At 42.8% G+C, this 144,179-nt stretch overlaps 2 protein-coding genes and 1 long non-coding RNA gene across 3 annotated transcripts in view; 2 read left to right on the top strand and 1 right to left on the bottom strand.

The window, feature by feature from the left end:
- The window catches only part of LOC116985595, a 12,466-nt gene extending 8,375 nt beyond the window's left edge, over window positions 1-4,091 (top strand). The window contains exon 3 of the long non-coding RNA XR_004415306.1: window positions 4,082-4,091. This is a non-coding gene — a long non-coding RNA (uncharacterized LOC116985595). The remainder of the gene's footprint in view (window positions 1-4,081) is intronic.
- A 56,930-nt stretch (window positions 4,092-61,021) lies between these two features.
- LOC116985593 (activating transcription factor 7-interacting protein 1-like) lies at window positions 61,022-104,674 on the top strand. Its single transcript, XM_033040429.1, has 9 exons — window positions 61,022-62,013; window positions 65,183-65,334; window positions 70,581-70,718; window positions 76,378-76,461; window positions 76,559-76,743; window positions 79,684-79,772; window positions 90,237-90,322; window positions 93,071-93,155; window positions 99,615-104,674. The coding sequence occupies exons 1-9, from the start codon at window positions 61,032-61,034 to the stop codon at window positions 99,707-99,709; spliced, it is 1,896 nt and encodes a 631-aa protein (XP_032896320.1). The 5' UTR covers window positions 61,022-61,031; the 3' UTR covers window positions 99,710-104,674.
- A 1,172-nt stretch (window positions 104,675-105,846) lies between these two features.
- On the bottom strand, window positions 105,847-143,266 carry emp2 (epithelial membrane protein 2). Its single transcript, XM_033040430.1, has 5 exons — window positions 143,132-143,266; window positions 115,791-115,886; window positions 114,402-114,498; window positions 111,520-111,660; window positions 105,847-109,810 (listed from the first exon to the last, which is right to left on the bottom strand). Exons 2-5 carry the CDS (start codon window positions 115,866-115,868, stop codon window positions 109,644-109,646), a joined length of 483 nt encoding a protein of 160 aa, XP_032896321.1. The 5' UTR covers window positions 115,869-115,886; window positions 143,132-143,266; the 3' UTR covers window positions 105,847-109,643.
- Between the last annotated feature and the right edge of the window lie 913 nt (window positions 143,267-144,179).

Genomic DNA, 144,179 nt, shown 5'->3' with positions numbered 1-144,179 from the left:
CGGTACGAGACCGCCTCACCTCCTTTTACGGGAGAAAAGACCGGGAGGGAAGTGGGGAAACAACAGGCGACCTGACAGGCATGGTGGGAGACGAGATAGGCGAAACAGGCGACAAATGACGCGGGGAGACCGCGGTAGGAACGACGGTTGGTGGTGGAGAGCTGGACCGACTGTGGGAGTGAGCACAAGATGCGGGGCATCAGGATATGGAGTTGCAGAACGCGGTTCCTTCACCGGAAGGATGTGTTGACGGTTGATGTAGATGACTGCGTCCACTTCCACCAGGTATGATCGTGGTTCTTTGGCAGGGTCATGAATGTGTCCCAGTCGTGTATGGCCCTTGTCAGTTTGCAGACAAACCACTTGTCCACGTGCAAGAGGTTTAAGTGGTTTGCTGGACTTGTCGAAGAACCGTTTCTGCGTGTCATATTTAATTTGTACTTGTTTTTGAACCGCAGGCAGGGAACGAACTTGGGGCTGCAACAGCTGCTGGGAGACAGGCAGGGAGCACGGGTTTGGTGAAACATCAGTTGTTGGGCTGGAGAACTTAGTATGGGATCCCAAATGGGAGCAGTGGAAGCAGAAACGTTAAATATATTTAAGTCTAAAATAGATGGTTTTTTAGCTGCCAAGGGGATAAGGGGCTACGGGGAGAGGGCAGGGATATGGACCTAGGTATGGTTAGTATAGTAAGACCTGAGTGATCTCCTGGACAAGTGTCGATCGCCTGGATTGGGGTCGGAGAGGAATTTCCCGGATTTTTTTCCCGAATTGGACCTGGGTTTTTATCCGGTTTTTTGCCTCCCCCAGGAGATCACGAGGTTCTTGGGGTGGAGAGGGGTGATAGCGGTATAAAGGGGAGGGTAGTCTTGTGTTCTGTGTCTTGTGTCTATTGTTTGTGGGTAAGTGTGTCTGTTTAGTGTTCAGCCATGAGCGAATGGCGGTGCGGGCTCGACGGACCTGGTGGTCTACTCTCGCACCTACTTTCTATGTTTCTATGTTTCTATCCCGTACAATGTTCCGTAGATTGAGCAGGTCCAGGTATACGTCAGATTTGGCAAGGTATGATCGATCCATGAGTTGTTTTGCACTCCGAACGGCGCGTTCGGCGAGTGTTGGACTGCTGGAACTCGGGATTGCTGGTAATGTGTTGAAAGTCCCATCGTTTATCAAAGTTTTTAAAAGCTTGGCTGGTGAACTGTCTGCCGTTGTCAGACTGAATACGTGCGGGGGAGCCATGCACAGAGAGGTGACGTTGCAGCTTCTCAATCACTGCCTCCAAAGAAATGGTTTGCAGTAGATCTATTTCGAACCAGCCCGAGTACGAGTCAACAAGAACCAGATAGTGTTCCCCGTGCCACTCGAAGATATCGGTGGCTAAGGAGGACCACGGAAGAGGAGGGACTCGTTGCGTCAGGAAAGGCTGCTTCTGATGATGTGGCATCAGGCTTTTGCAGACAATGCACGTTTCGGTTCTTTCACGTATGTATTTGGTCATACCGGGCCAATAAAACATGCTTTGCACCCTTTGGAGGGTTGCCTCCACGCCGGTGTGGCCCCTGTGGATGTCGTTATAGTATTCGTCCCAGAGGGTGACAGGGACCACTGCCTTGTGGCCCTTGACTATGATTCCGTCCTGTAGCACTAGTTCGTCACAAACTAGGAAGTAGCGGCGTACTTCGAGCGGGGTGTTGGACAGTTTGTTGGCCAACCGCGTCGGATGACTGTAGACAGCAATTGTAAAGTCTCATCAGTAGCTGTGTGTTCAGCTAGGCTGCTTAAATGATCCGTTGGCACAAACGAGACCGTCATGACTGAAAATTCGTCCTGTTCGTAGAGTTGTTCGTTGGTTCTGCGCGGGGCTCTGGACAGCGTGTCAGATATGTTCATGTCTTTACATTTCTTATAGACGATGTTGAAATCAATGCGCTGCAGTTGCATCATCATTCGCTATAGTCGAGCTGGGGCAGCGTGGATCGGTTTGTTTAAAATGGTGACCAGCGGCAGGTGGTCAGTCTCGATGGTCACAGTTTTACCAAAGTTTAAGTCCTTGAATTTAATGCAGGCGAAAACCACTGCGAGCAGTTCCTTTTCGATCTGGGCGTAGCGCTGTTCAGTGTCAGTTGCAGTGTCAGTGTACAGGATGCATATGACACGGGTTTGAAATCGCCGTCAGTAGTGGCCTGCAGGCACGCTGCGCCTAGCCCATACTGGGATGCATCGCAGGTGAGCATTACCGGTAACTCCTGATCAAAATAGGAGAGTGTAGGTGCGCTAGCCAGCTGCAGTTTGAGAGTGTCGAAAGCCCTTTGGTGCTGCGGGTACCAGGACCATGCTGCATCCTTGTGTGTCAGTTCTCGCAGGGGGGCCGATATGTCGCTGAGGTTGGGAATAAAGTTACCCAGGTAGTTAACCATGCCGAGGAATCGTTGCAAACTCACTACATCAGTAGGAACCGGCAGTTCGTTGATAGCTGCAGCTTCAGTCTGGTCTGAGACCGTCACTGGCAAAAACATGTCCGACATAAGTGACCTCAGGAACTTGAAACCTGCACTTTAGTGGATTGAGTTTAAGCTGAATGTCTTTGGTACGGTCAAGTACACTCTTCAGATTGGCGTCATGTTCAGCCAGGTCACGGCCATAGACGAGAATATCATCAACAATGATGGCGCATGGGTACTCGGCAAACAATTGTTCCATAGTGCGCTGGAAGACTTCACTGGCGGAGTTGATGCCGAAAAGCATTCTTATAAATTTGAAGTGGCCAAAGGGTGTGCCGAACGTAGTGAGGCTGGACGAGTCTGGGTCCAAAGGAGCTTTTGGCATCCAGGACTGAGAATACTGCTGCGTTGCCAATCTGTGCAGCGACACCTTCAGTGGTTCGCATTGGGTAATGTGGGCGCTTGATGGCAGTGCTAAGATCTCTGGGGTTGATGCAGATACGAATCTCCTCCTTGTTTTTTTTAGTTGCAATGACCATGGTGGAAATCCAGTCGGACGGGTCAGTTACTTCAGCAATAACACCCATTGAGATCATGCGTTTGAGTTCAGCATGTATTCTGTCACTCATGGCATGTGGGACACGATGTGGCGCTCGGACCATGGATGTCACTTAAGGATCAACAGTAATGCGATATTTGACAGGCAACTTGCCAAGTTCATCATTAAACACGTCTGTATTGGGAGAGTAGTTGCTGAGTGGGCTCATCAGTGAGGCAGAGTTTGTGAACAGCGCGTCCAAAGTACACCAGGCCTAGATCGTGGCATGCATTGATACCGAGCAAAGTCTCTGAATTTGCTTTAACAATGTAAAACTGCAAGGTGCGGGTCTGTTCATCTACAGTGCACTTTAAATCAGCTTTTGCGAGTGGGTGCAGAACCTCTCTCCCGTAAACCCGAAGCGTTGCTATACGTTATCCTTATCTATGCGTTCAGCATCGCAAATTTTTTTGAACTCCCTTAATGAGATAACATTGACTTTTGCGCCAGTGTCCACCTTGGCGAGAAGAGGCCTGTTATTCACGAACATCGTGACTTCAGGGTCAAGTAGCTCGTTAGACGAAGGGAGGAGGGAGTGGATGGCAGAACTGTTATCTACACTGTCTGAGAGTGAAGCGGGGGACGACAACTCAGGCTCTTGGGAGTCAGTATCGGTGAACTCCTGTTGAAGCAGGTGCAGGCTTGTGCAGGCTTGTCCTTGCAGAATTAGGAGTCACACGGGAACGACAGCAAAATGGTTTAATTTCCTACAGAAATTGCAAGCTTTTCCACAGGCAACACAGAACTGACGACCCTCAGCATGAAAATAGTTACAATTCTGACAGTGAGCAGCAGACCCGGTAGGGGGTTTGCGAGAGGAGAAGTCCGTAAAATTAACACTATGTTGCTATGTTGCAACGAGCGGGAGTTCCCCTCTTCCATTATAGATGAGGCTCTCACTAGGGTCTGGCTCCTCGATATCCTGTATCGATATCCTCGATATCCTGTAACTCCGCTCTTGCTCCATCCCCCCCATTCTTAACAAGGACAGAGTCCCCCTTGTCCACCTCAACTTCAACATAAGCCAATCAGGTAAAGGCAGATCCACCCCAAAATAACTTGCAATCAACACAAACTAAGTTACATTGTTCACAACAAATGAGGAAAACACAAGACAAATTGAAATTGAAACCAAAGAAATGTTACTTTAACAGTTTTGCTATTAAAATTTGACTTGAATCTATGTACATTAAATGCATTAACCTGAGGGGCAGTTGATAGTAGAACCCATTTGAAAACGTGATTCATTTGTTGCAATTCCCTCTAATAGACAAATAGTGTAACAAAACCATAAAAATGGAACACTACATGTTGGGCTGACAATTTAGGTTTGGCAGCAAGGTGGTGCAGTGGTAGAGTTGCTGCCATGCAGCGCCAGTGACCAGTCTTCGATGCTGACTATGGGTTCTTGGTTCTTGGTTTCTTGGTCCTCCAAAATATTCCAAATGGAATTTAAACTGGAGGTGGTGAAGGGAGGGTGCTGACTGTACGGAGTTTGTATGCTCTCCCCGTGACCATGTGGATTTTTCCCCGGTGCTCCAGTTTCATCCCACACGCCAAAGACCTATAGGTTTGTTGGTTAATTTGGCTTTGGTAAAAATTGCAAATCATCCTTGGTGTGGAGGACAGTGTTTGTGTCCAGGAATTGCTGGTTTCCACAGAATCGGAGGGCCAAAGGGCCTGTTTCCGTGCTGTATCTCTAAACTTAAATTTAACTAAATCATCGTGGCATTAATCGTTTAATGTTGTTTATTATGGTATCTACTGAATAAGGTGTTTACACATCTGCTATGCTCCTGCAAGTAAGATCTTTGGATTCTCTATCTTAAAGAGCTGTAGAAGCTCAGTCATTGTCAGATGTCAAACAGAGATCAATACATTTCTGCATACAAAGACAATAAGGGGATATGGGGATAATGATGGAAATAGCATTAAGGTATTTGAAAGGTCTACTGCCACTCCTATTTCTTATGCTCTTATGCATTAATAAACAAACAAGTTAACATTTGTTTCGCATCATGCCTTAATTTTATGGCAGTCGTAATTTATTAAATGGTGATTCACAATGAGAAATCTCAGGGAGGCTTCTGATGAGGATCATTTGCAGCTGGGCTAATGAAACCTATATGGTATTTTGGCTGCTGTAGGGTTTTTGTTATTCCTAGAATTGATCATTGTGCATTTCAGAAGTTATTAAGACAGCTAATCAGGAAAATGAAAATATATGCAAGGATATTGTAATACTTATGAGAAATTTAAAAAAATTGTTGTTGCATACTGCGCTGCTTTGCCTGGCTGAAACCTATTACTTAAGGGCTCCTGGGAGGATGAAAGCCACTAGAGAGAAATATCCCCGGATAATACATGTTTGGCAAGTCAGTTTTTGAACAAATGCATCAGTACCATCATTGCCTACACACCAAGAAGCCATTAAATAATATGTAAAACTTTAAAAGGCCCCATTTTAAATTCTCTTTACATAGCTCAACACTGAGGTCTTCAAAATTCAAAACTCCATCAAAGACTGAATGCTGATACCACCTGTAACTTTTTTTTTAAGTGGTAAATCATTCAAAAAAAAAAACGGAATCTTCAACCCACATTGGGGTACATTCCAAAGAACAAAATTTAAGTTCCCAATTCTATTTCTAAATCTTCTGATATATAAGTGCCTTCTGAAGCACTGCTGTACTTTGGGAGATTTTCTTGACTTTTGCCAAAACAAAGTTCTGGAGGACAGCGAGTGTCAGGGAGCATCTGGGGAGAGAATGGACTGAAGACGCTTTGGGTCAGGACCCTTCGAAGTCTCTCTCAACTATCTGCACCTTATTGGGTGTGATGCCTATAGTCCCCAATGTTAAACGGGTCTGAGTAAGCAGCAGAGCATTACAATTGCTATATGTCATTTTGTTGCATAAAAATACAGACTGGATCATTGCTTGAATTTATCTTATGTCATTGGTATGACTTTAAATCATGTTAGACTGATGGCTGTAATGTGTTTCTGTGATCAGTCCAATATAGTCATTAGCAGGGAAATATATGCTGTAAGGCAGAAGCCTTTTTATCAAAATAAAGAATTCCGAGCAGGAGTAGGTCACTGAGTTCCGTTGCCTGTACGGCCAGTTAATATGATCATGGCTAATTAGATTGTAACCTCAACATTACATTGGTGTATACCAACAATTAACATTCATTCCCTTGTATCAATCCCTTCAATAGTGGGAGGTCAGTACCCATGATGGACTGAGCAGTATTCACCATTTTTTGCATTCTTGCTCGTTCCTGAGCATTTGAGTTGCCAAGCGAGGACATGCCAATCAGACAATGGGACAGTGCATCAGATGCAACTGGTGATGGGATCATTTGGGACCTGGTGGAAATGACAAAGGATGATATGTTGGGTGTAGGTGATGGTTGGATGAAAGATAAGGCTTGGGGAGCTCTCTTGCTATTCTGCCTGGGCAGAGGCAGGAGGGGAGTTGAGAGCAGACATGTGGAACATGGAAGTAATATGGATGAGGGCTCCATCAATTTTGACAGAAGAAATTCCGAAAAAAAGAGGACGTTTAAGAAGCCCAAGAGCAGAAGGCCTGATTTATTTTGTTTTTGTTCTAAAGCAATCTAGACTGGTTTTAGGTCCTCCTAGGATTTTGACAAGATTGTAACTTCTGGCTTAACTAGCCCTGGTCCTTTTAATGATGATTATCATACTTTACAAGGCTGTAAGGGACGTTCAAGTCCACCCTAGAAATTGGGCATGAACTCAGGCTGACAGTTTTGGGCAGTATTGAAAAATTGTTTCATTGTTGAAGTTGCTGTCTTTTAAATAAGATTTTAAACTGACATCTGGCCATTTGATTAGCGGCATGTAATAAATTACACTGCAATATTCAAAGGTGCGTCTGAAAATTACCTCGGAGATCTTAGTCAACACTTAACCTTACACCAACAATATTCAAATTAAACTAGTCATATGTTCTTGTTGAAATTGTCAGCATTGATTTTAACAGAACAAAGGTAGACACAAAACGCTGGTGTACAAATGTGATTATAAATTGTTTGTTTGGTAAAGGGGAAAAAAGGGATAAAAGTTAAGAAATTGTTTTTCTCTTTTGACTAAACTATACCTATAATAGCTGCTTATAAATCTAATTGGATGTTTAAAAACAATATATTCATGCATAATGTTCTCACCCAGAATGCACCAATGTTACTTATCTCAAAAGCCCTAGAACATTGGACAATGAATCGCAGGTCATCACTCTCACACCAACCTCAGCCTTCTCCATTGCTCTAGTGAGGGCAAAGACAAATTGGAATAACATCTCATATTTTGTCTGGGAGGCCAGCAACCCAATGGTATGAATACAGAATTTTCCAATTTTGCAGGTAACCCCCCTGCCCCACCCCCCATGTGCACCCATCCTCACTCACCAGTCCACCTAGAATTTTTCTCTGTTCACCTTTTCCTTCCATTCTCCCTCTTGATTCTATCTGCCCGTTATGTTCCAGATTCAGGCATCGGCAGTCTTTTGTCTTCCTACAAAACTAATCAGCACCAGAAAGAGCAAATTTGTCAGGGAAGAAAGGTACGGGATGTTATTGATATAGAGTTTAGAAAACGATTTTCACCTTTTCAATATTTAAATTGCTCTTTGATCAACAAAATGAATGCTATTTTCTCATGAGAAATACCTGTGCATTCATTTTAAAGTATCCAACATGTCAGGATTATTTTACAGAGAATGAACAATGCAAGGACATCTTACAGGAAAGACAGATTACATTCAAAGAAAGTTTCTGATACTTTTAGGATAGTCATGAATAACAGCAGAAAGTATTTAGAGTGAGCACTATAAAACTGAAAGGACCGCTATTAAGAACACATAATCTGAAGCAGTGCTTCTGAAGTGTGACATTATCAAGTATATCTTACACCACAAATCTGTCAATGTGGTTATTGGATGCTCAAAATTTTTGCCTGCTCTGTATGCTGAAAGTGAGAATGATATTTAAACTTAAACATGATATGTGTGGAAAAGGCAGACCTGTAGAGTTCTTATCTGATCTGCCATGACCTTTACCAGATTTTCCATCTGCCAATGCCTGGAAATCCTCTTCAACTGTGCAGAATGTAACAAACAATCATTGACATCTGTACAAATTCAATTACCAATGATTCTATTATTTACATAAATTATCTTTTTCCATACCAAGATTAAAAAAAGTATAATCAAATTGCAAACAATCTATGTGCCATGGGCTCTTGTATTCAAACTCATGGCAATCAAAGCTTCTAGGCACTTATAATTTCCTATGACAGATCAACTATCAGTTATTCTCAGATGTCAAATAATTTTGTTCGTCAAGAAGTCAAGAGTGTTTTAATGTCATATGTCCCAGTCAAAACAGTGAAATTCTTACTTGCAGCAGCACAACAGAAAATGTAAATATAGAACTCTGTAAACAATATTATAAGCGAGAAAAAAAGTTCAGTGTGCATACATGTATATACTAGACTAAGTGGGACCCGTTGGGATCCATGTTCACACGGGAGGGCTGGTCCCCCAAAGCAATATTCCACTTCACCACCAATTCCAATATTGGTGGCCAGTGGGGGGCGGGGGGGGGGTGTTTCCGGAGCGCTAGAATTGGTGTTGTGGGCTGAAGGGACAGGTTTTCATAGGGCTAGTATGAACATTGTGGGCCAAATGGATTATTGGGGTCGCAGCTCAGTCACTCAAGCCTGATTTGCTGGCAGCTCACTCACGGCTGGTGGGCTGGCAGTTGACTGACAGCTATTCCTTGAAATTCCATTTCAAGCAGGGTGCAAGGCCACCGAATTCAAGTGCAGTTTCGTACCACCTCAAGCAGGGTGCAAGGCCACCAAATTCAAGTGCAGTTTCATACCACATCAAGCAGGGTGCAAGGCCACCAAATACAAGTGCTGTTTTATGCCACTTCAAGCAGGGTGCAAGGCCACCAAATTCAAGTGCAGTTTCATGTCATTTCAAGCAGGGTGCAAGGCCACCTAATTCAAGTGCAGTTTCATAGCACTTCAAGCAAGGTGCAAGACAACCAAATTCAAGTGCAGTTTCATACCACTTCAAGCAGGGTGCAAGGCTACCATAATTCAAATGCAGTTTCATACCACTTCATGCAGAGTGCAAGGCCAACAAATTCAAATGCAGTTTCGTATCACTTCAAGCAGGGTTCAAGGCCACCAAATTCAAGTGCAGTTTTGTATCAATTCATGCAGGGTGCAAGGCCACCGAATTTCAGTGCGGTTTCCGACCACTTCAAGCAGGGTGCAAAGCCACTGAATTCAAGTGCCGTTTCATACTACTTCAAGCAGGGTGCAAGGCCACCAAATGCGAGTGCACTTTCATGCCATTTCAAGCAGGGAGCAAGGCCACCAAATTCAAGTGCAGTTTCGTACCACTTCAAGCAGGGTGCTAGGCCACCAAATTCAAGTGCAGTTTCATACCACTTCAAGCACGGTGCAAGACAACCAAATTCAAATGCAGTTTCATACCATTTCAAGCATGGTGCAAGGCCACCAAATTCAAGTACAGTTTCCGAGCACTTCAAGCAGCGTGCAAGGCCACCAAATTCAAGAGCAGTTTCATACCACTTCAAGCAGGGTGCAAGGCCACCATAATTTGAGTGCAGTTTCACGCCACTTCAAGCAGGGTGCAAGGCCACCAAATTCAAGTGCAGTTTCACACCACTTCAAGCAGGGTGCAAGGCCACCAAATTCTAGTGCAGTTTCATACCACTTCAAGCAGGGTGCAGGGCCACAAAATGCAAGTGCATTTTCATGCCATTTCAAGCAGGGTGCAAGGCCACCCAATGCCAGTGCAGTTTCCGACCACTTCAAGCAGGGTGCAAGGCCACCAAATTCAAGTGCACTTTCATGCCATTTCAAGCAGGGAGCAAGGCCACCAAATTCAAATGCAGTTTCATACCATTTCAAGCATGGTGCAAGGCCACCAAATTCAAGTACAGTTTCCGAGCACTTCAAGCAGCGTGCAAGGCCACCAAATTCAAGAGCAGTTTCATACCACTTCAAGCAGGGTGCAAGGCCACCATAATTTGAGTGCAGTTTCATACCACTTCAAGCAGAGTGCAAGGCCAACAAATTCAAGTGCAGTTTCATACCACTTCAAGTAGGGTGAAAGGCCAACACATTTAAGTGCAGTTTAATACCATTTCAAGCAGGGTGAAAGGACACCAAATTCAAGTGCAGTTTCATGCCACTTCAAGCAGGGTGCAAGGCTACCAAATTCAAGTGCTGTTTCATAGCACTTCAAACAGGGTGCAAGGCCAACAAATTCAAGCGCAGTTTCATACCACTTCAAGCAGGGTGCAAGGTCAACAAATTCAAGTGCAGTTTCATACCATTTCAAGAAGGGTGAAAAGACACCAAATTCAAGTGCAATTTCATACCACTTCAAGCAGGGTGCAAGGCCACTGAATTCAAGTGCAGTTTCATACCACTTCAAGCAGGGTGCAAGGCCACCGAATTCAAGTGCAGTTTAATACCACTTCATGCAGGGTGCAAGGCCACCAAATGCAAGTGCAGTTTCATGCCATTTCAAGCAGGGTGCAAGGCCACCCAATGCCAGTGCAGTTTCATGCCATTTCAAACAGGGTGCAAGGCCACCACATTCAAGTGCAGTTTCGTACCATTTCAAGTAGGGTGCAAGGCCACCAAATTAAAGTGCAGTTTCATGCCACTTCAAGCAGGGTGCAAGGCCACCAAATTCAAGAGCAGTTTCATACCACTTCAAGCAGGGTGCAAGGCCACCGAATTCTAGTGCAGTTTCATACCACTTCAAGCAAGGTGCAGGGCCACAAAATGCAAGTGCATTTTCATGCCATTTCAAGCAGGGTGCAAGGCCACCCAATGCCAGTGCAGTTTCTTGCCATTTCAAGCAGGGTTCAAGGCCACCAAATTCAAGTGCAGTTTCGTATCAATTCATGCAGGGTGCAAGGCCACCAAATTCAAGTGCAGTTTCCGACCACTTCAAGCAGGGTGCAAGGCCACCAAATTCAAGTGCAGTTTCATACCACTTCAAGCAGGGTGCAAGGCTACCAAATTCAAGTGCTGTTTCATGGCACTTCAAACAGGGTGCAAGGCCAACAAATTCAAGCACAGTTTCATACCACTTCAAGCAGGGTGCAAGGTCAACAAATTCAAGTGCAGTTTCATACCATTTCAAGAAGGGTGAAAAGACACCAAATTCAAGTGCAATTTCATACCACTTCAAGCAGGGTGCAAGGCCACTGAATTCAAGTGCAGTTTCATACCACTTCAAGCAGGGTGCAAGGCCACCGAATTCAAGTGCAGTTTAATACCACTTCAAGCAGGGTGCAAGGCCACCAAATGCAAGTGCAGTTTCATGCCATTTCAAGCAGGGTGCAAGGCCACCCAATGCCAGTGCAGTTTCATGCCATTTCTAACAGGGTGCAAGGCCACCACATTCAAGTGCAGTTTCGTACCATTTCAAGTAGGGTGCAAGGCCACCAAATTCAAGTACAGTTTTTGACCACTTCAAGCAGGGTGCAAGGCCACCAAATTCAAGAGGTTTCGTACCACTTCAAGCAGGGTGGAAGGCCACCAAATTCAAGTGCAGTTTCTTACCTCTTCAAGCAGGGTGCAAGACCACCGAATTCAAGTACAGTTTCCGAGCACTTCAAGCAGCGTGCAAGGCCACCAAATTCAAGAGCAGTTTCCGACCACTTCAAGCAGGGTGCAAGGCCACCAAATTCAAGTGCACTTTCATGCCATTTCAAGCAGGGAGCAAGGCCACCAAATTCAAATGCAGTTTCATACCATTTCAAGCATGGTGCAAGGCCACCAAATTCAAGTACAGTTTCCGAGCACTTCAAGCAGCGTGCAAGGCCACCAAATTCAAGAGCAGTTTCATACCACTTCAAGCAGAGTGCAAGGCCAACAAATTCAAGTGCTGTTTCATACCACTTCAAGTAGGGTGAAAGGCCAACACATTTAAGTGCAGTTTAATACCATTTCAAGCAGGGTGAAAGGACACCAAATTCAAGTGCAGTTTCATGCCACTTCAAGCAGGGTGCAAGGCTACCAAATTCAAGTGCCGTTTCATAGCACTTCAAACAGGGTGCAAGGCCAACAAATTCAAGCGCAGTTTCATACCACTTCAAGCAGGGTGCAAGGTCAACAAATTCAAGTGCAGTTTCATACCATTTCAAGAAGGGTGAAAAGACACCAAATTCAAGTGCAATTTCATACCACTTCAAGCAGGGTGCAAGGCCACTGAATTCAAGTGCAGTTTCATACCACTTCAAGCAGCGTGCAAGGCCACCGAATTCAAGTGCAGTTTAATACCACTTCATGCAGGGTGCAAGGCCACCAAATGCAAGTGCAGTTTCATGCCATTTCAAGCAGGGTGCAAGGCCACCCAATGCCAGTGCAGTTTCATGCCATTTCAAACAGGGTGCAAGGCCACCACATTCAAGTGCAGTTTCGTACCATTTCAAGTAGGGTGCAAGGCCACCAAATTAAAGTGCAGTTTCATGCCACTTCAAGCAGGGTGCAAGGCCACCAAATTCAAGAGCAGTTTCATACCACTTCAAGCAGGGTGCAAGGCCACCGAATTCTAGTGCAGTTTCATACCACTTCAAGCAAGGTGCAGGGCCACAAAATGCAAGTGCATTTTCATGCCATTTCAAGCAGGGTGCAAGGCCACCCAATGCCAGTGCAGTTTCTTGCCATTTCAAGCAGGGTTCAAGGCCACCAAATTCAAGTGCAGTTTCGTATCAATTCATGCAGGGTGCAAGGCCACCAAATTCAAGTGCAGTTTCCGACCACTTCAAGTAGGGTGCAAGGCCACCAAATTCAAGTGCAGTTTCATACCACTTCAAGCAGGGTGCAAGGCTACCAAATTCAAGTGCTGTTTCGTGGCACTTCAAACAGGGTGCAAGGCCAACAAATTCAAGCACAGTTTCATACCACTTCAAGCAGGGTGCAAGGTCAACAAATTCAAGTGCAGTTTCATACCATTTCAAGAAGGGTGAAAAGACACCAAATTCAAGTGCAATTTCATACCACTTCAAGCAGGGTGCAAGGCCACTGAATTCAAGTGCAGTTTCATACCACTTCAAGCAGGGTGCAAGGCCACTGAATTCAAGTGCAGTTTCATACCACTTCAAGCAGGGTGCAAGGCCACCGAATTCAAGTGCAGTTTAATACCACTTCAAGCAGGGTGCAAGGCAACCAAATGCAAGTGCAGTTTCATGCCATTTCAAGCAGGGTGCAAGGCCACCCAATGCCAGTGCAGTTTCATGCCATTTCAAACAGGGTGCAAGGCCACCACATTCAAGTGCAGTTTCATACCATTTCAAGTAGGGTGCAAGGCCACCAAATTCAAGTACAGTTTTTGACCACTTCAAGCAGGGTGCAAGGCCACCAAATTCAAGAGGTTTCGTACCACTTCAAGCAGGGTGGAAGGCCACCAAATTCAAGTGCAGTTTCTTACCTCTTCAAGCAGGGTGCAAGACCACCGAATTCAAGTACAGTTTTTGATCACTTCAAGCAGGGTGCAAGACCACCGAATTCAAGTGTAGTTTCATACCATTTCAAGCAGGGTGCAAGGCCACCAAATTCAAGTGCAGTTTTGTACCACTTCAAGCAGGATGCAAGGTCACCAAATTCAAGTGCAGTTTCATGCCATTTCAAGCAGGGGGCAAGGCCACCAAATACAAATGCAGTTTCATACCACTTCAAGCAGTGTGCAAGGCCACCAAATTCAAGTGGTTTCATGCCATTTCATGCAGGGTGCAAGGCCACCAAATTCAAGTGCAGTTTCATGCAATTTCAAGCAGGGTGCAAGGCCACCAAATTCAAGTGCAGTTTCATACCATTTCAAGCAGGGTGCAAGGCCACCAAATTCAAGTGCAGTTTCCGACCACTTCAAGCAGGGTGCACGGCCTCCAAATTCATGTGCAGTTTCATAGCGCTTCAATCAGGGTGCAAGACAACCAAATTGAAGTGCAGTTTCATACCACTTCAAGCAGGGTGCAAGGCCACCAAATTCAAGTGCAGTTTCACACCATTTCAAGCATTGTGCAAGGCCACCAAATTCAAATGTAGTTTCATGCCATTTCATGCAGGTTGCAATGCCACCAAATTCAAATGCAGTTTCATATGATTTCATGTAGTGTGCAAGGCCACCATGTTCAAATGCAATTTCATACCATTTCAGGCAGGGTGAAATCACCATAAAACCCACACAAAACACCACATAAACAACACATAAACATCACACTCACTCAGTAGACATACAGTGTGTTCAGTTGGTTCACAATTCAGACAGAGTCGTGACCTCTCGCTCCCCCATCTTGCTGGAACTGAGCCACACCCACACTTCCTGGTTTTATAATCCCTCCCGCCTCCCACCAGAAGGGGCGTGGCCTTCATGGCGTGATTGACAGGAGAGAGATTCTCAACATTTTTTAAACACTAATAGCACTTTTATTTTTAATTGACGGGAAGAATCTTCTGCACCTGATGAGCAGAGGGGGACTGAGTAAGATGGCCAAAAATCACAGCCGTAAGTGGTAGCGTTTTATCTAAAATCAATATACACTGCAAACAGGAAGTTGTCAAGTTACCACCACCAACAGCCATTTACAGTGCTTCAGTTGAAACCAACCACCACCAACAGCCATTTGCAGTGCCTCATTTCAAACCAACCACCAACAACAGCCATTTGCAGTGCCTCACTTCAAACCAACCACCAGCAACGGCCATTTGCAGTGCTTCACTTCAAACCAACCACCACCAACAGCCATTTGCCTTGCTTCACTTCAAACCAACCACCACCAACAGCTATTTGCAGTGCCTCACTTCAAACCAACCACCACCAACAGCCATTTGAAGTGCCTCACTTCAAACCAACCACCACCAACAGCCATTTGCAGTGCCTCACTTCACACCAATCACTACCAACAGCCATTTGCAGTGCCTCACTTCAAACCAATCACCATCAACAGCGATTTGCAGTGCCTCACTTCAAACCAATCACCACCAACAGCCATTTGTAGTGCCTCACTTCACACCAACCACCACCAACAGCCATTTGAAGTGCCTCACTTCAAACCAACCACCACCAACAGCCATTTGAAGTGCCTCACTTCAAACCAATCACCACCAACAGTGATTTGCAGTGCCTCACTTCAAACCACCCACCACCAACAGCCATTTGTAGTGCTTAACTTCAAACCAACCACATTTTCATTTTCTACCCACATTAAGGGCACTCAAGGTCAGTAAAACCACACTCACAGTTTAGTAGATATGTGTTCAGTGTTATTCACAGGTCAGACTGAGAGGTGTGACCCTCTCGATCCCCCAAGGGGCGTGGCCTTCAGGAGAGAGAATCTCAACATCTTTTAAACACTAATAACTCTTTTATTTTTCATCGATGGGAAAAATCCTCTTGTCCTGCACAGCGGAGGGGGACTGAGAAAGATGGCCAAACATCACAGTCGTAATTGGCAGCGTTTTTTCTAAAATCAATATATAGAACAGGAAGTGGTCAAGATCAGACTTTTAGTAATATACTAGACCAAGTGCAGACCCGTTGGGTCTGCTCCCCGAACGCAGCCGTTCCCTACCCGTAGCCCCCACGGGAGACGTGGTCCTCCAAGTCAAGCCGTTCCCGCAGTCAGCAGTGCGGCTGTTTTTAAATGGCGTCTTTGAGGCGAGCAGCCGTTATGGTCGCTGGCCAGCAGGAGGCGACAAAATGTGTGAGTGTGGGGTGGAGAAGGATTTTATTAAAAATGTGTACATAAACACGACGAAAATTAATGAGGAGTGGATACTTGGAATGAAAAGTGAAATCTCTACCGAAATGGAAAAAATGTCGGCGTTTCTGGGTCTGGCATTGGCGTAGCAACGAATCAAAGACTGGCACCCACAGGCTGGCAACCACAAGTCAGGCAGAAACACAGCCAGCAGCCACAGAGTATTATATAGAAGATAGATATATACACTAGACCAAGTGGGACCCGTTGGGTCCCGTCTCTCAACGCGCGGTTGCGGATGGAGGGGGCGGCCTGCGGCATCACACATACTAACCAAACCCTCACACACCCACACTAACCACCCCCCCCCACCCCCACACACACTAATATTATTCCTTCACTCATTTTACCCCATCCCCTACCCTATCCACTCACATGTAGCCCCCAACTTGCAGGTGCAGCTAAAGAGGGAGGGGGGTAGGGAGGGGGGTAGAGAGGGACACAGAGGAACAGAGAAGGACACAGAGGGACACAGAGGGACACAGAGCAACACAGAGGCACACAGAGCGACACAGGGGCACATAGAGCGACACAGAGGCACGCATAGTGACATACAGAGAGGGGCACAGAGAGGGACAGAGAGAAACAGAGAGGCATAGAGAGGAGCACAGAGGCACAGAGCGGGATACAGAGGCACGGAGAGGGATGCAGTGGCACGGAGGCACAGAGAGGGACACAGAGGCACAGAGAGGGACACAGAGGCACACAGAGGGACACAGAGGCACACAGTGAGACATAGAGGCACAGAGAGGGACACAGGGGCACAGAGAGGGACAAAGAGGCACGCATAGTGACATACAGAGAGGGGCACAGAGAGGGACAGAGAGGGACACAGAGGCATAGAGAGGGGCACAGAGGCACAGAGCGGGACACAGAGGCACAGAGAGGGATGCAGTGGCACGGAGACACACAGGCACAGAGAGGGACACAGAGGCACAGAGAGGGACACAGGGGCACACAGAGGGACACAGAGGGACACAGAGGGACACAGAGGCACACAGAGGGACACAGAGGGACACAGAGGGACACAGAGGCACACAGTGAGACATAGAGGCACAGAGAGGGACACAGGGGCACAGAGAGGGACAAAGGCACAGAGAGGGACACAGAGACACAGAGAGGGACACAGAGGCAGAGATGGATACAGAGGTATAGAGAGCGGGAGGGCGAGAGGGGAGGAGAGAGAGGGGGGGATAGAGAGAGAGAGAGAGAGAGAGAGAGAGAGAGAGAGAGAGAGGCAGGGGTGGGAGAGAGTGGTGGATCGGTGGTAGAGTTGTGCCTCTCTGTTTCTCTCTGCTGGATCTATTTTTTCTGCGCTGTTCTCGTCTTTCTCGGTTTTTCGCTCTCTCTTTCTTTTTGCTCTCTCTTCTTCTCGCTCTCTTTTTCGCTCGTTTCCTCTGAGACACCCCGAGCTGAGGCACGAGCGTCAACCAAAGAAGCGCTGTTTGGGTCTACGCAGTCGTCAACTATGATCTTTGGTGTTCAGTCGACAGGGCGACTTTTGAACAACGGGGGGAGGAGGAAGGGGTGGGAGGTGACGTCAGTCGCAGCACGAGCAGCGCAGCGCGAGCAGATGGCAGGCAGATCCATTGTCACGTCATCAGCGAAAAACAGGCGTTTTGATTTCAATGTTTGATCGGATTTGTGAATATTTTTATTAATAACTTAAGAAATAAAGCACAAAATTTTCAGTTAAGCCGATTTCGGACTCCAGGGGGTAAATCTCTACCAGAATATGTAAAAATTTGCCCATTCACGTTGTTTTTTCAAGACAATGTGAAAACACACAAACAAATAAATACAAACACACACACGCATACATCCAAGATCAGCGTTTTATAGTTATAAGGATATGTACACACACACACGCACATATAAAAACAAGCGATAATAGTGCAAAAAGACAAAACCAATGCCCCCAAGTCTATGTTGTTCAGAGCTTATTTTGAGGTGTGTTTAATAGCCTGATTGCTGCAGGGAAGTAGCTGTTCCTGAACCTGGACGTTAGTTTTCAGGCTCCTATAACTTCTTCCCGATGGCAAGAATAAAATGAGGGTGTGGCCAGGGTGGTGTGGCCTGTAAATCTCTTCGATGGTGGGGAGGTCAGAACCTGTGATTGACTGGGCAGTGTTCACCACCTTTTGCAGTCTTCGTCGCTTCTCGGCGTTCAAGTTGCCAAACCAGGCCGTGATGCAACAAGTCAATATGCACTGTACTATAAACCTGTAGAAGCTCAAGAGAATCCTCTCTGATATATCGAATCCCCACAACCTTCTCAAGAAGTAGAGGCATTCATGGCTTTCTTTATAATTGCATCAGTGTGCTGGGTCTAGGAAAAATCTTCAGAAATATACACGCCCAAGAATTTGAAGCTTTTGACTCTCCCCATGATTGTCCCGTCTATATTGCAGGTTTACAGGTTCTCATTCATCCCCTTCCAAAGTCCACAATCAGTTTAGTTTAGTTTAGTTTAGTTTAGAGATACAGCACAGAAACAGGCTCTTCGGTCCACCGGGTCCACGCTGACCAGCAATCACCGTGTAGTGGCCATTTGGCTTATTTTGTGTGTCATTAATTATGGCATGTGCCTTTAAATTTTAATCTGCCCGTTATTATGTGGGTGGGATTTATTACGTATTCAAGGGCGTGTTTGTAGCTAGGTTTCTTGTGCAGAAGCTGGGGAAGGTTAACTCTTCGACCATTTGACGTTTAACCGAGTCACGTGTTTTCTAATGTTTGACGAAGATTAAAGTGTATGAATCGGAGTATAAGGTTGGATGTACCTTATTGTTTTTCTTCAACAATAAAGAAACTATTAATCAAAAGTGTGTTATGAAGTTTTATCTGTGAAGATGTTCTGAAGGTCTCACGGAGAGCTCACATGCGTATTACGGCATTCTCCTTAACCTTGTAGTCCAACTTAGTGGCTAGAGGGAGTAATCTCTTGAACGATATAAAAATCTGCCGCTACATATAGTCGAAGAATACCTCTTGGGTGAAAGCCAGTCCCAGAGAGTGGGACAGAAGACTTGGTTCCAACCGAGGAACTAAGATCTCGAAAGAGGTTTTAGCCAGAAGACCGGTTCCAGCCGAGGAACTGAAGACAATAGATCTCGACCAGAGATGGCCTAGAGGTTTATCTACAGCAGCGTGACTTATCTGAAGACATTATCACGGAAATCATGAGCAAAAATCGACTATTATTCTGTTGAATTGAAGCTGCTAAGCTTCATATCTATCTATATATTAAAACTCTGTGTGTGTGTGTGTGTGTGTGTGTGTGTGTGTGTGTGTGTGTGTGTGTGTGTGTGTGTGTGTGTGTGTGTGTGTGTGTGTGTGTGGGTGTGTGTGTGTGTGTGTGTGTCTGTGTGTGTGTGTGTGTGTGTGTGTGTGTGTGCGGTGTGTGTGTGTGTGTGTGTGTGTGTGTGTGTGTGTCTCTCCCTGTGGGTGTATGTCAGATTCCACTTTCAGATTAGATTTTCAGTTTAGATTTTTGGTCTTTGATTCCTTGGTCCGCCAAAACCACACGCAGAAACTCCGAGATTTTTTCCATTTCGGTAGAGATTTCACTTTTACATTCGCAAATCCACTCATCATTAAATTTCGTCGTATTTATGTACACATGTTTAATAAAATCCTTCCCCCCCCTCCCAAAATTTAAAAATGTTAAAAAAACAAAACAGCTCACCCATAGAATGTTGGTGAACGTTCCATCGTGTGATGTCACAATGCCCAATGCTCAGATGTCCAATCGGAAAGGATTCATTTACATATGCCTTTGCTCCAGCCCCAGCCCCGCCCCCCGCCTGATGTCGCAGCACTTTCCATTGTGTGATGTTACAATGCGATCCCTCACAGATGTCCAATCGGAATGGATCTCATTTACATATGCCTTTGTACCAGCACCAGTCCCCCCCCCCCCCCACAGCCTGTGTCGAAGTGCGTGATCATGTGTGTGGGAATAAATTGGGGAATAGATGGACTGCCCCTACCCCCCCCTCCCACTCTCCCTCCCCACTCATTCCCCTCACTCCCCCCACCCTTTTCCCCCTCCCTCCACACTCTTCCCCCTCCCCTCCCTCCCCTTCCCCATCTCCCTCCTCCCGTCCCTCCCCATCTCTCTCTCCTCGCCCTCCCCCACCCCTCTCCTCCCCCCTCGCCATCTCCCTCTCCTCACTCCTCTCCCTCTCATCCCCCTCCTCTTCCCACCCACATCCCTCTCTCCCCACCCCCACCCCCCTCCCCCACCGCCTGTGTCGAAGCGCGTGATCACGTGCGTGGGAATAGAGAAAGAAGATTGGGGGTGATAGGGAATGGGGAATAGATGGACTTCCCCTACCCCTCCCCCTCCCACTCTGCCTCCCCACTCTTTCCCCTCTCTCCCCCCACCCCTCTCCCCCTCCCTCCACACTCTTCCCCCTCCCTCCCCTACCCCATCTCCCTCCTCTCCTCCCCTCCCTCCTCCACCCCTCCCCCACACCTCTCTCCCCTCCCCATCCATCTCTCCTCCCCCCCTCTCCATCTCCCTCTCCTCACCCCTCTCTCCTCCACCTCCTCCTCCCACCCCCACCCCTCTCTCCCCCACCCCCTTCCCTCTCCCCCACCCCTCTTCCCTCTCCCCCCACCACCTTCCCCCTCCCCACTCTTCCCCCTCCCCCTCTCCCCCCTCCCTCCACTCTTCCCCCTCTCTCCCCTACCCCATCTCCCTACTCCCCTCCCTCCCCCCTCCCCCACACCTCTCTCCCCCTCCTCTCTACTCCCCTCCCACACCCCTCTCTCCTCCCCCCTCTCCATCTCCTCACCCCTCTCCCCCCCCTCCCACCCCATCCCTCTCTCCTCCACCCCTTCCCACTCTCCCCACCCCCTTCCCTCTCTCCCCCCGCCCCTTCCCCCTACCCCTCTGTCCTTCTTCCACCACTCCCCCTACCCCTCTCCCTCCCTCCCCACTCTTCCACTTCTCTCCCCCTTCCCCCACCCCTCTCCCTCCCCACCACTCTCCCTCCCCCACCCCTCTCTCTCCCCCTCTTCCACCTACCCCTCTGTCCCTCTTCCACCACTCCCCCTCCCTCCCCACTCTACCACTTCTCTCCCCCTTCCCCCACCCTCTCCCTCCCCCACCCTCTCTCCCCCTCCGTCTCCCCACACCCCATTCCCCTCTCTCCCTCTTCCACCACAACCCCCTCCCCCCCTCTCTCTCCCACTTCCACCACTCCCCCTACACTCTTCCACCTCTCCCCCACCCCCCATTCCCCACACCTCCCCATCTCCCTCCCCCACCCTCTCTCCCCCTCCCTTCCCTATCCTTCCCCCTACCCCTCTCCCTCTTCCACCACTCCCCCTACCCCTCTCCCCTTCTTTGCCACCCCCCTTCTCCCCCACCACCTCCTTCCCTCTCTCCCCCCACCACCAATCCCCATACCCCTCTCCCCCTCCCTCCCCACTCTACCACTTCTCTCTCCCCTTCCCCCACCCCTCTCCCTCCCCAACCCTCCCCCTCCCTCACCACTCTTCCCCCTCCCTCACCACTCTTCCCCCTCTCTCCCCCCTACCCCTCTCCCCCTCCCTCCCCACTCTTCCCATCCCCCCTACAACACTCCCCCTCCCACCACACTCTTCCCACTCTCTCCCCTTCCCCCTCTCCCTCCTCCTTCCCCTCCTCCCCCCTCTCTCCCCTTCCCCCACGTCTCTCACCCCCTCCCTGAACCCTCTCACCCCCTCCCCCACCCCCCTCTCCTCCTCCCCTTCCCCCCTCTCTCCTCCCTCTCCATCTCTCCTCACCCCTCTCCCACCTCCCCTCCCTCGCCCCCATCTCCCCCCCGCACCCCCTTCCCCTCTCTCTTGCACCACTCCCCGCTACCCCTCACTCCCCACTCTTCCTCTCTCCCTCCCCCCACCCCTCTCTCTCCCCCTCCCCCTCTCGCCCCTTCCCCTCATCCCCTCTCCACCTCTGTCCCGCCCCTCTAACATCCCCTCCCCCACTCCCACCCCTCTCCCCCCATTCCCGCTCTCCTCCCCCTCCCCTTTCTCTCCCCCTTCCCCACTCTCCCTCCCCAATCTCTCCCCTTTCCTCCTCCCCCTCTCCCCTCCCTCCCCTCTCCCCTCCCTCCCCTCTCCCCACCCCGTCTCTCACTCCCTCCCTCCCCCCGCCTGTGTGTTTGGGGGGTGGTTAGTGTGATTGTGACGCAGCCTCCTCCCCCCCCCCCCCCCCCCACAAACGCGCGTTGGGGAAACAGACCTATCGGGTCTGCACTTGGTCTAGTATCTATTAAAACTGTGTGTGTATGTGTGTGGATGTGTGTGTTATTTTGCATGTGAAACGTATCTCCTCGAAAACTAAACACAAAAACGCGGAGATATTTACAATTTCGGTAGGGATTTAACTTATGAGCAGAAATTCACTCCTCTCTAGATTCCGTCAATTATTTCCCCAGATTTTGAATAAAATTGTTCACAAAACATCAAAAAAATTTAAAATCAAACTGCTGCATGAGTCAGTGCCACCTCACAGATGTCCAATCACAATGGATCTCATTTACATATATGACATCACAATGGGACAGGTGTGAGATTGAAACCTTCACTGGTCCCATTAAAATCAAACTGTTGCATGTCACAATGCCATCTCACATACCACAATGGGACAGGGCTGAGATCTCTCCCCCTCCCACCCCCGTGCCTTTCCCCCACTCCCCCCTTCTCTCTCCCCCCCACTTCCTCCCTCCCTCCCCCTTCTCTCTATCCCCTTCTCTCTATCTCTCTCTCTATCTCCCCCTCCTCTATCTCCCCCTCCTCTATCTCCCCCTCCTCTCTCTCCACCTCTCCCCTCGACCTCCCCCTCCCCTCCTCCCCTCCTCCCCTCCTCCCCTCCTCTCCCACCTCCCCTTCCCCCACCCCTCTCTATAGGTATGTTGCAAAGCCTGCCTGGAGTGTCGCTGAAAATCTGTCCCAGCCCGCGTGCGCGATTTTGGCGCCGTTTAGAGGGGGGCGGGTTTAAAACGCGGTTTTCCCTAGGCTGTTCAAATCGCGGTTTTTCAGCCTAGTTGATTATTAACGAAAAATCGCTGGAAGATTCCCTCGCTTGAGCTATTATTAGTTTTAAGGGCTTTCCTTACTTGTTATAGTAGTTTAAAAATTAACCTCTAAACCCCCGACCGCCGACAACGGGCCAGATCTCATACTGGGGAAAACGGAAGGTAGGCTGTATATTTCTACGTTAAAAAGGGCTTCTTACGATCCCTTTATACAAAGTTTAAAGTTGCGAGTAGCTCATTTTGGGCCCATTATATCCCGCAGTATTTTTCTGGGCATTTGAGGGCACAAATCCACCGCAATGTGAACGTTCTAAACCAGCGCGTTCACAGGATCCCACTAGAAAGCTGATTTAAATGGACTTTAATTTACAGCAATTAAACACTAAATTCCTTCCATTTGGCCTATAAATTAATGTAAATGAGATTTAAAAATCATGTTTTATTGTGAATTATTTGTGAATATTATTTGGACATTTAGGCTATTTAAAAATGTTAATCATTTATTAAGAAATAGATAGATGTTTAGATCTAGTAATTGAAGTTTGGAATTAGCTACAATTGGGTAACTAACTAATTATATGCTTTAATTTCAGGTCATCCAAGTAAGATTATTTTATATTTGTTTCAGCATGCTTCAATCTATGACAACTGAAAATGTCATTCAGTTCCCTTAATTTTTAAGAAAGTTATGGGCTTTTGACTGTCCACGATCACAACTTTTTTGTTATCTCCATAGAAAATCAATAGGGAACAAGATGCTAATTTCCGAGTATGAAAATGGCCATAACCTTTTTAATACTTGAGATATGAAAGTGAATTAGGTGTCAAATTAAACTTATTTTTATGCTTTATCTGATGGGATAAATTGCAGACTTGATTTTTAAAATCTCAAAATTTTGTAACATTGCTACTCTCTACCCCCCTCACCCACCCTTCTCCCCCTCCCCCTCCCCTTCACCCTCCCCGCTCTCCTCCCCTCCCTCCTCCCCTCCCTGCATCATCCCCCTCTCTGTCCCTTCCCCCCTTCCCTCTCCCCAGCTCCTCCTCTCTGCCCATCTCCCCCTCCCCACTCTCTCCCCTTCTCCCTCTTCCCGCACCCTCCCCTCTTCATCTCCCATCCACCCCTTAACTAGTGGGGGGGGGGGGGGGGGGGTGTGTCGCGTTGATTCACTGGAAGTTTTGACACGTGATATCATGCGAATGCCTCTATCTGTGAATGTACGATATTTCCACATATCGATTAAAGTTTAATTCACCGCGGGGTTTTTTTTGTTTGTTTAAATCATGCTACCTTGGCGGGCACTTAGACTCCTTCCCTCATGACAGCGTGCACGGTTCTCAGCCTCTGCGCGTCGAGGGCCTCGAGTCCAGACTCCAACGTGCTCGGCCACAGCCTCCGCCCCTGTCTCTGCGGCTGCGCGAAGGGGCCGAGGGTTGGCGCCGGCGCGCGACGGGCCGAGAGGGGCGCGGTTTGAAATGTCGAACGTAAATCCCGCGGTTAACGGCCGTCATTGTTGGTGCGCGTGCGCCGCCGTGCAGTGGAGGGCGAAGTACAAGCGCCGTCCTCACACCCTCTCTGTGCGCGTGTGGCGGAGTATGTGGCTCGGACAAGGTACGCATTATACAACCTTGTGTAGTTTATATCCCAACGGTATGAGTGTTGATATCTGTAGCTTCAAGTAACCATTGCTTTCCCTGTCTCCGTCCCTGAAGAAGGGTCTCAACCCGAAACGTCACCTATACCTTTTCTCCAGAGCTGCAGCCTAACTCGCTGAGTTACTCCAACATTTTGTGTCTTTCTGCACATTTTAAAGTTTAGTGCCGATTCATTGCTGAGGTTAGTGTCTCATCCGCTCGAAAAAACATGTCACTCTTGTCTTAATGGTGGAAGGGGTTAAAATGTTATTCTTTGGAGTTGAAGGATTGTTTTTGAAACGCAAATCCGTTCAAACGTACAACGGCTGGAAGGTTTGTACTTATCATGAGCTACACCCTTGATTGCAGAAACTGGTAATTTTGCCACTTTGTAAATGCAGTATTGGTGTAGGTTTTGAAGTTCTATTCGCGAATAGGTTGTTTTTGGTTCCTACCTTACGAAGTGGGTTTACCGCAAACGCGATCATATTCTTAGTGGGGTGATTATTGTGCAGATTCCCTGCTGCTCATATTGTTTCCTCAATCTCTTATAAATTGAAACACCACCTGATGGTCTCAGGGGGTTGACTACTCCCGTGAAGGGAAGCTCGCGTTCAACGCTATTTCTGTGTAGAACAAAACTGATCTTTCTATGTAAAATAAAATTTCACATGAAAATGTGGTTAGTATATTTTTATTTTACTGGCAGCGGTTTCTTTAACAAAACATGTTTTCCATCCAAAGATCGATACAACATGCTGGAGTGACTCAGCGAGACAGGCAGCATCTCTGCAGAGAAGGAATGGGTGACGTTTCGGGTCGAGACGGTCTCGACCCGAAACGTTCCTTCTCTCCAGAAATGCTGCCTGTCCCACTAAGCTACTCCAGCACGTTGTGTCTATCTTTGGTTTAAACCAGCAATTGCTGTCCCTTCATACATGTTTCCCATCCATGTGTTCTCCCATGTGATGTTCAGAAAATTCGCTTGACATAACTGAGACACTGAACCTGGTGTTTCTTTAATTCATTCAAGGGATTTGGGCTTTGCAGGTGTGTCGCAGAAGATACTGTGTGTGGTATATGAAATATTTCTTGTGAATAATAATTGTTACATTAAGGCTATTTCAAGCCTTGTGTCATGTGTCTAGCTGGTGTCTGTGTTGCAACAATGTTTATAGAAAGTTCTGAGGAGCTCTTGAATAAAGGCAACATGTCTTGTTTTGAAATTTTTGCTTCTCAGATGTCACGCATGCTCTACTAATGGCCTTTGTTGGAAGTTACAAATCCACAGAGTACCAATCCCAATGCAAGTATTGTTTGCATTGGATGAGTCTGAATTATTCATGATTGATTGCAGTTAGTTCAGGTGTGATTCAAAAACAAAAGAAGACTCGGTAATCAAGACATTGAAATTAATATTGATGTACCTGCAAACTATTCCATTATGGTGATAATTATAACCTGAAGTTATATAAGATGTAATTGAAGAGAAGTAGGATCTTATTCTCATTAGACCCTAAGAGCATGAAAACAAATGGAATGGATGGTTAGTGTTATTGGCAGACGGCAAGGTTGCCTGTTTTATTGGTGACCCTTTGAGCAGACAGACCTTACAGGAATAATTTAAAAGTATGTGATAAATATATTTAGTGTAATTATGTTAGAACAGGTTTGAGAAGGCTTCTGCAAAAACAGTGCTTTTTTTAATGGATTATACATGGGCATTGGGCTGGTGCTATAAACCTGCACGGGAAGGTAGACGCACACGCCCCCATGAGTCTCGGGCAGATGGGGCTCGTCAGCCTGGGAAGGCAGTCCATCTAGGAGAGGGAAAATTCTGATTTGAAACCTCCACTGCCTTGTGGTCATATCCAGTCAAGGAAAAGGTTCCTCAAGAAAAACTGGAGTCGGAGCCCCTAAGGCAGTTAGTCGTTGTCTGCAACCTCGTTCTGGCAGCTCCTGCGACGGCGCTGTTGCCAAACTGTAACGGCCTTGCTGTTCCTTTGGATCAATCAGCGACGTGGGGAGGGGGGACGTGCTGCATGGGCAATAGCCTGTCCTCCATATGACATCGCCCAGGCTTGCATCCGACCACACATCACCTGCACACGAGGATGCATCACCCATGGTCAGTCATGACCGAGGGGGACCTACTACATGGACGTTGAGAGACATAAAACACATGTATAAAGATAAATACCAGACTGATTCTTAACCTCATTTTAAAGTTGCAGACAAGATCACAACTTTGAAAAATAACTCTGTATACACATTTCTGCACAGAGCGATTAAAATGATAGTCAGATACATCTGACAGATATGCAAGTTTGGCGAGCATTGTAAATCCTCAAAGGATTCTATGCATGTTAAAAGAGCAAGTAAAAGAGTAAATTTGAAGCATGATAAGAGTGGCTTGAAGTGTGTGGTATGGTTTTTTTTAATAGTCCTTAAGGTGGACAAATTCTTACAACTTTGTAAAGATTAAAATGTGATTCCATTCGACCAGAAGACAAGTAACACATTTCCAACATCCCAAGGTTTGGGTTCACAAAGCAAAATATTATAACAAAGTTAAAGCTCTTCTCTTGTCTCATTCTAAACTAAGAACACCAGCATTTCTTGACAATTAGTACCCGTACCCACAGGGATTGAGTTCATACCATTGGGCTATAATGCTAACCTAGTGGAATATGAGGCACTGTCACTCCTGTTTGCATGTGGCCTCACTTTGGCAATGAAGGAGACCCAGGACAGAAAGGTAAGAATGGGAAGAGCAATTAAAATGTTTAGCAACCGGGAGATCCCGTTGGCCTTGGCAGACCAAGCTCAAGTGTTTACCGAAACTGTTGCTGCATTTACACTTGACCTCACTGATGTACAGGAGGCAACATCGGGGATACCAGATGCAGTGGAGGAAGTGTATGTGAACCTCTGTCTTACCTGGAAGAACTGCTGTGGTCTCTGGATGGAGGTGAGACCGGAGGTTTAGGGGCAGAAGAAAGTACCGGGGGAGGAGTAGTTTGGAGGGGGAGGGATGAGTGAACCAAGGAATTGCAGAAGGAGTAGTCTCTGCAGCAGGGGGAAAGAGGTAGGCCAACGGTCATTTCCTCCCCTCTCTCACGATCAGTCTGAAGAAGGGTCCTGACCTGAAGGAGAATAGGATGAGGAGTTATCTTGTGAAATGGCAATAAATTACGCAGAGTCCATGTTAAACATTTAAACATGCGGTGTGACATGCAGGAGCAGAGCATAGACGATTCCAAGATTAAAGATGTTTCTGAAATGCTTTCCGCAACTGATCAAAGCAAATCATCCTGTCATAATGCTCTTGAAAGCTTAAATGAGTTTAGGGTGATTAGAACTATTCACCCTAAAGTCCAGAGCTGAATGATACTCCGAGCATCTGGGAAACATACAAGTTTAATGTAGCGGCACCAGTAGTTTAGGGTGGGAAAGGGCTCTTGGCAGGAACCCAAACCAACCCAGGTGTTCAGGAAGCAGTTCTCTTAGATAATCAGCCAAGATGTATAAGAGATGCCTTGAGTTTAGTAATGACATGCGTAGCAAAATCTGGCATTGGCTTCAAGCGCAGTTGCAAAGTTAAAGTAAGGACAGGATCATGTTTCATGGGTGTGTTGCGCTGTGGAGGAAGAAATTTGGAACATTTTTAATTTGCCATTTACTGCTGCATAAAGATGAGCAGACAAGATTTTGTTCTTATTGCCAGACAGGAACTGGTGGCAAGACCTTGGCACTTTAGAGATGCTGCTGTTCACTACATGCATAAATAATATTTTCAGCTATTGCTTGTCAGGAACCAAAACTCTAGAACAATACAGAGGACATGTGACTACAGAACATGAATTAAATGGATCATCTTTGCTGTAATGTCATGCTTTCATTCTGCAACAGTCCACTTTGTCAAAAATGGCAAACTAAAAGATGTTTCCTGGGGTGAAGGTGACATGGTTAATGATTCCATACTCTCACAAGTCGTGGTGTGCTGAAATAACATTTCCACAGCATGATCTGCTATGGAAGTGCCAGGAGTTCTCAGCAGATTGAGGGGGTGGGAGATTGCAACCTTCATGTGGTCCACCCTGTTTCGACTAATGCACTCAACCCGACGTGCACAAACAATTAGATCAAATACAACAAGTTGACCTACAACTTTAGGCTGTGCACACCATATGCAAGAAGAAGAAGCAGATTGAGAATCAAGATTTGTAATGCTCTGCTAAACGCTGTGGCACCTCACCATCAAGCAAAAGCAGCCTTTTCCATCAATTATTAAATCAGCAACTGAAAAAGGAACAAGGATACAACAGCTCTTTTCTACCCAGATGCCCATAAAAAAAATTGTCCAAATGGCAATCCAATAGTTCTAATCCTAATTCCTTCACCAGCTATTAAACAGTGCTGGAAATGTTACAAAATGTAACTATAGTAAACCCTCGTTTTTATGAATCTCTTTATAATGGATTTCAGTTATAGTGGACAGACCTACCGAACTTCACTGCACCTGCCGACGCCAGCCAGCATTCCAAGCCGCACCTGCTGCCGCTTCCACCACCTGTATTGCGGCCTTGTAGCTTTGTAGCTTAGGGCAGGTAAGCTTTTGCTTTAATGTTTCAGCTGAAAAAAAGGCACCTCTGTCGGTGAAGTTCTTGCTTGACTTACATTTTATTGTTGAGTCTCTACACATGAAATGCCATATGGTGTACTCTGTTATAACAGATAATTGGCAATAACAGGATCATTCCCCTCCCCCACCCACGCCACCATGGTCTTTTATAACAAGGGTTCACTGTATCTCATTTGTGTTCCTTTTGAGTATATTACCCATTTTATTTGTGTGCGGTGTGGTGGGCCATCTAATATAACTGATTCATTTTTGTGTTTGAATCTGCAAGCAATCTGCTCCTTGAAAGGGTACTAGATGAACCATTTTTACTTGGATCTAATTCACTAAGGAACAGAATGGAGTTCGTCATTCCAAATATTGTAAGATATTCCATGCCATATTTTGGCAAATTGAATCGCCTTCAATCGGGAATAATCCATCAGTGGGAATAATGCTGTTGAGATTTACTTGGGAGGAATGCTGCTGAATTTCATTGAGCAAACCAAGCATCTGCTGCCCTCTACACATGTTGGTCAAACTGGCTGAGCATCTATATATATCTCCACTCAAGTCGCCCAGCATTGATCTCAAAGATTGCTCTCGTGGACAGGACTCGGTGCAATGGTTTGTTGTGGAAATTGGGTTGTTAAGTACTCTCATGGGGACCACTGCACTTGACTAAATGTGAACAACTGAAAATATAGTTGTAGATAAGTAATCCAAAATAATAAATGTCAAAGAAATTGGGTAAATTAATCCAGTGTCAGTACTGTAAAATTCCAATAATCCAGCAGATTTTGCAGTTCATTGGATATTATTGCCACGAATACTCGATAAACTTTTAATTCACTTATTTTAGATGTTACACTTTCTTCAGTGAAGTGAATTTAAATAAAGCACAGGAAAAAGGACTGGTGAGTTGAAAGGGAGCACAGGAAAGACTGGTAATATTTCAAGGATGCATGAAAAATATAGTAGCCATATGCCAGACTATAATGATTTCTGATCATTCAGATTGTGGATTATCTGAAATTTATTTTACTGTGTTCAAGTGGTCATCAAGCATTAAAGTATTCACTGCATTGTTTAGATAATTATGCCGGTCCTATATTCAGAAATAAAGCATTTGCTTGTGAAAATCATAGGCAAGGTTTTAGTTGCATTTTTAATTGGCTCGTTTTATGTTATCCAATAAATGAAATATAGCTCTGCACACGTGCTTCCGTGAAAAGACTATTTGAAAAAAAAATGTGACGGAATATTTGAAAAGGGGCATTTAGAAATTTAAATTAATATTGTTAGTGTAAAACCAAGGATTAATTTATCCATGGAAGTTAGTTTATAAATTGGGTAGGAAGGAACTGCAGATGCTGGTTTAAACTGAAGATGGACAGAAAAAGCTGGAGTAACTCAGCGGGACAGGCAGCAACTCTGGAGAGAAGGAATGGGTGACGTTTTGGGTTGAGACCCTTCAGAAGATTCACCCATTCCTTCTCCCCAGATGTGCTGCCTGTCCTGCTGAGTTACTCCATCTTTTTGTGTCTATCTTAGATTATATATTGCTGTTTTTATTAGATACCTGACCAACTGGGCCTGTCACAAGGGAGGCCTGGTCCCCAAAACAAGCCATTCCCCTTATTCCAGCACTCACCCATATCCGACAACTGCGCAGGGGCTGCTCATTTCGCCTTATTCAGTCTCCCTCATTTTAAAACTTTTTTTTTTTAAATGCATTTGCACTTGCTAGGGCGACCAGAACTCAGTGTACTTGGATGGCATCAATGTTGCGAGCGGGGCTAAGCACATGGGAAAAGCAGTTATTTTTTTCCAAGTTTCTGCACATTTGTGATCATTTTCATAAATAACTCGGGAAATAATGCATCATATTTTGATGAGGCGATTTTTGACATGCCGTAAATCTCTATTGGATTATGTAAAAATTTCACCGTTAGCGCGTCGTGTTTTCGAGGACATGACACACACACACACACACAATTTTATAGGATACTAGACCAAGAGGGACCCATTGGGTCCCGTCCCCTCAACCTGCGGTGGTGGGGGGGGGGGGGCGGCCTGCGGCATCTCACACACATACTAACCACCCCTCACACACACGCACACTAACCACCCCCCACACAATCAAACCACCCCCCTTGATATATTAATATTATTAATTGGCACTTTTTACCCCATCCCCGCCCTATCTCGAGAGGCAGAGGGGGGGAGTAGGGAGAGGGGAGGAGAGAGGAGGGAGGGGGAATGGAAGGGGGAGAGAGGGTAGGTGGGGGAAGGGAGGTGGGGGGAAGAGGGGGGGAGGGAGAGAGGGGGGGGGGAGGGAGAGATGCCCGGGCCTTCCTGGAGAGGAGGTCGTCACCTGGGGAGGAGGAGAGGTGAGAAGAGGAGACGGAAGCAGCTTGACTCTCTGGAAACCGGCAGCTGAATGAGCGGGCGGGCGGGGGAGGGGCGTGACTTCACGAGCTCTGCCGACAGTGAGGAGAAAACTTCTTCCGCTCGTGGGCGCCGCTGACCACGCGATCTGCAGAACAAAGATCCTATAGCGGAGCTGAGCTGTAGGATCTTTGCTGCAGAACCTTCTCGATCTTTCTGCATCTTTTGAAGAACGGGGGGGAGTGGGCTAACGTACCTCGTGGAAAACTGCACATGCGCGTTGACAGCAGCTGCATTAATCCGGGGGGGGGGGGGGCATGAGGAAAGGCATTGTGAGGTCAGCAGCTGGGCAGCCTTTTTTTTTTTTTTTTTTTTAATTATTGTCAGTTTGGTGATAAATCTTGGCAAATATCTCGGGAAATAATTGACCACGTTTATAGAGGATTGGATTTTTGAAATCAAAAAGAAAATTTCTACCAGAAGAGGTAGGTAAAAAAAAAAATCACTCTTATTGTAACGTCAGCAGCTGGGCAGCGGTCAGATTTTTAAAAAAAAAAGGTCAGATTGGTCAACAATTTTAATTAAAAAGTTGTGAAAATAATGTACCAAATGTACAGAGGAGTGGATTTCTAAAATCACACGGAAATTCTTTACTGAAATATGTAAAAATGTCCCCGTTTCGGCATCTGGTTTTCGAGGAGATATGTTTCACTGGCAAAATGACACACAGACACAGACACACTCTTAAAAGCATATAGATAGATAATAACTTGGATCTATTGAAAATCAAAAAACTACAAATGTTAGAAATCCAAAATAAAAACAAAATGTTAGAATGCGGTAAACTGTGGGCCATGCAACATCTGCGGAAAGAGAAACGGTTCACATTTTGGCCAATGATCCTTGAGAAGAACTGAAAAATTGAGGCGTGGGTGAAGCTCTTCCAGCTACAAGAGAAAACGCCCCGGCTCCTTGGACAATCGTCAACTGACCAGCGACCTGAACAAGTTCTACTACAGGTTCGATAAAAACATGACACCGGTACCCCCTCCCTGCCTCCCCCAACCTCTCCTCCCCAATCACCACTTCATACCTACTTGCAGCCTGACACCAGTCTGCAAAGACTGGACCCTACACCACCCACTCCTCCCCATCACCACTTCACACCCACTTACAGCCTGACTCCAGTCTGCAAAGACTGGGCCCCCTTGTCCACTACCCACCCCCTCTTTGCTGCCCAACATCAGTCTGGCCACTTTTCCATCACCGACAATAGTAATTGAGGAGGTGGAAAAAGCCTTGAAGGACTTGTGCTGACCAATCTGTAAAATATCACAGAGGATGTACTTCCTCGGCAGTTGAGGAAACACAATCTGACACATGCAATGATGGTCCAGTTTTATACCGCCATCATAGAGTCTGTCCTCACCTTCTCCATCATGGTCTGGTTTGGCTCAGCCACCAAGCATGACATCCGGAGGCTGCAGCGCATCAGCCGAGAAGGCTGTTAAGTGTGGATCAGAGGTTTTCTTGGAATTGGAACTAAAAATAAAATACTGGTTATTTATTCCCAGACCATTAGGCAAAGAATGTGGCGAGAGAAAAACCGAGTTACATATACAAATGGCTAACCTAACAGCAGAATTTGCCTGTTCTGAAACAAACCAAAAATGTAAACATACTAAATTTGCTAACTTCCATATTGTCTCAAACCAGAAGAACAATGTGGTGTCATTCACCTGAAATCTTTGACCTGAAACCTCGGCAAGAGAAACAGTTGCTTGACCTGCTGATTCTTTCCAGTATTTTGTTTCTTTATTTTGTAACAGTAAGTTAGTAGTGAGTTGTTGTTGTTATAGCCTGACCTACACTGTTTGCTTGATTAATCGTTATAAGAAGGAAAAGTTAGGCATTTGACCAATGTATGTTTAACTGTACATGGTTGAATATGTGAAGGAAAGAACTGCAGATGCTGGTTTAAATAGCAGGTAGACAAAATGGTAGAGTAACTCAGCGGGACAGGCAGCATCTCTGGAGAGAAGGAACGTTTTAGGTCGTGATTCTTCCATAAATGGATTATTAATCCACACATATGGACTGATTGTCATATTTACATGTTTTGTGAGGGAAAAGCAAGAGATGGAATATTGTACTGAATGTTGATTGTTAATGCGTGAATTGAAAGCTGCCTGCTTTTTTTTTTTAATTGTTTCCAGAGTGCTGAACCTGTTTCAGATCAAACCAGATATTGACCCGTATAAGAAGTAAGCTGTTCTGTAATGCAGAATAGGTCCACATGGTTCTTGGCATAGTTTTGGAGAGGAATTTTCATATTTTTCAGTTAGCTGAGGCCTTATCTATGTTTTGCATGTTACAGATGATTATAGGGTGCTGAATAAATAATTTTGGTACATTAATACTAGCCTCTTGTCAATCATTAGAATATCATTATACTTAAATTAAGTAACTGCAATCTTGACATTCTTGAACATCTTAAGAAGTAGCACAGAGCTGTATTGTGCAGTTTTATCCCTTCCGTAATCTACCAATTTTGATTTTTGGTATTTAGGTATTTTTATTTCTGGTGCGAATTTTTTAAATTTGGTCCTGATTAATTATATTGTCCTGTTCAATACTTAACCAATCGGGTCTCGTTTCTTTTCGCCTCCAAGATTACTTTCTTGATTAAGCCATAATACTGTGAAAAATGCAGGTACATGATTAGGATGATAGAGGGAGCTACAGTATAAGGTAAAACTGAAAATGCAGATAATGAATATCTGAAATAAAAACAGAAAATGCTGTACATTCAGCAGCTTGGGCAACATCTGAGGAAGGAGCAATAGAATTAGTTTCAGATTAATCGAAACTGGAAAAATTGAGTCTTCAAACTGAAGCATTAACTGTGCTACTTTTTCTACAGATGCTGCTTGACGTGATAGAAGGTTCTTATTTGATTTAATATTGAACTAGACCAAGTGCAGACCCGTTGGGTCTGTTCCCCTAGCGCGCGGTTGCGAGGGGGGGGGCTGTCTTGGGTGTCACATACACGCTAACCACTCCCACACACACTAACCCCCCCCCCTTTAATATATTAATATTCATTCGCTCCTTTTACCCCAACCCCCGCCCTATCCACTCACGCATAACCCCCAACTGCGCAGGCGCAGCTAGAGGGGGGGGGGGTGGAGAGGGGAGGGGGTAGAGATTTGGGGGGAGGGGGGCACGGCATCACAGGGTTCCCGAACGCAATACTCCACCACTCACCCATAGGTCCCAATATTCACCACTCCCTAGAGAGGGTGGGGGGGCAGAGAGGGAGGGCCCCCTCCCCCCCTCGCACTTCCCTCCCACTCCCCTCCTGCCTCTCCTCTCTGCCCTCCCTGGGAGGGTGTAGAGGGGTGGGGGGGGAGGGGGTTGAGGCAGCACATACCCAGGTCGTAGAGTCGGCCTTCCCACCAGGCGCCGGGTCCGAGCTAGGCTGCGGCAGGTGTGGACCAGAGCGAGGCCTGGAGCGATCGGAGGACGGTGAAAAGCAGCGCGGGGACCAGCCGATCGTGGCTTCCGCAAGGGGAAGCGCGCCCACCAGGGAGGAGAGGGGAGGTGAGATGAGGAGGGGGGGTAGCCGGGAGAGAGAGAAGCGGCTTGACTCTGGAAACCTGTGGTTGAGTGGGCGGGCGAGGTATGGGAGGGGCAGGCTTTCACAAGCTGCGCCGTCAGTGAGGAGAAGCTTCTTCATCGCGTGGGCGCCGCTGACCTCGTGATCTGCAGAACAAAGATCCTATGGCGGAGCAGAGCTGTAGGATCTTTGCTGCAGAACCTTCTCGATCTTTCTGCGCCTTTTGAAGAACAGGTGGGTGGGTGGGCTAACTAACATACCTTGTGGAAAACTGCGCGTGCGCATTGACAGCAGCTGCATTCATTCAGAGTGCCGGGGCGGTAGGGGGGGGGGGGCACGAGGAGAGGCATTGTGAAGTCAGCAGCTGGGCAGCCTTTATATCCTTAAAAAATGTCAGTCTGGTGAGAAATTTTAGTAAATATCTCGGGGAAATAATTGTCCCCATTGCGGTGTCTGTTTTTTGAGGAGATGCGTTTCAAAGGCAAAATCTCTCTCACACACACACACACACACACTCCGTTCTAAGCTGTCAATGAAGAAAGCACATTTATTTTTAAACTGTTTGAAAGTAAAAGTTAATGTTAAGAATTAGTGATAAGTGAAAGATAATTCAATTCAATGAAAAACAATGGAATCAACAATAATTAGTGGAGTTAAATGAGTAACAATAAAATTCAATGCAATGAAAAAATAAATAAACAATGCTTTGATCCATTGGGGGGGGGGGGGCAGGAGGCAGGTGGGCAACCGATATATATTTTTTGAATGTCAGTTTGTCAGTTAAATGTCGTAAATATCTCGGGAAATAATTGACCAAATTTATAGAGGATTGAATTTTTGAAATCGTAAGGAAAATTTCTACCAGAAGATGTAAAAAAAAATCACTGTTGTAACGTCAGTACCTGTGCAGCGGTCAGATTTTTTTTAAAAAAAGGTCAGAAAAGATTTAATAGGAATCAGAGGGGTAACTTTTTCACACAATGGGTGGTGCATTAATGGAACAAGCTGCCAGAGAAGGTAGTTGAGGCTGGGACTATCCCATCTATTATGAAACAATTAGACAGGTACATGGATAGGACAGGTTTGGAGGGATATGGACCAAGGGCAAGCAAGTGGGACTAGTGTAGCTGGGACATTGTTGGCCGGTGTGGGCGAGTTGGGCTGAAGGGCCTGTTTTCACACTATCACTCAAAATAGTTAAGAGTTATTCATTGATAATTAACATATCTCTGTCGGCCCAAATGAATTACTTGGTGAATTATGAAAAGGTGAACTTTTACAGACGCAATACTTGATTTTAAAAAAAGTCCATAATGCATACTTGGTCGTGCATTTTACTAAAAAAGTCGGGAAAATAATGTACCGAATGTACAGAGGAGTGGATTTCTAAAATCACATGGAAAATCTTTCATGAAATATGTAAACATTTCCCCGTTTCGGCATCTGTTTTTTGAGGAGATACGTTTCACAGCCAAAATGGTTTTCGAGGAGATACGTTTCACTGCCAAAATGACACACACACACACGCGCGCGCACACACACACACACACACACACACACACACACTCTTTTAATAGATACTAGACCAAGTGCAGACCCGTTGGGTCTGTTCTCCCAACGCGCGGTTGTGGGGGGCGGCACACTAACGACCCCTTTGATATATTAATATTATTAATTTGCTCCTTTTACCCTCTAACCGCCCTATGCACTGACGCATAGCCCCCAACTTGCAGGCGCGTCTAGAGAGGGGGGGGGTAGAGAGTGAGGACAGAGAATGGGCAGAGACAGAGGCAGACAGAAGGGCAAGAGACAGAGGGAAGGAGGAGAGCGAGGGTGGGTGAGGGGGGCAAGGTGGGGGAGGAGGGGAGCGAGAGATAGGAGGAGAGAGAGGGGGGACATAGGGGGTAAGGGGAGGGGGGTTGGAGGGAAGAGGGTAGCGGAGGGGGAAGGGGGTTTAGGGGAGGGGGGGTTGGGGGAGGGGAGAGAGAGAGGAGAGGGGGGGAGACGGGTGGAGTGATCTGAGGGCGGTGAAAAGCAGCGGGGGGGACCAGCCGATCGTGGTTTCCTCTAAGGTAAGTGCACCCACCAGCGTGACAGAACCGGGCCGGGGGGGGTCCAGTCGATCGGGCCACCCCGGAGAGGAGATCGTCCCATGTGACGGGTAGAGAGGGAGGGAGGGGAGGAGGTGAAAAGAGGAGGAGGGGGGTGGAGGGGAGCTGGGCGAGTGAGTGGGCTGCGAAATGCGGAGACTGAAGTGGCTTCTGACTCTGGAAACCCACAGCTGGAATGAGCGCGCAGGGGATGGGAGGGGCGGGGCTTCACGAACTGCGCCGACAGTGAGGAGAACCTCGTTCAGCGCGTGAGCGATCTGCAGAACAAAGATCCTATAGCTGAGCGCAGCTCTAGGATCTTTGCTGCAGAACATTCTCATTCGTTCTGCGCCTTTTGAAGAACGGGGGGGTGGGTGGAGTAATGTACCTCGTGGAAAACTGCGCATGCGCGTTGACAGCAGCTGCATTAATCCAAAGCGGCGGGGGGGTGCAGGGCCAGGAGGCAGGTGGGCCTTGATTGAAGGGCATGTGGGCATTGTGACGTCAGCAGCTGTCGAGCAGTGAATTTTTTTTAAGTGAGTTTTGTGAACAATTTTAATCAAAATCTGGGGAAATAATTGAGCAAATTTAGAAAGGAGTGGGATTTCTGAAATCATAAGTTAAATCCCAACCAAAATATGCAAAAATCTCCGCGTTTTTGCGTCTGGTTTTCGAGGAAATACGTTTCAAAGGCAAAATCACACACACACACACACACACACACAAACAGTTTTAAAAGTATATAGATATGATGAAATGATAACTGGCCATGTGGAAAAAAACAATGCCTGTTGCTATAGTTGAAAAGCCAAATAAAAATTGAAATATTTATGGTACACAAAAATGCTGGAGAAACTCAGCGGGTGCAGCAGCATCTATGGAGCGAAGGAAATAGGCAACGATTCGGGCCGAAACCCTTCTTCAGACCCCTCTCTGTGATCCCCCCCCCCGCCCTCCAAAAAAAAACCCTCTCTGTGATCCCCCCCCTGCCCTCCAAAAAATAACCCCTCTTTGAAATATTTATGGTTCATCTAGTTGAGGAAATTAGTATGAGAGTCTCAATTATGTGGCAGAAAACCTACTGCAATTATAGCTCTTTGACTATAATTCTGGGTAGAAATGCACGACCAAGTATGCATTATGGACTTTTATTAAATCAAATATTGCGTCTGTAAAAGTTCACCTTTTCATAATTCACCAAGTAATTCATTTGGGCCGACAGAGATATGTTAATTATTAATGAATAACTCTTAACTATTTTGAGTGATAGTGTGAAAACAGATTGGAGCAGGTGATTATTATTTTTGTTATTGCTCGTCCTCCAAAAACTGGGGGGATAATAATACAGGGCACCCCTCACCTCAAAAGGTGAATTACATGGTGAAACCAAAATGTATAAAAATGGCCTTTATTAAAATCTGACAATGCGCACTTTAACCACATCTGATTTGTTTTTTTCTAATACAAATCTCAAATTGTGGAGTACAGAGGCAAATAAATAAATGATGGGTCTTTGTCTAAAACATTATGGAGGGCACTGCATGGGCTGGAAAGTAGCAAGTAAAATTCAAACCACAAAAGTACCAAGCATTGACATCTCCAACAAGAGAGAGTCCTAACATTCCACTTCCTGAGGGTACTGAGCAAATACTCGAGGGGACCAACCATGCAAATACCATGTAAAATTTGGTCAGAAAAACTATTCGGTGATGTGTGAGCTATCTCCCCAAAGCCTTTCCACCTTCTGTAAGTCACAAGTTAAGTTAGAATGCTCTTTCCCCTTATTAGTCTTCTTATCGAGTTGACACACAAGATTAGAAGTTGTTCAGCCAGAGCTGAACACACTTCTCGGTATCTCCATACAATGGTGTCTGTTTTGTCGCTTCTTGTGCGTGGTGGTGGAAAGATGGTTAGAAACAGGGCCGCGACATGAATGCTCTTTCCTTCACTCCCCCCTTATTAGTGCAAATCTACATTTTTTAATGAAGCTTTACTCCATCCAGGAAAAAGCATTCTGCATAATTTGCATTCCATACACTACTAGTGCACAATGGCTGCAGTCTTTATCCATCCCCCACTGGTGCACAATGGCTATAGATTATATGATCTACAAGTGCACTTCAGTTACTTACCAAGACCACACTTTTACCAAATGTTGATCTCTATCACCAAGAAGGACAAGGCAGCAGATCTAATGCAACAGCAACAAAAATACACCATCCATCCTTACTTGCAAAAATTATACCTTTCCTTCTTTGTAAATGATTCAAAATCCTGGAGCTTTATGCCCATCAGCATTGAGGCAAAAAAACTAACCTATCAATGCAGAATGGGCAGTAATTACCTCTCTGCTTTGTCCAATTAGTGTTAGAATTCTAACATAGAATGAAATCCGGGACAGATTTTTCATGTTAAAAAAAGAACAGATTTACTGTAAAATTAGACCAATTATACAAGTGGCATTAGATTTTAGCTATTCCCACTTTAGTCAGCTGGAAGTCGTAAATAGGAAACCTCCATTACTGTTACTTGGCTTAACCAAGAAGTATGCACAGTTCTGTCCCTTTACTTAAACCTCACCACAAATGATCAAAATATAAATGACCATAATCCAAAGTACTTGAATGCAAAAAATGTCTCGAACCATTTTTGCTGTCACCTGGTTTAGCTCTTCAAATGGCAACTGGCCAGCTTTGCCTCTCCCGTCAACTGATTATCTCAAGAGCTCTGGTGTAGTTTTCTTTGCATTTTCAAGATTAACTAGCTAGTTTGTGTGTCTTTTTACAATACTGCACGCAATAATGTGACAAAGGGGGTAAAATTTGAAATTCCTTCAAAAAAGTTGACAGCACTTTATTGGGTTCATGACTAACATAGTATCAACAAAAAATATAAGAAAAGATAAAAGTAAAATGTCTCCGTAACGGTCACTGTGGAGCTTCCAGAAGTTGACACAAAGGAATGAAGTTAGTGACTTGGTCCGTATGAAAGGTAAACAAGAGACAGTGTGTTGCCAAATTAAAGAATGGCTCAGTTTCTTAGTTTTGACGTCCAATTTATGTCCAAAAAGTCGGAAAATACATCGTAAACAGACGTCGTGTTTTTGACACCTTGATGTTTTTGATATATTAAATTGGAAAATAAGAAATAATTATTAATTCTCCCAAAAATTGCTACTACCATAGGATACCTCGTTGGGTTTTTGAAAAGCATTAGAGGTTTGGAGTCTTCGTGGTTTAACTTGGGGAGATACCGACCCCGATAACTGTCATTGTGACAATGGACACCAAGCACAACTACCGTTACGGGATCTTTGCCAGGCGGAATTCCAGACAAGTTGGGGGGGTTTTCTCCTGGTATTGATGAAGATATTTCCCTAAGTCATTATCAAAACGTATACAGTGGCTTGCAGAAGTATTCATACCCCTTGAACTTTTCCACATTTTGTCACGTTACAACCACAAACGTAAATGTATTTTATTGGGATTTTATGTGATAGACCAACACAAAGTGGCGCATAATTGTGAAGTGGAAGGAAAATGATACATGGTTTTCAAATTTTTTTACAAATAAAAAACTGAAAAGTGTGGCGTACAAAAGTATTCAGCCCCCTTTACTCTGATACCCCTAAATAAAATCCAGTGCAACCAATTGCCTTCAGAAGTCACCTAATTAGTAAATAGAGTCCACTTGTGTGTAATCTAATCTCGGTATAAATACAGCTGTTCTGTGAAGGCCTCAGAGGTTTGTTAGAGAACATTAGTGAACAAACAGCATCATGAAGCCCAAGGAACACACCAGACAGGTCAGGGATAAAGTTGTGGAGAAGTTTAAAGCAGGGTTAGGTTATAAAAAAAAATATCCCAAGCTTTGAACGTCTCACGGAGCACTGTTCAATCCATCATCCGAAAATGGAAAGAGTATGGCACAACTGCAAACCTACCAAGACATGGCCGTCCACCTAAACTGACAGGCCGGGCAAGGAGAGCATTGATCAGAGAAGCAGCCAAGAGGCCCATGGTAACTCTGGAGGAGCTGCAGAGATCCACAGCTCAGGTGGGAGAATCTGTCCACAGGACAACTATTAGTCGTGCACTCCACAAATCGGGCCTTTATGGAAGAGTGGCAAGAAGAAAGCCATTGTTGAAAAAAAGCCATAAGAAGTCCCGTTCGCAGTTTGCCACAAGCCATGTGGGGGACACAGCAAACGTGGAGGAAGGTGCTCTGGTCAGATGAGACCAACATTGAAGTTTTTGGCCTAAATGCAAAACGCTATGTGTGGCGGAAAACTAACACTGCACATCACCCTGAACACACCATCCCCACTGTGAAACATGGTGGTGGCAGCATCATGCTGTGGGGATGCTTTTCTTCAGCAGGGACAGGGAAGCTGGTCAGAGTTGATGGGAAGATGGATGGAGCCAAATACAGGGCAATCTTCGAAGAAAACCTGTTAGAGTCTGCAAAAGACTTGAGACTGGGGTGGAGGTTCACCTTCCAGCAGGACAATGACCCTAAACATACAGCCAGAGCTACAATGGAATGGTTTAGATCAAAGCATATTCATGTGTTAGAATGGCCCAGTCAAAGTCCAGACCTAAATGGAATTGAGAATCTCTGGCAAGACTTGAAAATTGCTGTTCACAGACGCTCTCCATCCAATCTGACTGAGCTTGAGCTATTTTGCAAAGAAGAATGGGCAGAAATTTCAGTCTCTAGATGTGCAAAGCTGGTAGAGACATACCCCAAAAGACTTGCAGCTGTAATTGCAGCGAAAGGTGGTTCTACAAAGTATTGATTCAGGGGGGCTGAATACTTTTGCACGCCACACTTTTCAGTTTATTATTTGTAAAAAAATTTGAAAACCATGTAGCATTTTCCTTCCACTTCACAATTATGCACCACTTTGTGTTGGTCTATCACATAAAATCCCAATAAAATACATTTACGTTTGTGGTTGTAATGTGACAAAATGTGGAAAAGTTCAAGGGGTATGAAAACTTTTTCAAGCCTCTGTATGTATGAGGGCCATATGAAGTTTATTTATGAATTAAATATTCATGACTAAATGTGGCAGTTTTTAATGTCACATTTTTGGTGTCCAAAATGGTGATAAAACGATTAAAATTTGTCTGTTATGAAAAAGATGTATTGACCTTTGGTCTTGACGTTTGCTAATCAATTATTTCACATGATGGGTTAGATTTTTGTTAAGAATAGTGTAATGGTGTAAAAACCTGAATAATCTCGTTCCTCAAAATCTCTCCAGTTTTGTAAAAAGACTCATGTATTTTTTCACTGGACTGATATTCAAAATTGGTTTCCTTCTCTATCTTGAGTCCAGATGTACTAATGAGCATGCCTCACATGACCGAACTAAAGATCCCTCATTTGCAGAACATTCTGCAGGACCTCCTTCTGTGGTCAGTTTCTCACTCATCTGTGAAAAATAACTCGGCAACAAAGTCTACACAAAGTCATTTTTCCTTTTGGGAAATGTACTAGGACATAAAGTTGGTAAAATTATACTTTTGTTAGTTGTTTTGCTGACCATATAGCAGATATTGTTTCATCCTAAAGAAAAATAATTTTCACAATTGTTCCTCAGAATTATTTTTCTGAAGAATCTTACCTTCCTTTCTTCTAAACTTCATGCAGAGATTAGGCAGAATGCGTCATCTTTTTTAAGATTGACCCTTACCTTTGGGTAAGTGGGCAGAAGCATGGCAGATCCAATATAATGTGGATAAATGTGAGGTTATCCACTTTGGTGGCAAGAACAGGAAGGCAGATTATTATCTGAATGGTGTCAGATTAGGAAAGGGGGAAGTGCAAAGAAACTTAGGTATGCTTGTACATCAGTCACTGAAAGTAAGCATGCAGGTACAGTAGGCAGTGAAAGCCAATGGCATGTTGACTTTCATTGCGAGAGGACTTGAGTTTAGAAGCAATTAGGTCCTACTGCAGTTGTACAGGGCCCTGGTGAGACCACACCTGGAGTATTGTCTGCAATTTTGGTCTCCTAATTTGAGGAAGGACATTATTGCTATTGAGGGAGTGCAGCGTAGGTTCACCAGGTTAATTCCTGAGATGGCAGGACTGACATGTGATTAAAGAATGAGTCGACTGGACTTGTATTCACTGGAATTTAGAAAGCTGAGAGGGGATCTTAGAAATATATAAAATTCTTAGAGGATTGGCCAGGGTAGATGCAGGAAAATGTTGCCGATGTTGGGGGAGTCCAGAACTAGGGATCAGAGTTCAAGAATAAAGGGGAGGCTGTTTTGGACTGAGATGAGGAAAAACCTTTTCACCTTGAATTGTGAATCTGTGGAATTCTCTGCCACAGAAGGTAGTGGAGGACAATTCACTGAATGTTTTGAAGAGAGTTGGATTTAGCTCTTGGGGCAAAGGGAATAGGGGTATTTGGGGGTGGAAAGCCAGAACGGGTACTGATTTTCGATGATCAGCCATGATCATATTGATTGGCGGCGCTGGCTCGAATGGCCAACTCCTGCAATGTTTTCTATATTTAACTAACACTGCTTTTCAACTTTTCCTACCAAAATAGAAAATCTTACATTTTTCCACATTACACTTTATCAACCAAATTTCTGTTCTTTCACCTAACTAGATCTGAATTTGACCTCTGCCCAGTAAGTATACAATATATATGTGACTAGACCCTATCTCTATGTAGATTTTTATACCTCCTCACAACTTGCTTTCCCGCCTGTTTTAATTTCATCTCAGTTATTTGTTTGTTAGTCAGGAATTGCTGAGGATAGTTTTTTCTCAATAGGCTCGCTGCTGCATGGTGAACTAGTATTATATCAGACTTCTTTGACTTATAGATGAGGCTCTCACCAGGGTCTCTTCTATATCCCATAGCTCCATTCTCACTCCCCATCCCCCCCACTCGTAGCAAGGACAGAGTCCTCCTTGTCCTCACCTTCCACCATACCAGCCGTCACATACAACGATAATCCTCCATTTTCGGCACCTCCAACGGGATCCCGCCACTGGCCACATCTTCTCATCTCCTCCCCTTTTGGCTTTCTGCAGAGACCACTCCCTCCATAACTCCCTGGTCAATTCATCCCTTCCTACCCAAACCACCCCCTCCCCTGGTACTTTCCCTTGCAACCGCAGGAAATGCTACACTTGTCACTTTACCTCCGCCCTCAACTCCATCCAAGGACCTAAGCAGTCTTTCCAGGTGAGGCAGAGGTTCACCTGCACCTCCTCTAACCTCATCAATAGCATCCGCTGCTCTAGGTGTCAACTGCTCCACATCAGTTGTATTTTCCTTTTCACGGATGACAATAGACAATAGGTGCAGGAGCAGGCTATTTGGCCCTTCGAATCTTTCATGATATTTTTGTTTAAAATAATTAATAGGCATGATACTATAATTGTGAAAATGTTTAAGGAATAGGATTTCAGCATATTACAACGCAATTTTATATAGTTCCTTCCGTTCGCAATACTTTGAAAATAGAAGTTGGGTCAGATACATTCAGTGATTTCAGAAAGTATTCAGATCCCTTCACTTTTTACCACATTTTGTTACGTTACAGCCAATTTATACTAATCTGGATTAAATTAATTTCTTCAAAATCTACACACAATGCCCCATAATAAAAAAGCGAAAACAGGTGTTTAAACAATTTTGCAACGTAATTAAAAAGAAATAACTTAAATATCACATTTACATAAATATTCAGACCCTTTACTCAGTACTTTGTTGAGGCACCTTTGGCAGCGATTACAGCCTCAAGTCTTCTTGGGTATGACGCTACAAGCTTGGCACACCTGTATTTGAGTAATTCCTCCCATTCTTCTCTACAGATCCTCTCAAGCTCTGTCAGGTTGGATGGGGAGCTTCAATGCACAGCTATTTGCAGGTCCCTCCAGAGATGTTTGATCGGGTTCGGCTCTGGAGGGGCCACTCAAGGACATTCACAGACTTGTCACGAAGCCACTCCTGCATTGTCTTGTCTGTGTGCTTAGGGTCATTGTCCTGTTGGAAGGTGAGGAAGGTGAACCTTCACCCCAGTCTGAGGTCCAGAACGCTCTGGAGCAGGTTTTCATCAAGGATCTCTGTACTTTGCTCCGTTCATCTTTCCCTCGATCCTGACTAGTCTCCCAGTTCCTGCTGCTGAAAAACATTCCCACAGCATGATGCTGACACCACCATGCTTCACCGTAGGTATGGTATTGGCCAGGTGATGAGCGGTGCCTGGTTTCCTCCAGACGTGATGCTTGGCATTCAGGCCAGAATTCAATCTTGGTTTCATCAGACCAGAGAATCTTGTTTCCCATGGTCTGAGAGTCCTTTAGGTGCCTTTTGCCAAACTCCAAACAGGCTGTCATGTGCCTTTTACTGAGGAGTGGCTTCCGTCTGGCCACTCTACCATAAAAGCCTGATTGGTAGAGTGCTGCAGATATAGTTGTCCTTCTGGAAGGTTCTCCCTTCTCCACAAAGGAAATCTGGAGCTCTGTCAGAGTGACCATTGGGTTCGTGTCATCTCCCTGACCAAGATCTCCCTGACCAAGGTCCTTCTCCCCCGATTGCTCAGATTGGCCGTGCGACCAGCTCTATGAAGATTCCTGGTGGTTCCAAAGTTCTTCCATTTAAGAATGACAGAGGCCACTGTGCTCTTCGGGACCTGTAATGCTGCAGAAATTGTTTTATACCCTTCCCTGAATCTGTGTCTCGGCACAATCCTGTCTTGGAGGTCTATGGGCAATTCCTTTGTTTTTGTGACTTGGTTATTGCTCTGAGATGTACTGTCAACTGTAGGACCTTATATAGGCAGGTGTGTGCCTTTCCAAATCATGTCCAATCAATTGAATTTACCACTGGTGGACTCTAATCAACTTGTAGAAACATCCCAAGGATAATCAATGGAAACAGCATGAACCTAAGCTCAATTTTTAGTGTCATAGCAAAGGGTCTGAATACTTATGTAAATGTGATATTTGAGTTGGTTCTTTTTAATTACTTTGCAAAAATTTCTAAACACCTGTTTTCGCTTCTTCATTTGTATTGTGTAGATTGATGATTTAAAAAAAAGAATTTAATCAATTTTAAAATAAGGCTGTAACGTAACAAAATGTGGAAAAAGTGAAGGGGTCTGAATACTTTCTGAATGCACTGTAACTGACACCCAACCCAAACCTAATAAGACTATGGCTAATGCAAATGCATCCTCGCTTCAAAGACCAATTCGTTTTTTTTGGTTTGCTAAAATATCATTGCATTTGGTGCTAGCACAACATTCAGTAATCTTGTACTGTATTCTGGCTAATTTTGCAATTTTTTATGTATTGGATTTAGTGTGAGCACCAAATACAATGATGTTTTAGTAAAATCAAAATATTGAAGTATAATTTAGTCATATAACCCTAGCATGGAAACTATCCCTTAAACCTATTTAGTCCACACTGAGCAGTTAATACAGATTAACACTAATATTACATTCATCAATTTTATTCTCCCCACATTCCCATCAACTGCCACCTCATAATTTTTCCACTTGCCCACAAGTTAGGGGTAATTTAGTGGTCAATTAACCTACCAGCCTGCACATCTTCGGAACATGAGAGGAAAGCCACAGTCACAGTAAGCTTGCATAGTCCATAGAAACAGAAAATAGGTGCAGGAGGAGCCCATTCGGCCTTTCGAGCCAGCACCGCCATTCATTGTGATCATGGCTGATCGTCTCCAATCAATAACCAGTGCCTGTCTTCTCCATGAGATAGCATCAGAGTCAGGATCAAAACTAGATGGCAGAAGTTGAGGCATCAGGTTCTCGAGCTGCTGTTACTTAAGCAGAACAATTATTGATTTAAGATAAGCCCTATCTTGACTTCTAGGGGGGGAAAACATTTTTCTCATTAATATGCCACGCAGATCTTTTCCAGTTTATGAGAAACATGCTTTTCTTTTAAATTAATCGTCATCAGCATCTGAGTTGCTAGTAAGCACAACATTTTTCTCTCCATAATTGTCCTTTAGATTTAGAAGATGCTGATTATCCACTGCATTGAGTTGCTGCTGTCCTTCTGAAGGTACTCCCACAGTACTGTTGGGTTGGGATTTCTAAAATTTACTCTAACTGAAGACAACCAATTTCTAAATCAATCTAGTGTGAAACATGGAGGCAAAACACATGGTGTTCATGGAGGCATGGAGGCAAAATTCATGGTGTTCACAAGCTTCTGCTTCTTTGGCACTTTTGGTAGTACAGGTCAAAGATTAGAAAATGACATGGGAACAGCCTAGGCAATTTCCACTGCACATGGTTGGTATAATGCCAGTTGCAGTCATTGTGCACCAGTGATGGATGGAATGAATGTTTAGGGGGATAGATGATGTGTCCCTTGTTCTGGAGGTGTCAAGCATCTTGAGAGTTTTGAGCTGTACTCAATCAGGCAAGAAGAGAGTATACCATCACTCTTGACTTGTGCCTCCAAGGTGATGAAAATACGTTAAGGTGTCATGTGGGGAGTCACTTGTTGTAGGATGCACACACTCTGACCATCTTTGCAGCCATAATGTTTATACTGTTGGTTCAGTTAAGCTTCTATTGACCCCAGGATGTGGATGGAGAGATATTCTGTTGAGGTGAAGGGTGGGTGATTTGACTCGTGTTGAGATGGCACAATTGTGGCAAATACCTCGCCAATTTGTCAATATTACCAATGTTTTGCCTCAAATAGTGTAGACTGCGTAATTTGCTGAATAAACGCAAATGGATTTGGTTGCTATTTTTTTAAATCAGTTCAGAGTAGTTTGGCACCTAAAAATTGATTGGTGCTTGGTTGAATTTCACATCTATAATAAATATCAAATGAGAAGCAAATATTAAAACGTAATTTGAATTGAAAGTGTGGAATTTGAATTTCCAATGGTGGTGGATGAACTGATTTTCTTTTGTATTTTTGTTTTGTAATGTGCTCACCAGTTTAATCCTGATTTAATAAGCCATGTGCAGGAAACCGTCATTATTTTTGTTATCTTCTGTGGAGATGCAGTTAACCATTCTGAGAGTCATTAATGTTTTCTTGCCAAATTTATGTTTATTTATTCCTTTAGTCAGGAATGTTTGCTCACAATTTTAAAAGTCACATAAACACATGGACATTACTGGCAAAACAAACAATACCATCTTAATGTTTTTGCAAAATCCATGGACAACTAACCTAGCAATTGAAAAGCTAAAAGCAAGGTACACAAAATTGCTGGGGAAACTCAGCGGGTGCAGCAGCATCTATGGAGCGAAGGAAATAGGCGACGTTTCGGGCCGAAAGCAAGCTCTGGTGTGTTAGCCGTGTTTACCTGCATGAAAGATCCAGTGATGTTTCTGGTCAATGGTGGTGTGGATGACGGGACACTCAGTAAATGTATAGGATAGGTGGGTTGTTGTATAATATTTTGGAGAGAAAAGCTATGCAAAAGAATGGAAAGAATATAAAAACACTTGAATATGTCTACTCTATCTCTCACTAATGTATACGTAATGCAAATTCCTAGAAGACAATTAAAATTGTGGTAACTGACTTTCAAAATATAAATTTTAAACATCTTATTAGGCATGTGATTGATATCAGGTACAAATGTATCAGAGGCAAGCAGATTGCAGTTGCTGGAATCTAGAAGCAAATGAAGGAGTAGTTGAAGGAACTTGGAAGGTCAGATGGCATCTGTGGAGGGAAATGACGGGCAATATTTCAGGTTAAGGCCCTTCATTAAAGCTGAAAGAATAGAGAAATGGTAAAAGTAAAAAGGTAGGGGGATGGGTGGGGCATGAACAATAAAGCAATAACTGGATTCATATGAGGGGTTGATTGGCAACCCCTTTACCTGCACTTGCACTCTTGTCTGGTGAGGTCAACACCAGACATTTTAATTCTCCTTCCCATTCCCACACCTATCCTTGTTTTCCTTCATTATGAGAGACACAGCACCTCATTCTGTCTGAGTAGTCTACAACTCAGCAGCATCTACACTAAATTCGCCAATTTCAGATGTGCCACCACCCCCCCCCCTTCCCCCGTTCTTTTCTCTCCTCTTATCAACCTTCGCCAACCATGTTCTACCCATCCCCGCTCCTTATCACCCTAATTTTTACCGCCATTCCCACAAACTCACTCCAGTGGATTTCCTTCTTTCCCCCACATTATTGCTCACCTCTTCCCCTCCCTCTATTGTTCCCATCTGCCACCACCCATCAATCATTTCAGCTGTTCACACCTGTTTCTTAGATTGCAAAATCTGCAGACTTTTATTCTCTACTTATCACTTTTCAGCTTCTGGTATCTCTACCCTTCTCTGAACCACCTTACCATTATCTGCCAATCGACCCCTTCTAACCTGTATCCACCTATTGCTTCCTTCCCCAGCCCCTCCCCTCACAATTTCAACCTGGCTACTTTCCCTTTACTCTTTCTATCTGAAGGGTCTCAAACTGAAACATTAACTGTTTATTTCCCTCCACAGATGCTGTCTGACCCACTGAATTCTCTGGCTGCTCATCTTTTTGTTTTAGTGCAAATACATAATTTAGAAATACTGGCTGAACTAGTATTACCACATAGTATTACCATAATATTTCAAATTCACCACACATACATTTGCACATAAATTGATGCATTAAAATGAGAACTTGACAATTCATTTGGGACTACTGTGGAATATGAAAGTGCCACGTCTGTAAAGAACTTTAAGGATTATCTCCATAGCTATCACAATATTTCAGCAGAAAAGAGTGTCAGGGAAGTGAGGATAAACGAAGGGTGGGGGCGTGGTTAAAGAGTAGCACAGCTTGACTTGCTATCCCCCTCACCCCTAAATGACTAAGCTGATGAATAGGTCAGTTATTAACTTGGGAGAAAGATAGGAGATGCCGTATATGACGCATTGATGTGAAAGTTCAGGAGCTTTAATATCTACCTTGTTCCTGAACACTGTGATGTACTCCTGTGGGCTCTTTAGTGTATACACAACAACATTTTTAGGTTGAAGATTGACACAAAGTGCTGGAGTAGCTCAGTGGGACAGGCAGCATCTCTGGAGAGAAGGAATGGGTGACGTTTCAGGTCGAGACTCTTCTTCAGACTGAGGGTAGGTGGAAAGGGGAACGAGAAATATAGACAACGATATAGAACAAAACAATGAAAGATAAGCAATAAATAACAATCAAGGAAACAGTCCAACTCTGTGGGCTTGGTGAAAACTACTTATACAGACAATGAAACTCACCAGGATGTCAGTGAAACTAGTACAACAACTAGGCTGGGCTAGGGATGGAGATAGTTACTTGAGTTGCTTTAAGTTACTTTTTATTTCTTTGTTCTGTAACTCTATATCGCCGTCAATATCTCTCATTCTCCTTTCTTCCGACTCTGTCTGAAGAAGGGTATTGACCGAAATGTCACCCAAGGTAGACTAAAATGCTGGAGAAACTCAGCGGGTGAGGCAGCATCTATGGAGAGAAGTAATAGGCGACGTTTTGGGTCGAGACCCTTCTTCAGACCAGCATCTGCAGTTCTTTCTTAAACAAAATGTAACCTATTCCTTTTCTCCAGAGATGTTGCCTGACCCGCTGAGTTACTCCAGCATTTTGTGTCTATCTTCCATGTAAACCAGCATCTGCAGTTTCTTTCTATATAATACTTTTAGGTTATAGCCATATAACAATTACAGCACGGAAACAGGCCATCTTGGCCCTACAAGTCCGTGCCGAACACTTATTTTCCCCTAGTCCCATCTACCTGCACTCAGACCATAACCCTCCATTACTTTCCCATCCATATACCTATCCAATTTATTTTTAAACGATAAAATCGAACCTGCCTCCACCACTTCCACTGGAAGCTCTTTCCACACAGCTACCACTCTGAGTAAAGAAGTTCCCCCTCATGTTACCACCAAACTTCTGTCCCTTAATTCTGAAGTCATGTCCTCTTGTTTGAATCTTCCCTACTCTCAATGGGAAAAGCTTATCCACGTCAACTCTGTCTATCCCTCTCATCATTTTAAAGACCTCTATCAAGTCCCCCCCCTTAACCTTCTGCGCTCCAAAGAATAAAGACCTAACTTATTCAACCTTTCTCTGTAACTTAGTTGTTGAAACCCAGGCAACATTCTAGTAAATCTCCTCTGTACTCTCTCTATTTTGTTGACATCCTTCCTATAATTGGGCGACCAAAATTGTACACCATACTCCAGAATTGGTCTCACCAATGCCTTGTACAATTTTAACATTACATCCCAACTTCTATACTCAATGCTCTGATTTATAAAGGCTAGCACACCAAAAGCTTTCTTTACCACCCTATCTACATGATATTCCACCTTCAGGGAACTATGCACAGTTATTCCTAGATCCCTCTGTTCAACTGCATTCCTCAATTCGCTACCATTTACCATGTACGTCCTATTTTGATTTGTCCTGCCAAGATGTAGCACCTCACACTTATCAGCATTAAACTCCATCTGCCATCTTTCAGCCCATTCTTCCAAATGGCCTAAATCTCTCTGTAGACTTTGGAAATCTACTTCATTATCCACAACACCACCTATCTTAGTATCATCTGCATACTTACTAATCCAATTTACCACACCATCATCCAGATCATTGATGTACATGACAAACAACATGGGCCCAACACAAATCTCTGAGGCACCCCACTAGCCACCGGCCTCCAACCTGACAAACGGCCATTCACCATTGGGTTTCGGCCCGAAACGTCGCCTATTTCCTTCGCTCCATAGATGCTGCTGCACCCGCTGAGTTTCCCCAGCAATTTTGTGTACCTTTAGCCATTCACCATTACTCTCTGGCATCTCCCATTCAGCCACTGTTGAATCCATCTTGCTACTCCTGCATTAATGCCCAACAATTGAACCTTCTTAACCAACCTTCCATGAGGAACCTTGTCAAAGGCCTTACTAAAGTCCATATAGACAACATCCACTGCTTTACCCTCATCAATTTCCCTAGTAACCTCTTCAAAAAATTCAAGATTAGTCAAACATGACCTTCCAGGCACAAATCCATGTTGACTGTTCCTAATCAGACCCTATCCAGATGCTTATATATATTATCTCTAAGTATCCTTTCCATTAATTTGCCCACCACTGAAGTCAAACTAACAGGTCTATAATTGCTAGGTTTACTCTTCGAACCCTTTTTAAACAATGGAACAACATGCGCAGTACGCCAATCCTCCGGCACTATTCCCGTTTCTAATGAAATTTGAAATATTTCTGTCATAGCCCCTGCTATTTCTACACTAACTTCCCTCAATGTCCTAGGGAATATCCTGTCTTGACCTGGAGACTTATCCACTTTTATATTTTTCAAAAGTGTCAGTACTTCTTCTTTGAATCTCATAGTTTCCATAGCTACTCTACTTGTTTCCCTTATCTCACATAATTCAATATCCTTCTCCTTGGTGAATACCGAAGAAAAGAAATTGCTCAATATCTCCCCCATCTCTTTTAGCTCTGCAGATAGCTGTCCACTCTGTCTCTCTAATGGACCAATTTTATCCCTCGTTACCCTTTTGCTATTAATATAGCTGTAGAAACCCTTTGGATTTAGTTTCACCTTGCTTGCCAAAGCAACCTCATATCTTTTAGCTTTTCTAATTTATTTCTTAAGATTCTTTTTACATTCTTTATACTCCTCAAGCACCTCATTTACTCCATGCTGCCTATAATTATTGTAGATCTCTCTTTTTCCGAACCAAGTGTCCAATTTCCCTTGAAAACCATGGCTCTTTACAAATTTTACTATTTCCTTTCAACCGAACAGGGACATAAAGATTCTGTACTCTTAAAATTTCCCCTTTAAATGTCCTCCATTTCTCTTCTACATCCTTCCCATAAAACAAAATGTCCCAATTTACTCCTTTTAAATCCTTTCGCATCTCATCAAAGTTAGCCTTTCTCCAATCAAAAATCTCAACCCTAAGTCCAGTTTTGACCCTCTCCATAATTATATTGAAACTAATGGTATTGTGATCGCTGGACCCGAAGTGCTCCCCAACGCATACCTCCGCCACCTGACCTGTCTCATTTACTAACAGGAGGTCCAGCACTGCCCCTTCTCTAGTAGGTACCTCTATGTATTGCTGCAACAAAATATCCTGCACACATTTTACAAACTCCAAACCATCCAGCCCATTTACAGAATGTGTTTCCCAGTCTATGTGTGGAAAATTGAAATCTCCCACAATCACTACCTTGTGCTTACTACTAATATCTGCTATCTCCTTACATATTTGCTCTTCCAATTCTCGCTCCCCATTTGGCGGTCTATAATACACCCCTATAAGTGTTGCTACACCTTTCCCACTTCTCAGTTCCACCCAAATAGCCTCCCTAGACGAGCCCTCTAATCTATCCTGCCAAAGCACTGCTGTAATATCTTCCCTGACAAGCAATGCAACACCTCCACCTCTTGTCCCTCCAATTCTATTATACCTGAAGCAACGAAATCCTGGAATATTTAGTTTCCAATCACAGCCCTCCTGCAACCATGTTTCACTGATCGCCACAACATAAATCTTCCAGGTGTCAATCCAGGCTCTAAGCTCATCCACCTTTCTTACAATGCTCCTAGCATTAAAATATGCACATTTAAGAAACCCACCGCCTCTTATTCTCTGTTTATTATCTTTTTCTTCTTTCTCCCCTAGATTTTGGGTCCGAGTGCTTCCCTTCTCTGCCTCCTGCCTCACACTCTGTCCACTAGCTTTCTCTATTTGAGTCCCTCCCCCCAACCGGTTACTCCCAAACACTCCAATTACTGTCATTAATGGACGAAACAGATACTGTGTGACATATGATGCATCCTAGTTATACAGCAGAGAAACAGGCCCTTCAGCCCAACTGTCCATGCTAACGGTATTGCCTGTCTTGCTGCTCCCATTTGGCCGCATTAGGCCCCTATAGCTCTACTCCTTGCTTTTCCAGGTATTTAACCAAATGCTTTTAAAATACTATAATTGACTGGAAGATCAGATATACGTATGCTTGGTAACACTTGAATGTTATTACTTCCCATGGGGTGAAATCAAAAAGCTTGAGTGACAACGATGCATTACTGCCGGAGGTGCTCAATTATTTCTATGCCCTCATCAAAAGAGGGAAAAATTATGTACCTGCACGAGTGCCCATAGTCTCTGATGCCATTGTGATCTGTTTCTGAGGCTGACATCAGAAAATCCTTCATAAAGTCCTGATGGTGGAGCTGGCTAAATTCACAAAACCTGCACGAGCCAACTATCGAGTTATCACAGACATCTTCAACGTCACTACTTCTCCGAGGTCCCCACATCCAAAAGGACATCAATAGTATCAGTGCACAAGAAGAGCATGGTGACATGCCTCAACAACTCCCGACAGATAGAACATATCCATTGTGATGAAGTGTGATGAAGTGCTCGAGAGGTTGGTTATGAGTCATATCAACTCCTGTCTTAGTAAGCATGTGGACCCACTTCAATTTGCCTAATGCCTCAACAGGTCGACAACTGATTTTATTTCACAGGCTTTCCACACTGCCATACGTGTTCCTGTTCCTTGGATAATAGGGAATACAAATAGGCTGTTGTTCATCAACTGCAGCTAAGCATTCAACACTATCACCACTTCCAAACTTATCACATAACTCAAGAAACAAGGTCTCTGCTTATCACTGTGCAACTGGATTCTTCACTTGTTCATCAGTAGATCTCAGTCAATACCAATTGGCAACAACACCTCGCAGGGTCACCTCATGGCTGCATGCTCAGTTCCCTACACTCTCGCCATACCCATGACTGTGTAGTCAGGCACAGCTTCAATGCCATTGAAGAATAACAACGAGACAGAGTACAGGAGGCTCAAGAACAGTCCATCAAGCTTTTAAACTACCCTGCACAACACTGACCACTATCCTACATACAGCGTGGAAACTGGTCCTTCTGCCCAACTTGCCCATACCAACCTACATGTCGCATCTACACTAGTTCCTCTTACCTCCTCCTACCTCTTCCATGCACCCACCACCGTTTGTGTGTTTAAAAATAAGTTACCCCTCAGGTTCCCATTAAATCTTCTCCCCCCGCCCCCCCTGTACCTTAAACCTTCCCTCTGGTTCTTGATTTTCCCTACTCTGGGCAAAAGACTGCTTTTACCTGATCTATTTTTCTTGTGATTTTGTGCATCTGTGACGATCTGCTATGGACATGATTTTGGTTGCAAAATTATGGTCTGGTTATAACAGATAATTTATTGTATATTTATTAGTTGCATTTAATTTGCGTGTAAGTAAGAATTTCATCGTTCCATTGCATACAACAATGAAATCTTCTTGCCGCTTTTCCTCTGGCAGCTCCTTCCGTACAACTATAACTTATGTGGAAAAACCTGCCCCTCAAATCTTCTTTAAATTCGTCCCTTCTAACCATAAATCTAGCCCCTCAAAGTTTACACTCCCCTGTTCTAAGACTCTCTCTCTACCCTATCAATGACATTCATAATTTAATAAATAATATACTTCTAGCTATCCCTCAGCCTCCTGTATTTTTGTGAGAATAAACCCAGCCTATCTAATCTCAATTTATGAGTACAGCTGCAGTGCCTTGAAACAGCCGGATGCATCTCTTCTGTACTCTTTCTCGTGCTGCCACATCCTGTAGTGCAGAAACCAAAATTGAACACACTACTCAGAGTGGCTTGATCAATGTTCTGTGCAGCTCCAACATAACATCTCAGTTATGTTCATGTGAAAGATACATACAAAGTGCTGGAGTAACTCTGTGGGTCAGGCAGCATCGGTTTATGAAGGGAAGCATGCTAATCAGTCCACTCCATTCTCATCCATGTAATTTATATATTGACAAACAACAATTCCAGCACTAATTCCCTTAACTTCACTACTGGTTATAAACCTACGGTTAGAAAAGTTCCCCTTGACCACTGGTTTTTGCCTCCTATCACGAAGGTAAGATATGAGGGATAATGAACTGAATAGGAAGGAATAGATTGCAACATTGTGACAAGTTGACATCTGGAGTACACGGCCAGAATGGCAGTAAATGTAGATTCAACAATAGCCATCAAAGGAGAGCTGGGAAATATCTGAAAGGCATAATTTTTTAATATTTCCTTATGGTTAGAGAGAAGCCATTGGTTCGTTGAATTGATGCCGGCTTTCAGTGCAATTCCGCCAATCATATAGCAGCTTCAAGGACGCCACCCGGAGCATTGGCCCCTAGTTGCTATTTACGGGCGCTCAAGAACATGGCGTACCTATGGACCATTGCCTTGGCTCTGTACTGAAGGCGTTGCTTCAAATACTCACACTCACTCGTCCCCGGCCTATTGACAACCCCAATCCCGACAGTGAAGCCCAGACACAGAAGATGCGTGGCCATGCCAGCAGCTTTGCAGGATGCGGTACAGCCAGAGTTCGATGCTGTGCAGTTTAAAATGACAAATTATTTGCATTCTGAGACAAAGTGCCCTTGTGGAGTTAAGCGATCTAGCAATATGGTGCCGTTTTGTGCAGGTCAGAAGTGAGCTGAATGACTAGCTTGACATTTTCATGCTGACAATGGCACACAGTTTTCCACATGCTGCAGTTTGGCGAGGCTCCACCATTGCGACCGCCAGCGTAGGCGTCCTTGCATCGCCGCGCCTGGGCGCCGCGGTCTGGCCTGGAGATGACGGAAGTCTGCGGGCCGGATAAATATGGGGGGGAAAAATACGCCTGCGGGCCGGATGATTTCGGGTTACGGGCTGCATTCGGCCTGGGGGCCATAGGTTGCCGACCCCATACTACAGCCTTAGCACTCTGCTCCTCTGCTGCAAAATATGCCTGCCCTGCTTGGGACAGATCTACACATGCAAAGAAGATCGACTCATCCTTGAATGCCAGCAGCCGTAGCATCACTGGTTGCCTTCGATCTACGGGCATAAACAATGTTTACCTACTGGCTGGATTCACTCCCCCAGACATCAGGAGAGCTGTTGCAAGTAGAGCAGAGCGTCTGAATCAACTGATAGACGATAGACACCCATTACACAACCATGTGCCACCTCTGAGGCGGTTAAAATCATGTAAGAGCTTCCTAACCAGCGTCAGCCTATTGGAAACAACACCAACTGAAGCTCACCTCCAGATGTGGAAGAACAGACTCACCACTGTCCCTATTGGTGGAACCAAGATGGGCATACCAGCAGCAGAGTGCTTATCACCAGGTGCTGATGAAGACTGACTGAACTGGAGATGTCTCAACGCACTGCGAACTAGTGTCGGGCGGTCAAGGGTGACAATGCATACATCGAGCGTACAACAACCTGTGACTGTGGCACACAGACCCAGACAATGCAACACCTACTGCAATACCCATTGCTGGATAATCCATGTACTGCTGCAGACCTTGCACTTAACACTCCAATAGCACAACGATGTGCAGGGCAGTGGCGAGCCACTATATAGCATAAGGAACCGAAAGAAGAAGATCTGACTCCATTCCCCTACATTTCGCTATTGTTTATTCTCTCACATGCTTATTAATACCTACCCCCAATTTCCACACTACATCAATAGGTAATTTGTAATAACTATTTAATCGACCAGCATCCTTGAAACGTGGAGTGGGCGGGTAGAGTTGCAGTAGCCAATAGAGAACAGAAATTCCACACAGACTGTCCTGGTGTTATTCAAGGGATTATTGGAAGACTGACGAGCTGGATTGGAAATATATATATAGAGCCGGTACAAACAAATGAGGTGAATTACTTCCTTCAGTTATAGCCATTCTGTGACTCATGAGTTGTTTCAAAAAAGTTCTAAATGTTTTTTTAAGAATGTACGATTCAACCTTAATAGTAAATGCAGTAATAGTATGCAGCAGCTCATAAAATAAACCCTTCGATAAAGTCCCACATATGACCTTGGTATGGAAAATGGAAAATTCTTGGAACTGTGTAATACACTACCACAAACTGAGAATTATTTGACAGACAGGAAACGGTTGGAATAAGTGGGTCCTTTTCTGAATGGCAGGCAATAAGGTGCCAGGGGATCAGTGCTTGGCCACACCTTGTCAATATATATCGAAGATCTGAATGAGGAAATTAAATGGTGCATTTCTAAATTTGCAGGTGAAATGGAACTGTGAGGAGGCAAAGAATATTAGAAAGGCAGGTTGGGTGAGTAAGCAAATCCACTTTGATTATAAAAACAGATCATTATCTGAATGTGTTGAGAAGATGCATCAATACATAGGAAAACCAGTCCCTGAACACACCTGTGGGAGGTACCTACAGCTGCAGCTCCTTACGGACTGCATTGGGGAACTGGAGAGGAAGCTGGACGACCTCAGAATCATCTGGGAAATGTTATGCGTGTTGGTGCAAATGACATGGGTAGGAAAAGGAATGAGCTCCTGTAGAGCAAATACAGGGAATTCAACAACAGTTTAAAAAGCAGGACATCTGGCAGTACTTGATCCCTGGGATGGTGGGACTGTCATATGAGGAAAGATTGAAAAGACTAGGCTTATATTCGCTGGAGTTTAGAAGGATGAGGGGCTATCTTATAGAAACATAAAATCCTAAAAGGACTGGACAAGCTAGATGCAAGAAAAATGTTCCCAATGTTGGGCGAGTCCAGAACCAGGGGCCACAGTCTTAGAATAAAGGGAAGGTCATTTAAGACTGAGGTGAGAAAAAAAATTTTCACCCAGAGAGTTGTGAATTTATGGAATTCCCTGCCACAGAGGGCAGTGGAGGCCAAGTCACTGGATGGATTTAAGAGAGAGTTAGATAGAACTCTAGGGGCTAGTGGGGTCAAGGGATATGAGGATAAGGCAGGCACGGGTTATTGATAGAGGACGATCAGCCATGATCACAATGAATGGCCTCCTGCACCTATTTTCTATGTTTCTACTCTCCAGATTGCTTCTACTGCCACATGAGTGTAAGAACAGGACGATAGGACAGGTGTATGCATGGTTGAGGAATTGGTGCAGGGGACAGGAATTCAGATTTTTGGACCTTTGGATCTCTTGTGTACAGGAAAGGATAGGTTACTCTGAACTGGAAGAAAACCAACATTCTGTTGGGCAGATTTGCAAGTGCTACTGAGGAGGGTTTAAACTAGTTGGTTGAGGATCCAATGCAGGAGTGAAATAGGTGGACATAAAAGCAAGTTCAGTCGACAGGATAGGCAGACTCACGGCAGCAAGCAAGGAAGAACTGTTGGATTAAATTGCATTTATTTCAATGAAAGAGGCCTAACGGGTGAGGCAGATGAACTCTGCGTGAATAGGTACATGTGACTGGGACATTATAGCTCTTAAGGAAACCTGGCAAAGGAAGGGGCAGACTGACAGCTTAACATTTCTTAATGTTGATGAGGCCGCATTTGGAGTATTGTGTTCAGTTTTGCTCATCTTGCAATAGGAAAGATGTCATTAAGCTGGAATGAGCACAGAGAAGATTTACAAGGATGTTGCCAGGACATGAGGTGCCTGAACCATAGGGAGGGATTGGGCAAACTAAGACTTTATTCCTTGGAATGCACGATACAAGGGAGGAAATATTTTATAGGTGTATAAAATCCATGAGGGAAATTGATAGTATGAATGTAGTCTTTTAACTAGAGTAGGGACATCAAGAAACAGAGGACATGGGTTTAAGGTGAGAGGAGAAAGATTTAATAGGAACCAGAGGCATATAAGTAACTTGGGGTAGACACAAAATGCTGGAGTAACTCAGTGGGACAAGCTGCATCTCTGGAGAGAAGGATGGGCGACGTTTTGGGTCGAGAACCTTCTTCAGACTAGCTTGGGAAAAGGGGAAACGAGAGATATAGACGATGATGTAGAGAGATAATGAATGAAGGATGTGCAAAAAAGTAGCAATGATAAAGGAAACAAGCTATTGTTAGCTGTTTGTTGGATGAAAACGAGAAGCTGGTGCGACTTGGGTGGGGAAAGAGAGATGGGGAGGGAGGGAGATAGGTAGAGAGTATATATGCCGGGCTTACTTGAAGTTAGAGAAATCAATATTCATACCACAATGGACTGCGCTTGGGCAGTTTACAGCCCAGTGGTATGAATATTGATGTTAATGGGATCAAAGGATGGTAGGTGACTGATAACGGGGTACATAATTGTGTTAAATAGTGATTGGACCCAAATGGCAAATGGACAACTTTGTGCTCTTAATTTCTTTGTTCCTAATAGTTTAATCAGGCCAATATCAACCACACTAACTCAGTAGTTCCCAGGCCAACTTCTTAACATCACTGTAGAAACAAATCAACATATGCTGATTTATACCAAAGATAGACAAAGATAGACCATCTTGATGAAGGGTCTCGACCAGAAAAGTCACCTATCCTTTTGTCCCAGAGTCACTGCCTGACCTGCTGAGTAACTCCACCACTTTGTCTACCCTCTCAACATTACTACTCATCTAAAAAAGTTTTGAGATTTATATGTAATTTGAACTTTAAAATCAAAATTTCCAACCAATTTTTATAGGAATATTCGAATTCTGATTGAAATATAGTTGCTGATCCTAACTTAAATTGGGATTAAGGTCTTTTAATCATGGATGAATTCCAAAAGTATAGATGAAAGTGAAAACATGAATGAGAATTGTGATAGATTCCGGTTTTAATATCATCTGTTCATGATGCTATTATTTTTTCTTTGAACATTATAGACAATAAAATATGGATGCTGCAAATATTCCTCCACGAAAGGGTTTCAGAGCAAAGAAAACTCTTAAAGTAAGTGACCGCCAGCAGTGGGAATCATTACTCCGAAGAAAACATCACATTGAGATTGAACAGCCATGTAAAGAATGCAATCATCAGGGAAACAATTTGCAGAGCATGAATGCTGGAAGTATAGATGGTGGTAAATCTAATGAACTCTTCATTTCAAAACATGAAAATAATAAGCCTGCAGAATCTGAACTAAACCAGAGTACAACGTTTAATGATAATATCAAAGTCATTCAGACTAAGTTCAAAATATTGCCTGATGTTTGCAGAACAGAAAAACGGCTTGAGAATCAACGGTTAAATAGTCAGAAAAGCTTTCAAATCACTGGTCATCTAGAAACTAAAACGCATCTTCAGATGGAGCATCAGAATATTAGCTTGCTGAAAAAGATTATAACTACAACTTCAAAAACTAATAATCAAAACAAAACTGGTGCACATAGTAGCGCTATTCATTCATCATATTTTGTATTAAAAGAGGACTTCAATGGAGCTTCTAAAACCAATTCTACCAACGCTCCAGAGCTGCTGGATCAGAAAAATAATGTAAACTCCATTAGTTCGGATAAGACACAGAACGTTGATCCAGTCTATCGCATTGTTGATGTTGAAAATCTTAAATATATTTCTTCAATCTCCAATGATAGAACCAGTAAACTGAAGAAATTAAAGCTTTCGCTTGTTCCTATGGTAGAAAATTTGTCCACTGAATCGGAGGAGAACATAATGTATAATATGCAGTTGTCAGCATTACCTGTTACTCAAAAACTAAAATACAAATTTAATGAAAGTTTACGTACTGAAAGTCTAAGTTCCAGTGTTCCAAAATACAATAATGAAGAAAAATCGGATGAATTCAATATTCACACGGATGATCAGGATGAAATTGCATGTACCCCAATCATACTAAAGGAGTTGAAAAGCCCTGGTAAGTGAACTGAGATTTTTCTAATGCCCAGTATTGTTAAGGGCCTGTCCCACGATGCGAGTTCAGCCAAGAGCTCTCCCGAGTTTAAAAAAAAATCAAACTCATGATAAGTACGTAGCGGGTACGTCGGAGCATGTGGATGTCTTGTAGTGGCTCGTAATGCTAACGGCAGGTAGGAAACGCGGAAACTCGTGACTTTTTTTCAACTGTGAAAAATTTCCAAGAGTAAAAAAAATACTCATGATGAGGTACCACCAGTTTGATTTTTTTTAAACTCCAGAGAGCTCTTGGGTGAACTCGCATCGTGGGACAGGCCCTTTACACGCATTCAAATCACTTGATAGGACAAAGCAATTTATCGTGATCTATCGTTGTTATCTGGACATGTTAGATTGTCAATATGAGGTGGTACTGAATTTCCAGGATTTTTTCCACAAATGTTCCTGGAATTTTTGCTGCTCTCCTGGAAGAACATCCATCTGTGGTGGAATGGGGAGAGCATTTACAGTGATGTACATAGTAGTTGGGGTCATCTTGACCTGTCTATTGTTGCTGATGTTATATTTTAAGCATGGAAGCCTGACTTTTTTCTTTCCAACTTCCACTCTGCTTCTCCATTTTTTCCTCTGAGTTTAGGCAATGCTAACAGCCAATAGTGCTAATATTTATAGACAATAGGTGCAGGAGTAGGCCATTCGGCCCTTCGAGCCAGCACCGCCATTTAATGTGATCATGGCTGATCATCCCCAATCAGTAACCCGTTCCCTTCACTCCATATCCCCTGACTCCGCTTTCTTTAAGAACCCTATCTAGCACTCTCTTGAAAGTATACAGAAAACCGGCCTCCACCGCCCTCTGAGGCAGAGAATTCCACACTCACAACTCTCTGAGGAAAAAGTGTTTCCTCGTCTCCGTTCTAAATGGCTTACCCTTTATCTATATTACTAAAAGTCTGATCTTGACCACTTCCTGTTGTTCTTTATATTGATTTTAGAAAAATGCTGCCACTTACGGCTGTGATTTTTGGCCATCTTACTCAGTCCCCCTCCGCTGTGCAGGACAAGAGGATTTTTCCCATTGAAGAAAAAAGAGTTATTAGTGTTTAAAAAATGTTGAGAATCTCTCTCCTGAAGGCCATGCCCCTTCCGGGGGGACTATAAAACCCAGAAGTGTTGAGTGCCTCAGTCAGTCTCTGCAAGATGGGGGAGCGAGAGGGTCACGTCTCTGTCTGAGCTGTGAATAACACTGAACACATGTCTACTAAACTGTGAGTGTGGTTTCACTGACCTTGAGTGCCCTTAATGTGGTTTGAAAAAGAAAATGTGGTTGGTTTGAAATAAAGCACAGCAATTTGGTGGCTTTGCACCCTGCTTGAAGTGGTACGAAACTGCACGAATTTGGTGGCCTTGCACCCTGCTTGAAATGGCAGGAAACTGCACTTGCATTTGGTGGCCTTGCACCCTGCTTGAAATGGCATAAAACTGCACTTGAATTTGGTGGCCTTGCACCCTGCTTGGTGTCATGAAATTGCACTTGAATTTGGTGGCCTTGCACCTTGCTTGAAGTGGCATGAAACTGCACTTGAATTTGGTGGCTTTGCACCCTGCTTGGTGTCATGAAATTGCACTTGAATTTGGTGGGCTTGCAGTTTCATACCACTTCATGCTGGGTGCAAGTCCACCAAATTCAAGTATTGTTTCATACCACTTCATGCTGTGTGCACTTGAATTTGGTGGCCTTGCATCCTGCTTGAAGTGGTATGAAACTGCATTTGAATTTGGTGGCCTTGCACCCTGCTTGAAATGGAATTTCAAGGAATAGCCGCGAGTCAACTTGCAGCCCACCAGCCATGTGTGATCTGCTTGCACATCAGGCTTGAGTGACTGAGCTGCCACCCCAAGAATCCATTTGGCCCACAATGTCCATACTAGCCCTCTGGAAACCAGTCCCTTCAGCCCACAACACCCATACTAGCGCTCCAGAATGCGCCCCCCCCCCCCCCCCCCACTGGCCACCAATATTGGAATTGGTGGAGAGGTGGAATATTAAATTGGGGGACCAGCCCTCCCGTGTGAACATGAGACCCAACGGGTCCCACTTAGTCTAGTTCTTAAACTGTGGCCCCTGGTTCTGGACTACCCCAACATCGGGAACATGTTTCCTGCCTCTAGCGTGTCCAAACTCTAAATAATCTTATGTTTCAATAAGATACCCTCGCATCCTTCTAAACTCCAGAGTATACTAGCCCAGCCGCTCCATTCTCTCAGCATATGACAGTCCCGCCATCCCTGGAATTAACCTTGTAAACCTATGCTACACTCCCTCAATAACAAGAATGTCCTTCTTCAAATTTGGGGACCAAAACTGCACACAATACTCCAGCTGTGGTCTCACTAGGACCCCATACAAATGCAGAAGGACCTCTTTGCTCCTATACTCAACTCCTCTTGTTATAAAGGCCAATATGACATTCGCTTTCTTCACTGCCTGCTGTACCTGCATGCTTACTTTCATTGACTGATGAACAAGGACCCCCAGATCCCGTTGTACTTCCCCTTTTCCCGACTTGACATCATTTAGATAGTAATCTGCCTTCCTGTTTTTGCTACCAAAGTGGATAACCTCACATTTATCCACATTAAACTGCATCTGTCCCTCACCCAACCTGTCCAAGTCACCCTGCATTTGAAGTTTTAACATGTAAGAACAGTAGAACCAAATCTGTTCCAGTGCCAGAACATATACAAAAATGTATCTGACTAGAATGTGCAACCCTGGCCCAGAAATTCAATCATATAATGAACACATATAATCAATTGTGATTCATGTTTGGTAAAGCAATAGCATTTCATGTTGAAAAATTCAATAACAAGGTTACTGCTCTACCTTTCTTTTAAAATCAAGATATCTTCTCAAAAGGGAGGTGGCCAAATAGTCACAGTATTCCAGGTAAGGTCTAACCAGATCTTAAAAAGGGGGATCTGTTATATTCGAGCTCCCCACGTATAAAAAATAATTCTATTGTCTATTTTTGCTTTTGATTATATTATCGTGAAGTCTACATTAGAAGTTGACAGTAGAGAATTCCAAAAATAGAAACAATAGCGTTCTTTAATGAGGAAAATAATGTATTTACAACTTTTTCTCTATAATTTTATGTTACCTGAAGATCGACCTCGAAAAAAGAGGACACATTCTAGTGAAAAAAAACATAAGCGGAAGCGGAAGAAAATCAGGACATCACATAATGTGAACAGTGGCCATCTCAACTTAAGTTTTGATAAAAGTACAGAGACTACCAAGAAGATAACCTGGGATGAGGTGATCTTAGTTTTACTTTAGTTTTGAATTGAGATTATTTGGGAATTTCCTAATAAAATTAATGCTCAAACAAATAAGTTGTTAATTGAAAAGCAAATGTGTTTCTCAAGTTTGTCTCAAAGCATCATTGTGGCCAATAATATGCTTCCTTAAATTTGCAGTGAACAGTTACATTTTGGGGTATCACCATTAAATCTTGATATTCTTTCAATTATTAAATGACAGTGGATTAAATAGTATAGCTTAATGTATTTATTATAGAGCAAAATTCGGTTCCACTTCATATGATTTACAGTTAGCGAGTTTTGCCGTGAAGCTATACAAAGGACATTTGTAGGCCCTTCGCTCACAACTTATTCATTTGTAAATGTGTTAATACAGAAGATCTATCAGCCCTCCCTTGCATGTTCAACTTATCACCAATCAACTTCTGGGTCCACCTCTCCCTGATTTAGACTCTGTCTTATCCCTCCCTCCCACTTCTATACACTGCTATCTTCCTTCTATGCTCTGTCTTGATGCAGTGTCATAATTGACCATCCCCTTGCCTCCACGATGCTTAAATTGCTAAATTCTTCCAGCAGTTTATTTATGGACAGGAAATTGAATTGCATGAAGGGAAGTTGAACATGCAATGAGACCGGAGTTTGAGAGGAACAGGGATAATCAGAAAAAGGACCGTGAAGTAATTGGAAGCTGTTCCTGGGGGATGACGTAATGAGATCCATTGCAAAGGAATATACATAAACAGGGTCCTACCTGCAAAACCACACCGTCTCCACATCGTGGATAAAGTAAAATTTGCCCTCTCTAACACTAAAGCAGGCATCGACTCTCCAACATTCATTCAGATGTTGGGCCCTACCCTTCACACAAGCAAATTTGGCACAGATTATATCAAAATCTGTGGTTCACACTGAGCATCCTCAGCAACTTCTATGCCGAAATATGTTCCAAGAATGGAAGACCTGGATTGAGATGTCCCTTTGCATGAATCATTAAAGGTTAACACGCAGGTACAGAAAACATCTGTGAAGTCAAAGGGAAATTTAGAGAACAAGGGTAAAGATGCCCTGCTGAAAATGTGGTCTGAGTGAGACCCTCACTTAGAAGATTATGTATTATCCCTTTCTAAGAAGCAATATACTTCTTAGTTACTAAGAAGAACTGCACAAAGATTCACCAGATTGATTCACTGAAAAAGAGGGATGCCCAATTTGCAAAAATAAGTCAGCTGACCTTACACTGCCTGGAGTTCAGAAGCATGAGGAGTGACCTCATTAAAACAGACAAAAATTTCACGGAGCTTGGCAAGATAGTTGGAGCTAATGTTTCTCCACTCCGGAATGAGTGGAAAACATCCACGGAATAAGGAGCCAGCCCTTCAGAGCTGAAATTAAAAGATTTGTTCATGCAGAGGAATGTGAATCTTCTGAAATCTCTAGTGCAAGGACTGCTGAGGCTCAGCTGTTGAATATATTCATTAGAAATTAAAGAATCAAGGGAAAGAGTTTTTACAGAAAATAAATGTTGAAGTAAAAGATCAACATGCTAAAGTAAAAGATCCTATTTTTATGTTACAAACGCTACAAGGCCTACTTCTGAAATCTCTCAAGAATCAAATTTAAAGAATTGTACTGCAAACACCACAAAGCATAATTGGGTATTAAATAAAACATTGGACTCAAAGCTCATTGGGCTGCACGGATTAATAGAATTAAATGTTACTTCCTCGAGCCAAAAATAAAATTGCTTATTATTAAATGAGAATGGCAACAAATGAGGGATTTTCCTTCAATTGAAGAAGTAACTAAGAAGTTTTTGAAGTAATCATGCAAGTTGACATGGGCAGGGCCTTACAAATGGTGAGATAGGCTTTTGGCATGCTGACCATCAGTCAGGGAATTGAGTCTAGAAGTTGGGATATTATGTTAGTGGTGTCACAGTGGTGCTGTGGTAGAGTTACTGCCTTAGCACCAGAGACCGGATTCTATCCTGACTATGGGTGCTGTCTGTCTGGAGTTTGTATGTTCTCCCTGTAACCGCATGGGTTTTCTCTGGGTGCTCTTGTTTCCATCCGCATTCCAAAAACATGCAGGTTTGTAGAGTTAATTGTCTTCTGTAAATTGTCCCTAGTGTACAGGATACAGAAATTGAGATGAGCATGAACGGTCAGCGTGGGCTTGATAGGTTGAAGGGTCTGTTTCTACGCTGTATCTTTAAAACTAAACTCTACAATAAAGTAAAACGTACAAGGCATTGAGTATTGTGTTCAGTTTTGGTCATCCTGCTATCAGAAGGATGTCATTAAGCTGGAAAGAGTGCAGAAATTATTATGAGGATGTTGCTAGAACTTAATGGCCGGATAAACCTTTATACCTGAGAGCAGAGATTACTAAAGGGGCAGAAAACGCTAGTGGGAGTTGTGTACCGGCCACCTAACAGTAGTAGTGGAGTTGGGGATGGCATCAAACAGGAACTTAGAAATGGGTGCAACAAATGTAAAACAATTATAATGGGTGACTTCAATCTACATATAGATTGGGTGAATCAATTTGGCAGGGGTGCTGAGGAAGAGGATTTCTTGCAATGTATGCGGGATAGTTTTCTAAACCAACATGTAGAGGAACCAACGAGAGAGCAGGCTATTCTTGACTGGGTATTGAGTAATGAGGAAGGGTTAGTTAGCAGTCTTGTGTGTGGCCCCTTGGGCAAGAGTGACCATAATATGGTTGAGTTCTTCATTAGGATGGAGAGTGACATTGTTAATTCAGAAACAAGCGTCCTGAACTTAAAGAAAGGTGACTTTGAGGGTATGAGACGTGAATTGGCCAAGATAGACTGGCAAATGATTCTTAAAGGGTTGACGGTGGATATGCAATGGAAGGCATTTAAAAACTGCATGGATGAACTACAACAAGTGTTCATCCCAGTTTGGCAAAAGAATAAATCAGGGAAGGTAGTGCATCCGTGGATAACAAGGGAAATCAGGGATAGTATCAAAACAAAAGATGAAGCGTACAAATTAGCCAGAACAAGCAGCCTTCCAGAGGACTTGGAGAAATTCAGAGTCCAGCAGAGGAGGACAAAAGGCTTAATTAGTAATGGGAAAATAGATTATGAAAGAAAACTAGCAGGGAACATAAAAACTGACTGCAAAAGTTTTTATAGATATGTGAAGAGGAAAAGATTAGTTAAAACAAATGTAGGTCCCTTGCAGTCAGAAACAGGCGAATTGATCATGGGGAACAAGGACATGGCAGACCAATTGAATAACTACTTTGGTTCTGTCTTCACTAAGGAAGACATAAATAATCTGCCGGAAATAGCAAGGGACCGGGTGTTAAATGAGATGGAGGAACTGAGTGAAATCCAGGTTAGCCGGGAAGTGGTGTTAGGTAAATTGAATGGATTAAAGGCCGATAAATCCCCAGGGCCAGATAAGTTGCATCCCAGAGTACTTAAGGAAGTAGCCGCAGAAATAGTGGATGCATTAGTGATAATTTTTCAAAACTCTTTAGATTCTGGAGTAGTTCCAGAGGACTGGAGGGTAGCTAATGTAACCCCACTTTTTAAAAAGGGAGGGAGAGAGAAAACGGGGAATTACAGACCAGTTAGTCTAACATCGGTGGTGGGGAAAATTCTGGAGTCAGTTATTAAAGATGGGATAGCAGCACATTTGGAAAGTGGTGAATTCATTGGACAAAGTCAGCATGGATTTATGGAAGGTAAATCATGTCTGACGAATCTTATAGAATTTTTCGAGGATGTAACTAGTAGAGTGGATAAGGGAGAACCAGTGGATGTGTTATATCTGGACTTTCAGAAGGCTTTCGACAAGGTCCCACATAAGAGATTAGTATACAAAGTTAAAGCACGCGGTATTGGGGATTCAGTATTGATGTGGATAGAGAACTGGCTGGCAGACAGGAAGCAAAGAGTAGGAGTAAACAGGTCCTTTTCAGAATGGCAGGTAGTGAGTAGTGGGGTACCGCAAGGCTCAGTGCTGGGACCCCAGCTATTTACAATATATATATTAATGATCTGGATGAGGGAATTGAATGCAACATCTCCAAGTTTGCGGATGACACAAAGCTGGGGGGCAGTGTTAGCTGTGAGGAGGATGCTAGGAGGCTGCAAGGTGACTTGGATAGGTTGGGTGAGTGGGCAAATGCATGGCAGATGCAGTATAATGTGGATATATGTGAGGTTATCCACTTTGGTGGCAAAAACAGGAAAGTAGACTATTATCTGAACGGTGGCCGATTAGGAAAAGGGGAGATGCAACGAGACCTGGGTGTCATGGTACACCAGTCATTGAAAGTAGGAATGCAGGTGCAACAGGCAGTGAAGAAAGCAAATGGTATGTTAGCATTCATAGCAAAAGGATTTGAGTATAAGAGCAGGGAGGTTCTACTGCAGTTGTACAGGGTCTTGGTGAGACCACACCTGGAGTATTGCGTACAGTTTTGGTCTCCTAATCTGAGGAAAGACATTCTTGCCATAGAGGGAGTACAGAGAAGGTTCACCAGACTGATTCCTGAGATGGCAGCACTTTCATATGAGGAAAGACTGGATAGACTCGGCTTGTACACGCTAGAATTCAGAAGATTGAGGGGGGGTCTTATAGAAACTTACAAAATTCTTAAGGGGTTGGACAGGCTAGATGCAGGAAGATTATTCCCGATGTTGGGGAAGTCTAGAACTAGGGGTCACAGTTTAAGGATAAGAGTTTAGGACCGAGATGAGAAAAACATTTTTCACACAGAGTGGTGAATCTGTGGAATTCTCTGCCACAGAAGGTAGTTGAGGCCAGTTCATTGGCTATATTTAAGTTAGATGTGGCTAAAGGGATCAGGGGGTATGGAGAGAAGGCAGGGATGGGATACTGAGTTGGATGATCAGCCATGATCATATCGAATGGCGGTGCAGGCTCGAAGGGCCGAATGGCCTACTCCTGCACCTATTTTCTATGTTTCTATATCGAAGGTTTCAGTGGATATGGGCCAGGAATGGGCAACTAGGACTAGCTTTGGTCGGCATCTTGGGTAATTAAGCCAAAGAACCTGTTTCTATGGGTGGTTAGTTAATTATATGAGGGAAAAGAGAAACATTGAAAGAATGAGGTGACCACATTGCAAAAAGTAATCAACACCACTTAATGGAGCTACGTTTTCTAAATTTAGAGCTTTGCTTTAATTTCCTCAATTTGCAAATAATGAACTCATTCCAATTTATATTATTAGATGCAAAAAGTGCTTCACAGAAGGATAGCCGCAGAACTTAGTAGTGATATTTTGGGCAAGAAAGTTGAAGAGTTAACAAGACGAATTGAAAATATTGACTGCACGCAAAAGCATGAAGAACTGGCGCAAAGTATTCAAGTAAGTTTTTGACAGCTTTTTGCTAAACTCATGTAATTGCAGAGATTTTTCTTCCTTAGAAAAAAACACCCATACTCTGACAAGTCACTTGAGCTCACTGGTTACCTGGAGCACATTCATTCTTTGCTTAGGCCATGTGAGAGACTTCATATGGAAAAAAAATCCATCTGTTTAGAGATACCTAATAAAATAGTAAGATTAAACGAGAATTTACCAGATTGAGGTTTGATCTTTATTTTATGAGTTACGATGAGCGATTACGTGAAGGCCGTCGGCCCGCATGCGCGTCAACCCTCAAAGCAGTGGTGTGAAATCACAGAATAACAGTTGTTGAACTGAATATAGTAAGATTCGAGAGACTAGAACTACCAGCTGAACTTTTAAAGAGGGTTGGGAGCGGAGGGCAAGTAATCGCTCATCGTAACTCCTCATAAAATAAAGATCAAACCTCAAACTGGTAAGTTCTCGTTTAATCTTACTATTTTACTTCGGAGTCACGTGAGTGACTACCAGAAGATTTTAAAGCTCTGATTTCATGCCGTGGATGAAAGTCCATGCCACACTGTATTGGTTGACCAAGGATAAGAGAATAATGCATTCAGACATGACAAATTTTTAAAACATGCTGATGCTTTAATGGACGAATTATAGTAATAGTAGACCCACTCATCCAAGGGGAAACTACGAAACAGAACTTAAAATGGTGCGGGCAAAAACCCCTGGTCTGGCGATAGGTTTATTATAGAACATCTGAAATGTGCGTTCTCTTGACCATCCTGCAGTCGCTAGGATATGGTCTAGCGGGACGTCCTTTGTCCTGGCTGCTGACGTAGATACAGCCCTGGTGGAGTGAGATTTTAAAATGTCATTATCTACTCCTGCATAAGCCAGAACCTGTTTCAACCACCTGGAAATGGTATTTACTGAAACCTTTTTATGAGGTTTCTTGAAACTAACAAGTACTGCTAATTCCGAGCCCCTGAGGCTCTTTGTGACCTTTATATATTGTTGGAGGTGTGTAACCACACACAACCGTAAGTCCAAGGGGTATGCTGCAAAATGTAGTTTGAGGCCGGAAGTACCTGGTCTGCTCTGCTTGACTAGATCATACACGTAAAACATGATACTATTGGCAGACATAATCATTCTATCCAGCCGAAGCTTGTGCAACGACTGGACCCGTTGCACTGACACCAGCGCCATGTGCATCACTACTTTGTACGTGAGCTGGACCAGGGACAGGGATGTTGCCGGCGCCCACCGGCGGAGCAGTGTTAGTACTGTGCCAACATCCCATATTTCCGTGGGAGGATTCGTGTTGAAGATGCCCTTCATGAACCTGGACACCAGAGGGTGAGACCCAACAGAGTGGTGTCCCGATCCCGGCCACAAATATGCCGATAGTGCACTTCTGGCACAATTTATAGCACTATAACTCAACCTCATCAAAAAACAGTTTTGAGAGAAACTCTAATACATTGGTTATATGTGCTGTGTCATACGAAATATTAGATTGTGAACAGTACACTTCCCACTTCCTGATATAGGAAATGTATTATTTCTTCGTACTGTCTCTCCAGGTCGCAGCGAGTACATCCACCGTGCGATCAGATAATCGGAGCCCCAGGAAAGGTCTTCTCAGACTCTGTAATCCAATAAATTAATTTGGTCATGGAGAGGATGCCCCCCCCCCTGCCCCCTGTTACAGGGTGGACTAGCAGGTTACTGCCTTGGGAATGGCCATAAAAGGCTGATCATTCCCAATATGATTGGGAACCATGGCTGTGTAGGCCAGTCAGGCACTACCAGGAAGCCTGAGGCAGAGTCTTGATTGATCTTCAGCAAGCATCGACTGACGAGGCAGAATGGGGGAAATGCATAAAAGAACGTTCTTCCCCAATGTAGCGGGAATGCATCCACCGCCACAGCCCGTGGGCCTGGTTCCCATGCAACATAGTTTGGTAACTGGTGATTTTGTCTGGATGCAAACAAATTGATATCTGGTGTTCCACACCGGTCGATAATGCCATAAAATATGTTATGATTCAACATCCATTCTGTGTCGTCATTGAATTTCCATGTCCCGGTGTCCGCCACCATATTGAGCCTACTTGGCAGGTAGGTGGCTGAAATTCAAATATTTCTTCCAATGCACCAGTGCCAAATGAGGTTAGCCAATTTATCACAGGATACAGACTTGATTCCGCCCATGTGATTAATGTATGCCACCGCTGTAGTGCAGTCAATTTAAGGTTGAACATGCAGATGGTGCATATTCCCGCGATAAACCTTTAACCCATAGAGTGCTCCCATCAACTCTAAGTAGTTAGTACCATACCATTGAAGAACTGATGACTCATGCATATTCCATCTGCCACCACAACAGTTGTAATACCCCTGAAGGATTTTTGACCATAATATTACCGGTGCAATGCCAAATATTGGACGTCCACCATTGTAACTCAGAAATGGCTTCAGCTGGTAAATGCATAGGTCTATTGAAGGACCTGCATGGGTTTTGGGTGTCTGCTCCTTTGCACGTAGTAAATTTTAATAATGCAAAAGCCCAAATTTTGCAGCTGGAAAGTAGCTTCTAATTTGCCAATTATACGGGCTACTTGTTGAATAGAAGGTTGCTGTTTTACAATGAGATAATTACAAGCTTCTATTAATTCCAATCTCTTGCCCGAGGGCAGAGTCACCAACATGTGAATGAGTTGATGGTAAATCCCAACTCATCATTAACTCTGGATGGTATCAATTTAGATTTAATTGGATGGATAAGAAACCCCAATCTCTCAACAAGAGTCTGGTGGCTGAAATAGCTAATTTAGCTATTTTTCAGAGTTTTACCTATTTTGAAAGTCTATACTGCACAAAGGAGTTAAGTTGAGTTAAGTCAAGGATGATTCAATTACCCCTTACTGAACTTTAGCTTGTATATCCAAACCCTCTTAATGCATAAAGGACCGGTTTGGTGTATGCTGTGAGGGTGGAAATGAGCCAGAAAAGAATTCAATTTGGAATCGATGTATATTATGCAGTATAAAGGAATCTGATGTTTATTCACAGACCAGTGTAATCTTTCCCCAACTTGTGAGTGGTGCACACCCTCATGTTCCAAAAAGAACTAGACCCACCTACCTCCATCGTTACTGGTGGCATTGTGGTGTGTATTTCCGCCCCCGAGGTTTGGGGGGTAGAGCTGCTGGAGTGCGCAAGGTACGCATTTTTGAGGAGGACCGGTCTTGGCCATGCCCTAAAAAAGACTTGTGTCCATAATGTTCGGCCTTCATGCTGCTACCAGCTTCAGGGAATCGATTGCTGCTGGTAGACGCGTAGGGGTGTTGCCGCCGGAAGGACGAAGCTCTGCTCGTTGATGGAGCTCGGATTAGCGCCACGGCTTTTGCCTCGTCATCTAGGGTCTTTGACCTGATTGGGTAGATCTTCACCAAACAGGTAATTTGGCGGCTGCACATTGCTGGCTTTGCATAATCCTGCAAACTTATGTTTCAGAGTAAGGCGGATGGCCTTCTTGCGGTAGCAATTTATTTCAAAGTGCGCGTTGCACAATAATGCCAGCGCATCTTGTTGTCCATCCGACAGAGGGCCTCCATCCACCGACCTGGCAAAGGCCGTAATGCCTGAAGCCAGCAGGCTCATAATTTTCTGGAGTTTCACCTCCTGGTTCCTGATACCTCCCCCGATATGATTCCATATCGAGCTGTTTACAGCCGGCACACTTAATGACGCACAGTTGATAGGCGTGTGGTGCCTCATGGCCGTATCCACCATTACTTGCTCTTGGAACTGATGTGAAGCCGGATAGTTAATGCTAGCCGCCAATTCTTCCTCGAGCGGCTCCCCAATTTGCGATGGCATCGCAAATTTCGATGCTTTTGCGGGTATTTCTGCTTCTTGCAGCCCGTGCATCATGGTATGTTCCCTGGACATACCACTGAACTCTGAGCCAGCCCAAAACTGACAGGATGCTCCCCTCCTCAGAGAGGGAGACATCATGCAGCCCTGAACCAGGCGCTGCCGCGGGCTCTCTCGGACACCCGCGCTGATATGACTCCGTTCCTAGGAGTATTTCATGGTGGAGCATCCTCTCCATGAGGTGCTCCATCCGGGACAGACGTCCGGAGACGCTATCCATTGTGGGAGGTGCACCCTCCTGGCCTGACTCATCTGACTCTATAGGCCTCACAGACGTTTGCTTGGCTTTTCCACCTCTCGGGATAGCCACGGTGCTCTGCAGAGACACCAAGTCTGAAGTCGCTGGAATTATCGTCAGCGACTTGGGTGGCGAAGTTGACGGCCGCCCCCGCAACCCGCTATCCCACGGTCTTCCGTAGCAGGTCTCCCCGCGGCTCGTCTTGCCTTCACCTTTTTGTCCATTTCCGTTCGAACTTGAAGCAACCCTGCAATCAAGATTTAACGAACACACAACCACAGAATAAGTTCAAGAACTTACCTGCGGGTCTTTTAAACTTACCGCTGGAGGAGCGACGCGCCTACCAGCCAGTCGTGGCGCCATGCAGTAGACGTAATGACGCGCATGCGGGCTAACAGCCTTCACGTAGTCACTCACGTGTCTCTGAAGTAAAATAAGGCCTGGAGATGCAAGGAACTGCAGATGCTGGAATCTTGAGCAAAACACATAGTGGAAGAGGAACTCAATTAGTACAATTGGTCAGGCTGAGTTCCTCCAAAATAAAAGGCCTGTCTATCCTCTGATTGCCTTGACAACCAGCTTTATCTTTGGCATTCAAAACTATTCAGAGACTACAAAATAAAAATACTATTTAAACACTAATTATTATTATTAACACTAATTACTAATTATCTGTTTAAAAAAATTAAAACAAACACAACTGAAAAATGACTTTGTGCAACGCCAGCTGACATAAGCTGTTTGTGTTCAAGTCAAACCCAGGCAAAAGGGTTAAATGTCTAACCTTTCTGGAATCAGTTCACAAAATCAGAAGAAAGTTACTATAGAAAAGTAGGCCCTGTGACCTACGGTAACTGTACTGATTGAAAATGAATTTGTAACTTCACACGTGGGAAGAGATCCATAGTCCTGCAGGTTTGTACTGCAAATGCACTTCCAAATACCTTTTCATGGTCCAAGTCAGACAGTGCGGAAAAATTCCATGTTTACCATCAAGCATCCAGTTTACACTAACTCTACACAAACCCCTTTTTAAGTTTCATCGCTGACGGTTGATCCAGCTCGAGGTTTTTCAGGCGAGTGCCCTCGAGCTTGAAGGTCGAAGACAGTTGTTAAAAAGTCGCATTAGTGGGACAGGCCCTTTAAGTGATCAATGAGAAATGAAAGGTACAAATTTCAAAATTTACGTTGTCCCCTGTAGAAATATCATTAGCGTAATCTCAAATCAGAATTGTGCTATAGGATGGTGCGTTGTCCTCAGTTTCCAAAATTAAGAAGCATTTAATGCCACCAATTGAGGATACATTTCTCAGCAGTTTTATTTTGTTCAGTTGTACATCTGATTCTTTTAAAATTGCTATCTTTCTTTCTGTTGTGAACTTGACTTCTTATTTATATAGATCCATGCCATTGTCACCATATTTTAAAACATTTAAGATGTACAAGGTGTCAAGATTAAATTTGATTTTTTTTTTCACACAGACGAGAATAAATAATTTGGAAAAAAAAGTAACAACTGTTTTACAGACTATAAATAGACCATCGGCCAGGAGGAAACCAGAGGAGGTACAGCCTACCTTACATTAGTTTAAACTTGTCGTCATTTCTATGCACTAATTACTTTATTATAAACCATTAATTTTCACTTCCATCAATACAACAGCCTAAAATGCCTCCTGTACCACATTATCCAACTTCTGCAGCAGATCTGAAAAATGCGGAGCCCACGACATGTGTAAACTACATGGATTCGTCTGCAGTTCCGTCAGACCAGAAATTACAGCTTTTGCCTCATGAGAAAACTTCTGATTCAACTAACTATGAATTGAACTTGCAACAACTTAAAAGGTATTAATTAATTTAGCAATAGTGTTAATTTACAATAGCATTACAGGCTGATTCTATTCGAATTATGTACTTCTGAGATTTATAACAATATAATTTTTAGCAGTGTATCATTTATGAAATGTATGGAAAATTCATATTGGTATACCTTTTGTAGTAAATTTGGAATTTATCGTGCTCCAATGTTGCAATGACAAATTTATTGTTCTGTCTTCTACATTTATGAATATCTAATCTTTCAGTCCATAACATTCTGAGAATTTGTTATTGATGCCAATCAAATTTACCATTTTGGAAAATTGTATGTTTTTTTCGAGTCCTGTGCTCATGGGTATGACGTATTTATAAAAGGGAAATTATGTCTCAATTTCTATTGATAATATCTTCATTAGTATCTTAATTCGAATGGCACAGATAATTAACTCCCAAAAACAGTGTAATATCAATAACTAGCATTTGTACAACAATTTTAGTACAAAAGGCATTCCAAGAAGCTTCAAAGAAGTGTAACTTTGAAACTACACAAATTGGAAAGCATAGTTCCAAATTTTGTGCACTGCACAATTCAAACTCAACAAAAGATCAACCACAAAGTAAAACTAAACACTCATTGCAAGTTGCATAAAGCATGTGATTTTCCTTCCAGGTTTTCTCTAAACTTGTCACACTAAGCTAAGGAGGAGCCCAAATATGCCAAATAAAAAACATGCAGTCCACAACATCTAGGATTTTTTGGCTGCATATTCACAGAATGCAGACAGTGCAGAATAACCATGCAGAAGCATGTCTTGTGAGGCAGAGTTCTATGAAATACTTATAGATGACCTGCCTAAAAAAGCCCCAGTTTTGTTTCTGGGCTTGACCCAAAATGGCACCCATTCCTTCTTTCCAGAGATGCTGTTGGTCCCGCTGATTTACTCCAGCATTTTGTGCCTATCATGGGTACCTTGGATACTGTCTGTAGAGTCTGCACATTTCCCTGTGACCAAATTGATTTATTTCATGAGCTTCCGTTTCCTTCCATGTCCCAAAGATGTGTACATTGGGATGTTAATTAGCCATTGTAAATCATGCCTAACTTGTAGGTGAGTGGGAGAACCTGGGGTTGATGAGAATGTGGGATTAAAGTAGAATTATTATAACAGTTGTTGTTGATTTTGGTACATACTTGGTGGGCTTTCCATGCAATATCTCCATATAACATCAATTTGCAGTTGTGCATTTCCTATATAATATCATAAATATAATCATCAACATGCTTATTTTGCAGGCTGTAAATGTCATAGTGGCAAGTGTAGACCATTACTACCCTGGAGGATGCTGAGTTAGGTCAGCAGCTAAATTTAGTTTGCCTGCCTTTTCTCCATTAAAGGATTTGCACTTGTATATTGCCTCTTAAAATTTAAGAATATGCCAAAGCACTAACTAAATATGCTAACAAAATATTTTCGAAGTGTAGTGATCATTAAAGTAAATTGGCGGACATCAAGCAACTCTTGTTTGCAATCTTGAAATTTTCAATTAATATCAGCTTGCGTTTGAGGGGAAAACATCTATATTTACCTTGCCCTTTGAGTTTAAAATTACTTTTTAATTTCTGCCTTATTCTATTTTAAGTTCATGTCATAGGAGCATAATTAAGCCATTCGGCCCATCGAGTCTGCTATGCCATTCAAAGGTAGATCATGGCTGATCTACCTTTCCCTCTCAACCCCATTCACCATAACCCCTATAACCTGTCACATTTACTAATCAAGAACCTGTCAATCTCTGCTTTAAAAATACCCAATGACTTGGCCTCTACAGCTGTCTGTGGCAATGAATTCCACAGATTCACTATCTCCTTTCTGAAGGTACATCCTTTTATTCTAAGGCTGAACGCTCTGGTTTTCGACTCCCCTACTAGTGGAAACATCCTCTCCACATCCAGAGAAGATTTTAACAGAGGGTTTTGTTTCCAAACCCCACTACTCAAAGAGAATGCTTCCTTTGTATCAGCCCTCTGTTGGAAATCCAGTTTGACCAATTCTCTTTTTAACAATATATCTTCTTCACCTTTCTGTTTGAGGTAAAACTAGGGTGCCACATTTTGTAGCTCTGCATTTACTTGGTTTGTATACATATAGTTACTGATAAATCTTTGTTCTTTTCCAACTTTTAGGATTTTGCACTTCCAAGTGATGTCATTTTGTTTCCCAAGATCCAGAATAGATGCACTGCTCTTCTTCAAACTAAATCTTATCTATCATCATTTTACTGTCACGTGGTTTGTGAATGCTTCCTTGAATTTTCCTGCTCACAGTGGCATTATCAAACCTGAAAGTACAACTTTATTCTTTCATCCAAAGCATCAGTATGTACGGTGAAAAATTGAGGACTAATTCTTAATTCAATTCTATGCACATTCATTTAATATTTTCTTCAGAATCGTATCAAATGCTTGTTAAAATCCATTTCAGTAATCAGCCTGGAAATTCAATGACAAAACAGAACCACATGCAGCTTTAATTATCTTTAAAGGGGACTTTTGCCGATATATGTACCCAAAAGATGTGAAGAAAAAAAATTGTTGTGTGATTGTGAAGCGAGAGATGCAGAAATGCTCTCCTGGAATATTTAAACTTCAGGTCAAATCTAACCCCTCCCCACACTTTTCACTTCATAACCTTTCATGATTCCTTCCTTATAAGTGTCCCAATCCAATTATCTTCCTTTGTCTTTTAAATGCTGTTGCCAGTATCAGTGGATACATTTATGTAAGATTTGCATCCAATGCAAGGAAACCCAAAGATTGCTAAATGATGGAACACTTCATGGTCAACCAATTGGAATCCCTGGAATAAAAACAAGACAGTTTTTTAACAGAACCAGGTGATTGAATTGATGCTGGACTGAATTAATAGCATGCATTAATATTTCTTTCCTTTCAATATTTTTCCTTAGAAAAATGCCCAATGATGCAAAGATTACAAAGAATATTCCATTACCAAAGAATTTGGACACTGTAACTCCAGCAAGTACACACTGCAGTGGTAACTAACTTAAATAACAAGGAGCTGGAATTTATTGGATTAGCCTGGTATTTTATATATTAGACTCGTCACTTTATATTACTGATGTACTCTGCTATTCCTGATCTTTCTCATGATATTGACAAAGTAATGAATGGAAATGAAGTTCTCTCTCCACAAGAGGAAATTGAATTGGTCATGGCCTTTAGTTTGAGAAAGTGATTGATACTGAATTAGAGTGGGAAGCTACAGAGAATAACTGATGATTTTGCTAGTAACCCTTGTACATGAGTGAAAAATTAAAAGATAAGAAATATTTTTAGAGGTATTCCGTGAACTCCATCTTGGTTATAAACAAACTTGGTTGGATCAATATGTGAGGCCTTCAAAGCTTTTAAAGAACCCCTATCAAAATTACAGCTGGAGGAGCGATCATCACACAAATTTAATTTAGTATACAGATAGTGAGATTCTAATCTAAGTACGAACCAGGAGATACTGAACAAAGATACACAAAATTAAGAATATGCAGTTCTTAATTTTTAATGTTTCTGTAAAGCACTAGATAAACTGGCAAAAAAATAGGCATTGGTTGCTTGCACTTTGTTAAAGAACAGATGATAGAGTTAAGACAAAACAAATAGCAAAATTAAATATTGGTAAAAATCCAATACTCCTTATAGACTAAAAAATGTTTTTGATACAGATAATGTTTGACTCAGTCGCTGAAGGAGTAAGATACGTTTTTGTCCCAAACATTATGGAGGGCACTGTACATCATCCAGAATAAATGCTGATCATATTACATTTGTACAATTTAAGTTGGAATGGCTGCCCACTGTTCCAAATTCATTAAAAGAGTTTATTGACAAATATGATAGTCTTGTCTGACCTGAAACGCCACCTTATCCGTGTTCTCCAGATAGGTTGCCTGTCCCGCTGAGTTACTTGTGCACTGTGTCCTTGTCCCACTCGTAATATTTAAAATGAGTGCTGCCACTGCAGCAGCCGGAGGGTAATTATCACGCGTTAAATGTTCATCCAGCAAAATTGGTAGCAGTAATTTCTGAACTCATCATGATATTTTACTCAAGGTAAGAGAAGAAATACAGTAGTTTGCTGGATATATTCACATTTGATTTAATGATGCCACTATAATTTATTGTTGAGAAGACAGATTGCTGGAGTAGCTAAGCGGGTCAGACAGCATCTCAGGAGAACACAGATAGGTGACATTTCAGGTCGGAAACCTTCTACATAATTATGTACTTGTTTTTACATAATTGAATGTTATTGGACAATAGCCATGGTTTCCTTTTGTCATGGTACTGTTTCTATTCTATCTAAGCTGTAATCTATATTACTAAAAATCTGATCTTGACCACTTCCAGTTCTGTATATTGATTTTAGAAAAAACGCTGCCACTTACGGATGATTTTTGGCTATCTTACTCAGAGTCCCCCTCCACTGTGCAGGACAAGAGGATTTTACCCATCGATGACACATAAAAGAGTTATTAGTGTTTAAAAAATGTTAGATTCTCTCTCCTGAAGGCCATGCCCCTTTCGGAGGGACTATAAAACATGGAAGTGTTGAGTGCCTCAGCCAGTGTCTGCAAGATGGGGGAGCGAGAGGGTCACGTCTCTCAGTCTGAGCTGTGAGTGACACTGAACACATGTCTACTAAACTGAGTGGTTTTACTGACCTGTCAGTGCCCTTAATGTAGTTTGAAAATATAGTTTGGAAATGCTAACGCTGTGTTGCCTTTGGTTTGGAAATGCTAAAGCTGTGTTGCCTTTGGTTTGGAAATGCTAAAGCTGTGTTGCCTAATTAAAGTTGCCTTTCCTAATTAAAGTTGCCTTGACTAATTAAAGTTGCCTTGCCTAATTAAAATTGCCATGCCTAATTAAAGTTCCCTTGCCTACTATATAATTAAAAGTCTAATCTTGACCACTTCCTGTTTGCGATTTATATTGATTTTAGGGGGAAAATTGGCCATCTTACTCGGAGTCCCCCTCCGCTCATTAGGTGCCGAGGATTATTCCCGTCGATGAAAAATAAAACAGTTATTAGTGTTTAAAAAATGTTGAGATTCTCTTTCCTGTCAATCACACCATGAAGGCCACGCCCCTTCTGGTGGGAGGGGCGAGGGACTATAAAACCCAGAAGTGTGCGAGTGGCTCAGTCTCTGCAAGATGGAGGAGGGAGAGGTCACGACTCGCTGTCTTTAGTGGCCTTGCACCCTGCTTGAAGTAGTAAGAAACTGCACTTGAATTTGGTGGCCTTGCACCCTGCTTGAAATGGAATTTCAAGGAATAGCCGTGAGTCAACTGCCAGCCCACCAGCCGTGAGTGAGTGAGTGAGCTGCCAGCACAACAGGCTTGAGTGACTGAGCCACCAGTCCAAGAATCCATTCGGCCCACAATGTCCATGCTAGCCCTCTGGAAACCGGTTCAGCCCACAGCTCCCATACTAGAGCTCCAGAAAGCCCCCCCCCCCCCCCCCCCCCCCCCCCCCCCCCCCCCCCCCCCCCCCCCCCCCCCACTGGCCACCAATATTGGAATTGGTGGAGAGGTGGAATATTGCGTTGGGGGACCAGCCCTCCCATGTGATGCTGGGACCCAACGGATCCCACTTAGTCTAGTACATTATATACTTTTTAGCATGATCGATTTATTTACCAATTCTTTTTATATTGACCATGTCATTTAATTATATTGTCCTTGGGGACACTGAAGCCTCCTTGTCCAATGTTTTTTGGGCTGTAGGAAATACTGAATGATCAGTTCCCACAACAGAGTCAAACATAGAATGATATATATGGAGCACCGCTATTATTTCAGAATTATTCCACCAAATTTAGAGTTTAGAGATACAGCATAAAACAGACCCTTCAGCCCACCAAGTCAATGATGACCATCCATCACCCGTACACTAATTCAACATTATTCCACATTCACATGCTACACATTAGGGGGTATTTACAGAAGCCAATTAATCTACAAACCTGCACATCTTTGGAATGTGGGAAGAAACTCGAGCGCCTGGACAAAACCCACATGGTCACAGGGAGAACGTGCAAACTCTACATAGACAACACCTGAGCTCATGATTGAACCTGGGTCTCTGGAGCAGTCTGGCAGCAGATCTACTGCTGTGCCACTGTGCTCTAAAATTGTATAATTTGCAGTTTACAGTTGACAATATGCAGAATGTGCCAAAATTCAATTCTTAGAGTCCATTGAAAACTGGGAACCGTTATGAACCTCCTCCACTTTACTGAAATAAAATATTAATGCTGAACCATTTCTTTGAACATGTGGAACAAAATAATTGATAACTATATAAATCAACTAGACTATGTGGGACTCGTTGGGTCCCAGCATCACACGGGAGGGCTCCAACGCAATATTCCACCTCTCCACCAATTCCAATATTGGTGGCCAATGGGGGGCTGGTATGGGTGTTGTGGGCTGAAGGGATTGGTTTCCAGAGGGCTAGTATGGACATTGTGGGCCGAATGGATTCCTGGGCTGGCGGCTCAGTCACTCAAGCCTGTTGTGCTGGCAGCTCACTCACGGCTGGTGGGCTGGCAGTTAACACACGGCTATTCCTTAAAATTCCATTTCAAGCAGGGTTCAAGGCCACCAAATTCAAGTGCAGTTTCTTACCACTTCAAGCAGGGTGCAAGGCCACTAAAGACAGCGGGTCGTGACCGCTCCCTCCTCCATCTTGCAGAGAATGAGCCATGCCCACACTTCTGGGTTTTATAGTCCCTCCCACCAGAAGGGGCGTGGCCTTCATGGCGTGATTGACAGGAGAGAGAATCTCAACATTTTTTAAACACTAATAACTTTTATTTTTCATTGATGGGAAAAATCCTCAGCACCTGATGAGCGGAGGGGGACTCTGAATAAGATGGCAAAAAATCACAGCCGTGCATGGTAGCGTTTTTTCTAAAATCAATATAAAGCGCAAAGAGGAAGTGGTCAAGTTTAGACTTTTAATTATATATAAAGCAAGGCAACTTTAATTAGGCAACACAGCTTTAGCATTTCTAAACCACAGGCAACACAGCTTTAGCATTTCCAAACCACAGGCAACACAGCTTTAGCATTTCCAAACTATATTTTCAAACCACATTAAGGGCACTGACAGGTCAGTAAAACCACTCACAGTTTAGTAGACGTGTGTTCAGTGTTATTCACAGCTCAGACTGAGAGACATGACCCTCTTGCTCCCCCATCTTGCAGAGCCTGACTGAGGCACTTAACACTTCCAGGTTTTATAGTCTTTCCTGAAGGGGCATGGCCTTCAGGAGAGAGATTCTCAACATGTTTTAAACACTAATACCTCTTTTATTTTTCATCGATGGGAAAAATCCTTTTGTCCTGCGCAGCGAAGGGGGACTCTGAGTAAGATGGCCAAAAATCACAGCAGTAAGTGGGAGCGTTTTTTCTAAAATCAATATACATAACAACAGGAAGTGGTTAAGATGAGACTTTTAGTAATATAGATTTTCAAGCAACATTGAATAGAAAACTTAAATTACTTCGCATGGAATAACAGGCATAGAAATATAGAAAACTAGACCAAGTGCAGACCCGTTGGGTCTGCTCCCCCAACGGGTGGTTACGGGTAAGGGGGGGGCGGTGGCATGCGGCGTCACACACACTAACTATTATATTATTCATTTGCTCCTTTTACCCCATAACCACCCTATCCACTGACGCATAGCCCCCAACTCGCAGGCGCGTCTAGAGAGGGAGGGTGGGGGAGGAGGGGTGAGAGATGGGAGGAGAGAGGATGGGGGAGATAGAGAGGGGGGGGAAATGGAGGAGGAGAGGTGGGGGGGGAGAAAGGGTGGGGAGGAGATGGGGTAGTGGGAAGGGGGTTTAGGGGAGGGAGGGTGGGGGAAAGGAAGGGGGGGAGAGACAGCGAAATGCAATCGTGCGTCACACGTTCAGAATGTTCTGGAAATGAAGCGTCCGCGTCTCATGCATAAAAGCTGTCGGCAGCTCTATGGAATTCAGGGGCGGAGCCTGCCGCGTCACACACACAGCAGCTCCGATCTAAGCAAATTTATTTTTTTTAAACTGTCTTTGAAATTGAAAGCTAATGTTAAGAATTAGTGATGTTAAGTAGGAAATAATTAAATTCATTTCAATGAAAAACAATGGAATCAACAACCTGGCAGGCTGGGGTGGCGGGGCCAGGAGGCAGGTGGGGGGGCAGGGCGGGGCCAGGGGGCAGTTGGGCCAGGTGCAAAGGCATATTTTTTTTAAATGTCAGTTTGGTTATAAATTTTAGTAAATATCTCGGGAAATAATTGACCAAATCGATATTGAATTTTTGAAATCATAAGGAAAATTTCTACCAGAAGATGTAAAAGTTTCACTGTTATTGTAACGTCAGCAGCTGGGCAGCGATCAGATTTTTAAATAAGTAAGGAAAATAATGTGCCAAATGTGCAGAGGAGTGGATTTCTAAAACAACAAGGAAAATCTCTACTGAAATATGTAAAAAACGTTTCTGTTTCGGCGTCTTGTTTACGAGGAGATGCATTTCACATGCAAAATGACACAGACACACACAGACACACACAGACACACACAGACACACACACACACACACACACACACAAAAACACACACCCCCCCCCCCTTACCCCCAATTTGGCCCTTTGAGCCAGCATCATTGTTATCATGGTTGATCATCCACAATCAGTAACCCGTGCCTGCCTTCTCCCCACATCCCTTGATTCCACTTGCCTTGAGAACTCTTATCTAACTCTTTTTTAAATTAATCCAGTCAATTGGCCTCAAATTCACAACTCTGGGTGAAAAAGTTTTTCCTCACCTCAGTTTTAAATGGCCTCCCCAGGGCTCGAAATTAGCCGTTGCCTGGGTGCCAATGACCACCCAAAGTGCCGCAGGGCAACTTAAACGCCGAGTCATTTTGCCCGGCTTGGCACTGCAGACACTAATTTATACCGAAGACAGACACAAAAACTGGAGTAACTCAGCAGGTCAGGCAGCATCTCTGGAGAAAAGGAACGTGACGTTTCGTGTTGGCGACAGCCACGGCTGTAGTGCCGGGCAAAGATACCAGGTGCGGGGTGACGAAGGGTCGGAGCGAATGACGGACTCGCACAGCAGCATCTGCGACAGCGGCTCCACCTTCTCCTCCTCCTGCACCCCGCCCGCCCTGATAGCAGATGCTGCTTGCAAATCCGCTAACAGCAATAACCGCTTTCAAAACATACCCTCTCGCACGCCGAGGGAGGGAGGGGGAGGCCTCCTTCCGCCGTCTGAAGCAGCTGCACCAAAGATCCTATACCTATAGGATCTTTGAACTACACCACTCGGCCTCGCACCTTGCTGTTGACTGGCGGAGGAGGTGAGGCGGTGGCGAGGAGATCCCAACTGCCTCCCCCTTTGGTGGCGGCACTTGGCGATGGATAGGGACTGCCAAGGAAGCGGGGCAATGTTGTCGGAGGAACGCTGACCTTCCTCCCCACCTTGCCTCTCTCTTCCTCTTGTACGCCCCCCTCTTATCCTGAGACCCCTCCTCTCCATCCCGCACTGATCCCCATTCCCGCCTCTATTCAGTACTCACTGACATCCCCTGTGCTCCCCTCCCCATCTACCCCCACTCCCCCCAATCTATTCATCCTGCAGTGATCTTCCTGTCCACCTCGCATTGATTCTCCTGCCACTCCCCATCCATCCTACACTGGTCCCCCAATTCATCTTGTACTGACCCCCTCTTCCCATCCATCCTGCACTGCTTCCCCTCCATTCATCCTGTACTGATCCCCCCCATCCATCCCCTTCTGATCCCCCTATCCATCATGTACTGATCCCCCCATCTATCCTGTACTGAACCCCCCCCCCCCCCCCCCATCCATCCTGTACTGATCTCCCATCCATCCTGTACTGAACCCCCTATCCATCCTGTACTGATCCACCCCATCCGTCCTGTACTGATCTCCCATCCATCCTGAACTGACCCACCCTCCATTTATCATTCATCCTGTACTGATCCCATCATTCATCCTGTACTGATCCCCTCATTCATCCTGTACTGATCCCCTCATTCATCTTTTACTGATCTCGCCATTCATCTTTTACTGATCCCCCCCATTCATCTTTTACTGAGCCCCCCCATTCATCCTGTACTGATCCCCCCCATTCATCCTGTACTGACCCCCCCATTCATGCTGTACTGATCCCCTCATTCATCCTGTAGTGATCCTCCATTCATCCTGCACAGACCCTCCGATCCACACTGTACTGACCCCCCCCCCCCCATTCATCCTGTACTGATCCCCCCCGTTCATCCTGCGCTGACCCCCCCCCCCCCACATCCGTCCTATACTGATCCCCCCATCCAAGAAGAATGGGGGGGAACAGTCTGAAGAAGGGTCTCGACCCAAAACGTTGCCTATTTCCTTCACTCCATAGATGCTGCCTCACCCGCTGAGTTTCTCCAGCATTTTTGTCTACCCCCATTCATCCTGTACTAATCCTCCCATTCATCCTGTACTGATCCCCCCCATCCATCCCGTACTGATCCCCCCCCCCCCCCATTCAACGCCACTGACATCCCCCGTGCTCTCCCCTCACAATTTTACATACTCCATCCAACACGTACTAATTCACCTGCCTCAATCCATCCATTCCGCACCGATTGCCTTCTCAACTCCCACCCCCGCTATCTATCCACCCCGCACTGATTCACACAACCCCCCTCCCTTGACCCTATTGTGCAGGAAATGTCTTCAGAGCAAACATTGACTATGTTTGATAACAGAATGCAATCAAATGTGTTTTAATTCCCAATGTTATTATTTGTTTTAGTCCATAAAGATGGATTAATTAAATTGTGAACACGTGAAACATTAAAACCGCAGTGTTCGATTGTCACTGCTACCGTTGACACACTATTACAAAATTAATTTTAGAAACATAGAAAATAGGTGCAGGAGTAGGCCATTCGGCCCTTCGAGCCTGCACCGCCATTCAATATGATCATGGCTGATCATCCAACTCAGTATCCTGTACCTGCCTTCTCTCTATACCCCCTGATCCCTTTAGCCACAAGGGCCACATCTAACTCCCTCTTAAATATAGCCAATGAACTGGCCTCAAATACTTTCTGTGGCCAGAGAATTCAACATATTCACCACTCTGTGTGAAAAATGTTTTTCTCATCTCGGTCCTAAAAGACTTCCCCCTTATCCTTAAACTGTGACCCCTTGTTCTGGATTTCCCCAACATCGGGAACAATCTTCCTGCATCTAGCCTGTCCAACCCCTTAAGAATTTTGTACATTTCTATAAGATCCCCCCTCAATCTTCTAAATTCTAGCGAGTACAAGCTGAGTCTATCCAGTCTTTCTTCAAATGAAAGTCCTGACCTCCTAGGAATCAGTCTGGTGAACCTTCTCTGCACTCCCTCTATGGCAAGAATGTCAATTTTATGTCGAAAATAATTTTAACGGCAAATCAATGCTCTTAATATGGAGTATCAGTACTTTAGTTATTTAATGAGCAACACTCACAACTATACGTTGGATTTATCCAGGTTTTACTTCTACAGTCAGTCATATACATCACAAATTTGGTCAGGAGATATTTCAGTTAAAATTTTAACGTTAATTCTGAAGTCGGAATGATGGAAACCGTGTTTATCAATATTTTTTTTTTAATCTGGTGCGTACAAACTGGGTATCTTCATGGCTGTTCACAACATGTACATCTAATCAGAATGTCCTGTAATGTGGCATTTTGACACCTTTAAACATATTACCAAAAGAACATTTGCTGCAGTTATGTCCTTTGTCAATCTCTTGTCAGTTAGTGTAATGTTTAACCTGTCAGATGGGTATAGTCGGCTTTAACAGCTATTATCATTAGAAATTTCCATGCAACCAGTACATTTTGTTATGGATAAATTAAGTGGGAAGCGAGAGTGTTTCTGTGTCAATAGCAATAACGACCCATGCTATGGCCATGTCATGGTAATTTTCGGTCCTTCACAGAAAACATGCTTGCATCAATCTGTGGTGTGCATGATTAAGCATATATGTTACCATGGTCCAGGATTTATTGACACAGGTTGATCATACGCTGAATAATCCAACCACATTTGTGTTTGGAAGTGGAAGAACTAATATAATTTGCATTAATTGCAATGTGTAAAAAGAGTTGAGATACTGGATTATAATTTTGCTGCATGTCATTGTGGTATATATCATGTCTTGATTGGTGAATATGTTTAGTTTGTGACTTTATTTGAAGCAGAAATAATATGTGAATGCTTCATTGAACATAATTCCGACTGGTAACTACGCACTTCGTCCGAGAACATTATTACACGCGTCATGCAAACCGTCTTAAATGACCACCTAGACTGTCATTTGGCAATCTAAAAAGCTGCCTAGGTTGTCCGGCTGGCAACAGGGAAAAAAAGTTAAGTGAGAGCCCTGCGTCCCCTTTATTCTTAGACTGTGGCCCCTGGTTCTGGACTTCTCCCCAACATTGGGAATATTTTTCCTGCATTTAGCTTGTCCAGTCCTTTTATAATTTTATGTTTCTATAAGATAGCCTCTCATCCTTCTAAATTCTAGTGAATACAAGCCCAGTTTTTCCTCATATGACAGTCCTGCCAAGCCAGGGATTAACCTCATGAACCTATGCTGCATTGTCTCAATAGCAAGGATGTGCTTCCTCAAATTAGGATTCCAAAACTGCACACAATACTTCAGATGTGGTCTCACCAGGGCCCTGTGCAACTGCAGAAGAAGCTCTTTACTCCTATACTCAAATCATCTCGATAGGAAGGCCAACATGCCATTAGCTCTCTTCATTTCCTGTGGTGTTTACTTTCAGTGATTGGAACACCCAGGTCTCATTGCATTTCCCTTTTTCCTAATCTGACATTCAACAAATAATTGAAATAAAGTATGATATTGCTTGTTTTTCCCCCACAAAGAGATTCAGGATAATTTAGATGACACAGAACAAACCGCCTTAAAAAAAATTACCGTGGGTCTATATGAGTGTGTACAACATATTGTTTGTTGAAATTATGTAAAGACAAGCTAAAATAAAATTGATCATACATTGCATTGTTGATGAGAAGTTAAGAATACTGGAGAAGTAAAATGTTTGAAATGTCAGTAGAAGCCATTGTGATCAAAATAACTAAATTGCATCAAGGAGCATTCTGTTGTGGCACTTTAACACACAATGCCACTATATACAATGCACTAGTTTAAACTTATTTCTACATGGTGACACCATAATGTATAAAAATGGCCTTTATTAAAATCTGACAATGTGCACTTTAACCACATGTGATTTTTTTTCTAATACAATTCTCAAATTGTGGAGTACAGTGGCAAATGAATAAATGAACGGTCTTTGTCCCAAACATTATGGAGGGCACTGTGTTGACTTCTGTTTCTATGTTTGCATAGGTGTGGCTTCAAAAACCGTACAATGGTATATGGTGTCTCCAAACACACAAATTTGGCAATCTGATAGCAACCAACAACAAATGCAGGTAGGTCAATACTGCCTCTTATTGTTGAATGCTTTGGTTTTATTAAGTTTCTGAATAAATACCACTACATTTCTGAAAAAGGTTGCTAGTTAGTAACAATATATTTCAGTACAGATGCTCCTTGACTTACGATGCTTCGACTTTACGATGGTGCAAAAGCGATACGCATTCAGTAGAAACTGTACTTCGAATTTTGATCTTTTTCCAGGCTCGCGATATGCAGTACGATACTCTCTCGTGATGCTGGGCAACGGCAGCGAGCCGCAGCTCCCAGTCAGCCACGTGATCACGCATGTAAACAACCGATATTCTACAGTGTACTGTGTTGCCAGCATTTTTTGGATACAGTGTTTTGTGTTTTTATATCCCATCATGGCAGCAAAACACCCATCTGTCTCCTGCTTCTGGTGAGAAGAAGAGGAAGGCAATTACTCTTGAGATGAAACTAAAGATAATAGCCCAGCATGAAGGCGGCTAGCCAATAAGTTAGGAATTTTGCAATTGACTATCTCGTCCATCTTAAAGGATAAGAAGCGAATCAGTGATGCAGTGAAATCGTCAGCATCTGTTAAATCCACGATCATAATGAAGAAAATGGGCCGCTTGATGATATGGCGAGATTACTTGTCACGTGGATGGAAGACCAGATACAGAAGCGCATAGCTTAGCCGACTGACGATCCAAGCTAAGGCTAGAAATCTTTTCAATACGCTGAAAGAACGTGCCGTTGATCCTACGGATACGCAAGTATTTACAGCCAGCATCTCTGGATAACTGCCGGTGAGTTCCTCCAGCATTTTGTGTTTACCTTCGATTTAAACCAGCATCTGCAGTTCTTTCTTATACATTCAATGTCGATGAAATGGACTTGTTCAGGAAGTGTATGCCAGAGCATACATGCAGTCAACAAGACTTCAAGACAATTCCAGATTTAAGGCATGCAAAGACTGTTTAAAGCAACTTTTGGGTGGAAATGTTGCAGGGTTCAAATGAAAGCCTTTACTAATCTACCACTCGGAAACCCCTAGAGCATTGAAGAATGTGAGCAAGCATACGCTTTCCGTTTATTATCGCCATAACAAGAAAACCTGGATGACATTAACATTGTTTGAAGACTGGTTTCCAAACTGTTTTATTCCGCAGGCAAGAGAATGTGGACAAAACAACATCCCATTCAAAATTCTTCTGATCTTGGATAATGCTTCAGGCCATCCACAGCATATCGTCGACATGCATCCCGATGTAAAGGTTGTATGTTAGCCGCCGAACACAACCGCACTCATTCAACCAATGGACTAAGGTGCAACAGCTGCGTTCAAAGCCTACTATTTACACCAAACGTTGATGCTTAACAACAGGTTGTTGAAGCATCTGAATTTGGCCAAACACTCAGAGTTTTGGAAAGGCTAATGCTATCTAAATGCTATCCGGAACATCGCTGCAGCATGGGAAGAAGTCACACAGCAATGCAGGAACGGCGTTTGGAAGAAAGTTATGAAGACATATGTGAACACATTCAAAGGCTTTAACAAAGATTTAACAAAGATTCTGCTTTGATGACATAGTAAGTACCAAGATATTAGTGCTTGGGAAACAGCTGAATTGGACATTGATGAAGAAGATATTCATGAGCTTGTTGACATTGAGGCTGAAGAACTTTCCAATGAGGAGCTGATCGAACTGGAGGAAGAAAGAAGTAAAGAAGCTGAGCCAGAGGAAGAAGAAGTTATACCCGAGGCATTGAAAACGTTCACAACAAAGAAACTGGCGGAGGCGTTTGCTATTATCAGCAGTGCGTACGGATGGGGGAAGAAATGGACGTCAATTACGAGTGATTCGCAAAAACTGACAGGCAGATACAGGATGCTCTTGCCTGCAATAGGGAAATATATAATGAAAAGAAACAAAAAGTAAAAACTTGATATTCCTGAAGAACACTATGCTCGCTAAACAATCAACAAGTGTCGATGCTCCAGTGCCTTCTCCCACTATTCTCGAGCCTTATCAGAAGAGAGAATGTTTGGTAGGTTAGGTGTATTAATGCATTTTCGACACGATATTTTCGATTTACGATGAGTTTATCAGAACGTAACCCCATCGTATGTTGGGGAGCACCTGTATACATTCTGTAAATTACATAACAAATTAAAACAGACTACTAGCATAAGAAACACATTTAGTTGGTAGACACATTATAGGTACACAAATCATATTTAACCAAAATATAGTTGGTACTTAGTTTTAAATAGTTATCTAAATTGAAGTGTTATTTTAATGTGTAACTGAAATTGCTTTGTTTGCAGTGATAAATGTAACTATCTTAGTAAAATAATGGCATAGCTAATAATTGGATATCAAACTGCATCATATTCTAAAGCAAAATAAACTAGACATGCTGGAAGAAAAGTAAGAACAGAAAATAATGGAAATGTTGTGCAGGTCTGGCAGTAACGGTGGAGAGGGAGACGATTAATGTTTCAGGTTCATGACCTACCTTCAAAACCATTCAGTTTATTCAATCAATGAAACCTTTTCATGTGAGCTTGAAACTAATCACATCTCTAATTAAATTGCACCTGTGGGATCACCTGAGATATTATGCATTGATCCACAGTGCCACACAGCCATAAACATTGGAAAATACATTGTTTATTTATAATAATATCAGTAAAACATGCATTAAATGTCAGGATGCATTGCACTGTTGCCTTTTATTTAACACAGTTCATAATTATTTTTTGCTTCCAGGAGAGTATTCTGACAAGTAATAAAATGATAATTGACCTTACAAAAGGTGATGAATGGTGTCTTAACAATCAAAGTAGGAAAGAAGGTACTGCTAGCTTTTTTTATTATCCAAAGCAATAACTGAAAATTACTTTTATATTTGGGGAACCTTGTCTTTTAATCCTGGTGTATTTTAATATGAAGAATGTGAATGTTAAATGCAATATTGGGAAAATCAAGACATATTCTGGACCACAAATCATTACATACTCTGTATAATACACTCATATTACCATATCTGAGTTACTGTGTGGAGATATGGGGTAACGCCTACAAAACCAACCTTCAGCCGTTATACACGTTACAAAAAAGAGCAATAAGAATTATCAATAACGTTGGATATCTTGAACATACAAATTTATTATTCTTAAAGTCACATACACTGAAGTTCACCGATCTGGTTAAATTTAAGACTCCACAAATCATGTACAGAGCAAGAAATAATTTACTTCCAGGAAATAAACAAAATCTCTTTATGGAAAGACAGGCTGGGTATAATTAGAGAGGGAAACTTAATTTTTAAAAACTCAATGTCAGAACAACTCCTATAGGTATGTGCATAGCAATATGTGGGGTGAATTTGTGGAATGGTTTGGAACGGGAGATAAAATTTAGCACAAACAAAATTCAGTTTAAAAAGATGTACAAAAACACTTTTTTAAAAGGATATTGGGATGAGGATATGTGATTTTGAGTGGGATATTTGTTATACTGATTGTATTGGGAAGGGTGATTATAGGATGATGGGTTGTATATATGACTAATAGATACTGTATAGTATAAGGGGGTTTTTTTGGGGGGGGTTTTCTCTTTTGTATGGCTTTGTAAATATTTGATTAGTGTATAAATGTAAATAATTTGGTGTACATATGGAAATAGGTGTTTATAGCTGCTAAATTTGTATAAGATAATTATAAGCAGTTGAATAAGGGGTGGGAATTAATAAGCTTTGATTCTTCCTGCTCTTTTTCAGACACATATGATTTCATTTATTTATAAATATTGTTTATGACACTTTATAAATATTCTTGGGTTTTTTGTATGCTGTTTCACACTTGCTTTTTATTCTTTTCTGTTCGAAATAAAGACAAATAAATAAATAAATGTTCTTATGATAAGCATATACACTAGTGATATATATGTCATATACGAGATGTAGCTTGCAGTGTATCAACAAGTATTGATTCAAACAGTATGCTAAGTTTGAGGACAGATGTCTACCAATGTATATTGCCTAAGATACACACAAAAAGCTAGAGTAACTCAGCGGGTTAGACAGCATCTCTTGAGAAAAGGAACAGGTAACGTTTCAGGTCGAGAACCTTCGGACAGGTGTTGCACCACAGCATAGCCATTAACAAAATATTACACAGATAAAGAAGCATAATGTGCCTGGAATAGTTCCCATTAACCTCTTTGGACTCGTCTATCAGAAATATTCGGTCTGTTCTATCCATCCCTTTCCCCATCTTTATTGCTGCTGAAAACTACCTTGTTTTTCTCTCCTTTTGACTTCTGACATTTCATAATAGACCATAAACATTAACTGAAGGTAGACAAAAATGCTGGAGAAACTAAGTTGGTGAGGCAGCATCTATGGAGTGAAGGAATAGGTGACGTTTCGGGTCTCGATTTTCCAGCATCTGCAGTTCTTTCTTAAACATAAACATTAACTATCTCTTCCACAGATGCTACCTGGCCTGCTGAGTGTTTCAGCATTTTCTGTTTTTATAACAATGCACAAGCAAGCCATTAAACCTACCATGTGCTGATCCCCCTCCCCACCCCAATATTGGGAGTGCAACTTTATAATAGCTAGAGCGATTTATATTTGGGATAGAATGAAAAGGGCATATATCAGCTTTAAGAGGTACCAGACCATGTGGGACCCGTTGGGGCCCTGTTCCCCCAACGCAATATTCCACCACTCACCTGTTTCCCCCAACGGAACCTGTTCCCCAACGCAATATTCAACCACTCGCCCACAGCCCCAACTGCGCAGGCGCAGCTCATTTCCCCTCATCCCCCAGCACTCCCTCCCCCTCCTCTTCACCCTCCCTATTCTTTCTGGTCTCCTTCGACCCTCACTTCTCCCTCCCTCTCCTTTCTCCTACCCTCAGTCACTTCCTCCCTCCCTCTCCCCTCCCTACGCCCCTCCTCTACATCTATCTCCCTGCTCCCCATTCATCACCTCTCCCCATCTCACTCCCCCACTGAACATGATGTTTAAATAACATTTCTCCTTCCCCTCCCCCTCCCTCCCTCTCCTTTCCCCTCCCTCCCTCTCCTTTCCCCTACCCTCAGTCGGCAATCAATCGTCCCCACGTGGGGGGAGGGGGGGGGGGCAATGCCGGCGCTCACCTCCCCATCCCAACCCCCACAAGTAAAATTCTGGAAGTTTTGTAAATGAAACCTCTCCCCAATTCCACCCCCCGCAATGAAATCCGCAATGTTTTTTTGTAAATGAGACCTACCCTCAAGAATTTGATTGAAGCTGATTTTTCTTTAAAATCTCACTCCCTCCCTCCATTACCCCTCATTCCTCCCTACCCCCCTTGAGGTGGATGCTGCTGATCCCATTGTGATGTCATTGTGGGCTGCTCACAGGCAGATTATGTAAATGAGATCCATTGTGATGTTATTGTAAGTAGGAGCACTGCTCACGGGCAGTTTATGTAAATGAGATCTCATTGTGACATTGATTTTTCTCAAACTGGATTTTATAAAGTTGAAAAATGTGAGAAACTTATAAAATATAACATCAATCTGAACGAAACTTGATACACGCAGGACAATGGTGAGTAAGGTGGTCCAAACAGTGTTGCGCTATCATGTACCGTTTTGGCTTCATTCAGGGCATGATGCACACACACACTCTCACACTCACTCTCAAACTCACACTGTCTCACACTCACTCTCTCACACTCTCACACACACTCTCTCACTAATATATATTCGACCAAGTGGGACCCGTTGTGTGCCTGTCACAAGGGATGCATGGTCCCCCAATGGAACCCATTCCCCAACGCAATATTGCACCCATAGCCCCCACGGGAGGCGTAGTCCCCCAAATCCCCTGCCTCCCTCAGCAGTGGACTTAATAAACAATCCAATTGCCCTACCCCAACCTGCTGCAACAGTTCCAATTGCAATACCAATTTGCACTCCCCCTCCTGTTGAAGCACTTGCTATGATATCCCATTGAGGTGAAAAGTTCAGTGTTTCTGTGTTGCAACTTTATATCGAAGTCTGTTGGAAGCTGGCAGGAAGGATTTTAACAGTAAAAATCTTGTAAAAGTTGGCATTTTTAAAGCTTTAATCATCAATAACGTGAAATATAGCATCACTGGAAGCTCCTGGAAAAAGGCTCTCTGAGAAGCTGCAGTTACTGTTGGCAACGTCCCATTGTGATGTCTTTGTGGCACTGGGCAGCCTGAGAGCCCATTGTGATTGGTGCACTGTGAGTGGCATTGTGACATCATCACTGGAAGCTGCTGGAAAAAGGCTCTCTATGAAAAGCGGTTTTTGGCTTTTTTTTTTAAACTTTAATCATGAATAATGTGAAATATAGGATGAATTCTTGTGAACCTGAGTATGGCGTGGTCGGGAAAAATGTGTTAGAATATGTTAAAATTTAAGCCTTAGTGCGTAGCGTTTTGAGGAAGATATAAAGCATACAGACACACACAAACAAGATGAGACTCTTATAGGTGTACTAGATTGTGGGACCCGTTGGATCCCAGCTTCACACGGAGGGCTGGTCCCCCAATGCAATATTCCACCTCTCCACCAATTCCAATATTGCTAGCCGGGGGGGGCTTTCTGGAGTGCTAGCATGGTGTTGTGGGCCGAAGGGACTGGTTTCCAGAGGGCTAGTATGGACATTGTGGGCTGAATGGATTATTGGGCTGGCAGCTCAGTCACTGAGACCCCTCACACTCTCTCACACACTCACAGTCAGTCACACACATACATACACAGTCTCACACACACACACAGACTCTCACACATCATATATACGGCAGTAAACTTTCTTGAATACTCACACGGCTGATACACTCACAAGCCTCTCCACTTTGGGGCTTCCGCAGTCAGCAGCACTTCCGCAATCAGCGTGACCTCTGCACTTACCGGAAATTACGCAATCAGCGCGACCTGTCCACTAAGCGAAAGTCACGAAATGAGCGGGACTTTTGAACCAAACACAGTCGGACCTAATAAACCATTTATTCCTTCCAAACAGTCGGACCTAATAAAGCAATGCAGTTTCAAGCACAGGCAGGGCAGCAGGCCAAACAACTCATGGCATTGTCATTAAGGGCTAACAAATCATTTATTGCAAGTACATTGCAGACTCACAGTTCAGTTGATTCACAGCTTAGAATAAGAGTCGTGGCCTCTCCCTCGCGATCTTGCAGAGTGACTGAGTCACGTACAGGCATCTGGGTGTTATAGTCCTGCCTCCCCCACCCCGGAAGGGGCCTTACCTTCATCGCGGTGATTGACAGGCGAGAGGATCTCAAGGTTTTATAAACACTCATAACTTTTTTATTTTTCATCGATGGGAAAAAACCTCGGGGCCTGCTCAGCGGAGGACTATGAATAAGATGGCCAAAAATCGTCGCTATATATGATAGCATTTTTTTATAAAATCAATATACAGCACAGACAGGAAGTGGTCAAATTGAGACTTTCAATTATATAGATATATACCAAGTGGGACCCATTGGGTCCGTCCCCCCAACGTGGGGAGGGGGCCGCGGTATTTACTGGGAGGGCTGGTCCCCGAACGCTGCATCGATGCTCAACCCCGAGACAGGCGCCCCCGGAGCCTCTCATGTTTTTGAAATGAGTCCCTCCCCCTGACATCACTGGAAGGTGGTGGAATATTCTGTTTCACTCTACCATTGGGAGGGGGGGGGCATTGTGACAGCACTGGAAGCTGGTGTTTTAAAAAGTGGTTTTGACTTTTTTAAAATCTTTAATCATGAATAACCCAACGTGTTGGTGGGTGTGGCACTCGGCAGTTTGAGAGCCCATTGTGATTGATGCACTGTGAGTGGCATTGTGACATCATCAATGGAAGAACCTGAAAAAAGGCTCTCTGTGAGAAGCTGCGGTTACCGTTGGCAATGTCCCATTGTGATGTAATTGTGGCATTCGGTAGCATTAGAGACCATTGGGATTGGTTGTCTGAGGTGGCATTGTGACATCACTGGAAGCTGCTGGAAAAAGACTCGGAAGCGGTTTTGGGCTTTTTTTTAAACTTTTATCATGAATAATGTGAAATATAGGATAATCTTAAGTGAACTTAATTATAAGTACGGCATGAAGGGGGAAAATGTGTTAGAATATGTAAAAATTAAACGCTAGCGCGTAGCATTTTGAGGAAGATACAAAACATACATGCACACAAGATGAGACTTTTAGTATATAGAAGATAGATAGATAGATAGATAAATAGATAGATAGGTAAGAGACAATAGCGTCACAGAGCAATAGAGAATTCTAGAGTAGCAATAAATCATAAGATATTCACAAAAGTGGTATCCAACTGGATATGAGCCACAATGTTGGAGTGAGATATATGGGAAGATTTTTAAACTATTTAGAGGAACATATAAGACCAGCAGATTGATTATATTTTGTTTATATTCATTCTAGGAATTGGCCATTGATGATAATGCCAGGATTTAATTATTGTCTGAATAAGAAAACCCATCAGCAACCTAGATGCAGTATTTCAAAATACAAATGCATACCCAGCTCAGTCAACCTTGTAAAGTTCTCTGTATGAGTAGCTGCTGCCTAAGACCGAATGTTGTCCCACATAAATAGTAGAATCATCCTAGATGCTTTCATCATTATCCTTTTGATAGCTACTACTCTATTAACGAAAGAATAGAATGAGTCCATAGGAGCCCTCAAACCTGATTCTAAATCTATGAATTCTTATGATACGAAGTCATCTATTGGTGTGACTTGGATAGTCAACCCAAAACATCACCTATCCATGTCTTCCAGAGATGCTGCCTGACTTGCTGAGTTACTCTTTGTGTTTTATGCAATATTCTAGTTTCCGCAGTCTTTGTGTTTGCTCTCTAACGTCATGTATTACTCTCCTTCAATTGATAAACTGTGTGGGAGAGGTAGTGGTATAAGCAATGGCACAGAATGTACTTTGGACAGAAGATCTCACCAAGTACCAGCAGGTAGTTCAGCAGCACCTAACTGGCCAAGTTCCAAAGAAAAAATATACAATGCTGTGTCTGGCAGTATGAAAGAACACGTTAAATAGGATACAAAATGGCCACCACACCAACTTTGTAGAAACAAATTTCTATCTACATGCAGTATCTTTTGAATTGTACAGCACCTTAATTGTGTTGAATTAATTTTTTCAGTACTGAAACAAGCAGCTCGAAGCTGAACACAGAAAAATAATATTGTATTCCATCACCATTGGTAATGTCTTAATCTGTCATATCTCTCACTCCGCCAATAGCATTGAACCATAGAACGTCTTTCTTCAAGAGCGCACCTGGAACTGAGACAGCCACATTTAAAAACATAAGGTGCCCACCTGTAAGCTCATGCTGAACAGTGGAGGCAAAACTAAGGAATCACACAAGCAATGAGTCGGATTGCAGTATACTGCCACATCCATCACAATGGTGAACAACTAAATAGCTAATAAGAAGAGGATGCTGCAAAAACTCCCCCATCTTAACAATGGGAATCAACCAGTTGAGTGCATAACACACCGTAGAAGCTTTTTCAAGCTTCTTAAGACAAATTGATGAGCGAATGATTGTGAAATTGATAGTTCCTGAGAGCATTGCAGAAACTAATTCCATTCACTCCCTGAGATATCAAAAAGTTGTTGATGGCATTAAATACCGAAAAGGCAATTGTAATACTTAATTCTTGATTCCAGAGCCGAACATGTTTCTATCAATGGTATTCTGGTAAAGTTACAATGACGGCATATGAAAAATTACTGAGATTAAACCTGTCCACAAAAAAGTGGTCAAATCCAAAGTTAATCACTCTTGTTTTCAGTGCTGTAGACCACGTGATTGTAGAATCTTTAGACTAATAATGTGGTGACCATGTTCTGGAAATGACTGTTACCCTTTGTGCGGTTGATTACTTTTCTCAATTCTTATAGTCTCATTGATTAGCATGGCCACCACTGAGGAAAGGACCCATGAGATGCAGAATTAGTGAAAACTGCTCATTTATGCAGGAAAAACATCAAACTGCATTGATCAGATACAGTTGCAATCTAAATGAACTGCAATGCTTCTTCCAGTAAAGTATTAATCCATTGTGCATCTTGAAAAAATCAATTGTTATAAACTTAAAATTAATCTCATTTAGGGATTTCTCGATATTGAATGATTGTGGAATTTATGAGCTTGAAATGCTAGCACCTTAATTTACCTTCCTGCCCACATTTCTCTGGCCACCCTGAACTATGATCATAATAATGCTTCCAGTCATGGAGTGTGGCCAAAAGTAACATTACTGATGCACCCCATTCATTGAGTCAACAATTATATTCTAAACAAAATATTTAACTTTGGAAAGTTTATGTGAGTTGTGCAGCTGCGCAGTTAATTTTTCCAATATCAGCAGGAAAGCAAAAAAGACAGTGAAAGTCAAAGAACTGTAGATGCTGCAAATCTGAAGTAAAATGATAAAATGTTGGAAATGCTCAGGCCAGGCCACTGTGGCATGACAAAGTTAATGTTTCAGGTCAAAGACTCTTCAGCCAGCTAGAAGAAAGGTCTTCCACCTGAAAGGTTACCTTTGTTTGTCCTCCCACAGTTGTGGCTTAACCTGGGTATTTGCAGAATGTTCTAGTTTTATTTAGAAAACCAACAAACCAGCACAATATGCTCCTAATTGTACTAAAACCGCTTCATGGTAGTCATGGAAGCTCCATCTTGTGTCAGAAATGAGTGTTGCACAAACTGACAGTAGTCCATGCACCCGAACACCATCAAACAAATATATACACTAAAATGCATCATGCGTGGAAGTGCCAGTTTCTTTTAACATTTGGTAAATCGCACCTGGAAATATCTCCAGTGTAATCTATTCTTACAATGCATCCCAAGGTCTAGGTTAGTATCATATATTCTACTTAAAAGATTTTACATTTTGCACAATGGATTTTTGTTGGAACCTCGTAAGAAATAAATTGTCAGGATATGTTTTTTACAGAAATTTGGATAACAATATAATCCGGCTGCCCTATCTTTTGTCATTGTCAATCAGACTGAATAATCTGACTAATATGTAACCAAAGAAGGTGCATATTTTCTGTGATTAGATCTTGTTATCACCCCTGTGGTCTATTGGAAACGTAAGCTAAATCTTGGATAAAAATGTATTACTTCTATCCCACTAATTTGTAACATGAAAAGTCTTAGAAGAGCCATTTGATTTGTTGTGCCTGTAATTTTTCTGAAAGCACTGACATTTGTATAGGGTCATAGAGATTGAGCACAGACCAGTCCTTTCAGCCCACTGTCTCGACTGACCATCATAAGTCATAGGAGCAGAATTAGGCCATTGAGTCGATTCTGCTATTCAATCATGGCTGATCTATCAACCACCAATTAGTCCAAATTCTTATTTCCTTTCCCATAATCATGCATGTTTTTCTTTTGAAATAGCTGTCCATGAATCTGATTACACATTGCCACTAGCATTGCATTCCAGATCATAATACAGCTCTCATCTTGCCCTAACTATCTTCGAATTCAGAGGTTGAACGGAGATAGCAGTTACTATATACATCAATTTGCTACTTGCAGATATCTTGGATATGTAAGTTTAATCAGACACAAATATTAATACATCCTGTGTCCATAGTTCACAGCATTTGTTGCACCTAAAGAAATTAAAGGCTTTGAAATTGAGAGGCGTTGGTCATGATACTCCATAGAGATTGTTCTGGTAGTAAACTAGAAATTTCGCAAAGTTTAAAGGGAATGGTGTTATGTGAAGTCAGATGGGAAACTATTAAGGTGATGAATGTTTTAACAAATGGGAAAATACTATAAATGAGCAGTGCAAATTTACGGTTCCACTGTTTCAAAGATGGAATGTGATTAGATGCCTAGAACATTTGTGAATTCCCAAGAGCTAACAATTTCACTTAATTCTATATTTGTGTAGATTCTTGTAGTTCCTACACCACTGTGTAAGATGATTTTAACATCAAATCAACCTTCTGAAGCTGATAATAGAAACTCTCCCCAGAAGCCAGTATTAAACAGGAATTCCTCTCTTGGAATGTTACAGATGTTGGTCAGACCTGTACTGTTGCACGCCATTAAGAGGTGTATGCATACCTCAAAGACCCTATTTTAAAGTGCCCATCACACTGGAAAATAATTGAAGAGACATAAACACATCCTCTTCGAATAGCTTGCACTTTGATTCATTTTGTACTTGAAATGAATGTTCATATCTTTTTACCAGTTAGAGAAAGATATATCACCATTTTGTCCCTTTTTCCAAATCGCAAGCTATTTGTATCATAAAAACTATGGACTATGCAGAGGAAATGTCTATCAATGGACTTTCATTGTTGTATTGATTATTCAACAAAAAAAAGCAGTAACTTTAATTTACTCTGAATTGTTCTTGATATATTAACTACTAAACAAATCTGGGTCTAATTCTAAGTCCAAATTCGTTAAATGCAAGTGTGTTTAGATATTTGCCAAGGTGGTGGTTATTTTTCACCAAAACTATATTTGGGTTCAAATCTGAACATCACTTTTTTTACAAGTTTTCTTTCCCACTAAACTTGAAATATAGTCAATTTTTAGTTGAATGTTATTGCAATCAAATCACTTTCCCAAGTTATGTGTACATTAAAATATCAGATACCAAAATGCTACCCATTTAAAGTTATTACTTTATACACCTTAGTTTACTCGGGAATCAAGAATTAAACCCCTACCAAGATTTTGTTTTAATCCCCCTTTCCCTTGCACCATCTGTAACCACGAGCATCGACCAAAAGCTTCCAGGTCCTCTAGCATTGATCATGAAACATGGAAATGGTCCAGGTATTTATTATGCTACCTTTTCCAAATGTTTCCAGTCAAATATTGAGAAATCCTATTGGTTGCATCTCCATCATTTACATATGGATAATTGTTACCTTGCAGTTAGTTGCCCATTCCATTAATTGTGCAATTTGGTAATGTTTTCTTGGTACCCAAGGAACATTTGGAACTTGAAAGCTGGGAAGCCTTAAACCCATCAGTGGATTTTTTTTTTTAATAATAAAATTCTATATTTATAATTTATAATATACAATAAAATAATTGGGAAGAATGTAAGGCATAAAAATAATTGGCACCTGAAAATTCAAGACATTGGCGAGGGAACAAATTAGTTTTTACTTGTACTTCGTTAGATATTGACGAAATCCAATCTGAACATTGATGCATAATCTAAATGAGCATCTGTAGATTATAAAATACCAATTTTGTCAAAGAGGTCATGAAAATAATTTTCTTAATTTTGATGCATAAATTTTGTATCCAATTTCAAAAGGTAGGGAAAATAATGACTAAATAGCATGTGGTCTTTTTTGATATTTTTATTGTAGCTTCAATTTGCAGAAAGTTAGAAACTAAATCGCTTTAGCAAGCAGCTTAATTTTATAAATATAATAATCAAGTATGTAGCTCACCCTATGGCCACTGACATATTTTGCGCTTATGCAAAAATTGAGATATGAGCAAAGATATCATGAAGCCCATGTGAAGTATTGACCAGTTCAGAAGTTAGTGTTGCAACAGACCCCAAGATTGAAACTGTTTTCTACATCTTAAAGTGCCTATTATGCATTTACTATTTTTGAAAGGAGATTATGAAAATACCTGTAAAATTAATGGTGATAATGTACAATGAGAATCTTTAATTTGCCTTTCACATAACAATCTAGTAAGGTTGAATGTTAATCTGAAGGATGTAATGGTGATTTGTAACAATACATTTAGTAGTTTGTTAGAAAATAATTGCATGAAATATGACTTGGCTGCATAATACAAGTTGGTGGATGTTTCCATTTATTTTGCAAAAATAATATAATTCTCTTTGTCAAACTATTAACCCAATTTGTACTTTGCAACCTTGCACAAAAATGCAAGGGGATAGGGAAAATATTCCATGCAACTGTTCAAAAGCAAGTGGTTATTTGTGGCTTCACAATTCAAATTGTATGAGCTTTTAACAATTGCTCCTGCTATGTATGATGATATTGCTAACTAGCTACTCAACAAGCAAATAGTAAAGTGTCTAACCAAATACCTGATTGTGTTAAATTAGTCATACTGTTTATTATCAATAGTGCTATGTTCATTCTGAGACCAAGATTAGAATGTTTAAGCTTGTCTGTGCTTTGGAGCACATTTGCAGATTGCAGGATGGTTTAATAGTTCATAGTTGTAAATGAATTACTTTGTACAAATCTACATGTGTACAGAATGCAGTTTTAAATTTGAGTTGAATAAACCACAATTCTTAATGAAAACTATGAAAATGTAGTAAAATTCATTCCGGTAGTAAAAATAATTAGCAAATTGACTTGTGCATTGCCTATCTCATAATGTTATTTGTTTTAAGAATATTAACATATTCCATTATTTCGCATTGATAAATGCTGTTCTGTACATTTAAGTTTAACAATTTGAAATTGCAACTTTTGGTGGATTTCCAGCTGGCAGCTATAGAATAAACATGATTTACTCTCACTACATATTTTAAAACTCATTGCTGGTTCTGGGAGTCAATTTGTCACACCATAACCTGGAGATGGGGAATGCATTTATGTTTCCATGAGGTATCACTCTGGTGCCAATTATTCTTCCCACTTTTTTATCACCTTTCCAGTTCTGATGTATTACCACTGACCTAAAACATTAATTTTCTCTCTCCACAGATGCTGCCTAATCGGCACACTATCCCAAGCATATTCTTTTTAAATAACTTGCTTGGTGATCATCAACAAATGTCATGTTGATCATGGCCATACTAGTGGAAATAGCCACCCCTCTGAAACCCCAATAATTAACCATAAGACAATCCTCAATTAGCTACTGTGCATTACAACTTGGAAGCATAGCTCGCCCAATTCTTACAAATGGCAATATCAAGAGTCCTCCAGTTTAAATAATCTGAATAAAATCAAGTAAAAATGTCATCCTAAAACTTTAATTCTTCACAGATGCTATCTAATTCAAGTATTCACAGCACCTTGTTTACAATATTCACGACTACAGGTGATTTTACAAAACAACGGTATCCCATATGAAAATCCTCTTGGGGAATGTAGAGAGGATAAAATGGGGATCGATATGGGATAAATCAAATAGATAGTTGATGGTTGGTGTGGACTCAGCAGCCACAGGATCTGTGCTGTATTAATTACTCTAATTTGTGACTGGATATCTTTATCATAAGATTAGAAAGGCCTTTAATGTAAGTTTAAATGCAAAGTTTGCCACAGCGAGATATCCAAAACACGGCAGAGCTATTTTATGTATAAAAAGTATGCATACTTTGAATTCCCCAACTTGTTTCCCCAACAATCAGATGTACATCTGTGGGCAAGAATTAAGAAGATTGCATTTCAGACAAGATTAACTCATTTTTTGTTATATCAGACGGCAACAAATATTTGGACAGTATACACAAATTAGTAATTTGCTAGGCAGTACTTTATTACACAAACAAAATGCAGGAAATTATAATTTCATAAATTTTGGATTTCTTTACCAGAGTCTATATTACATTGTTGTAGAATCATGGTAACCAATCTAGATAAAAATGCCAGGTTATAAACAACCCCACTACTATTAACACACTCAACCTTGCTTTTTTAAACTATACATGGAAGAGGAAAGAAAATATTTTCTAAAACGTGTCTTTGATAACAAAATATGGTAGATTACATCCAAAGAAAGAACTAATTAAAATAACCCCCAAATGTTTAAACCCACAATTCTTCATCGCTTATTTAATCCATTAGATCCAAGTTTACCACATACAAGAAGAATGTTGGACTATTTACAAGATCACAATTTTGACTATTTAAAATAGAGGATTTACATAATCATATGCTTTTCAGTTTATAAATCTGCTAACTTTGGTTTAAAATTAATCCTAGATCATTTGCCAACTATTAGATTAGTGTTTAGCAATGCAAAACATCACAGGTTCATGCTAACATTTATTAACTACAACATTTGAAACAAATCTAATTTATGTAATACACCATATTACTCGATGACAGAAATCAAGTTGAGTCAAGAACAAGTCAACTTGGGAATAATGGCCAATAAGGCAAAATGCATGCAAATATATCAATGTTCATGATACACACAAATATATCCAGAAAGTGTCCTGCCCTTTCTAACCTTCAATAAGTTTTTATCTCTGCCCAATAATTGAAGCAGAAAATTGATTAAACTGTTATGTGTCATTGCAAGAGAAAAGCATATATTATGCACAAGATATCAATGCATAAATGTAAATTTATTCTGGGCATGATTATAAGCTAGTTCAATGTGCACAATATTATGAGAATAAAAGTCACTGATAACAAATTGGCATGCAATAAATACATTACAAAAATAAGATCTTAATATATTGTGGTAGAAAGCACCAATTTAAGAATCAGTAACACCACATGAATACGATATCCTTTAGGTGAAAATTATAAAATATTGTTTGTATGCTGTGAGAAATTCATAGTGGATGGACTAATTATCAAAAAAACTAATTTTACCTCTACTTAGCGAATGGAACCCACTGGCAAAAATCAAACATGCAATCCTCACTAAGAAAACTACTATAAACATGTGCAATTGCACTGAACAAATTAACATTTTTTAAAATTGGTTATATCGACTGCTGTTGAATTATCAAAAAAAAGATGTACCCCTAACATTTTATATAAAAGGAATGTTTGCTCACTAAGCTATAAACATGGCTACACTGGCAATTAAAAAGTAATGGCTTTCATAGGCTTTATGTTTTAAGAAAATATTTGAAAAAGCAAGCTATTAACTGGTTACTTGACAGTACGTTCATTCTGCCACAAGAATGCGCTGCTACCATTTTACACTATTGTAATGATGGTCATTATTCAGCAAGTTAAATCTTTAGTGGCATTTCCTACATTTGAGTCTTAAGGGTTTATTTAAAAATTAAAGTTGATTTTAAAAATAATAATATTCAGTTCACTGGGATGGAAGTTCTTTGAATAATGAGATATTCCCTTGCCAGGAGTTTGAATGCAAAGATTGAGTGCAATTATTTTAAATTTAAGTTGATGCTCATTCTCTAATTATAAAAATAAGTGCTGGAATGGAAAACATTGAGAGCAAAAAACATCTGTGCAACAGGTTCTGTCTGATGTTTGGTTTCACAGCCTCTGCAATCCAGATAACGAGGAAGAAAACTAGTCGCACCAACATATTAATGCTGAATTCAAGTATTCATTTACAGCAGTACTTTGTTTCCACAAATGTTAGGGTGATCAAGACTCATCTAGAGCCTTATTTCTGGGAAAACCTTGTTTGATTTATCTTAATAATGGGGAAAAAACTTTGCTGGCACAACTAAGATCAGTATTTTATAGGGCCAGAGTCATAATCACAGTATAAATGAGTTAAAAGTATCATGGTTACGGAAAAACAAAAGTTTAAAAATGCTCCTGGGACATCTAACAGAAAATCTACAACTGAGGTATTGCAGGAGGCAAGCTTTCAGTGAGTGCATACTAAATAATCTGCACATATACGAACTAGCCTGGCTTCACATCTGTGAAACAAATGAATTTTTAAAAGTCTTAAGTCTGAAGGGCAGAATTATGAAATAAAAAATCCAATAAAGTTTTCCTTTACCTACTTGTTTCAAGCCAAAAACAACACATTAGTATTGATTTAGCAGTGTTTCAAGAGAGCAAGCTCTCACTTCTAGTGGTTTACACTTACAGAGATGGTTTATGTAATGCTAATAAATAAAATGTACGTGGGCACAGACATCAAATTATCTCTTCAAATTCAGAGATGATTAATTCTAAGCAATATTAGCCAGTATAAAATTACACTGAATAATTTGGAAGGTGGGGATGGTTATAGGTTTCCTTTTGATTATTTGCCAAAATGCAGTTATTTTCATTTATTTATTTTTCTTATTATCTTAGGACGAGGGCAGCCATTTGGCCCATCAAGCCCATACTTGCCCTCAGAACATCCCAATCAGTCCTATTCCTCCACTTATTTTCCTCGTTACGTATTCTCTTATATGCTCATCAATTACCTCCAGACACCTCTCTCCAAATGTGCAGCTGCCACCTCGCATTCGGGATAAAATGCGATGGAAGAGGAAACCAGAGCATGCAGCAGAAACTCAGTGGTCACCAGGACAACATGGAAACTCTACCCAGTATCACAGGCCAAGATTAAACCTTGGTCTCTGGAACTGTCCAGCAGCAACACCAGCTGTTCATCTATGTACCATCCATGTTTTACCTATAGACTGTAGTTCAAAATTAAATTGTTTACCTAATCCAATATAGCATCTGATTGAAATTGCATTTGAAAGGTGACTGCTTCATCATCCACTCTCCCCTATCCAAATTAATTCTACTAAACAACCTATGTGTATTTACACATCACTGAATCTAGAACAAGCTTGTGGATATGATTGGCATTGCAGTCGCTTAACCTAAAGTTTTCAAGAATTAAAAAATTATTATTTTAAAAACTACCCATGGTCTTACTGAACACATGTAGCTATTCATTAACTGTACAAAGTATATCAGTTGTCCCATTTCAGTATATCGGTACAATTTATTAAATTTTCAATGCACCATATTGGAAAAAATAACTTTTTCAGTGGGTTCTACATATAGACAAACACTGTTTATTTTTCAAACTTTATTTTTGTGATCTTTTCAGAATGTTTTATCCCAAATCGTTTTGATTGGTAATATCTAGTAAAATTGTGTTTTTTTTTTTGTGTGTGTGATGTACGTTTGTGTAATCGGAAAACATGCTTAGCCAAAATTTGAGAAAGACTAAGAAAGTGGAATATGAGGCCACTACTTCAATGGAAAAAAAACACAACCCGTGAATTACATGAAGCTAATTTTGTTGAAGGCTGAAATGCTTAAACCATCCTATGAGTGTACTTCATATTGATTGGTTGTAGAAAGTGTTTACCACTGGAAAAGAAAGACCTTTCAATTCACTTTTAACATAGACTAAATAAAAAAAATTCTTATTAAAATTATGCCAAACTGATCTTTGGAGAATTTGTAACTACTAAAAAGGCTTCAAAACAGTTGCAAAATTAGCTATTACATTTTTGCTTAATTTGATCATTATTTTACAAAAGGTTTATTATATTTGCAGGCGATCTTGCTGAAGTTCCCCCAGAAACAAAATTTCTCTGAAGTGGTACATGAAGGTTACGTCAATCCAGGCATCTATTTCCGCTTTCGTAAAACAATGTACATCACCCCACTGATAAAAGTGAAGGCAAAGGCGATCCAGGCTAGAATGTAGGAGTATCCATAGTCTCCTGCATGCTGATTTCTATGGAAGTTTTGTTCCTGGTCTGTGTAAATGGAAGCGGCAATCATTACACAGAGACCTACAAAATAAGAGAAAATCATATGTTAATGGAATTCATTCGCTAACACAGACTTGTGACCTTCCAGGAAGAAATCACTGTTCTTTTCTGCAGGCAGCTACATATATATATAAGCTCAGCAACGGTTCAGTCGAAGGAAAAGTGAATCATTTAACATCTTTATAGCTACATTATTACAAATCAGTATGCGATGTGTTGCAGATTTAACAGTGCATTTTGAGGAGGTGTCTTGGCATCCTTATTGCTAATTATTGGACTGTTAACATGTAATAAACAAATGTTTCAAGGGGAATTTTAATCAAGAACCATATAAAGGACACATTACACGGGGAAAACATAAAAGGACAGTTGAACCGTAGTTCCAAACACAATAGGCGACTCAAGTGTTGGGCAAAAAATGTTTCATCTCACCCCAAAATAGGTGACGAGGGAAAGGAAACAGTCAATTAGGGAGAGAATAACTAAGAATCCAGCTGGAGACCATTACAGATGGAATTAAAGTAGGGAAAATGCACAGGAGACCAAATTCAAAAGGTGTGCAAAGAGACATGATGTTACAATTTTTTTTTTTAGCAAATTTGAATTCAGAAGATGTGAATTTGAGATTCAACACTTCTTGAGTTATTGAGAGCAGTGGAGGCTAATGACAGCTTGGCATGATATAGGGGTTGTTTTCTGGTGGGAGAGAGTTGTGAGCCAGAATAATCAAAAAACAACAAAAATGAATGGGAAAAAAAAATAGAGGAAAGGCAACCAGTACTGCACAAGGCAGCAGCAGCTGACTTTATATTGGAATGTGAATGGCCCAACATAGTGTCAAATAGGATCTCACAATTTGCACAAACCAGCTGTAAAGGAACTGGCTTTGAGCCAAATTACAAACAGAAAATGCTGCAACTGAGCAGGTCAGCCAGCATCTGTGGAAAGAGAAAAGTTTCAGCTTCATGACACTTCATCGGAACTGAGAAAGAGGAAAAGCAAATAGCAAATTAGTCTAGGTAGCAGAGAAGTTGGGAGAGGGCAGTGGGTGGAACAAAGCAAATGTCTGTAATAGGGTGAGATAATGCAAATATTAAATTGACTGATAATCTCCTTTGACTGTATAATGTGACATTAATGGTGTGAAGTGTGGGTGACATCTAGTCTTGTTTACTGGGACATCGCCCCCTGGAACCAGACTTTGGCAACCAAGGAGCTGCAAGGCGGAGTGATCCCTTTGAAATACTGAAGGGGAGCCTTCTTGTGTTCACTTCAAAAGGTGAGTTCATGATTGAGTGCTTGGATGAAAATTATATTCATCTAACATCGCAGATGGGGTAAAACGTACGCAGCAGAAAAATCATTTGTCAGAGATCAACATGTACCTGAAAGCTAACATCAAGCCTGCAAGTGATGACACAAGTGTTTCATATCCCTGGGAATGTCAAGAAAGTGAATGTGCAGAGAGAGAGAGAGAGAATAGGATCTCCAGAGAGATGCAGTGGGTGCAGGAAGGGGATGCACAGCACAGGATGATCCACAAGTGCAAAGTGACCCAACCAAACCAGAAGACGTTGGGAACTACAAGCAGGGACCCATGATCACAATCAAAAAACATGTTACATGTGTCGAGCTACGTCTAGATTAGAATCCCCTCCGTCTGGCTTCCGTCCTTTTAATGGAGTTTGTGAGCAAGCATTTTTACTGTAAATACACATGAGCACACTTACTAGAAAGTAGTTGGAGGGTTCCAGCTATGAAAAATCGTTGCCCCTTCTGCAGGCGGAACAGTTGAACAACAAACACAATGAAGGAGAGACAGCAGAAGATCACCGACAGACTCATTGTCGCCTGTATTGCCTTAATGCAATCTGCAAAAGAAAGATAATCATAGAGATTAGCTATTGGCCCAAACTGCAAGAGAATCAAAGCTAATTCTTCATCGTGAAAAGTAATCAGCGCTTTTCTCTACTGCTTTGTTGTTAAATTTCAGCAGTGCATTTCAGATTTTTAAATCAGTTAGTTAGCAAATACAAAATTCTATAAAAATTAAGAGATAAAAGACCAAAAATATTGTACAAAAATCCAATTGGCACACGGTATGGAAATAATATTAATTATAGTCTTGTTGTATAATGTTCATCTTTCCCACAAGCAACTCATCCAACTTCATCTATGTATTCTCCTTCATCTCAGCGAGTAAAGGCAAAACATCAACAATATATAGCCACTCACATCTGCCAACTAATCAATGCCGTTGTTACTTTCCATGTCTGTCAGAGGCAGTACAGAGAAGGTTCACCAGACTGATTCCTGGGATGGCAGGATTTTCATATGAAGAAAGACTGGATAGACTCGGCTTGTACTCGCTAGAATTTAGACGTTTGAGGGGGGATCTTATAGAAACTTACAAAATTCTTAAGGGGTTGGACAGGCTAGATCTTCTTCTTCTTTTGTGTGGCATGCACAGCCTAAAGTTGTAGGACAACTTGTTCTATTTGATCTTGTGTTTGTGCACGTCGAGTTGATTGCATTAGTCGAAACAGGGCAGACCACGTGAAGGTTGCAATCTTCCACCCCGACAGGCTAGATGCAGGAAGATTATTCCCGATGTTGGGGAAGTCCTGAACAAGGGGTCACAGTTTAAGGATAAGGGGGAAGTCTTTTAGGACCGAGATGAAAAATCATTTTTTACATAGAGTGGTGAATCTGTGGAATTCTCTGCCACAGAAGGTAGTTGAGGCCAGTTCATTGGCTATATTTACGAGGGAGATAGATGTGGCCCTTGTGGCTAAAGGGATCAGGGGGTATGGAGAGAAGGCAGGTACAGGATACTGAGTTGGATGATCATATTGAACGGTGGTGCAGGCTCGAAGGGCCGAATGGCCTACTCCTGCACCTATTTTCCATGTCTATGCGGGAAAATCTGCTTTGGCATCTCCCCAGTGAATCTACTTCACCCTTAAAACAAACTTAAAAAATTGGATGTAACCCGAACCCAATCATTAGTATCTCTTCTGTACAGCGTGTTGCCAAAAACGTAAATCTTCAGTTGCTACTTATCTGGCAGGTGGAGATCTCATCTTTGATCTAAATCCAGGATGACTAGCAGAAGTTGACAGAGGACAAATTCACTACCTTGTGTTTGTCAAGCACTTAAAGATAATAGGCTAAGACAGCATTAACCAGAATGGAAATATCCCACTCAAGCCCCAAGGTCCCTTTCCATTTATAATGTTCTTGGAGAAAAACAGTGGGATTCAGTTACACCCATTTATCCATGATTAGAGTTTGCCAAAGACAGACAATACAGTACGAATTATATCCTCTGCTAGAAATCACAATGATGTTGTCTCTGCTACCATCAACATCAATAAGCGTAGTGTTTATGGCAAATTAACCTAGGTCCTTGGTGAAAGGCACAAGAGTCTGCAGATGCCGATCCACCTTTCACTTGCTAGCTGTTGCTCCAACCCTCCCCTCGTGTTATACTGCTACTACCCTCAGGATTTAAGGAGGACTTTATAAGGAAAGAGTGATAAAGGCCCAGATGGTTTTGGGAGAGGGGGAATTCCAGAGTTTGGAGCAAGCAGTTTAAAATAAAATTGAAAGGACAGCAAAACTGAAACACAGGAGTGCTCGTAGAATAGACAGTGTGAGTTAGGAAATGGTCAGTACAGCTCTTTTTAATTGAATTGATGCTGCTACATTGCAGCATGGAAACATGCCCGCAGACCACCATTCACACTTGTTCTATGTTATCCCAATTTCGCAACAATTTGCAGAGACCAATTAACATACAAACCTAATGTCTTTGGGATATGGGAAGAAACCCACACAGTCACTGGGAGAACATGCAAACTCCACACAGACGGATGCAACCCAGATCTCTGGCGCTGAGAGGCAGCAGCCCTACCTGCTGCACCACTGCATGTAAAACAGAAGAGCACTTGAGTAAAGTCTATATGAAACAATAGCACAGGTGAGGAAATGTAGAAACAAGGAACTGCAGATGCTGGTTAATACACAAAAGGACACTGGAGTAATTCAGCGGGTCAGGCAGGATCTCTGGAGAAAAAGGATTGTGAGGGTTTGAGCAGCAGATGAGCAGAGGAAGGGATTGTTTCAGGCAATGTTCAAAGATGGAAATAAATGGTGTTGCTGATATATGGACGGTACAGTCCTGATCAAATAAGTTGCCCACCAAACATTACTCAGGTACTGTATGGAAGATAGACACAAGATACTAGAGTAAATCAGCGGGTCAGGCAGCATCACTAGAGAAAAATGGTTTGCCTGGATACCCAAATCGGGATAGGTCAGTTCCACATCAAGGCTCCAGTAAATTTGCAGACCCTAGGAATGATATTGAGGTCAGGGACAAATATTTGGCAGAGATAACGGCCATTGTGGCAAAACCTGAACAGGGATTTCTGGCCCCTGCAGCCTCTATGATCACATGAGAATACAATGTAGCAGTACTTTTAGGATGATAAAATATTTTAAGACAATATTTTTCTAAACATTCCATTTAATTATATCTTCTCATCATCACCCAGTCAAGAACCTCAAGATTAAATATATTAAGGCACATGTCAAGTTGTGGACTTACCTCCATAACCAGAAATAGTTACATCATTGCATTCAGATGAATTGAAGTAGCAGGTTTGCCATATATCAGTGCTGCTGATGTCATTTTTCCACCAGGCCTGTGGCAAGTGAAATATTTGGGAAAATTAGGCAAAATAGATAAAATGCATGTCCCCTTCAAATGCTACTCGCGAATTGAAATTGGAATGTCTAAAATTTCTGTTGCCTTATTACAATTTATTTACATTTCACAGTTTCATTTTTTTTTTTGTCAATTAAAAATTATGAGCAAGACCAGTCAACTCATTACACCTACAGCAAAAAGGTAATGAACCCAGTTCTCATCCCACACATTAGACCAATTTATCAAAATCCTTAAAAGATCTGTTAAAATATTTGTTGATCTTTTTCTTTCGTAAATATATACTTCTTAATCAGTCAAGATAATATTATGTTTAAAATATACCATCTCATTTTTAAAAATGAACATATATTGCATGCGAAAGTAGACAACATATGCTAGAGAAACTCTGTGGATGAGGCAGCATCTATGGAGAAAAGGAGTACACAACATTATGGGTCCAGACCCAGCTTCAGACGGGTCTCGACCCGAAACGTTGCATATTCCTTTTCTCCATAGATGCTGCCTCACCCGCTGAGTTTCTCCAGCATTTTTTGTATGCTTTCGATTTTTCCAGCATCTGCAGTTCCTTCTTAAACATTATGTATTACATGTGTGTCCTTGCACCCCTTTTTAACGTTTAAAATACTGCTCTCCCATCAAAGTACATTCCTTCACATTTCTCTGCATTAAACCAAACCACCTCTTTGGTTGCTGATTTCATCAGTTCACTCTTACTCCTCACATTTATTCACTGTTAAATTGCTCTCCCTGTTTTCTATCGGTCCAACTATGGATCCTAATGATTTTTTCAAAGCCATGTCATTAGGATTTGTCCAAGAACAAGGAGCTACTACTAAAAATCGCTGTACACACCAACAATGGGTAACATTAGGAGGTCAGGTATTCAAAACAGTACTTTCTTTATAATGTATAATTTGCCTATTTTTACAAAAGCTAGACTATCTAAATATTAAATTAGGTATAACTGTCCATAAGGAAGATGTAACCAAACTTTAGACCAAACTTCCTGATTAACTATTTTCTCGCTGAACATTTGATCATTTTCTTCATGAAGAGCTCAGAGGTGTGTTAAAATGCAAGTTGCTGCTCTAGCTCGAAGACAAACCCAAACCCTTAATGAGGGAAATTCAGCAGAGTGTTCCTAACCTCATTCCACAAAATAAGTATGTTATAAGATTGTTGACCTGTAATTTAACAAAAATCTGAAAAATATTGTTCCTGTGCACCTCGGCAGAATTCAAGTCTCAAGAGTTCAAGTTCACTCACATTGTCTATTGTGGCAATGAACAGCAGTGCTGCGGTTGCTATGTGGAAGGCAAGAATAAGTCCCAGGAGCACCAACATCTTGTTACTTCAAGTTTGCTGAAAACAAAAACAAAAAGGGGACAATTTAAGTTTTCGCATTCTTCTTTTACCCACAGTGTGTATGGTGCAGTATGATGGAAAATACAAGCCTGTACAATTCACGGGAACATTTTTGTAGAAGGAACAAACATTAAATTTAGAACCAAACACATATGGCAAAACCATCAAATTTAGATATTTCTCATGTAATACAGCCTGCTTAACCATTTTAAAATCTGGACAGTCAGTTATTCCATCCACACCCCCTTGAAAGAAAAAGACCAGACCTCTGGTAAGGTGAAGTTCAAAAGATTTGAAGCAAAGTTCATTATGATTTTCAATATTAACACTGGTGAATCAATCAATTTTCATTCATTCCTGACTGAGGCAGATCAAGTCTTCCTTGCCTCCTTCAGGTATGTAGAGAACATTCCCATTCCCTATTTTTTATTAAATCTGATTGTATGATTAGAACTCCAGAAGTAGGCTTGAGGATACTGGGCCACTTAGAAGTCAATATGTTAGATTACCATCAAGTTAGAAAGTCAGGAAAACTCATCAGGAACAAAATTTACATCCTACACCTTACACCACCTCGCTCACCTTTATTCAGGGACCCAAAACAGCCCATCCGTGTGAGCCAAAGGTTTACATGTACTTTCTCCAACGTCATATTGCATTGGGTGCTCTCAATATGGCCTCATAAGTTGAAGGAGCAGAATTAGGCCATTCAGCTCATCAAGTTTACTCTGCCATTGAATCATGCCTCGTCCATCTTTCCTTCTCAACCCTAATCTCCTGCTTTCTCCCCGTAACCCCTGGCACCCGTCTCCCCGAACCCGAACCCCTGCCTCCTTTACATCAGAGAGACCAAGTGCCACTTCGCTGGACACTTGTGCACTGACTACCAGAGTCAGCTGGAATTTTCAATTGCTAGCCACTTCAATTCCCACTTCCGTTCCCACATCAGTCCTGTCCTTGACCTCCTCCATTGCCAGAGTGAGGCCACGTGCAAACTGGAAGAACGGTACATCATTTTCCCCTTCGGTAACCTGCAATCTTCAAACCTTCAAACATAAATATTGAATTTTCCAATTTTAGGTGACCACCTCCACCCTCTCACTTTCTCCTTCTGATCTACCCAGGTCCTCTCATCAACACCATGTTTCTGCCCTACCTGCATATCATCCAACTCCTTTCCCCTCCTCTGCCTGTTCACCATCCATCCCTACCCCTCCATCTCCCGTTCCCATCTACGCAGCAAGCCTTCCTCTAGTTCTATATTTCACTCCCCACCTTATCAGCTTCCATTACCTGCAGCATCTGCCTACTCCACTTTTCACCTCCAGGCTTTGTAACTGTCCCTACCCTTTCTCTCGCCCACCCGACTTATCTCTCTCCCACCACTCCATACCGGAATCCACGAGTCACTTGTCAGTTCTTTCTCCACCCCTTCCCCTCTTCCCACTAGCTATCTCCCTACAGCCTTGAAGGGTCCCATCCCAAAACGACACCTGTCCACTTTCTCCAGTTGTGCCTGATCCAGTTTGCTGTTTTTTTGCTCAAGATTCCAGCATCTGCAGCCTCGTGTCTACAGATTTTTATTCTAGATGTTGCTGGTTATCTACCTTTCAGTTTAAATGTAATTATTTGCTTGGAGTACAGTTTTTGTCCAATTACAAACAATTATCTTTAATCCATGATTAATGTTTCATTTGTTTTTAGAATGTATAAAAAGTCAGTTTTAACGTCTTTTTACTAAATAAATATGAATATGTTATTAAAATGAGTAAGATACAAACAGTTTTGTTAAAAGCTCCATGTGCAGCAGATGGGCTAGGGGCGCCGCATTGATGGCAGCCTCTGCCTATAGTCTGGGGGGAAAGTGGTTCCCAGTCACTTCCTGGCGAGGATGCAACTATTCTCCGAGTCATGTTCTCGCACCCCCCCCCCTCCCCTCACCCTCCCTCTCACGGCCTACCAACTGGATTGGCGCGGCCTTTCCTGCCGGTGACCGGACCAGAGCTTCAGCAGCGGCGCAGCACTGGATTCACCGCGGAGCGGGCGATGCCTTACTTGGGATCGCCGTGTTGAAGCTCCGGAGTGTTGGACCTGCTGCTTCAACACCGTGGAGCTGTGGTTGAGGAGCTTCTAGCCGCGGGCGGCGCTGACTTCAACATCGCGGAGCCGTGGGATCCCTTTGCCGAGGACCGCCAGCGTGAATCTTTGCCCAGCTCGGCCTGTGGACTTCGGGAGCCACGGTCTCCAGTAAGGAGTGGCCGATTCGGAAGTCCAAGCCGCTGAGGTTGTTCTCCCGTTCCGACTTCGGAGTTCCATCATCCCGGCGAGAGGGCCTGAACATTGGGCCGCCCGTAGTGGCGACTGCGGAGGGGCTTCGGGAGGCCCCGACCACGGGTGAACATCAAAGAACATCAAAGAGGAGGATGACTGAACTTTGGTGCCTTCCCTCACAGTACGAAACTTTGATTCCGCTGTGTGGGGATATTTATGTTGAAGACTATCGTGTTCTGTGTTCATTTTTTTATTCGTATTTCTGTATGGTGACCCCAAATTTCACTGTACCAATTGGTGTATGTGACAATAAATGTCTCTTGAATCTTGAAATTATTTAAATGATAGGATGGGTGCTAATGCACTGCCACCGCCAATATGAATAGGATTCCCAGTGACTGGTTGTGTATTTTGGCACACCTCTTAAACAAATAACAGTAAGCAGAGATTCAAATAATGCCCAAGTTACTGGATGAAAGTATTTCAATTAAAAATTGGTAAATTTAAAATGGACTTAAAATACCTCTTACCTGCATATTTAAAAATAATAGCAGCAGAGCTTTATTAATTCCCCCAGTTTGTAAAATTGCAACATCTTTTAATACCCCCAAGGGACATAATTCCTTGGTTAATTTGAAGCATGGAGTTTTGAGCCTAAATCTAGTCATCAACAGTAAATCCTCCTTCCCAAATATGAACAATTGTCTCTTTTGTTAACAAGCTGTTCAGAATGCATTCAATGTACTCAGTCAGAATGTAAACCGCAATGTACCTCCCACACAAAGTCTTTCACCACACCCACCCACCCACAAACTAAGACCCTCCCTCCACCCAAAACAAAAAAGCTTTGGACAAAGATCTGAATGTCAATGTGCATAAAGCAAATGTCACTAAGGATTCAACTCATCCGCAGTCAAATGCTTCACTGATGATCCTTTACCAAACAGCTCTGGGTGTGGTCCACTGTACAATATGCAAACTAAACTGATTCATTCCTGTTGCAGTGCCAAGTGCTCCTTCAATGTGTGCGTGTTCTTCATTATAACCTCCAACATCTCATTTAGAAATAGAACAAAAGAGAGTCAGTTTGAAGAGTTACTTGAGGAACCATTTTATGGAGAAGAACCACATCCCACGCTCCTGTTACAAGAGATAAAACTTCAGTTTTAAAACACCTACAAAATGTTGTACTCTAGTATATTGGTTCTAAAAAGGTCTAAACATTAGAATGCAGTGAAATTGGTCGAGTTCCATTATTTGAGTGCCACAAATTTATTTCAGAGTTCAAAGATAGGCAGATACAACAGATCTATCTATCTCTAGATACAACAAAGTGTTTTGTTTCAGTAACAGCTCTGTCTGTCAACAAGTTAGAGGTGAGGTTTGCAGAATTCTAAAAAGAAAAAAACAAGTTTACTAGGAGAAAGGAAGATTGGGGGCGGGTAAAAGATCTCCAGGAAATAGCAATGGTTACATATAGTCAGTCTTACAGCTTTGAACAGGTCTTGTGTCCCTGATGGCCATTGAAGTTCCCCTCACATTCCACCACTTGGCCTTAACCTTATAAATCATGGAGTTTTAAGCACTCATCTACATATTTCTTGACTGTGGGAGTCCCAGCCAGAGGCGTTCTAGAAATTAGTACATAAACACGGCAATAGCAATTTTAATGACAGGGTTAATAATACCCTATCATTTGCATTCTCGTTGGTCAGTGTTGCCACCATACACAGCATCAACAGAAACTGTTTACAGTTTTGGCTAACTAGTGAATCTTCAGTTGCATTGTAAATTTTCCTGGTATCTTTCAGCACAAAAGCAGAATGATTAGCCCTGCAACATAAACACTGGGATGAATTTAATAATTTAAAGTCAATGGCAAATTTCAGATTTCACCCCCCCCCCCATATATCATTAAGATACCAAATACAATTAAAATGGAAGTAGACACTAAGTGCTGGGTAACTCAGCGGGTCAGGCAGCATCTCTAGAGAAAAAGAATGCGTGGCGTTTCAAGTCTAAACCCGTCAGACTTTCTTCAACCCAAAACGTCACCTATCCTTTTTCTTCAAAGATGCTGCCTGATCCGCTGAGTTACCCCAGCATTTTGTGCTTATCTTCGGTATAAAGCAACATCTGTAATTCTTTCCTACACAATTAAAATGGAACAAGAGATAGAATATGAAAGAAACGAATTGGAAAACGATACATAGCATTCCTTCAATAGTAAACCTTACTTTTTAATAGCTGTTAAACACCATTCGATTCCACTTTGATCTGCGTGTACTTTATAATAGACTGAATTTACTGCCTTATACAGGCTCTCAATGGTATTGCTAAAATGGGGCTGACAAAGTTCCAAATCATTTGACAATTGACAGAATATTTCATTGATTTCACTTATACTGATCATGAAGTACAAAAGTTTACTACTGACAGATTTCTTATCCATGCAGATCTCCATCTCATTCCCATCTGCAAACAGATCCTTCCACCAATAACCCCTCTGCCAATGATTACCCAAGGTCTCTCTATCCTAAACACATACATACATACATGCATGTTTGGTTAATGAGTCACACTATGCTCCATCACAAAATAAGATAAATTGCCTATTTTTTCTTGACAGCAATCACAAAGATAATCTAAATCTAAACGGCCAAAACAACAAGAATCCCGGATATACGCAGACATTAGGATTGACAAACAATAGTTGCATAAAGACAAACCACACAGGGTAGCAGAATGAAATTTGAATTAAAAACATGAATATTTACATACATTCATCAGTTTCAAAACTGGGTGGCTGCTCTTTAGTGGCAACTTTTGGCTCCAAGATTAGGAATGTGTTGGGTAGAAAAATATGCAAATAATAACCAGAATTGCTTCCATATTTAACTTGCAAACATTGAAATAATCTCTGTAACTGCCATTTTGAAAACTGCCAGTTTCAAAATAATGTGAGAACAGTAGGTGTGTGGAATTCCACTTTAACGTTCAATTTAAAATTGCTTACAGGATTTTTACTGCAGCATATCTTAACCCTATGTTTATCTCATATTTTATCTGGCAAACACACACACACAAATTTGGCCTTTGGATAGACCATGTGGCCAAGATTATGGGGCCTATGCTTTTGAACATAATTACTGTACTAGATGGGGCGCCACGCTGCTAAAACATTACATCAACCAAAATCTATATTTGGATTAGGATCTTGATTGCCAGACAAGATGGATTTCTTGAAATACTTCCAATTGTGTACCATCTGTAACATTTATAAAGTCAATTTACAAGGCAGGAGTAGGGGGGGAGGGGTTACCACAATCATGATTTTCGTATCTTGTGTAGGAATGAACTGCAGAGTTTACACCAAAGATAGACACATAATGCTGGAGTAACTCAGCGGTACAGGCAACATCTCTGGATGGAAGGAATGGGCAACTGGAAATGTCACCCATTCCTACTGTCCAGAGATGCTCCCTGTCCCGCTGAGTTAATCCAACATTTTGTGCCTATTTTCTGATCTGCATTTGGTACACGATTGTTGCTTTAAGGTAATCTACAAGGAAGGATAGAATCGCCTGATTATCTGCTCTCAGTGTTACAATGTTCTGAAATTATCCATAATTATATCACAAAGAGTCCTTGATGAAACTACACATACCTAGTTTAAGTCCCAAGATGGCAGGTGCTGGTACCTGAAGCAAAAAATACACAGTTGGATGAACTCAACACAGCATCTGTGGTGGGAACGGAATAGTTGATATTTTAGATTGAGACAGCGTATCAAGACTTGATGCCCAAATACAGGGACTCTACCTGTAACATGAACTATTCCTGACCTGCTGAGTTCCTCCAGCAGTTTGTTTTTTTCCCCCCAAGATTCCAGCACCATGTGTTTCCCTCTATGCGTTTGTACACTCCGCCATGGACTTCGAGGTTAAGAACCCACTACTTGGGTTAAGTAGCCCAGATACTTCACACTGCCCTTGATTTAGCATTAAATATGAATGTAGAGAGAGAGAGACAGAGAGACAGAGAGTCCTACTGACGATGCTTGGCCGGCAAACTGGCAGGAGTTGGAGACGAAAGTGGTTGCCCGGCTGGGGCACTGGTCCGGCTTGCTTGGAGTTCTTTCTTTTCAGGGGAGGGTGTTGGTCATAAACCAGCTGGTGGCCTCCATGTTATGGCACCGGCTAGCTACTCTTGTCCCGCCTTCCATTTTTGTAAATGCTTTACAGAAGAGGCTGGTGGACTTCTTTGGGGGAAATAGGAAGCACTGGGTTTCCGCAGCGGTCCTGAGTCTCCCGTTAGAGGAGGGTGGCCAGTCCTTGGTATGCGTGCGTACCCAGGTGGCGGCTCTCCGTCTCAGGACCCTGCGGAGGTATATGTATATAGAGAACCCCCCCAGATGGCACGCTTTGGCCACGTATTTTTTCCGACGGGGTCATTGTCTAAGGAGGGTCTCGCGGCTCCCGGTGGCAGGCATCAGTCGACCAGCCCTAAGGGGCTTGCCATGTTTTCTACCGGGATGTGCTAAGAGTGAGGAATCTGGTTGTTTTCAGCCAGCGTGTTGCTCCACGAGGGGAGGGGGATGTTGCGGCTGCGGGAGTGGCCGGTCCTCACCCAGTCATGGCGGGTGTCGAGGAGAGGCGTGCGCCTAGAGTGGTTCTGAATGAGCTTTTACCGGCTCCGCCAGATCTGCTCATCGGGCCTCGGCTCCAGGATATTTCCCGGGCACCGACTCCACATAACCTGAGCCGCCTTTCTGAGATGACTAGCATGCCATTTCGTGACGCGAAGAGACGCTCACTGTATAGAATGTTCCTGCACATTCTGCACCTCCTTGCCTTCATCTCCCGACCCGACACACCATGGTGGACGGTGTTACCACCTGAAGGCGGGGAAGGTCCCCAGTGGGGGTCCCTCTACAAGGGAGTTGTCCCCCTTTACATTGGGGACCTGGGGTGGAGAGTGCTGCACAGAGCGGTGTCATGTAATAAACGTTTGAGTCGGTTCACGGGCTCGTCCGCTGCTTGTATTTTCTGTGGCGAGGAAGAGACCGTGTTCCACGTTTATATGGAGTGTGAGAGGCTACTGCCCCTGTACCAATATCTGAAAGGGTTGTTCCTAAAGTTCTGATTGCATTTTAGTCCTACGATTCATGTGTTTGGACACAAGGCAGGGTGTGGGGAGAGCCGAGTGAGGGGGTGGGACTTACCTGTCGGTTTGCTCCTGGGCCTGGCCAAGATGGCCATTCGTGGGTCCAGGCAGCAGGCGGTCGATGGTCAGACTAGAGCCGGCTGCCTGCCCCTCTTTCGGGCCTACGTCCGTGCATGCGTGTCCCTGGAGAGGGAACACGCGGTGTCCACGGGGACTTTGGAGGTCTTCCGTGGGCGCTGGTCACCGCGTGGGGTCGAGAGTATTGTGAACAATGATTGTAATGTTGTATTATAATGACACTTGATATAGTGTAATTTCTATTTTTGTTTATGACTTGATCTGTTGTATCATCTGTTGTGTTGAATAAAGTCTTGGAATTTAAAAAAAAAAAAGAGAGACAGAGAGACAATGGTCTGGGAAATGGAAGCCCACAATCTTGGAAAGTGAATCATTCAAAAATAGCAAATATTTACATAAATGAACAGAGGACCAAATATGTCAGATTTTTATTTTGTAGGAATTTTAATATCAATGTTGGAACATCCAGTCACCACATTTCCTGCTCTATCTTTGTTATTTGCGCGAGTCAAATAGCATTAAATGACAGCAACAATAATCTGTAAATAGTCATCTATTTACAAGTGTATAGTACTGGTGCTGCCGGAGGAGGTAGTTGAGGCAGGTACTATTGCAACGCTTAAAGGGCCTGTCCCACTTGGCCGTCATTTGCGCCTCATTTACGAGTCATATGTAAAATAGGTCGACGCGTCATGATGCGAGACGTCGCAAGCAAATCATGTGTCAGCACAGCCGTCTTGTGCGCGTGACGTCATTAGAATACCCTGCGGCTTGCGACAGGACGCTGACGCAAGGACGTAAGGACGTTGACGCACGGTGACGTAACCATGTGTCATCACGTGATACACGTGAGACGTCGGGACGCCAGCGTACGATGCCAAAGCACAGCATGCGTATCCAATGCGTGAGCATGCGTACGCGATACGTCATGCAGGTGGCGCGCGAGGATTTAGTCCCTGTACTAAATCCTGGAGCGCCGCGCGATACCGCACACGATTCCACGCCTCACCATGTGCAACGCATGCGCACCCCACACGTCACGATGCGTCGACCTAATTTACATATAACGCGTAAATGAGGCGCAATGATGGCCAAGTGGGACAGGCCCTTAAGAAACATTTAGATAGGTACAGAGGAAGGACAGGTTTAGGGGGATATGGGCCAAACAAGGGGACTAGTGTAGATGGGACATATTGGTCAGTTGGGCCAAAGGGCCCGTTTCCCTGCTGTATCACTCTTTGACTGCACCGTTTCAGTTGCAACAGTATAGTACAATAACAATATGTTTTATAACCGCATAGTTAGTCATTGTCGATGGCTTGCTTGCATTTCCTTTACATGAACATTCAAACATTGTTTGCTGTACATCATCTTTAGCCCCACTCCTGGAGCTGTAAAAAGATTATCTCATGAGAAGACATGCACATACTCCAGGACTCCACACAACCATTCACAGGCAAGATCAAGGGCAGAAGAAAGAAATGTCAGCATGCGTGAGGAACAATGTAATGCAGTATTCTCTCTCCCACAAGACGCCAGTGTAAAATAAACATTCTTATAGATTCATTTGCAGTTGCGGTTTCCAGGGGGAGCAAAGAATTCAGAGCTGAAGTGAGATGATCAGAGAGGGCAGTAAACATACTCCTACTTACTCAGGAGGGAAGTATTCCCTTACAGTGTGCTTGTTATAATGCCACCCACTCCCATTAAAACTCACAATTGACTGTGGTGAAATTAATCTGAAGCATTTCCAGATTCACTGATAAAACTACGAAACCCGCAGCTAGAGTTCCATGGCGACTCAAAATGCTGGAGTAACACAGGCAGCATTTCTGGAGAGAAGGAATGGGTGACGTTTCGGGTCGAGACCCTTGTCAGGGGAGTGGGCGGGGAAAAGATAGAATGTAGTTGGAGACTGGTGGGAGAACTGGGAAGGGGGAGGGGATAGAGAGGGAAAGCAAGGGCTATTTGAAGTTAGAGAAGTCTAACCGGCATCTGCAGTTCTTCCCTACACATTGTGTTCCATGTACCGGTACTTCAGGCCTTGCCAGTGAATGCATCACGGCAACACCTTATCACCAGGATAGACCATTATAGGTTCTTAAATCACAGGAGCAGAATTTGGCCATTCGGCCCAACGAGTCTCCTCCGCCATTCAACCACGGCTGATCTATCATCCCCTCTCAACACAGTTCTCCTGCCATCTCCCCATAACCGCTGACACCCGTACTAATTAAAAACCTGTCAATGTTTGCTTAAAAATTCCCCGCGACCTGGCCTCCACAACTATCTGTGGCAATGAAATCCACAGATTCACCAACGTCTGACTAAAGAAATTCCTCCTCATCTCCTTTCCAAAGGTATGTCCTTTTATTCTTAGGCTATGCCCTCTTCTCCACATCATGGTCACATCGTATGCTGCACCTTTCTCTGCAACTCACTCCCTCTCTGCCTGCAACTCCCTCCCTCCCTATAGATGCAACTAAGTAAAGGCCTCACGATCACAGTCCTCCCACATAGTGGAGTAGTGGTCAAGCAGAGACTGTCTTCAGGAGCACATTCCACCACCCGTCCATGAATGACCCGATGGTGTTTCTTGTCGAGCTCCCGGCCGAGATCATCGGTTTCCTCCCACACTCCAAAGACGTACAGGTTTGTAGGTAGATTGACTTGGTACAAGTGTAAAATTGTCCCTGGTATGTGTGGGGTAGTGTTAATGTGCGGGGATCGCTGGTTGGTGGGCCAAAGGGGCCTGTTTCCACGTTGTATCTCTAAACTAAAAAATAAACATATGTAAGGGATAAAACACCAAAGGACAGTAAGAGAGCAAGTCATTCAGCTCCACCATTCATGGGCTGCTCTGACAGCACCTCTCCAACCCACAGTCTCTACTGCCAAGAAGGTCAACGGCAGCAGATGTGTGGAAACACCACACTCGGGCCTCGCTGACACCATGTTCCCACACCCCCATCTGAAAATATATCTCCCCTCCTTATTGTCCTCGGACAAGATCTCAGAATTCCTTATCAAGAAATGCTCCACCACACTGACCAATGGTTTTAGAGATGGACATCTACCTCCAAGAGCAAAGGTAGACAAAAGTGTTGGAGAAACTCAGCGGGTGCGGGTGCGGCAGCATCTATGGAGCGAAGGAAATGGGCAACGTTTCGGGCCAAAACCCTTCTTCAGAATCGACCTCCAAGAGCCGATAGGAGCAGGTAATAAATGTTAGCACTACCAGGACCATTCAAGAAACAAATAGAGCAGCTTATGGTTGGCCTACATTTTATCTCCACTGATGGTCTCATGTGCCTTACCACCCAAATCAACATTACTAAAACTAAACCCAGGGAGACATTCGTAAAATGTAGGAAGGAACTGCAGATGCTGGTTTACACCCAAGATAGACACAAGATATCCCAGGCTGTATCCCTAGAGAAAAGGAATGGCTGACGTTTCAGGTCGAGCCCCTTCTTCAGACTGGGTCTCAACCTGAAATGTCACCCATTCCTTCTCTCCAGACATTTGTAACGTTAGTTTTAATTAATGGATTCTTACAAATTGGGAGAGATGAAGATATTCTGGGAATTTGGCACTGGTGTGAAAATGCTGTTATGGAACACCGCATAATGTTTGTGCTTAGAATGGTAATTAGATCTAATTTTAAACACCAATTTTTTTTTAGAGTGTTTTTTGAAGAGTTTTGATGTTTTTTACTGACATGAATAATCATACATCGGCAGATTCTGACAACCAATCTGACTGCCAGATTAACATGAGAGAGAGAGGCCGCTAAACAGCAGCAACGTCAATCTCTTACGTTTCCTCAGATCATATATTTTAATCTACAGGCTGATTGTTTCTCCTGCAATCCCTGTCGTCGACTAGGGGTCACATTAGGTCCCTGTTTCTGAACTGTAATGATTCCATGAATGTTCTTTTCCGAACAAGCAAACCAAATTGCACAGCTGAAATTGTTTAAAATACATTGATTTTCCTGCCTAGAATTCACCACAATAACCTTTTTTTTTAATAAATATGTCGGGTTATAGGCCATGTAATTTTTTTTTGCTTCACAGGTTGGGCTGGAAAGGCTCGAGATGTTTTCGAGACGATTAATTCAAATGGTTCTCCGGCTCTGCTAGTCCACTAGTACTGGAGAATATGTAGAAATACAGTCCCCTCTACCTCCCTGTAGCCTCCTCTCTAGACCCCATCACTCGAGCAACATATTAAGAAATGTGGGCACAGTCAGATGACATACAGCATTTAACATAACTTTGAGTATAGGAGCAGGGAGGTTCTACTGCAGTTGTACAGGGTCTTGGTGAGACCACACCTGGAGTATTGCGTACAGTTTTGGTCTCCTAATCTGAGGAAAGACATTCTTGCCGTAGAGGGAGTACAGAGAAGGTTCACCAGACTGATTCCTGGGATGTCAGGACTTTCATATGAAGAAAGACTGGATAGACTCGGCTTGTACTCGCTAGAATTTAGAAGATTGAGGGGGGATCTTATAGAAACTTATAAAATTCTTAAGGGGTTGGACAGGCTACATGCAGGAAAATTGTTCCCGATGTTGGGGAAGTCCAGAACAAGAAGTCCAGAACAAGTTTAAGGATAAGGGGGAAATCTTTTAGGACCGAGATGAGAAAAAAAAAAATCACACAGAGTGGTGAATCTCTGGAATTCTCTGCCACAGAAGGTAGTTGAGGCCAGTTCGTTGGCTATATTTAAAAGGGAGTTAGATGTGGCGCTTGTGGTTAAAGGAATCAGGGGGTATGGAGAGAAGGCAGGTACAGGATACTGAGTTGGATGATCAGCCATGATCATATTGAATGGCGGTGCAGGCTCGAAGGGCCGAATGGCCTACTCCTGCACCTATTTTCTATGTTTCTATAAAGATTAAATGATGATAACGGGCACAGTGGGTGCAGCTTGTAGAGCTGCTGCCTCACAGCGGCAGGGACCCTGGTTCAGTTCCTGACCTCAGGTGACTGTCGGTGTGGAGATTGCACGTTCTCCCTGTGACTGTTCAGGTTTCCTCTGGCTGCTCCAGATTCCCCTCACATCTTTCTCAAAGACGTGCAAGTTTGTAGATTGAAGATAGACACAAAATGCTGGAGTAACTCAGCAGGACAGGCAGCATCTCTGGAGAAAAAAGGATGGGCGACGTTTCGGGTCGAGACCCTTCTTCTGCAGAAGAAGATGGGTCTGTCTGAAGAAATGTCTCGTCCCGAAACGTCACCCATTCCTTCTCTCCAGAGTTGCTGCCTGTCCCGCTGAGTTACTCCAGCATTTTGTGCCTATCTTCGGTTTAAACCAGCATCTGCAGTTACTTCTTACACATGAGTTTGTGGATTAATGGGCCTCTGTAAATGGTCCCTAGAGTGTAGGGAGTGGGTGAAAACAGGAATAATATAGAATCAGTGTGATCGGGTGATCAATGGCCGGCATGGACTCGATGGGCCCCAAAGGCCTGTTTCCATTAATTCCTGTTTCAATCAATCCATTAATTCCATAATCACAAACTGCTTCCTTTTCATTTACTCCTTCAGCACCTAATCTGGAAATGCTAACTCAGGATATTACCTTTTGATGACAAAATAAATACTATCCTCAATACATTGAGTAACCAACAGTAAGTTTCTATAAAATAACTACTGTGATTTAACAAATTTATCAAATTCAATTTGCCCACTATTGTAATGGATTCCTTAAATATTTTAAAATAAATAGAGAAGACACTATCAGGGAAGTAGTGAATATTGTAGGGAATATTGAGCCTGTTTAATCCTACAATACAAACGTACTGTCCCTTTAAAAATAACTCCCCTCCGCATTGCATTCCACTTCGTACAACGTGAATAGTTGGTATGGTCACAAGATTTTTAATATAGTACATCCAAATGAACAAACAGCACCAGTCAGCAAGAGTGCATCGATGTTTTAGCAGCAGGTTCTAACTAAACACCATGTGATGTTTTCAAAACTCTGTTGGATTTATAATCAATTTTACAGAAAATACCAAAGAAAAGGAAGCAGAAGGCAACAGCAGTAAAGAGCCAGCGCCGTGTCCCTGTAGCGTGAAAATGCAGGCATCACAGATAGCAGCTCTCCTCTGCACAACAACTTTACTGTACCTTGCTACTAGTTCTTCATTTTACTTGCCCTGACTGAAGATCCCACCTTTCTCATCACATATTATGTTTGATAAGAGTGGAGGTCTCCCCAAAAATGCATCAAAATGCACGGAAATCATTTGATTAGTGTCTCCTGCTGGTGAATACCAAACCTCCATCTCTCAGTCTCCGATGCTGCAGGTTTTTTTCTCTTATGAGTTTGCAAAATTATAAGAGGCATAAATAGGGTAGACAGTGGACAACCTTCTTCCCCGGGACAGGAATGTCAAATGTGAGAGGCATAGCTTCAAGGCGAGAGGGAAAGTTTGTGTTTTGAAAATGCAAAGAGCGGTGGATACCTTTTACATACACACACGCATACGCACACACACACGCACACACACACAGTAGTGGGTGCCTGGTACACACTTCCCAGGGGTGGTGGTGGAAACAGATACGATAGTGGCATTAAAGTGGCTTTTAGATAGGCACATGAATATGCAGCGAATGGAGGGATATAGACCATGTGCAGGCAGAGTTATTAGTTCCATTTAGTATAATGTTTATCAGAAATGTAGAGCAGACTCGATGGGCCGAATGACCCAATTCTGTTCCTGTGTCTTATGATATTGTGGCCGAAAGGGGCTGTTCCTGTGCTGTACTGTTCTATGTTCTATTGCCTTTATTCTCTTACATATGGCATTGAAAGTGTTAAAGCCACAGGGCGGCACAGTGTCTCAGCGGTAGAGCTACTGCCTTACAGCACCAGAGACCAGGGTTCATCCCTGGCTGCGGGTACTTGTCTGTACGGAGTTTGTACGTTCTCCCCATGAGTTTTCTCTGCGATCTTCAATTTCCTCCCACGCGCCAAAGACGTACAGGTTTGTATGTTAATTGGCTCGGTATAAATGTAAAAAATTGTCCCTAGTGGGTGTAGGGTAATGTGCGGGGATCGCTGGTCGGTGTGGACTCGGTGGGCCAGAGGGCCTGTTTCCGCGATGTATCTCTAAACCAAGCCAAACTGCATGCTTTAACATGTTACATTTAATATTTAACATGGAATTATGAAAACCTTTGTTAAAAATTGTTATCATTCAGTCCAATTGTCTAAGCTACCTATGGTAATGCTGTTTGCGTGCAACAGCAAGTTATAATTGTGCCGTACAAGACCCAGGCAATTGCCGTGTCCCCTTAACTTTCAGCAACTTTACCACCCCCACATCCTATCACCACTTTGTCAGTAAACACTGAGCAGAAACCTCATGGGGTTCCTTTGTGGTGGAAGAGAGATTAAATTATTTTGTAATGAATGACTCACCATCAGACGCTCCAAAATCTCCCATCATTTTCAAAGTATAGATGAGAGAGGTCGCATGTAGTGAACACTTCCTATTTGCCTGAATGGACATTGCTGCAAAGTGCCCAAGATTGAAACCATCCAAAGCAAACCAACCTATTTTATTCAGACCCCTTTCCAATTCACCCCATTACCACTGGTTCCCAAGGATGCATTTATAACCACCTACAAGATGCACTACAGATCTGTCTACAAGATCAGCTTCTAAATAACCCAAGCCCAAGGGCAACAGGTAGGCTGGCTTCAAATATCCCATTAAATCACGCATCCCCTTAATGTAGAAATATAATCACTATTTCCTGGTCCAAAATCCTGAAACTCCCTAGGTAATTACTCTGCAGAAGTACCTTCCGAACTTTGTTTGGTATTAGTATGATTGTATCATCATAGTGTCGGTGTGTCACAGAGGTCAGGGATTAATGGGTGTACAGTAGAGACCAAAAATTAAACATTACCGTGAACATAACTTCTCTCAAGCAAAATGTGATTAATGACATTCCTTCCATGGTGAAATTACAACCATCATAGAATGGAAATTCAGACACTAACTTTCATTGTTTAAACCATTGCCTCCAGCGATGAAAGGCCTGATCCCTATGTATTGAGATTTACACTGAACGATTGCTTATGAAAGACTTCATTTTAGCACAACTCCTGGAAACAACTCGGATTTCAGATGGCGACATTTGTTTTTATGGACTACTGCAGCGCAGCTGATGCCAAGCTAGGCTCGTAACCTAAAGAAACACCAAGTTCAGCAGATTTAGGGTCAGCTGCAGTTCAAGAAAATCTCAGCATCATTGGTGCCAGTGTGTTTGACTGAACACAGACAGTGAATTGCCACTCCTGTTTTCTTACTTGCAAAGTTCAGTGAAGCTGCCCTCTTTTGAATTGTGCATGCAATGTTGTAAACATCAAATGTTCCACTTCAGTTCATCTATAGAGACCCCAGAGAGATTTATTTCTGGGGTTTCAATGCAATGCTCCAAACCAAAACTCAAAAAACAACTGAATTAAGATTTATTTTGTTTAAGTCAATTTTCAATCCAACATATACAGGATGATTTCTTAGGAAGAAGGTATTTTTTCTGAATGCAGACACTCACACAAATAGTCAGATCGCAACGGTAACCTATACCAAACGCACAATGCCATTTTGAGCGCAAGCAGAGGTTTCCTATCTCTCAGGGCCTTTTAAGCTGCTTATACTCATAGATAACTAACCTCGATAATGGTCAATGATTGAGAGCTTGGATTCCCACATCGTGCAAATTGGATAAGGTTGCAAGAAATAGGAGGTTGGGTGTAGTTGATCGAGTTTATTGCCATGTGCACAAGTACAGTGCGGTACAGATACAATGATAATCCTGCTTGCAGCAGCATCCCAGGGGCATGGACTCAGATACACAAAACATAATTATCCATAAAATCTGCATAAAATTGCACCGAAAATTATCATTACTCCACCATTCAATTAGATCAAGGATCATAAAAGTTCTTCCTGGTGGGGAATGAGTAAATTAAATGCATTATACAACATTATACAAAGACTTTTTTTTAATTACTCATGTCACCACGTTTTAAATTCCTATCTGCTGTTTTTGAGGTTTAAATATGTATCTTGAGACGACTGGTTAAACGAGTTAGCTACCATTCGCTAAAATGCAGCCTCAACTCAAGAATTGATCTTCCAGATGATTTATAAAACATCAGGAGCTACTTTGGAAAAAATACACAATTCTTTTGCAACCTAGGAGTTGCCGCGGTAACACTAGAACTATAATATCTGTACACATGACTGCAGCCCCACCCAATCTAGAAAGACAAAGTCATCGCATATTTCTTTATGCGGTTGAGTTTGCTACTGGGCTATCCCACATTAAAGAGTAAGCCCAGCTTCACATTGCAATAACTGGTAAATGACTGGGTAACTAAAAAATGCAGAGTAATTCTTTAATCCCAAAATAGTAAATAGTAATATACGAACAGATAAATGATCTTCAAATCATTTGCCACAATACACCAAGCTTACACATCCACAATGGTCATAAGGTCAAAAGGGATAGGAGTAGAATTAGGTCGTTCAGCCCATCTACTCCACCATACAATCGTGGCTGATCTATCTCTCCCTCCGAACCCCATTCTCCTGCCTTCTCCCCATAACCTCTGACACCTGTACTAATCAAGGAATGGTGGGTGTAGTGTGGTCTGAAGAAGGGTCTCGACCCAAAACGTCATCTATTCCTTTTCTCTGATCCACTGAGTTACTCCAGCACTTCGGTGCCTTTTTCTGGGGTGGTATGAATGCGCTCTTGGATGACGCTAGTCAGTAACAAGCGAGAGGCAGGATAGGAGAGTCACTTCAACATTCGTGATCATGAAGTCAGGCAAGACAGGGATAATCAATCATCAGGTGCTACTAGACAGGAAAGAAGCCTGCGTAAAACAGGCTCCAAACCTCGCAAGGGTTTGAAAACTATCACTATCAAGTGGATTATAAATCATGCCTTCCCACTATCCTCTGCTCTACCGCTGAAGACATCGGCAATTCCAAACGCTGCAGTCCGCAGACACTGATTATTAATCTCACTTCCCCCTTCAGCGTAGAACAAGACAGACTTTAGAAACTACAGCTCTTCCCTTTCTCAGTCTAGATGACAGAAATTAATCTCTAGGGTGAAGAGGAATGTGCAGTCTGGAATTCAGATGGATTGTGCAGGTAAGCTATTTTACACAGCATTCATTCTCCTTTTGGCAACCAATTTGTGGATCAATTTAACATGTTTATAACTCCTGTTAGGCCTGCCCCACCTTCATACTTTATTGACATTTAATAAACCAATAACAAGTATGTATTAGACTCAAAACCTGGAGTAACTCAGCGGGACAGGCAGCATCTCTGGAGAGAAGGAATGGGTGACCTTTCAGGTCGTGACCCGAAGGGCCTCGACCCGAAACATCACCCATTCTTTCTCTCCAGAGATGTTGCCTGTCCCGCTGAGTTATTCCAACTTTTAGTTGCTATCTTTGGTTTAAACCAGCATCAGCAGTTCCTTCCCACACCAAGTGTGTATTGTTACATGTCATTATGAATTCATGTTTCTGTTTTCAATCAGAGATATAGTAAAGAACAGGCTGCCCAGAATGTCAGCCCTTCATTATAGCTTACCAGTGTGATGCACTCTGGTCTGGACATTCATTTCACTGGCTTCAAAAGGAATGAACATCAGAGTCACAGCACACTGACACAAATGCATAGCACATTTGGCACAACTGACCAGGAATAAATTTCTAAGCCAGTGTCTTTCTGAGTGAAGTCCTGCCAAAACTGGATTTTTATGAGCAGCATCCCGACATGTTTATCCCCGAGCTCAAGGACACCATTAGCATCAGTGTGGGGCAGAAAAGAAAGAATTAATTGTGCTTGGGCTTGCCTTCACTCCCCCTGCCTGGAACACCACTGTGCAATGTCACACAGCAATGAGACTGCACATCCATGAATGTAATGTTCTCCTTCAATTTCTCTAACAAAGGTCTTGCTCCTTTGAAAGAATGGCCTCAACTCATTTATATTTTTAATTTGGTAGCGTGCCTGGTGCTGAATTGAAATAGCACCATCCAGAGGAACATTTACCTTACAGAGCAGAGTGACTGCATTGCTCAGAACCCAACCTCTCCAGCTGTGCTCATCTCTACCCAAATGTTCATCTCCCCCTTCACCACAATGCTTCCAAAACCAAGCCTGCAATCCCATTCTGCAATTGAAGATAGACACAAAATGCTGGAGGAACTCATCATTTATGGATAGAAGAAATGTGTGACGTTTCAGGTCGAAACCCTTCTTCAGACTCGACCCGAAATGTCACCCATTCCTTCTATCCTGAGATGCTGCCTGTCCCGCAGAGTTACTCCAGCATTTTGTTTCTATCTTCGGTTTAAACCAGCATCTGCAGTTCCTTCCTACCCATTCTGCAATTGACTTGGGCACCTAGGGGTAACATTTTAATTGTGTTTACCTTGTGTTCTGAAATAAAACAGGGCCAGTTGTTAGTTGTTAACACCTAGAAGATGATCAAAGCCTTATATTACCCAATTTTATGATAAACTGTTCTCAAAGAACAATACATGACAATAGAAGAGGAAAATGGGAAATAGCAACATTTCTGAGAGAAAGGAATGATCAATTATGTTGAAATGATTTTACTCACTAACAAGAGTTAGAGATGCAAAGGGTGGAGTTGGTTAAGTGGTCAGGTTCTGTATTTCCAACAGCAGTCTGTGTGGGTTAAAGATCATTTGATAAACTGTGCTATTAGTTACAGACTGGCACCCCCAGAGTTCATGTCGTCCGAATGGAGAGAGCAAAATAACATTTTTTAAACTGAATCTAAAGATTCATACGAATTGTTCTAATTGTTCATCAATTGCCAATCATCGCTGGCAACAGTTTCCATAAATATCCATGCTGATGAAACATTAAACCGATTATCTGGTCATTTGATTCATTGCTGCTTGTAAGAGTTTGCACTTTGGAAAATGGCCATTGCATTTCTTATATTGCCACACTACAGTATTACAAAAGCATTGGGCTAACTTGTAATTCTAAAAGATTTATATAAACATGTCCTTTCCTTTTGCCTGGGCCCTCTATGGAATGTGCTAAACCTGCTTTGTGTTCACAGCATTTTGCTTTACATATTGTTGCTATGCATTTGAGATTTGACCCAAAGCATCTGTGTTGTTCACAACCCATCTGCCTTTTCATCATATGTTGCTAAATCAGAGAGGTGTACATATAAACACCTCCTCTGAACGTTCCAAAGCACTTTGCCACCGGTAGTGTTCAAGTGAAAGACAGAAGCTGCAGTTCTATCACCAGGTTTGGGTTCAATTAATAGTTCAATGAGTGCACTGGTTTCTATTGTTACAACACATAAGCCAGTAGACTTAGCAGGCAGGAATCTGTCATTCCCCAGGGGGTTTGTGGTATTAAAGGTGGGAATTTTTAAAAGGCAATGAATTACAGAAGAGCAGGCAACAATGCACAAAAACATGAGATATATGGCATGATAACAGGCCATTCAACCTAGCCAGCATTTTATGCTCCACATGAACTTCCCATCACGTTGCCCATCTAAACCTATCACTGTAGCACTCAATCATGTTCAGTTTCTTCACCAATATATCTTTATCATTCACTTCAACTATTTCCTTGGGAACAAAAGTATTTTTTACTGGACTCTCCATTAGATGAGTTGACGACTATTTCGTATTTCTTTTCGCCAATTGTTCCCTTCCCTGTTCCCTTACCTTTTCTCAGAATCCATGAGGAAACGGCAAACAATTTTTAAATGAGGCGTAACACTGATAAGTGTGAGGTAGAATGCAATTGCAGGAAGAATTGAAAGGTGAATTATTTATTGGCGGGTATGAGTCCAGGTGGGAGTAGAGGAACAATGGAATCCTTAAAATCAAATATGCTGATCTCACGCGCACCACAGGTTATCACAGTTTTATACATTTTCCTTTTTGAAATCCATGCTGTCTATTCAGTAATATGTTCTTTTTAATAATCAATTCCCTCCTTTGGTCAGAATTCCATGATTCCATTTACCACCAGTGTTACACCAGGATATATTTGATCACCTTACCCAAATATAGTTAGGTTTTAGCCATCTGTTAATACTCTGGCGTCTGGCCTTTTCTAAACCATTACAGATGAGAAAGATTAAAGGGCCTGTCCCACTTGGTCGTCATTTGCGCCTCATTTACGCGTCACATGTAAAACAGGTCGACGTAGGGTGCGCAAGGTTGACGCACGCATTGCGCATGGCGAGGCGTGGAATCACATGCGGTGGCGCCCGGTGCTCCAGGATTTTGTAGTGTAACTAAATCCTCGCGCACCACCTGCGTGACGTATCGCGTACGCACGCTGACGCATTGGCGTCGCACGCTGGCGTCCCAACGTCTCACATGTATTGCGTGGTGACACATGGTTACGTCACGTGCGTCGACGTCCATAACCATGCGTCGCCGCGCGCCGCAGGGTATTCTAATTACGTCATGCGCACCAGACGGCTGTGCTGACACGTGATTTGCGCGCGACGTCGCACATCACAACGTGTCGACTCATTTTACATACGACGCGTAAATGAGGTGCAAATGACGGCCAAGTGGGACTGGCCCTTAAGGGTGATATCTAAAAATAGAGGGTTAATAATAAGAGAAAGAGAGAGATAAATCAATGTGCAGGACTAAAGATTTTACAAATGTTGTCCCTTTCAATGAAATTGCTGCTATAAGAACGTCAGTCAAATTGATTGTGACATATAATTAACTTTAGACTATAATACAAATTTAGAATATTAAAATAAATTAAAATTTCAAATTCAGATTGGATTTTGAAGCTTTTCTCAAATCCTCGCCACCACCAATGCACCAACACTTTGATGCCATAGGATCAATTACCTGGCACTTTCAAAAGTTATTTTCCATCTATAATGCAAACTGTGAACTATTACAACAGCTGATAAGGACTCCCACTGGCCACACAATCTGCTGCCGCCACAATCTGCTGAACTGAAGCAAAGGTTTCACAAATTATATTTGTGTTTTATTTTGACTGGAGGAGTCTGGTGGAATTTGGAATTTGCTTTCCAATCTTCTACAGCAGCAAAGCTTGACCCAGGGATCCACTCTCAACATTAAACAATGGCCACTGACAGGACAATAGCATATTTTAAACATTAAACAACATGACAGCTCAAATCTAATTCTTCATCACTTGTATTTCATAATAAATTCATCGAATCAGAACACAGAAAGAGGCCCTTCGGCCCAACTTGCCTATGTCAACCACAATGCTCCATCTGCACTAAGTCTTACCTGCCCGCATGTGGCACATTTTCCTCTAAACCTTTCCTATCCATGTACCTGTCCAAATGTCTTTTTAAAGTTGCATAGTACCTGCCTCAACTAGCTCGGACAGCTCATTCCATATACCCATCACCCTCTATGTGAAAATGTTGCCCCTCAGGTTCTTATTAAATCTATGCCCTCTGGTTCTTGATTCCCCTACTGTGAGTAAAAGTGTGCATTCATCTTATCTATCCCCCTCATGATTTTATATTCCTTTATAAGATCATCCCTCAGCCTCCTGTGCTCCAAAGAATAAAGCCCTTGCCCGCCCAGCCTCTCCCTATAGTTCAGGCCCTCAACTCCTGGCAACATCCTCGTAAATCTTCTCTGGACTCTTTCTAACTTTGGTCCTAGCTATTAGCTCTTGTCAATTAGTAGAATAGATTACTTTTGTTCTTGATGCGTACATAGTCTAAAAAGAGGCAGGGAGGGGAAGATTGGGCAATGTGAGGAACAACAATGGTGAGGAATAAAATACACAAACATTGTTTGCACCTGGTCATGTGCCACATTCAAAATTGTTGAATTAGAATGAGTTTGCCTTGAGATTGCCTTGTGAAGTAAGCCACACCCATAGTGAACAGATTTAAAACATCCAGATTACTGTTGCTTCAGAAACGTGGGTTCTAACAGAGGGAGGTGTAAACCAGCTTGGAGAAATTAACCTACTGCTTTAGTGCAGGGGAAGTGTTCCCATGCACTAGAATGCTAAAAGGGGTCATTATAGTAGTAGACTACACAGAGAGCTATGTTACTGACACCATTGCCTTGGCGGGAACCTGGCACAATTCCAGCACTAAATTGGCCCACGGCTCAGCATGGAGAGACTCCCCGTTGAGCTTGTCATGTCTCCAGGCTGGAGTGAACTCGTACGGAAACAAAGAGCGGGGGAGAGAGCAGCTTCCATCACATCCAGCAGGAGGAGATGAGAAGAGCATGCGAGCCCTGCAATCTATCGACACATGAGGCCAGTGCTAGCAGTCCCTAGCATTGGTGTTTGTTTTGGTTTATTATTGTCCAGTGTACCGAGAAATACTTGTGTGTGCTATCTATGCAGAACATACTATGCACAAGTACAATCAACCATACACCAGCATAGCTGAAAGGAAAAGGAAACAAGATGCAGTAGATAGTGTTATAGCTACAGGGAAATTGCAGGAATAAAATGTATGCGTGCAACAAAATAGATTGGAAGATTGGGAATGCATGGACCATGCTTCATAAGATCATAAGTGACAGGAGTAGAATTAGGCCATACGGCCTATCAGGTCTACTCTGCAATTTAATCATGGCGGATCAATCTCTCCCTCCAATTCTCCTGCCTTCTCCCCATAACCTCTGACACCCATACTAATCAAGAATCTATCTAACTCTGCCTTAATTATATTCTCTGACTTGGCTTCCACAGCCTTCTCTGCCAAAGAATTCCACGGGTTCACCACCCTCTGACTAAAGAAATTCCTCCTCATCTCCTCCCTAAAAGAACATCCTTTAATTCTGAGGCTATGACCTCTAGTCCTAGACTTTCCCACTATCTGAACCCTCCACAGCACTGAGCAGGGTATCAATGTAATCTAACAGTTTAGGTGGGATTTTTGGAGTTTTAGAATGGAAAGTGAAGGGTATCTGATGCACTAGGCAGCTTGGAAAGACATGCATCTTTACTAATGGGAGGTGCAATGCTATGCCATCTGCCTGGCCCAGCTGTCCACTAATTCTCGAAACACAACAGTGGTCAGACCTCACTGCCCATGTCACTGGATTGGCTTCAGTTTATCATTCTCATGATAGTTTCCCTCAAGTGACTCGTCCATGGAGTTTAGAAGGTGGGATTCTGAGGATGTCAGGCACTGAGTCTGTCTCCTTTCAAAGGAGAAGCCAACTTAAATGGAACAGCTCATCCGTTTAGAGCAGATAAGAAATGTCTTCCTCTCAGATTGTGAATATTTGGAATTCTCTACACAAGAATTGCAACAACTGTCACTGAAAGTATTCTAGGTCAAGATAAACAGAGTTTGGGGCTGTAGAGTATCAAGGCATACAGCAATCAGGCAGGAAGTTGGAGCCGAGGCCAACAGAAGATCAAGCAGCTCTTGCTGAGCAGGTGTGAGGGACCATATGATGTGCTCCAGTTGTATTGATGTACTCCAGCTTCAAGCTGCCAGAGGAGGTAGTTGAGGCTGGGACTATCCCAACATTTAAGAAACAGATAGGTACATGGATAGGACAAGTTTGTTGGGATATGGACCAAACGCAGGCAGGTGGGACGAGTGCAGCTGGGACATATTGGCCGGTGTGGGCAAGTTGGGATGAAGGGCCTATTTTCACACTGTATCACTCTATGATTCTATTGCCTTGCACAGAACAACTGGATCCAACAAATGAAAATGTTGCAATGGAGTAGAAGAGGCTGAAGCATTTTAGTCTGGCAACACAAGAGATGGATTAATGTTTGGCCCCCATAGCTGGTATTGCCTTGACTGGGCACCAGGGAGGATAAATCTCCACCACAGAGGCTCACCAGGAGAACTGAACATTCACCATGACTCAGATACTCCCTGGGTACTCCTATTATTCTTTAGGAATGGCCAGAAGGTTTACCCCATAAAAGTATAATGGGGCAGTATGGTGGAGTTGCTGCCTTACAGCACCAGAGACCCAGGTTTGATCCTGACTATGGGTTCTGTCTGTACGGAGTTTGCACATTCTCCCTGTGACCGCATGGGTTTTCTCCGGGTGCTCCAGTTTCCTCCCACACTCCAAAGTCGCACAGGTTTGCAGATTAATTTGCCTTGGTAAAAATTGTATACTGCCCCTTGTGTGTAGGATAGTGCTAGTGGGATTGCTGGTCGGCACAGGCTTGGTGGGCCGAAGGGCCTGTTTCTGTGTTGTGTCTATATCTCTAAACTAAATTGGCAAAATCTCCAGAAGGTGAGAGGTGGCCCGAGATTGACGCCAGGCACACCAACCCAAAGTACCACGAAAGAGAAGGGTAAATCAACTCGGACTGATTCTTTAACAGGCGGTCTGTATTCAGTGGCTGCCTCTACTATATGAAAAGAAAACTGTATGGGGGGGGGGGGGGGGGCGAGGGTGAGAGACTGGCAGCATAGGCAATGGTGAAACACTATGTGCAGAGCAGTGGCCGCCCGCTCTGCCCTGTCCTTGCCAGTGCTTTAGGAGGACCAGCAACGGAGGCCCAAAGTTCACATAAGGCCCCACAACCGGTCGAAGGGTCTCGACCCGAAACGTCACCCATTCCTTCTCCCCACAGATGCCGAGGAGTCTCTCCATGCTGGGTCGTAGGCCGATTTAGTGCTGGAATTGTGCCAGGTTCTCGCCAAGGCAATGGTGTCAGTAACATAGCACTCTGTGTAGTCTACTACTATAATGACCCCTTTTAGCATTCTATCTTGATGGGTTAGAGAGATGACCGGGCAACAGAAGACATGAGAAACTGCAGATGCTGGAATCTTGAACAAAACACAAAGTGCAGGAGCAACTCAGTGGGCCAGGCAGCATGTGTAGAAGGAATGATGTGTCGGGCAGACCCTTCTTGAGACTCACTACATTTTGTGTTTGCTCCTTGTACTACAGGACATGGGTGAGGGGGGAGGGGGGTGGAATCTGAACAGCAAGCGAGACAAGATGGGCGGATTGGCTGCTTTCCGTGCTATAAATTCTTGATTAGAACGGATGCCAAGGGTTATGGGGAAAATGGCAGGAGGCAAGGATCATCCTTGATTGAACTCGATGGGCAGAATGGTCTAATTCTACTCCTATAACTGGTGAACATGTGAAATTCTATAAACTCAAGTAGGTTTGTGTTAACCCTTTAACAAAAACCCCATCTACTTTGAACACCGGACAATCAGCTGGATGAACTGAGTGCGTCGAGCAGCGTCTGTGCTGGGCTGAAGAAATTGGGATCGGTCGCTTGCATCGGGTCTGATGCAGAAATTGGACCAGACCCGTGGGCAGTTCCTCTCCCCGATGCTGGTCGACCGCAGAGTTCCTCCAGCAGATTGAGGGTAGCTCCGGATTCCAACAAAGACAGTCTCTTGTATCAACTAGATACAAGAAGAAGTTGCATCTTGTTCTGCACCGTCAGTCCAAACTTCACATCGGTGGAGACAAATTAAAGCCCATAAATAACTGAGTGTTCACTCCCGCTCAGAATTTCCTCCAAACACCGACCTGCAACAGAAATCCCAGGGAGACGAACAAACCCGCGATCGCCACGTCGCGGCGGCGGTGGAGGCTCCAACATTGGGGGATAATAGCCGGGATGTCCGGGAGAAGGTATCGGTTTCTAATCGAAATCTCCTATCGAGTCTCTAAATGTATGAGCAAAGCGCAGGCGAGGAACCAACAACACGGAAGATAGATACAAAAATGCTGGAGGAACGCCTCTGGAGGGAAGGGATGGATCTGTTCGCCGTGTTTGAGGCGGGTCAGTCCCAAAACACGGCGAGCAAACTTGAATTCAATAAGTTGCCGTGTTGGCAGCAGCGCTGGCTTGGGGCTGGCTTGGGGTCAACGCCGTCAAACTCCGCTGCGGTGCAAACTTCTAGCCTCCTCTATTTACTTTTAACTATCAGCAGCGAGTTTAAAATCGACACGGCATTGTCTAGCTGCAAAGATAGTACATTTGACAAACACGTTTGCAACAACCACACCCTTTTAGAGAGAGAAAAGAGAATTAGTTTAGAGGCAACTCCTGACTTTTAGAAGCATCTCAAACTGGGTTGAGACAAAGCTAGCTTTAAGAAATTGGACAGGAGACCCAATCGGGGTTTATTCTTTACAAGGGGGCTGTTACTTGTAAATATATTTTCCCGGTGAGAGTGTTGAGCGGAATGGGCTGTGATCACTGAAAGTTTCTCCAGGAACCGCAGCACCTCCAAACTTCAGCGCCCGTTCCAGTTTGAGCGCCAATAACTACGGACATTTTCTTTAACTTTTTTTTTTAAAAGAGTGAAATCTCTCCAAACTGTACGCGCAGCCTAACTTTTACCGAACCATATGTTGGATCCGCAGGTCACTAAAATACTGCAGCCGAGAGAAACGTCAAACCTATTTGATACCGAGCTCTGGACCCAAAAAAACTCCACTACAAACTACAAAGTGCAATGTTACAATGAAAATTATTAATCACAGACAACTGTTCTTAATGAGAAGCATCACTCCAATCCGAGCAAAACGGGTCCAGTTTCGCTCCCTCTGAAATAATAACTTTCAATCCAGGTTTAAGAGTCCTAAACAAAACTTTCTTTGTGAATAAGTATTGGCGAATATTAGTTTAAATAGCGACGTTTAAAGTGACTTACATGATATGTAGCAGAGGGCGAGAATGGCAGAGATGAGTCCGAGTGTGGAGCTGGAAACGCGAATGGTTTGTACAGATGTGTGCCGCAAGTCTGCCTTCCAAGGCGTGTCCTCGTCTGTCAGTTTAGAGGGAGGGGTGGGTCGATTTCATTTGCAAATTTCATCCGTGAGCAGGGTTTCCCAACCGCCCCTGTCACACCCAGCTACCGCTGAAGATGGACACAAAATGCTGGAGTAACTCAGCGGGACAGGCAGCATCAATGGAGAGAAGGAATGGGTGACGTTTCGAGTCCGAGGGCCCTCTCCCCTCTTTAGACCTTTAAAAAAAATGGCAACATCCCAGCTAACCGGAGCTCTCCATCGGTTTATTCACTCTCCAAGATAACAGCATGAAATCTATACAAAACGTGACAAGTAAAACAGGAGACCTAAAATATTTCTTGCTCCCCCACAAAAAAACTTTAATTTAAGTCACGGTTTTAACATGGCAAAGTGTTCAAGCAAATTCATGGGAGAATGTCAAGCTAACATAGGAGATAGATGTGCATAAAGGCGATGGGAGGGGAGGAGTTGTTGCTGCTACTGGTGTGATTAATAATTTGGAAACCGGCTCCCCGAGTCCAACCCGACCATCAATCACCCATTCATAAGTTTCACGTTTACAAGTTATAGTAGAATTAGGCCATTTGGCCCATCAAGTCCACTTCGTCATTCAATCATCTCCATCAACCTATTTTCCTGCCTTCTCCCCATAACCTTTGACACCCGTTCTAATCAAGAATCTATCTATCTCTGCCTTAAAAATATCCACTGACTTGGCCTCTACAGCCCTCTGTGGCAATGAGTTCCACAGATTAATACCCTCTGACTCAAGAAGTTCCTCCTAACCTCCTTTCTAAAAGAGTGCCTTTTAATTCTGAGACCTCTGATCCTAGATTTTGATTTGATTTGATTTGATTCCTTTATTGTCATTCAGACCTTTCGGTCTGAACGAAATTTCGTTGCCTGCAGTCATACACAATAATAATAAATAACAAAACATACAATAAA

This window comes from Amblyraja radiata, chromosome 22, assembly GCF_010909765.2.
Source record: "Amblyraja radiata isolate CabotCenter1 chromosome 22, sAmbRad1.1.pri, whole genome shotgun sequence".
NCBI lineage: Eukaryota > Metazoa > Chordata > Chondrichthyes > Rajiformes > Rajidae > Amblyraja > Amblyraja radiata.
Note: the sequence above shows the minus strand (reverse complement) of the source record. Positions and strands in the feature narration are given on the sequence as shown.

Excerpts from the sequence above, each read along its gene's own strand:
- emp2 (XM_033040430.1), bottom strand. The coding sequence starts at position 115,868 with ATGTTGGTGCTCCTGGGACTTATTCTTGCCTTCCACATAGCAACCGCA. Across the intron at positions 114,499-115,790 it reads TCATTGCCACAATAGACAAT|GCCTGGTGGAAAAATGACAT; the intron begins GTGAGTGAACTT and ends CACTTGCCACAG. Across the intron at positions 111,661-114,401 it reads AACTATTTCTGGTTATGGAG|ATTGCATTAAGGCAATACAG; the intron begins GTAAGTCCACAA and ends TTTCTTTTGCAG.
- LOC116985593 (XM_033040429.1), top strand. The coding sequence starts at position 61,032 with ATGGATGCTGCAAATATTCCTCCACGAAAGGGTTTCAGAGCAAAGAAA. Across the intron at positions 65,335-70,580 it reads AGAAGATAACCTGGGATGAG|ATGCAAAAAGTGCTTCACAG; the intron begins GTGATCTTAGTT and ends TTATATTATTAG. Across the intron at positions 76,744-79,683 it reads AACTTGCAACAACTTAAAAG|AAAAATGCCCAATGATGCAA; the intron begins GTATTAATTAAT and ends ATTTTTCCTTAG.